Below are 120,776 nucleotides of genomic sequence, written 5' to 3'. Positions count from 1 at the left end.
CCCCGCCCCTCCCCCACTTCCTGCCACAGTGGGCTGGCCTGCCAGCCTCTCACTAGCATCTCTGCAAACTCTCGAGAGAGTTTGAGGAGGTGATGACGTCATTGAAGGAGGGGTGGAGCGAGGGTGGCGTCGACCACGTGACCGGTCACGTGGGCTCACCAGAGCTTTGACTTCGTTTGCATGGAATGGGGGTGGAGCTAGTGGCAGTAGCAGGAATGGGTGACCCCGCCCACATCTCAGAGCCAATAGGAAACCGGGCGTGAGGACAATCTTGCCCTGCCATTGGAGAACAGAACTTGGGCTATCAGAACTTCGACAAGTGTGCCCTTGAAATTGGCACATCTTGGTGAACTGGCTGGATGGGGTCTCTTGAACTCATCATTCTTTTCTGAGAAAACTGTCACACTTTTTCTTGAGAATTCTGATTTTTAAGTTGGAGCCACACTATATGTTGTGTAGAGAAGAGGTTAATTGCATACATTTGTAAAAACTCTTAACTGCCCTAAAAGTTCACTTTTGCCCAGATTTTAATTGTGAAGCAATACTATTATATTTCTCAAAACGAGGTAACACGTGAAGTAGGAGCTTTCAAAATAGCTTTGGGTATTCATCCGTTGAGTCAAACTTGCATGGGGGAAGAGAAGGACCACACCGCCTTCAGGGATCTTGCACTTTAATGAGAGGCCAGGTGTGTATGCAAACACCTCCTTTTACTTATCCGGTCCTTGTCCTATTCCTGCTCCTTAATGACCATTCCACCCCTTTCCCATTTCATTGACCCTCTCTGGGCAACACCTGCCCTTCCTCGACTTCATTTTCAGCCGAAGACCACGTCTCCTTCCAGAACACCAAGACCATCAGACTTTGTCTGCCTCAATCTCCCAGCTGCTATGTGCACACCTATTTCCTCAACAACTACCCCGACCTGGGAGTCAGTTTCACAGGATGTGTCTGCCCCTGTTCACAACCAGTCTGTCACTCCTGGGACCTTGTTTGCCCTGCCCAGCACTTCATGTTCGGCCATTCTCTCCCATAATTTCAGCTTTTTCCCCTTTACCGGTACCTCCTGCTCAGTAGAGCCCAGAGACCCAAAACAGCAGGCACTAAATAAATGTCTGAATTCATTTAAAAATTGTGTTAAATTCAGGGCTGATATTACATAACCACAGTTTGCTTCTTTACAGGAATTCCCTGCAGGGATACAAGTCATAATTGAAGAAGTGTTTGTTCCTTACATGTATTAATGAATTATGATTTAATATGATAATGAATCACAGTGGTAAATGGGTATGATATACCTATATATATTCCATTGAGAAATCATGAGTGTAATGAACAGTAAAGTTAAAGCTTTCCAGTCCCCCTTGATCCAGATAAAGGTGCTCTAAAGAGAGCATTTTGTCACATTTCTCCCAACGTTGCCTGGGCTCCCTTGACTCTACATCCTCGTGTTCTCCCGCTGCAACCCTTACCACTGCAGAAACGCCTGGGTCACCCGTGACCTCGCAATTGTCAGACCCAAGAACAGATGTGAGTCCTCACCTTTCACTGGTAATCACTCTCCCTTCCTGAAGCTCTCCTCTCCCTGACAACTCCCAAACGTGCCCTTTTATCATCTCCAAGCTCACGGGCTGTTCTTACATCTTCATCAGCTTCCCTTCCTCAGCTGATCCTTAAATGTGGCTCTCCAGGACCATGCCCACTTTCATTCATTTTCAACCCATGTTCATTACCCAGGTCCTATGTGCCAGGCACTGTAGTAGGTATCAGAAGTCCCACCCCTCTCATTTTATTTCTCTGCATACTCTCCCTTCTTCATCTCCATTGCAGACTCAAATGTCACCACTTCAAATCCCAATCAGTATATCTACCTCTTTCCTAAGCTTCACTTTTATTTTTCTGGCTGCCAATTGGCAGCCCCACTCGGGTCTCCCACAAGCACCTCAGATTTAAAATGTTCCAAACAGCCCATCAGCCCTCCTTGTAATGACAGTGAGCAGTGTGCTTAACTGTCCTTCACTTTCCCATCTCCAGTTCTCCCGTTTTACATCCTAAACATTCCTCCAACCGGTTCTTTCACTGGCAGCCTTGGAACTCAGGTCATTCCTGACGAACACCAACACAAGCACCTACCTTATCTCCAGCTTTGGGTCCTCAGGTATATTCTCTAGTCAGCCATTCTACCAACCTAGCTGAGGAAAGCTGGGCCCTGCCATCCTCTTCCTGCCTTCATCCTTCCACATCCCCCCAGCATCAAGCCCAGTGGGTAACAGGACACACAGCTCCCCACGCTTGACCAGTCCCAGCCCATCTGCTCCCGAAAACACCACACAGTGTTTGTTCACAGAATTCCTTTACTCCCCACTGCCTGAGCTAATTTTCATTCCGTTGCCATCCAAGGCTGAGTTCTGCTGGCCTCTCTTCCAGGAAGATCTCCGTAACCACAACCACTAGACACAGAAACATCCCAGAATGTGGGAGGCGCTTCTCCTTGGTATTCCAGAACATTCTGTGTGTGTCTGTCACTGCACTCACCGTGTGGTTTTGTCAGCATCTGCTAATGTGTCTCTCTCCCCAGGAGTGCTGACCAACAGGGACCATGCCTTCTTCAGCACTGTATCCCTGATGCCTAGGCTACTTTAGTAAATATAATGTAAATACATATTATAATAAATATAAAACTTCAATAAATGTTGAACAAAAGCTTTCCCCCACTTATTCTTTTTTATTTTTTTAATGTTTATTTATTTTTGAGAGAGAGAGCAGAGTGTGAGCATGGGAGGGGCAGAGAGAGAGGGAGACACAGAATCCGAAGCACGCTCCAGGCTCTGAGCTGTCGGCACAGAGCCTGACGCAGGGCTCGAACTCACAGACAGTGAGATCGTGACCTGAGCTGAAGTTGGACACCCAACCGACTGAGACACCCAGGCACCCCTCCCCTACTTATTATGAAAGATTTTGAACATATTGAAAAGTTGAAATAATTTTACAGTGAATACTGTCACTGAGATCTTACAATTAACATTTTGCTCTATTTGTTTTATCACCCAGCCATCCAGATATTTACCTCTTGATCCATCCTTTTTTTTTTTTTATGCATTCAAAGAAAGGTGCTGACATCAGTCCAGGTCACTACATCCCTACATACTTAAGCATGGATATATAAGGAATGATGTTTAAAACGACAATCAAGAGCTGTGATGTTGAAAGACTGTCCCTCTCTCTCCTGCACAGAAGAAATGAGCAGTCTGACCCAGCGTGACTCATCAAGATCATTTTCAAAGACTCAGGAAAATTCACTGCGGAGATGTCAGCCAATCATTCAAAATCAGAAGCTATACCTGAGGAATTATCTGCGAGGCATGTCACGGCACACACGAGTTTGTTCTGCTTTTTCTTAACCAACTTGGTGTCAGAACAAATACAGGTGATTTGATTTTAGTTGTTCAGTTGGGTTTTTAAAAGTGAAGGTGCTGTGCTGAATCTTTCCTACTCTCACCTCTAGTTCACCCCATAATCAGCATTAGCATTTGTGAGTCCAGCATAAAGAGAGCAATCTGGGTGACCACAGAACAGAGAAAAATCTTAAACTAGTCTGACACGACAGCCCACAGGTACTTTTGTACAAATTTAAGGGGTGGGAAGCCCTTTGGGCTTCTTGCTGCCCCGAGGGCCCTAGCTTAGAGAGAGAAGTGCTATTATAAGTGCCTTTATATGTAAAGAAGGGGGGGGAGCACCCTATCCTCTGGGCAGACCCCAACCCACCCAAGACACAGATGGGTGAACAGAGCGGGCTAGATTTCAGCTCCCACCCGCCCACCGCAGCTTGTCCCCATGCAGGGCTTATGCACACTCTGCAGCTACATCTGGCAGCCGTGACTGATCTATGCACAAAGAGACAAACTATACACGTGCTCATGTACAATAAAATAAATTGCTAAGGTTAACCTAAAACCACTGAAATTCCTATAGGAAAGAGGAAGTTATTCTTTGTGAACAACTTACGTGTAATCATGCCTTTTTTAAAAAACTGTTTATTTATTTTTGAGAGAGGGAGACAGAGTATGGGTGGGGGAGGGGCAGAGAGAGAGAGAGAGAGAGAGAGAGAGAGGGAGACACGGAATCTGAAGCAGGCTCCAGCCTCAGCACAGAGCCTGATGCAGGACTGGAATTCACAGACCCCAAGATCATGACCTGAGCCAAAGTTGGACACTTAACCAGCTGAGGCACCCAGGCACCCCGTAATCATGCCTTTCTTGCCTTTGTTCTACATACACATTTTGTGTGTCTGTTGGGTGCTAAAGAGACAGTGATGAGCAAGAAACAACAGCTTAGAATCCAGTGGATAAGATCACTAGTGAACTAGCTACACAATGAGAGTTTAATTATAAACAGAAGTAAACACTCCTGAAGAAGGTAGGCTCTCCACACTTCTGTGATGCAGAAACCTCATCTAGAGTAGAAGTCTTTTTCTTAATTCAAATTAGTTAATGTACAGTGTAATAATGGTTTCAGGAGCAGATAGAATTCAGTGATTCATCACTTACATATAACACCCAGTGCTCATCCCAACAAGAGCCCTCCTCAATGCCCATCACCCATCTAACCCATCCCCCACAGACCTCCCCCTCCAGCAACCCTTAGTTTGTTCTCTGTATTTAAGAGTCTCTTATGGTTTGCCTCTCCCTCTGTTTTTATCTTATTTTTCCTTCCCTTCCCCTATGTTCATCTGTTGTGTTTCTTAAATTCCACATAAGACTGAAATCGTATGCTATATTTCTCTGACTTCCTTCACTTAGCATAATACCCTCCAGTTCCATCCACAGTGCTGCAAATGGCAAGATTTCATTTTTCATCACCGAGTAGTATTCCACTGTGTGTATGTGTATGTGTACACGTATATGTGTATATATATATATATATATATATATATATATATATGGCACATCTTCTTTATCCATTCATCAGTTGATGGACATTTGGGCTCTTTCCATAATTTGGCTATTGTTGATAGCACTGCTATAAACATTGGGATGCATGTGCCCCTTCGAATCAGCATTTTTGTACCTTTGGATAAATACCCAGTAATGCAATTACTGAGTCATAAGGTAGAAGTTTTTACTTTTTATTTTTTTTATAATTTTTTTTACATTTTATTTATTTTTGGTAGAGAGAGACAGAGCACAAGTGGGGGAGGGGCAGAGAAAGAGGGAGACACAGAATCTGAAGCAGGCTCCAGGCTCCGAGCTGTCAGCACAGAGCCCGATGCGGGGCTCAAACTCATAAACCGCGAGATCAGGACCTGAGCTGAAGTCGGATGCTTAACCGACTGAGCCACCCAGGCACCCCAGAAGTTGTTTTTTTTTAATGTTTATTTATTTTTTGAAAGAAAGAGACAGAGCACGAGCTGGGGGAGGAACAAAGAGAGAGGAAGACACAGAATCTGAAGCAGGCTCCAGGCTCTGATCTGTCAGCATAGAGCCTGACGCGGGGCTTGAACTCACAAATTTGAACCAAAGTTGGATGCTCAACTGACTGAGCCACCCAGGTGCCCCATGGGTAGAAGTCTTAAAGAAGCAACAACCTGAAGTCAGAAGTACAAGTAAACATTAGTGGCTCAAAGCAGTGAGAAGAGGTAAGAGGAGGTGACTCCAGGCAGCAGGAGCACCCCTGAAAAGGCCCTGGGACTGGAGGGAGCATGGGGTAGTCAGATTGATCAAAGAGACCAGAATGATGGAAGTGCAGATCACAGGAAGAAAAATACCATGAACGGAGGCTAGAGACCAAGTCATGAAGTCATTTTGGTCTTAAGAAGAAGCCAAGTCAGTGTTTTCAGTAGGTGGGTTGATAGAATTAGATTTGCATTTGAAAAGTATAGCTAGCTATAGCAGAAAGGCACGAGTGGTGATGGAGGAAGGGTGGCCGTAGCAACAAGAGTTAGGAGCTTGTTGGAGTGGCCCAGAAGGAAGATGGTGGTAGTGTGCAGTTGAGATTACGGCAGTAGCTCTGAAGATGAAGAGAAGCAGACCGCTGTAAGAGATATTTGGGAGGCCAAGTGAACAAGGCTTGATGATAGTTTGGACACTGCTGTGAGTGAATATCAGGAAGGATGGCATTGAGCAACTCAACACCAAAGCCCCCAAAGTAATTCAATTAAAAAATGAGGAGAGGATTTGGATGGACATTTCTCCAAAGAAGACATCTAAATGGCCAACAGACACATGAAAAGATGCTCAACATGACTCATCATCAGGGAAATGCAAATTGAAACCACTGTTTTACTCCTGAAGCCAAGACAACCCTGTATGTTAACTAACTTGAATTTGAATATTCTCAAGTTTATTTATTTTTGGGGGAGAGAGAGAGAGAGAGAGAGAGAGAGAGAGAGAGAGAGAGAGAGATCATGAGTGGAGGAGGGGCAGAGAGAGAGGAAGACACAGAATCCGAAGCAGGCTCCAGGTTCTGAGCCGTCAGCACAGAGACCGACGTGGGGCTCGAACTCATGAACTGCAAGATCATGACCTGAGCCAAAGTTGGACACTCAACCAACTGAACCACCCAGGCCCCCCCTTAACTAACTTGAATTTAAATTAAACAAACAAACAAACAAACAAACAAACCACAATGAGATATCACCTCACACCCGTCGGAATGGCTAGACTCGAAAAGACAAGAAATAATAAATGTTGGTGAGGATGTGGAGAAAAAGGAACCCTTTTTCTATTGGTGGAAATGCAAACTAGTGCAGCCACTGTGGAAACCAGTATGAAAGTTCTTCAAAAAATAAAAAATAAAGATGCCATATGATCCAGTAATTCCACTACCGGATATTTACCCAAAGAAAATCATGAATTGAAAAAGGTATATGCACCTCTATGTTTATTTACAATAGCCAACATATGGAAGCAGTCCAAGTGTGCATAGATACATGAATAGATAAAGAAAATGTGGCATGTATATATATATATATATGTATATATATATATGTGTATATATATATATACATATATATATAGTGTATATATATATGTGGCATATATATATACATATATATATAATATTATTCAACCGTAAAAAAGAATGAGATCTTGCCCTCTATAACAACACAAGTGGACCTAGAGGGGATGCAAAGGGAAATAAGTCAGAAAGAAATACATATACTATATGATTTCACTTCTACATCCAATCTATAAAACAAAACAAATGAACAAACAGACCCTTAAATACAGAGAGCAAACTAATGGTTGCCAGAGGGGAGGGGTATAGGGAAATGAGGAAAATGGATGAAGGGGATTGGAGGCACAGGATTTCAGTTATGAAATGAATAAATCACAGTAAGAAAAGGTACAGCATAGGGAATGTAGTCAGTGGTAGTGTAGCAGTACAGTGTGGTGACAGGTGGTAGCTATACTTGTGGAGAGCATAGCATAACATATAGAGACGTTGAATCCCTGTTGTATACCCGAAACTAATGTAACACTGGGTGCCACCTATATTCAAATAGAATAAATAAATGAATAATTTTTTAAAATGCAAAACCTCAAGAAAGAGGGAAAAAGAAAATGATTGTGTTGAGGATGGATAGTGGCAACACTAGAAAAAGAATGAGGGATCACAGATTTGGTCTTGACCACATTGAGCATGGCTGTTGAGACCTCTAGGTGTTAATATCAAACAGATAGTTGGAAACAAGATCTGAATCTAAGAAGAGAGCCTGGCATAGAAATATACATTTGAAGTTACCATAATATAGATGATAATTAAGCCCTGAACATGGATGAGAGAGAGGAAAGAATGGAACACAAAGGTTCTAGTATAAAAAATGTACTAGATGGAGGTTATTTCTTGGAGTCACTTCTACCCTGTGATTCTATATTTTAATACAATAATAAAGTTAAAGTACAAATCACTTTGTAGACAACCACTTTCCTAGGTTTAGTATGACAACAAGATAATGGAAACTTGTAAATTGTATAGTTGGTGTTGGTGTTATTATGTAATTGGCAAAGTATTAGATCCCATACTGATAGAAAAGAATTCTATCATAATAATTCTAGAAGTAATTTCTTCAGAAGAAAATTTTCAGATATGTTCATTTCGATTATCTACATGAACTATTGTAACACTTTGGGAAAGTTTGACAGGGTCAAGCTTGGTGAGGTGTATAACCAGTGTAATTCAGCTTACGATGGTGGGTAAACACAGCCAAGTAATCAATGGGACAATGACCAGTGGAATAATGGTGTAGTCTGGTGCCGATAGGAGGGGCAACTTACCCAGGCAGGCACTGGGGAGAGCTGACCAGGGGAAGTGATGTCTATACTGAGGATGAACCCAGGTGAAGAGAGAAATAGAAGGAGTATTCCAGGTAGAATAAATAGCCTTTCCCAAAGCCAGAAAGGAAAAGAAAGCAAGACACATTACAGAGAATAAAAGGTCAATTTTGTTATCAGCTCAAGAGAGAGGACTGGAAAACCAGAGATACAGAGGGTGAATTTATTCCAAGGGCAATGGGGAGCCATGAAAAGACTTAAAGCAAGAGGGTGACCTAAACAAGTGTGTGCTTTGGGAAGGTCACTCCAATTTCAACTTTTAGTACCTGTTTGTTTCAGGCAGTTTCATAATCTACATTAATCCAGTTTGTCATGTGGAAATAAATGAAGATCACCCAAGTGAAAACACACAGCAGTTATTTTTTCAGACCTTGCTCTAACAAGTGAGTCAGCCACCAACACATGTGTTTGGTAGAGTCTCAGAGGGGGCAGAAGAGGGTGCTCCGATTGGAGGCTGTTGGCACAGGAAAGTTGGAGGGGGGCTAACTAGATTTGTCACAGTGTGTGTCTGGGGGCATACAGGTTCAGGGAACATGTTTGGCTTTCTCTTGCTGGTCCTAATTTGGAAGAGGAGAAAACAAATAGGGAAGCTGGCAGTCACTGACCAAGCCCAGATCATTCTGGGCTGATGGCTACAGAGAAGGTTGTGAATGTCCATTTGTATAGTTAGTCTCCTGGTTCTTCTCCCTTTCAGATATTCTGTCACTTGTGAGAGGCTGACCAGTTCATGGGAGGCTGGGGATCCAGATCTTCACAGCTTGGGGACTGTTTGGTGCGTCCACAATCACTCACATGATGATAGGTGGTCTTTCTGTTGCTGCATCATCTGACCTGAGAGCAGCAGCTGCCCAGAAGCATTCAAGATCAGACAGGATGTGACAGATCAGCATCAAGACCACTAACAATTCATAGTCTTGTAGGGTGCTTTGGAACTAGGAACCCCATTTGCCCAACCCAGGCAAGAAAAAATATCCCATAGGCCATGATGATTAACCTTAAAGAGACAAATGACTTTTCCTTGAAGCAAAGTATGGTCTGTTCTCCTTTGCCTGTTTCATTGATCCAAGTACAGCAAGAACCATCAGCAGTGACGTAGAATGGGCCTGACAGGCCAGCAGGAACTCTAGAGCAAGCCCCATCACCCATCAGCATTTACACGGATCTGTAGCTCCCCAGGGCAGCGGGGACACAGCTTCTCTAGGGTAAACAGCAACTCTCCTTCTCTTTGTAGCGTTCCCACCTTTAGGAACATTGCTCTGGTTGCTGGCATTATAGTGAGTCAGAAATCCATCCAGAAAAAGTGCCTGAATAATCAAGGTAGCCTCATGTTGGAGCTCATGTCTGAGTTATGGTTTCTAGTGTAGAGGTCTCTAGAATTAGGGCCTCTGTGGACAGACACGCCTCAGAGTACTGTTCCTAAAGTGAATCAGGTGTTAGTCTAATGTGGTAGAACTCCTCCTTAAGGAATGTGGTGAAAACCTCAAGACAAGGGAAGGCAACCTGGCTATGCGTGCATGCGCGACACTCCTCACAACTCTGTAACACAGACCGCCCATTCAGACTATATGTTACCATATATGGGAGACAAAGGAGCAAAAATTGTACAAAAGTCTACATCCCACTGAGCTGGGGTCTCAGTTTTTTGGGTGCGAATCCACTGAGCCCGGGCCAACAAGACAAAGTTGCTTCCTGGACAGAAAAGCCTCGCTGTCCCGTCTCTCTGTGTGAGAATCCTGCTACACAGAGGCAAGCAGCACCAACTGTCCTGGCCCCCAAAGTAGTATCCAGCAGGGGCACATGGAGATCCAGGAACAAAGGACTTACCTGTGACACAGGTGGAGACGAAGGCCCTACTTTAGCTGGTTGTGTATTTGGGTCTCTATTTGTCTCTTTCAGGTGGCAGGTATCTTGCTCATTGTTCTATGAGTTATCAAATCAAAATTTAGAATTACCTAGAGTTTGATCAATAGATTTTATTAATTTATCCTTTATCTGGGAGAGAGGGACATGAGCAAAGTCACGGGTTAGGAAGATTTATGATGAGGAATTGGCTCACACAATTAAAGAGGCTGAGAAGTCCCACATTCTGTTGTGCGAGCTGAAAACCCAGAAAGCCAGTGGTGCAATGCCAATCCGCATCCTGTTGGTATGAATCCTGGTCTAGGACAGGAGAAAACTCCTTCCAGCTCATGCAGCCAGGCAGGAAGAAAAGTGAAGTAATTCCTCCTTCCTTTTGTTCTATTCAACCCCTCAGTGGCTTGGTGGCTTGAATGATGCCCACACACTTCAGGGAGAGCAGTCTACTTTACAGAGCACACCAATTCAGATGCTAATCTTATCTGGAAATACACTCACAGACATACACAGAAATAATGCTTGGTCTGGGGACCCCATAATCTTCATACTAAAATTAACCATCACAACGGGACACGGCCAGGAACCAAAGCCTCAAGGGTCTTTTAAATATCTTCAATGAATTTTATCTGGCTGCTACTCTCCATGGGATTTGAATATGTTTCAGTTATTATATGCATATTTTCAGGATCAGTTGAAGTATTTCCTTGCCAAAAAGCTGTAGCCCTTTATAGTTGCTAAAAACTGTTTGATTTTGTGTTTCCAACCAGGGGCATGCCAACTTTTATATCAAGTGATCAAGGCACACACTATTGGAACCATTATGAAAGAATTCAATGAAGTGTCCCTACTTGCTCAAAAACTATCCTGCCTCTGTCATCTGCAACATTCTGGAAATGCTGAAAGAGCCAAAGGCATCCTTAAATTAGCAAAATTTTCAGAAAGTCTGGGCTCCTTTGGCCAAAAGTACCCCACTAGCCCTTACAGCCACATGGTTTACACCCTCAAGTGCACATCAGTTACCCTATGATCTGGTAATGGGGAAGGCCTGTGCATTAAGGGACTTTCCCTCTGAGACTAAACCCTGCCCTGCTGCACACAGACATGAGAAAATGTTGCAAAGGACTCACGTACTAGCCCCTCCATCACCAGCAGGTGAAGGAGGCCTTGCCACATCATTCCAAATAGCCTCTTCGTGACCTTCTACTCGGAGCTTTTGTCTATTGGAAGAGACATCTGAGAAAACTGTTCTTGAACTTCATTGGAAGACCCCTCACCTTCCGACCCAGGGACAGATGTATCACTAACATCATATCCAGCAGTAAAACTCAAGAGAGTCAGATTTCACAACGTGATTCACGAGTTACAACTAAAGAAGCAATCCACAATTACACCAAGTTGGAAGACTATTTCCGTAAGGGACCTCAGACTTCAGCCCATCTTCAGAAGCAGGCAGTGGACCTGACACCTGCAGAGCAAGCTGATGGCCTCACAGAGTGGAGCTCTTCCACCCACAGCTATAGTAAATGATGGGCTTTGCTGGAAGTTGAGTTAAAACTCCAGTGGCTTATCTGGATTGTCCCTCCACAAACAGATGATGGGGAGTTTTATAGTTAGGGATGCCAGGGAAGGAGGCTGGTGAAGAGCTTTCTTCAGGTTCCAGAATGCCTGATCATGCTTCAGCTCCAGGACAAGAGATTCCTCAGTCCCTCCCTGAAAACTTAGTTAATTCATAAAGAGCTGTCAAAATCTCAGAAGAAAATGGCCTCCATTATCGGTAATATCCAGTTAAACCTGTAAATCCTCCCAAATGCCATTTTGTAAGAGACCTGGGATAAGTTAGGCTGGTCTTTAGTCTACTGGAAGAGTGGGGTTTTTTTTCCTCCTGAGCTAGGTTATGCCCTAAATAATGGGCCATGCTTTTGCAAAATTGTAATTTATCTTTTGAAACTTTATGTCCCTTTTCTGCCAAGGCTGAAAGTGAATGGAGTCCTTTTCACAGGATTTGTTGTTTGAGCAATGTAGAAAATCATCTACACAGAGTGTCAGAATTGAATCATGAGAGCAATTTAGATCCTTTCAGTCTTGATTGAGGACCTGTGCAAAATAAGAGGAAGGGTCAGTGAGCCCCCAGGGCATAACCATCCAGGTGTACTTTTGTGCTTCCCAGGTAAAGGCAAAAGGCACCACGTGTCTTTATCAAGGGGCCCACCGAAAAGGGCAAAGATCCACCATACTGAGTAAGTGGCTTCAGGAGGAATTGATGGCAAAATGGTATTTGGGTTAGTGGGAAGGGAAAATGACAAATTTGTTGATGCCTAAGGTCTTGAACAAGTTGATATCCTCACCCATTTTGTTCCTTTACTGAAAGAACAGGAATGTATGTGGGCAAGTATGGGGCACAAGAAGGCCATCAGCTAGAGGCCTTCAGCTAGAGGCTTGATCTCTTCCTTTGCTTCTGGCTTCAAGGAATATGAGGGAAGTTCAGATGTTTTAGTAGGATCTAGCTGAACTTTTACAGTATAAATGTCCCATGTCCATGGAGTTTTTACACTTGTCAGGTATAGGATCAAGATCTTTATATCTAGGGTCTGCATCAAATATCATGGAGAAGGCAGACTCAACTTGATTATGAAGACATGAGTTGTCTGGGATTCAAGGAATTGTCCTTGTGGTGTGCATTTATGGTCTAGTCAATTTTTACAGGAAATGTTTCAAGTATGACCTTGGAGATGTCAATCTACTTTTCTGGCTTTCTTTGGACCCTCAGGTTTATCATGGAAAGATGGATCCTGTACGTCCCTTTCCAGGTCAGCCCAATTGGCTTTTGCCATCCAGGATTTGGAATATGAAATTCTGTTGATATAGGTCAGATAACCCTGGGTCACATGGATCCAAAAGAATTCCAAATCCAATGAATAGTTGTTGGCCTTATCTGGTTTCAGAGAAATCCTTAATTATAGTTCTTAATTTGCCTTGGGTCCAAGGATTAAATTCCACAGTTGCCTACATATCTGACTTATGGAAGGAAAAATCTCTAGAGGCAATTGGTAATTTGGGGTTTTAAGGGAATTTTGGGGAAAGTGAAGAGGGTCTGGAAGATGGGAGAGGAGGGCAGAGTTGATGGAGGTATGTATAGAGAGCAACCAAGGCAGATCCCAGGGGGATGAGTCGCTGGTTGTTGTCAAAGTGTGTTAAGTTGTTCATTAGCTTTAATCAGATAATCTTCTGGTGAAATAATTTCCTATTCAGAATATAATTTGGAGGGCTCTGCATACTAATAAAGCCCAGCAGGTGGGCCAGCAGGTGGAACACCAGAGAAAATGCTCTCTCTGAGTCAAAGCCAGGCTCTCAGAACACAAGACTGAGACAGAAGGACAACCTCATCTGGTTTCATTGGTGACTCACAGTAGTTTGTCCAAGAAGACACCAGTCCATGGGGACTACAAACCCAAGTTTTGTAAGGCTGGCTCAGACAACAGGCTCGTGGGCCTATGCTGAGGTTCTACTCTGAGATTCTTGTCATTATGACCAAACACTTTTAGACAGCACAACAGAAAACCGCAGTGTAGGGGCACCTGGCTGGCTCAGTTGGTACAGCATGCGACTCTTGACCTCAGGGTTGTGAGTTCGAGCCCCACATTGGGTATACAGATTACTTTAAAATCTTAAAGAAAAAAAAAAAAAAAACAAGAGGGGTGCCTGGATGGCCCGGTCAGTTAAGTGATCGACTTTTGGTTTTAGCTTGTGTCATGATCTCACAGTTCATGAGATCAAGCCCTACATCGGGCTCCATGCTGAGAATGTGGAGCCTGCTTGGGATTCTCTCTCTCCTTCTCTCTCTGCCCCTACCCTACTCATGCACAGCTCTCTCTCTCTCTCTCTCTCTCTCTCTCTCAATTAATAATAATAATAAATATAAAATAAAATAATAAAATAATATAAAAATAATATAATAAATAAAATAATAATATAAAATAAATAATAAATATTAAAAAACAAGAATGCAAAGACAGCAGACCGAAAGGATGCCATACAAACTGGAACTAACAAGATCTGGGCAGCAGCCTGAGGATAGCTTATATATTCCAATCAAAGACTGCAGAGTTCAGGGGCACCTGGGTGGCTCAGTTAAGCGTCTGACTTTGGCTCAGGTCATGATCTCATGGTTCGTGGGTTCAAGCCCTGCGTCAGGCTCTGTGCTGATGGCTCAGAGCCTGAAAGCCTGCTTCAGATTCTGTGTCTCGCTCTCTCTCTGCCCCTCACCTGCTGGTGCTCTGTCTCTCAAAAATGAATAAAAACGTTAAAAAAAATTTTTTTTAAAGATTGCAGAGTTCAGACCCCATGCCAAATTACCACAAGAGCCTCTGTGGGGACCACACCTGGTCAGAGGTGGGGGGCTGCAGTGACAGGCAGGGCAGACTAGACCTTGGCAGAGCCTGCACAGCAGTGGAAAGAAATGAAGACCACGTGAATGAGAACAAACATAGTCTACTTATCCAAAGCTTGCTGTGACCAAGGGTTCAGCCACCATCACTTGGTTTTTCGGAGACTCAAAGTGGAACAAAGGTCACCTCAGGTATGTCCTGATAGTGGCTGTGAGCCTGCGGATGCCGTAAGTGGCTCCTGGAAGTGGGGCGTCCAATGCCATGGGTTTAGGGAGGAAATTTAGCTTTCTCTGAGTCAGAAGCAGGGGTGGAAGATGGGGCAGTTGTAGTCGCTGATCGAGTCCTACTGTATATATGCTCTGGCCACCATCATTCGCATGTATATTCTCCAGTCAGGATCTACGGCCATTGTTAAAAGAACCACGTGAGATCTCAGCAGTGTGTGTGTGGAGGGCCTAGAATAACAGGAAACAGATGCACCTGTTGGAGCCCCTGCCCTTCTCTTCCTCTCTCAAAGGCCCTCAAGCCCAGGGGCTCCTTTCACCCACCACCACATCCATCTCCTCCTGATCTTTGCCTCATCTAATCTGGGCTCAGTTGGCAGGGGGCAAGTGAGGGTGAATGAGGTCGGGTGTTAGCTAATCACACCCCTCCTTGAGGGGTTTGAATTCTGACACAGAGAAGTCTCTAGAACACAAAAGAATGAAGTGATAATGGTGGCTTCATGGCTTGGGATCTGCTCATCTGAGGTAAGAGGCCATTTCTCCTGCCCTCTAAGGTGGTTCCAGTCTTCCTTTGACTTTCTGCTCACTAACATCCAGGAACCCAGGCAGCATTGTGCGTCTTCTGTCATGGACACTGTGCTGTGCAGTAATGGCCAGTGACCCTGGCTGCCACATTCCAACTCTGCTTGCCAGAGAGAGAGAAGATGAAGGTTTGGTACACCCCTCCAGAGACCCTGCCCTCACCACAGAACCCAGGGGGAACCTCTTCTCAAGATGATGGACCCACAGATTTAGAGTAAGTTATGGATGCCAGTGCATTTCCCACAATCAAAGAGGACTCAATTATAAAACAAAAAAAAATGTACTGACAAGTGTTAACTTGACTATTTTCAACTACAATCATTTGCCTTTTGGTCACTCATATATTAAAATGATGGCATTGACATATATTGCCTTACTTAATAGATAAATTATCCTTGGTGGCACAGTGACTGATGGAGCTCTAAGGAACTTGCTAGAATGGCATAGTACATTGGAGAAGCCACATAGGCTTTGGGGTCACGCAGAGCTCAGTCTTAATATGGGTTTTTCCATATGAGCTGTGTGCCCTCAGGCCACTGTGGAACTCCACTGTATGTCACCACATTTGTTAATTGGGGATAATATTTATCTCAGGACTTTTTATGAAATGGAATGAAGTATCATGTATAAGTAGCTGAGCATAGCGTCTGAAATCTAGTTAGCACTTACTTAATGTCATGTCTCCCTCTCACTTGCAGGTATGTATCAATTGAGTGCTGCTATAAGCCTTATTTGTAGAGAATGGTAACATAAAGACAAGTTGTAATTGTTCATTATTGATTGGAAAATGGCAAAAGAGTCCCAATAATTTACTTTGTTACTTGACTTTACAATAGATTGAGAAGGGGAAAGGAGAGACTTTAACATATAGCAATACATCATGGCAATGTTTAGTTATGGTTAAAAAATATAAGATAAATGATAATATTGAGTGAAAATGATCAGTTGAAGACAGAGGATGAGCTACGGATTACATTTTCTTTTATTGAGGTGAAACTCACATAACATATAGTTAATAACTTTAAAGTGTACAGTTTAACAGTGTTTAGTACATTCCATCACTTCTCTCAGTTCAAAACATTTTCATCACCCCAGGAGAACATCCTGTATCCATTAGGTAATCACTCCTCATTCCCCCTCCCCCAGCCCCTGACCACTAATCTTTCTGTCTATGGGTTTGTCTATTCCAGACAGTTCGTGTAAAAGGGATCATATGCTGTGTGATTTTTTGTATCTGGCTACTTACACTTAGCATAATGGTTTTGAGGTTCATCCAAATTACAGCATCCATCATAATGCATTCTTTTTAATAACTGAATGATATTCCATTGTCTATATAAACTACATTTTTATTTTATCTTTTTTTTTTTTTTTGGAAAAATATGGGATGCCTCATGAATTTGTGTGTCATCCTTACACAGGGGCCATGCTAATCTTCTCTGTGTCATTCCAATTTTAGTATATGTGCTACCGAAGTAAGCACTAAATCACATTTTTAAAAATTCATTCATCCATTGATGAACATTTGAGTTGTTTCCACATTTTGGCTATTATGACTAATGCTCTTATAAACATTCATGTCCAAGTTTCTATGAGGATATATGTTTTCATATTTTTTGGATATGTATATAAGAGTGAAATTGCTGGATTGTAGGGTAATTATGTGTTTACCTTCTCGAGGAAACACCAAACTGTTTTTCATAGCAGCCACACCATTTTACAACAATATATGAAAGCTCCAATTTATTCACACCCTCGCCTATGCCTGCTATTTTTCATTGCTAAAATAATAATAATAATAATAATAATAATAATAATAATATCACATAGCACCTAGAAATATTTTAAAATGTCCAGATCGCAACATAAATGTACAAAGCATACAAAGAAACAATGCAAGCATGAGCAGGGGAGGGGCAGAGAAAGAGGAAGAGAGAAATTCCCAAGCAAGGTCATGCTGTCAGCACAGAGCTCGACATGGGGCTAGATCTCAGAAACAGTGATATCATGACCTGAGCCAAAATTAAGAGTCAGATTCTTAACCAATTGAGCCACCCAGGTCCCCCAACTTTAAGTGTCTTAAATGTTCACAGGGAGCTGAGGAAACCATAAACAAGGAACTAAAGGCAATCAGGAGAATGAGGCATGAACAGTAGGGAATATCAAAATAAAGGGATAGAAATTATAAAAGGAACCAAATAGAAATTCTGGATCTGAAAAGTATAGTAGCTGAAATTAAAAATTCATGAGAGAAGTCCAGCAGCAGATTTGTTCAGATCTTTCTGAAAGGATTGACAAACTTCACTATAGGACAACTGAAACTACCCTGTCTGAGGGGCAGAAAGAAAAAGAATGAAGCAAAAAGAACAGAGTCAAGGAACTTACAGGACATTATTAAATGTATCAATATACACATTATGGGAATCCCATAAGAACAGAGAGAGAAGGGGAGCGGAAAATATTTGAAGAAATAAGGGCCAAAACCTTCCCAGATGTGATGAAAGACATGAATCTACACATCTAAGAAGTTCAATGAACTCCAAGCAGGATAAACTGAAAGAGATATACAATATACAAACTATCAAAAGACCAAAGAGAAAATCTTGAAAGCAGCAAGAGAGAAACAACCTGTAACATACAAATGATCTTTGAGAAGGCTAACAGCCAATTTCTCATCAAAAACCATGGAAGCCAGAAAGCAGTGGGATAACATTTAAATAATGTCAGCTAAGAACTTTATAGCCAGCAAAATTATCCTTCAAGAATGAAAGAGAAATTAAGACATTCTCAAATAAACAAAAGCTAAAAGAATTCATCACTAGCAGACCCATCCTACAAAGGGAACCTAAAGAGAATTCAGTGTAAAACAAAAGGAACCTAGATGGTAACACAAAGCCATACAAAGAAATAAGACCTCTGTAAACATACAAATAAATAAAAGCTGGTATAATTGTATTATTGGGCTATAACTCCTCTTTTTGTTTCCTAAATGATTTAGAAGCCACAGGCATAAAACAATAATTATATATTTATATAATGGGCACACAACATATAAAGATGTAATTAGTGACAATGACAGCATAAAAGGGGAGATGATGCTTGATAGGAGCAGAGTTGATGTATGCTGTTGAAGCTAAGTTTGTTTCTATCCCATCTAGAGTCATAAATTTAGGATTTAACTCTAATCCCCAGTTTCACTAAAAAAATAACAAAAAATTATATAGAAAAAAATGAAATAAAAATCAATCTAATATAAAAGGAGATAGCATTGGAGGAATTAAAAAACAAAAAAATAATAAATATAGAAAACCAAATAGCAAACGGACAGATCTGAAGAGCCTAGCTGGCTCAGTAGGTACAGCATGTCACTTGATCTCGGGGTTGTGAGTGCAAGTCACACGGTGGGGGTAGAGATTACTTAAAAATGAAATCTTTTTCAAAAAATTGACAGAACTTGGGTGCCTGGGTGGCTCAGCTGGTTAAGTGTCTGACTTCAGCTCAGCTCATGATATCACAGTCCGTGAGTTTAAGCCCCATGTTGGGCTCTATGCTGACAGCTCAGAGCCTAGAGTCTGCTTTGGATTCTGTGTCCCCACCTCCCTCTCTCTGTCTCTCTCTTGAAAATAAACATTAAAAAAAATTTAATTGACAGAACTAAGTCCTTCATCATCCATAATCACTTTAAATGTAAATGGATTAATCTCACCAATTAAAAGGCAGATATTGGCAGAATGGATTTAAAAACATGATTCAACTATATAAGAGACTCAATTTAGACCCAAAGACAAATAAGTTGAAAGTGAAATAATGAGGAAAGATATTCCATTCAAATAGTTACCAAAAGAGCTGAAGTGGCTATACTAATACTAGACAAAGTAGACTTAAGTTAAAAAATTGTTATAAGAGAGAAACAAGGGCATTACATATTGATAAAAGGGTCAATTCATCAAGAATATATAACAGTTATAAACATATATGCACTAAATAGGTGGAGCCCCAAAACATAAGTAAATATTGATAGAATTGGAGGTAAAATAAACAGTTCTGCATTAACAATTGAAGACTTCAACACTCCACTTCGATAATGGATAGACCATCTATACAAAAGATCAACAAGGAAACAGAATTTGAACGATATTAAAATCATTTAAAGCTAGGGGCGCCTGGGTGGCTCAGTCAGTTAAGCATCTGACTTCAGTTCCGGTCATGATCTCACAGTTTGTGAGTTCGAGCCCCACATCGGGCTCTGTGCTGACAGCTCAGAGCCTGGAGCCTGCTTCAGATTCTGTGTCTCCCTGTCTCTCTGCCCCTCCCCCACTCATGCTCTGTCTCTGTCTCTCAAAAATAAATAAACCCTAAGAAAAAAAAAATTTGATCAATTAAAGCTAATAGACATATACAGACCACTCCACTCACCAACAGCAAAATACACATTCTGAAGTGTACATGGATCATTAAATTTTAAATCAACAATTGAATGCCTGCTCTTTTGATCAGTTGGCTATTGGTAAGAAAAAAATAGAATTACTTATTTGGGTCTTTGTAACTATGGGCAGTCCTTATTTCTAATACTTCCAATGTGCTTTGAAGACAGCCTACAGTACAACATCAAGCACAAACAAGCATTTCCTTGGGTCTGCAGTTTCTTGATGTGCATGAAATCATGTAGAATGATTGTTGATAAGTGTAACATTGTATTTGAATTAAAATTATACTGCTGTTTTCCCACTTGCCAACTTTTTCAGAGGGAGAGATATACTTCTCACATTAGGAACGTGAAAATTCAGTCTTTGACAAGTCCACTGTCTCTACTGATACCAGCATAGTAAAGAGGTCATGAGGTGGGCATCCCTGATCCATCATTCCAGAGTCAAGCCTAGTTAGTGCTTTCTCCTTGAATACCAGGAATTCTGGAGAAGGTGCTCATTTCAGGTATAACTGAAAGGAGGTAAAGCTCTTCTGCACACATGAAAAGGAGAAAAAATCATTTTTTTTGTTAACATTTATTTATTACTTAGAGATAGAGACAAAACACAAGCATGGGAGGGGCAGAGAGAGGGAGACACAGAATCTGAAGCAGAATCCAGGCTCTGAGCTGTCAGCACAGAGCCCGATGTGGAACTTGAACCCAGAGACCGTGAGATCATGACCTGAGCCGAAGCCGGACACTTAACCAACTGAGACACCCAGGCGCCCCCAAAATTAATTTTATTTATTGACATGGAGGTGAACTTGAAAATCTAGGGAACTGACACTATGGTGATGCATGAGGGATCTCACTCCAATCCATTATTATCATAAATCTATTTATTCATTTCTAACTCCTTAGGCCTGGAGATTTCCTCCTGTACGCTAAATCAAGGAAGTTATGGATCTCAAATTCATTTATTGTGGCCACCAATTACTCCAGCTATTAGTCAACCAACAAAGCAAACTGTAGGAGTCACAACCAGCTGCTCATGCTAACAACAAATCCAGAATATTTGCTAAGTACCTCTATATCAATACATTCAGCTCAATCCAACATTGCTCTACTCCTTATTATCAATAAAATCACTTCAAACATTTTACTCAGGATTCTTCTGACAATAACTACAAAAAAAAAAAACTTCATATATGCCTTTTTACCTAGGTTAGACTTTGTATTCTTCTTCCATGATGTGCAGGTAATGAGTTTAGAGGCAACAAAACGTGGTGGGATGGGAATAGCATTCTCTTGCAAACTAATTATCTCAGTGAGAACATACAAAGTCTGCAACAGGGAGGCAGAAGTTCATGGAAGTTCATTGTTCTCATATTCATCAGAATCCACTCAAAGATCCCCATTCCAATTCTTAGGGCTCCACGTTTCCCCAGTCAATGTCCTAACTTTTGGTAAAATGTCTGGAGAGGCTGTAGTATCAACTTGTATTGTTCTCCAACAACTTGAGGGGCGCCTGGACAACAACTTGAGGGGCACCTGGGTGGCTCGGTCGGTTAAGTGTCCGACTTCGGCTCAGGTCATGATCTCACGGTCCGTGAGTCCGAGCCCCGCGTCGGGCTCTGTGCTGACCGCTCAGAGCCTGGAGCCCGTTTCAGATTCTGTGTCTCCCTCTCTCTCTGCCCCTCCCCTGTTCATGCTCTGTCTCTCTCTGTCTCAAAAATAAATAAACGTTAAAAAAATTAAAAAAAAAAACAACTTGAAAGATAAGATTTGGGTCAAACAAAGAAGTGCACTCTTTTATAGCTTGGGGTCCAGCCCACTTGCTGGAACAGCTTATGAAAGTTTAATCAAACTTGGTGCCCTTGGAACTCTGTGCATAGGAAATCCCTGCCTAGCCTACGGAGCCCCTTTACCCATTAGCACTTGCAAGGCTCTGTCTCCCCAGGGTACTCTCTGGTTCCCTCTCAGCCCCTTTCAAGAACCCCTGACAGCAAAAATAAGCTGGAACATGTGAAAAATAATAAGCAAAAATAAGCATGGAACAGTTCTTAAAAAGCCTGGAGCAGGCTTGAGGTTAAGAGAAGAAGCAAATTTAAAGAAGCAGAGTGCAGTCACTCTTGTTCCTTGTAGCCTTATTTTGTCGGGTTTGTTTTGCTTACAAATAGAAAGTTAAAACGTGCTATCATCTGAGGAAGATTTTTATCAGTGACATATTCAGCGCTCATCTTTCCTGGGCCACCCCAGGCAGCAGCTCAGAGAACAGCACCCTATGTAGTCCCCAGGAGGGAGTATCTGGTGCAGTATTTGACACACCTGCAAAGTTCACGCCCTGTGATACCAGTGGCTAGTTTCTGAGCACCCACCATCTGCCACAACATGCCAACCACAGTGCTTGAGGCACCCGGCCCTGCTGGGGTTGAACAGGGAATGTTCTGCTCTCTCATTTCAGCTCCTATCATAAGTGTGTCCTTTCTGTGGCCCATTCGGTGCCACATTTTTTTGTTGTTATTGTTGCTATTGCATTTTTGTGCTTTTTCTTGGTGTTTTCAGTGTTTAAAAAGTCCCCAAGCGTAGTGCTGAAGTGCTATCTTAGTGTTCTTACATGCAAGAAGGCTGTGATGTGCCGTATGGAGGAAATGTACGTGTTAGATGGGCTTCATTCCGGATGGGTTAGAGCACTGCTGGCTGTGAGTTCAATGTTAATGAATCAACAATATATATTAAATAGGGTGTCTTTAAACAAACACACACATAGAACAAGGTTTTGTGTTGATCGGTTGCTGAAAATGTTGTGACCAGAGGCTTGTAGGAACCTAACACTGTATTTCCTGAAGAGCGATGGTCCACATTCACTAATTCAGTGCTGGCAGCAGCTTCATAGTGCCTCAGGACCACGGTTACAAGACTCAGCGTATTCGTCTCCATTTTGCTCTAGAGAGAAGCAAAACAACACTCTGTCCTTTTGGTGGAAGAGAAAACCGCAAGCCGATGTCCAAGTACAGTGCAAGCTGGTATTAGCAGAAGCACAGAGCAGCCATGTCCCAAGCCTGGACTGGTTTCACCTCACTTTCTATAATGTTTCTAGTGTTTCCTCCAGTGATTTCCTTCTGCATAGGGTTCTCCAGAGTTGAGTCTCAAGCTCTTTTAAACGGATCCACCTGCCTTAACAGAAAAATAACAGAACAGTTGGATTGCTGGCCTCCTAATGGTATTCTTACGGTGTTCTTAGAAGAGGGATACAAATATTTTTTAAGGAGAGAAAGTCATCATTTAAAAATTGGTTTAGGGGCGCCTGGGTGGCGCAGTCGGTTAAGCGTCCGACTTCAGCCAGGTCACGATCTCGCGGTCTGTGAGTTCGAGCCCCGCGTCAGGCTCTGGGCTGATGGCTCGGAGCCTGGAGCCTGTTTCCGATTCTGTGTCTCCCTCTCTCTCTGCCCCTCCCCCGTTCATGCTCTGTCTCTCTCTGTCCCAAAAATAAAAATAAAAAAACGTTGAAAAAAAAAAAATTAAAAATTGGTTTATAGGAGCACCCGGGTGACTCAGGCGTCCAACTCTTGATTTCAGCTCAGGTCGTGATCTCATCATTCGTGGGATCGAGCCCCGCATTGGGCTCTGTGCTGACAATGCAGAGCCTGCTTGGATTCTCTGTCTCCCTCTTTCTCTGTGCCTCTCCATTCTTCATGCACATGTGCTCTCTCTCTCTCTCTCTCTCTCTCTCTCTCTCTCTCAAAAAAAATAAATAAACTTAAAATATTTGGTTTACACACAATATATGCCTGATTCCCAAACCAAAAAACACACACACATTCATCATATGACGTAGAGAAGGGAAAAAGAACGAACATTTAATTCTCAAAACATCCTTAGAGATGTTCTTGTCTCCTTTTACAGAGGAGGAAACTGCAGCTCAGGGAGATTCGGATGGTCCCTAAATCCACACCAGCAATGGCACGCAGAGATGGGCCATCTGACTCCACGCTCCTGGTGTTCCCATTTTTCCACAGGAATCACCCTTCAACACTGGCCTTCAGGACCAGAAGGGAGCCCGGCCTGACAGAGTGCAGATATGACTCCTGACAGACAGCACCAGCAGGAGGGAGCCGACCAAGCAGTTAGCCACCTTGAGCCTGATAGCAACAAGTTCACAGTAAAGACTTCTCGACCTGATTGTTGGTCGTCATCTTCCTCTGTGTCTAATTTTTCCTCATTTTCCGGGTTTTGTGGTTCACATCACCACTGAATAACATTGGGACTTGGTCACCAAAACCTTTCTCCTTATTCTTCCCTCTCCAAGATGCTCTCTTCTCTCCTTGCCATATATATTTTTACATCATGATGCAGTCTTTCAAAATCACCCTCTGTAATTTCAATAACTTTTAGCTTCCTGGATACTCCAACTCCCTCCTCTCTGCCTTTTCTACCACCTTCCTTTCCTTCCATAAAGTGCTGGCTCCAGGCGGCTGAAATGGGGGTGATTTCTCTCCATTTTCACATCAGGACATACTCCGCGTTTGTTTTAAAACACACAAGAAAACGGATTTCTAAATTATTTAGGAGGAAAGTTGATGATTTCATTTTAAAATAAAATATAGGTGAGGCTCACTTTGAGAACTCAGACTCTGAACCTCAGCTAAGTGTGTGGCTGTCCCCGTGAGACACTCCCAGATGCATCCACATCCATTTCTGCTCTGCAGCGCACACCCGGTGAGGAGGGCAATGACCTTCGGGAACCTCTGCAATTAGTTATTTACCAAAAAGTAAACATTTTGTATGGAAAACTGCATAATACCTAATTCAGAATTTGTCCATTATCATAATTGTCATGTTTTAATAAATCTTACTCCTTTTCCTTTTATAAAAGCAGAATGCTCACATACTTCAAACAGGTGCCAAGCTTAAAACTTACCCTTTAAGACGGAAACAATTTCCCCGTATCTGTCTCCATCATTACGTATTTCACACACAATCCTGTTTGCACCATGCAGTGTAATTTTATATATGGCTGCTCATTTCTTTTTGCTTTTAGTGATTTTATCTTACACTTCTCTTTTGGCTTCACTGTCCTTTATCCAACTCCAGATTATAAGATTAGAAGTGAACATTTTTTCTGGCCTTGCCCTGGAACACGGCCAACGCTCAAAAATAGCAAACATGAGAGGCGCCTGGGTGGCTCAGTCCTCAAGCGTCTGACTTCAGCTCAGGTCACAAGCTCACAGTTCATGAGTTCCAGCCCCATAGCTCAGAGCCTGCTTTGGATCCTCTCCCTACCTCTCTCTCTCTCTGCCCCTCCCCCACTCGTGCGCCCTCGAGCGCTCTCGCTCTCTCTCAAAAATGAACAGACATGGGGCACCTGGGTGGCTCAACCGGTTGAGCGTCTGACTTCGGCTCAGGTCATGATCTCACGACTCATGACTTCACACCCCGCATCCGGCTCTGGGCTGACAGATCAGAGCCTGGAGCCTGCTTTGGATTCTATCTGTCTCTCTGTGCCCCTCACCCCCTCTCAAATATGAAGGAACATTAAAAAAAATTTTTAATGAATAAACATGTTTTAAAAATAAAAAACAATAAACATGAACAGACACGGTCCACCCCTTGTAAGGTTGGGTTTGTACCACGATTCTTAGCCATTCTGGAACACAGCTGCACAGGCACGGGCAGCCGCGTGCCCGGTGAGGGGTCCTCTCTTGAGGGTGTGGCCGTGGAGGCGCAGAAAACAGGCAACCGGAGTCGCTGGTCGCGTCTCAGGTCACCCGACGGTGCCGCTGAATGGACAGACTGCGACAGGCCCAAATCCCGCACCGTGGAAAAGACCCGGGGCTTTCTTTCCCTCCGCCACCACGTGAACAGCAGTCACACAGTGTCAGCTTTAAAAATGTCAGAGCTTGCCCTGTGCTGTTGTAAGACCTGATCTTGTCCCGGACGTTGAGTCCATTCTCTTGGAAGATGCAGAGGGGCCCTGCAAGGGTGGGGTCAGAAGACGACGGCCGCGAGCGAGGTGTGAGGGTCGCACCTGCCCCTCGCCGGACCCTCCCTTCTTCTCACGGCACTTCGGGCCCCCGGGACACCCACGCTCCATTTCCTGGGCCCGTCCCGGCAACTCCACTCTGCGTCCAGTGGGTCGAAATAAGGCGGGGCCTCCCGGAGCTGCCTGCCGTCACAGACCTGTCCTATCTGCGGGGGAAACCGGGAAAGAGCCGGGCTTTGGGTCACTACCCCTGCACGGCAGGGGGCGGCCGGGGCATGTGCGGCGGGGCGCCCGTGCTAACAAGGACGCTTGCACGTTCAGCCGACGCACTGTATCTCCTCTGGTGATAAAAACTCGGGGGCAGGGAAGGGGTGGAGGAAGGCCTAGCTGGTTCCATGGGGCAGAAGGACCAAAAAAGCCCTAGGAATCGCGGAGTGCTCTGACCTACCCCAAGAGGTTCCCAGGTCCGCCTCCACGGTCGCTTTTGCTGTCTACGCCCCTCACTTCCCTGGCGGGTGGACTCTGCTCCGGGCCTCGCCCTGAGCTTTCACTGCGCCAGGGAGGCCGGACATAGATCAGGGGTGCCCGCCACCGCCGGGCTGCACTGCCGGGCTCCCTCTCTGTGGGAGCCATCACTGCGATGCTAAAGGCCACTCACAGGCGAGCCACTGAAAGGAGTCCTTGACGCCTGCTAACCCAAAAGAAGGGAAACAACACACTCCATGCCACTCAAGGGGAGCAAGTAAGGAATGCCTAGAAACCAACACGTCAGGAAAACTTCACCTCATGAGCAAAAGAGAACATTCGGGTCAAGAAAAATTGCTGCAAATCTCTGAAATGCTAAATGTTCCAGTTTTCTCTAAGAGACCCATTCCAAATATAGATTGGAACATTTCAAAAGGAATGGTTTGTGTCAAAAGACATGCATTTGGGGATGCCTGGCTGGCTCAGGGTTGGGCACACGGATCTTGATCTCAGGGTCGTGAGTTCAAGCCCCACTTTGGGTGTGGAGCTCACTTAAAAAAAAAAGAAAGAAAGACAGTCATATTTTTTCAGATAACAAACAATAAAAAGGACGGATGCCCAACTATGATCGATTTGGCCTTGGAATAATTGTCATCGACATTCTTATTACCAAGCTTTCATCTGTAAAGAAGGTCACGGGTCACATGATTATCAGGTATGTGGGGCCAGGATCTAAGCCGGAGGACTGGGGACATCCCATCACAAAGGAGGTGGATCCATCGCAGAGAAGAGCCCCACGTCTGGTCCAACAGAGGTATGCGCGATAAATGCCTTCCCTATGCAAGCAGCCGACCCAGCCCGATGCAGAGTGAGGCCACGATGGATGGAACAAAACACGTGTAGTTTAGGAATGTTTCCATTCTCAGGGGCTCAGATTAAAAAAAAAAAAAAAAAAAAAAAAAAGGCACGATGCACTGACTGTATCACTGGAAGACAGTCATTACGATGTCCTGTGTATACAGCGAGTCTAAATCACAATGTCTAATCTCTGTAGATACCCTCCCCAAGCATTCAGACACAAAACTTACAAATATACTTATTTCACCCCTGCCTAATGATTTTAAAGAACAAATTTTCATTTAGAAAGCCCAAAACTCAATACTCACATAATTCTCTTCAGAGAATACAAATTTGGAGAATACTTAAAAATAAAGAACACTGTCCTATCCAAAATCTTCCCACACTTCTTTGACAACAGATATCGTTCGCTAGGGTTGGGCGAATTACATAAGCTGTTTTCACTTCTGACCCATCTTGGAGGAAGGACAGGAGGAACAACGTGCTCCCTGCTTAAAGCAGCAACTGAAACGCGGTCCTGCATTGTTTCCTCCTCTGACTCAGGGGCTGCGGGGCTCAGGGCCTCACTAGATGCCGTGTGCCCCGCAGGCCCGAGTTTGCACAGCTGCAGATCCCTAGCATGACCAAAAGGAGACCACGTCCCAAGGAAACACCGGCGTACAAGTAATGGCGTGTAATGCAAATGTTTGGTTTGCGCCTGGCTCCGGCCTGCTTCCCCAAAGGCCAAAGATCAAACTGCAAACCCTCAACTCCACATATGCCATTAGCAATACATTTCCAGAGGTTTCAGACCAGACTTCTTGCTTTTTCATTTAAATTTGAGACTTAGGATGTTTATGGTACCATAATACAAAGTTTTAGTCTTGTGAAATTTTACCATTTTCGGAAGTATCCCTTTGAAGTATTTTTTATGTGTATTTATTTATTCTGAGAGAGAGAAAGAGACAGTACCAGCAGGGGAAAAGCAGACAGAGAGAGAAAGAGAGAGAGAGAGAGAGAGAGAGAGAGAGAGAGAGAGACCATGAGCAGGGGGGAGGGACAGAGAGACAGAATCCCAAGCAGGCCCGCCCTGTCAGCACAGAGCCTGACCAGGGGCTCGAACTCACACACTGTGAGATCACAAGCTGAGCCGAAATCAAGAGTCAGACGCTCAACCTCTGAGCTGCCCAGGCGCCCCATTTTGAAGTATTAAAATTATATGTTCAACGCAATAGTGGGGTTGGCTCAACGCAATGCCAAGAGAGAACATGACACGTTTGTGGTAGGAAACACGTTCACACCTTCCACTATCCGAAGTGCAGAGCCCACGCTGTGTCAGCGGTCATGCCACAGATGTCCTGAGCCACAGAAACTACCTGGTCAGAATCAACTGCTTGGCCAGCTAATTTCTGACTGAACACAGAATGGGAGCCCTCTAAGCAGAAAACTTAGTTTCAAAACATGATATTTCTTTAGACGTTTTGGGAGTTTTTCTATGACCACAAGATTAGGAAAACTTACTTATTCCAGGTTCCCTTGTTAGGTACGATCATATTTCTTGATACTCCTGATAATTGTTTTTATTTTGAAGTTTATTCATTTTGAAAGGGAGAGCATTCGTGCGCACGGGTGGGGGAGGGGCAGAGAGAGGGAGAGAGAGAGACAGAGAGAGAGAGAGAAAATCCCAAGGAGGCTCCACACTATCACCGCAGAGCCCAACGCACGGCTCAAACTGAATGGTGAGATCACAACCTGAGTCAAAACCAAGAGTCAGACACTCAATCGACTGAGCCCCCCAGGCGCCACCCCCGCCACTGGATCATTTTCTTCAGACCCATCTTTGTAAGGTGTAAGTTTACACAGCACTATTTTCTTCTCTCCTACTTATTAGAAAACCAAAAAAGCAGGAATTTTTCTGATCACACACATAGTTTTGGAGAACCCACCGGGAACGCCACCCCCTCAGCTGTCATTGCACGTTGTTTCTATGAAACTGTCCCTTCCCCTTTATTTATTGAACAACTCCCAAGCAAAAAGGAAAACAAAAACAAAAGTGCTGTGCTCCTTGCATTTTTCTTAAGTCAAACCAAACTGGCAGCAGCATGAAGAGCCCACGTACAAAGCAGTCAGTGAAACTTACAGGAAGCCACTCAAAATATCATCAGGGCAAGTCCACCTGTGATTCAAGTTCTTCAGAACAAATAACCGGAGAAACTGAACAAACATCCCCTCCTCTTCTACCTTCAAAAAGAAAAACAGAAGGAGACTTAGCCCCCGTGTCGCAAACGCGCCCGACCCAGTGGTCGCAGGACACGGAGCCGCCACCAGAAAGCTTCTGTGTGTGTGTGTGTGTGTGTGTGTGTGGCCACCCTGCCTCCATCCGCACTCTGCTTTGCAGCTTGAGAGCAGAGTGTTTCTCATTTTGATAGAAAAAGCTCTTCCGGGAATTTTCTGTACCGGGTCCGTCAGTCCAAAGGACACAACCAAGTCCATACTGGGCCCCCACAGAACTCGGCCCTGGCTGGATATCAGCTCTCATTAGTGCTGGTTTTAGAGCCGACTCTTGGACGTTACGGAGCATACACACTGATTTTAAAACCGTGTTGAAGAAATTCATCTTCGCAATGACCATGCTGCTCACCACGGTGACTCTTCCTCCCTGCCCCTCGACGCCGGGACTCAGACGCGGGGCACACTGCCACACGTGGCGTGGGGGCCACGGAGAACGCACTGTGACTCCAGCAGACGCCGGTGAGCTGCTCCCCGTGAGGACGCCCACCTGCACCCCACGACCACCTCAGTGTGGGAGAGCACATCACCGACAAAGGTGCTTCCACTCATTTTGATCGTCACCGATCCAACAGGAGAAAAACAATTCCGTTTCCTTTTCTTTGACTACAGTTGCCTCCTGGAGCATTTGCTCGCGAAGACCAAGTCCCCCACGGGCACCCCAGGGGCTCTCTGGCTCCCGGTCCTCAGTGAGCATCACTCTGGGCCGCAGGGGGGCTGCCCAGGATCTGAAGGATCAGCCAGGACGGTCGCAGGGTAGGGCCCCCGCCACAGGCTCCAGAGAGCCTCTGACCTGGACAAGGGCCTGGGGCTCAAAAAATCGGTCCGCGAAGACACTGCCCACTTTCACACCAGGGGGAGTGTGAGGTCGGCCCGGAGGGTGCCTCCGCCTGCAATTGCCAGGAGACGCAACGGTGCAAACATGTGACCCCCTCCCCTTCAGTTCCCCGCAAGCGTGTCAGGATGGATTGTTGTATCCCGACTGATGGTCGCGGGATGTGATGGCATGGGGATTTTTTTGAATGGCATGTTCTGATAGGAGGAAAATATTTTCGATATTTGGGTTTTAGGGGCGCCTGTGGGGGGCTCAGTCAGTTGCGCGTCTGACTCTTGATTTGGGCTCAGGTTGTGATCCCCAGGTCATGGGATGGAACCCTGAGTTGGGCTCCATGTTGGGTATGGAGCCTGCTTGGGATTCTCTCTCCCCCTCAGGCCCTCTCCCCTGTTTGTGCGCGCGCTCTCTCTCAAAATAAATAAAATAAAACGAAATAAAATAAAACAAAATAAAACAAAACAAAACAAATATTTGAGTTTTAGTTAAATGAGTATGTATTTAACTTAACTTAAAACAACAATACAATACCCAAGGCCAAGCACCCATATCCCATTGACTTTTTAATCCCTCAAAGGGAACTCTTTTACATTATAAAAACTTTCTTGAAAACTTTAATCTCTGAGCATCCAGAACTTGAACCTCCCCTGCCCCACACCCTCCACGACCACCTCCTCCAGAAACAGGCCCCCGGGGCTTCCTGTGTCTCCCTCCGGACCACGGGACCCCGTGTCTCTAGGGGAAAGAGCTGGGGCTCAGTGGGCCTGTCTGAGGCAGCCCCTCCCTCTGCCCTTCCTGCAGCCCCGCGAGCAGACAGCCACTTTCCAGGCCAACGGCGCCGACTGCCTGCAGAGAAGCCGCTCCTGCACCTCCCGCTGCGGAAGGAAACACACAGGCCGCTGTGCTTGCTCTGCGGCGGACCTAGGTTTCTCATTCCCAGATCCCAGGGTTTCTCATTCCCAGATCCTAGGCTACACAACGACAAAATAGGTTTCAAATAAACAAGAGAAGAGAAGGAAAAAGGAACTATTTCCCATCTTAAGAGGATTATGTAAAAAATCAGTCTTTAAAATGTTGACTTTCAGAACTTCAGCCACAGCAAAACTGGAAACCAAACACATCCTGTTTCCACACAGTCCCCAAGCCTGACGGTGCCACCTGCAAGAGAGGGGCTGCCTGACTCCACGGGTCAGAAGCCGCGGAGGTCCCTGGGTGTGCGCCTGCGGGGGGGGGGGGGGGGGGGCCGCCACCCCCACCCGCCCCACCCCCACCCCTCTAGTTGGCCCCGACCGCCCAGAATTCCAGGTCTTCCCCCTGCCCAACACCTGGGAAACCCTTCAGGTTCCGCATGGCCTTCGGGGCCCGGCGCTCGGCGCCGGCATCCTGGTCAGGGCGGCCTCGGCTGGGCTGACCCCCGCCTGCACCCCCGAGGCCCCATGGGCCTGTGTTCTCGGGGGCGGGAGCGCAGGTCGGTCTCGCAGTTCGTCCTTCCTGCCCAGCCCCCCCCCCGGGGCGCCCCCTTCACGGCCCAGTCCTCACGGCCTACCCTCCACCACTTTCTCCCCTTTCCAAAGTAATGGAGAATCATCACCGAAGACAGAAAAACAAGAGAAAACAGAATCGCCTGAGCCTACCTCCCAACCCTGCGGTGTGTGATTTGTACCCCTGCCCGTGAGTTCTGCACGGACCGGAACTTTCTGTGGCTCCCACGTGCCTGCGCGAGCGTCTGCCCTCGGGATTCCGGCTGGTGGAGTTCGTCCCTTCAAAGCCGTGCCCGGCCAGGTTCCAACTTTGACCAATTCTTGGGAGCTGCAGACACCGGTGAATTCATGAACAGCGAGGCCCATGCGGCTGCTGGCCTGCTGTCCCCGCACAAAAGGCACAAATGCCCTTCTGCCTCTTGTCTCATGGGCCCTCACCATGTCTGAGGCATTTTAAAATCCAGTTCTATCATCAGAGTGATTCAGTACACCCACACTACAGAAGGCACTAACTCGGCAGGCAGCCTTGGCCACGGCGGGGGGGCCCTCCCGGCTTGGGGTCGGTCAGAGCTGATGGAGGCCCCGGGTCAGGGCCCAGCTGAACGAGAGGCACTGAGCAGATCATGTTCACAGACCCGCAGCAACTCAAGGTGTGGGGACAGGAAGGACTGCAGAGAAACACGGCCTTTTCTGACCCACGGAGGCCAGCTGGCCGGGAGATCACCTGCAGACGGGCCTCCAAAGTCACCAACTACAAGAACGAAGCTCGTAGGTGATCATCAGGGATGGGGGCTAGAGGGACCCCTGAGAGACTCACGGGTCCGGAAGACACTGCCAGGCTGCCATGTCCCTTGGAAAAACACGTCCCCCCACGCTGGCCGGGACCGCCACAGGGAAGCTGTGTGAGCTGGGGGTGGGGAGACTCTGGCTCCTGGGAAGACCTGGTGAGGCTGATAGCTGCAAAAGCACACCGACCCTCGCCTCACACAGGAGCCAGGCACAGAGAAGGAGCACCCCGGCAGCACATGCCCCCGGCCCCCCCTCGGCAACACGGCTCCCCCGGGCCCAGAGCAGTGTCCTGCCCCTGCTTGGCAGCCAGGGTGTCCCCTTAGTTTAGTCACCTCTCCAATAACTTTCTGCACAAAGTCCCACACTGTCAATGCTTCACTGAAGATTTAGATAATTGTATTTTTTAGTTTTATTTTTTATTTTTTTTGAGAAAGAGAGAGAGAACAAGGAGGGGAGGGGCAGAGAGAGAAAGAGAAAGAGAGAGAGAGAGAGAAAGAACCCCAAGCAGGTTCCGCACTGTCCGCGCAGAGCCCGATGCGGGCTCCATCCGAGGAACCATGAGATCATGACCTGAGCCAAAATCAAGAGTCAGGCACTCAACCGACCTAGCCACCCAGGCGTCCCTAAGATTTAGATAATTCTAAAAGCATCACATACTAGAAGCATCATCCTGGGTAAAGGACAAATGTAAAATGTCACTCCCAAAGTGCAATAACCTCCCTCAAAATCAGCATCCCCTGGAGAGGATTCCCGACGAGTGTAACTCAGGTCTGAGGCTCCCTGTCTGCTCTGTGGCCGAAGGGCCGGAGGTCACAGTGGTGGCGCTCCTGGTGCTAGGGGAAGGGGGGAGGGGGCTCACCGCACCCGGGGGCCCGCTCTGACAGCATGAACGCAGGCAATCGGGACAGCCCCTCCGCAGCTGGGGCCACCCAGGCGCCCCGTGCACACTCACACCCAAGCTCCCCGTGCACACTCACACCTGTCTGCACTCTGCCGGGGATGCGCCAGCTCCAGCGGCCAATGTGTCTGGAACCCACCACCTCCACACCAGGCGGCTCCCGGTTGGCCAGGCGGCTTTTGCACTTCCGATAACCTATTCTCCACGGGGCAACGAAACTGCCACGTCAACCACCACCAGGGAGCCACGGCTCCCACCACCAGGGCCCGGGTCCTGGCAAGGCCAACAAGACCCCGCCCGCGCCACGACTGCCTTGAACAGAGGCTCTTCTCCCAGCAGGTGCACCGTGGGCAGCCGGGCGGGAACACGATGCAGGGGTGAAGTCCCGGGTCTGAGCTCGCCACGAGGGGGCAGGGGATCCGTGGGGGAGGAGTGTCCCGTGGGGACCCCCACGCTGCAACCCTACGGGGTTAGGAACCTGAGAGCCTGGGACTAAGGGCGTTGTGCACCTGCTGCGCAGACCCACCCACGGCTTCCCGAAGCTGCTCTCCCTCCCTGGATGTTTTGCAGTGGGGAAGAGGGAGAAAAAGCCAACTGAGTTCTAAGAGCTGGGTGGCCAAGGGAGGGCTAGGGAGGGGCCGCGGGGACATGCACATGACCTACAAGTGGGGGTCCCGGTGTCAGCGCAATGTGGGCTGGCCAGACACAGGAAGAAACAGCTTTGGGAAGATGACTTCTTCCAAGCCCCCACCCCCCTCTGCCTTCTGCATTCCTCCTGCCGGGCTTGGACTCCTGCAACCCCAGAACGACCCACCTGGCTTCACCTTAGCCCCTTGGCCTGGTGCTCTGGGTCCAGGAACCCTGAAGCTGGGTGTTTATGGGTCTTTTGGGAGAAGCGGACCCCAGCTCACAAGGCATTCCCAAGGGCCTGACCAAAGACAGACTCAGAACTCTGCAGCTGTACCCAGCCTGGCTCTGGCAGACGCCGTGGTCCAGAACCCTCGGGTGGGGCACCTCCTCCCACAAGTCTGCCCCCAACTTCAAACCATCCCCTTCCTCCTCCTTTACACAATGGACCCCGCCTGGCCCTAGCCCAGAGCTTCGGCTTCTTTATGGGGCTGGTCACCAGAGCCCAGCCAGAGCAGACGCCTGGGGCCTGCAGCCCCACACCCGTCCTCAGGGAGGGGAGGGGGCTGGAGACTGAGTTCATGACCCATCACGCCTCCTCCACAAAGATCCCCAAAGTGCGGGGTGCGGGGAGCTTCTGGGTTGGCGAACGCACCCACGTCCCGGCAGGGTGGCCCGCTCCCAACTCCACGGGGACAGAAGCTCCTATGCTCAGGACCCGCTGGGACCTCACCCCGTGTGGCTCTTCATCTGGCCGTTCCCCTGTGTCCTGTCACATCCTTTATGACACGGTAAGCCACTCAGCGTAACCAAGAGTGTCCCTGACTTCCGGAGCTGCCCTAGCAAATGATGGAACCCCGATTCGCAGCCGGTCGGTCACAAGTACGGGGGACAACCTGGGACCCCCCCCTTGTGCCTGAGGGTCTGTGTGTGGGGTCTGCACAAATCCCAATGGTCCGCGTGAGTTCCGAAGTGAACTGAAAGACTCCCGGCTGGTCAGAGAGCTGCAGGATTGGTTGGTGGGGTGCGTCCCACACATCTGATGTCGGCAGAGCTGTGAGTGGCTTTTGCTTTAAGTGCTGGGGTCCACAACTCTGCCCTCCGTCACTGCCGCCCCTGAGTGCATGGAGCTGGTCCCGTGTCTACTTCTCCTCAGCTCAGGCTGGGAGCCTTACCACCCTCCTGCCCTCCTGCCCCCCTCTGTGTCCCCCGCCAGGCCGGGGGCCTGCATCCACCAACACCACCTGCCGCACCCGAGGCCAGAGCTGACCGCGTCACCTGCACTGCCCAGCAGGTGGCTGTCCCAGCTCAGCTCCAGGCTTCAGGGGGCTCCAGGGCCCCTACCTCCCAAGCCCCTCAGACTCAGAACTGGAGCCTCTGCTGCACTTGCAGGAGGCCTTGCGCCTCCCCACCGGGTCCTGGGCAGACAGATGCCTAGTGGGGCCCCTCCCTGGCCTCCCCGGTCTCAACCAAGGGCCCCTCTGCCCTCCCAGGCACAGGAAACCTGCTGTGTCATCTGTTCTGGCACACCCGGCACCCAATCTAGCCACAGGTCCTGCTTCAAAGTTCATCCTGGATGGCCAGCTGCAGAATCTAGGGCATGAGAACCCCCAGAGTCGCGCTGTCCGATGCGGCAGGCTGCTTTACCAGTGCTGTTTGAGTTCCAGTTAACTCAATAGGATACAACTTAAAGTTCAGTTCCTCAGGGACAGTAGCCGTATTCCAAGTGTCCAGAGACAACATACGGACAGGGGCTGCCTGGCTGGACACAGAACATTCCTGTGGTGCAGAAAGTCTACAATGGACGGGGTGTTCCAGAAGTCACATCTCCAGCCTTTTCAAAGTAAATTTCAATTCAAAAAATAGGGAACCTAGGGGCACCCGGAGGGCTCAGTTGGCTAAGCATCAGACTCTTGGTTTTGGCTCAGATCATGATCTCATGGTTCATGGATCTGGCCCAACGTCATTCTCTGTGCTGACAGTGCGGAGCCTGGTTGGGATTGTCTCTCTCTCCCTCTGCCCCTCCCCTGCTCTCTCTCAAAATTTAAAAAAAAAAAAAAAAAAAAAAGCATTTAAAAAAATAGGAACTGGGGTGCCTGGGTGGCTCAGTCGGTTGAGCATCCGACTTCAGCTCAGGTCATGATTTCGTGGTTTGTGGGTTCCAGCCCTGCGTCGGGCTCTGTGCTGACAGCTCAGAGCCTGGAGCCTGCTTCAGATTCTGTGTCTCCTTCTCTCTCTGCCCATCCCCCACTTGTGCTCTGTCTCTCTCTGCCTCTCAAAAATAAATAAATGTAAAAAAAAAAAAAATTTAAAAAAATAGGAACCTGGGAACTAACAGATTTAAGAAGCATCAACTAATTGCAATATCTGAACCTTTTTTGGATCTCATTCTGGTAAACAAACTTCTTAAAAAGCCTCACGGGCATCCCTGTTCATGTTCCTGACCTTACGGGGTAAGCTCTTGGGTTTTCCTGAGAAATGGATGAGGTCAGCTGGGGGTCTTTCAGATATGACCTTTATGACGTTGAGGTATGTCCCATCTATCCCTGCTTTGTTGAGGGTTTTTATCAAGAAACGATGCTGTATTTTGCCAAATGCTTTTTCTGCATCTATTGACAGGATCAGATGGGTCTTATCCTTTCTTGTATTAATGTGGTGTATCACATTGATTGATTTGTGAATAGTGAACCAGCCCTGCAGCCCAGGAATAAATCCCACTGAATCATGGAGAATTATTATTTTAACGTGCTGTTCAATTCGATTTGCTCCAATCTCGTTGAGAAATTTTGCATCCACGTCCAGGGGTATTGGCCTATAGTTCTCCTTTTGAGTGGGGTATTTGTCTGGTTTTGGAATCACGGTAATGCTGGCCTCATAGAATGAGTTTGCAAGTTTTCCTTCCATTTCTTTTTTTGGGACAGTTTGAGAAGAATAGGTATTAACTCTTCTTTAAATGTTTGGTAGAATTCCCCTGGGAAGCGGTCTGGCCCAGGACTCCCGTTTTTTGGGAGATTTTTGATAACTGATTCCATTTCTTTGCTGTTTACGGGCCTGTTCAAATTTTCTATTTCTTCCTGCTTCAATTCTGGTTGTTTATATGTTTCTAGGAATTTGTCCATTTCTTCCAGATTGCCCAGTTTGTTGGCACATAATTTTTCATAGTATTCTCTCATACTACTATGAATATAATACTATGAATAGGGAATTGGAGTATTTCTGTGGTGTTGGTTGTGATCTCTCCTCTTTAATTTGTAATTTTATCTATTTTGGTCCTCTGTCTTTTCTCTTTGTTAAGTCTAGCCAGCAAATCTAGAATTTTCTTTATTCTTTCAAAGAGCCAGCATTAGTTTAGTTGACTTGTTCTGTTTTTTGTTGTTGTTGTTTCTGTATCATTTGTTTCTGCTCTAATCTTTATTATTTCCCTTCTTCTGCTGGCTTAGGCTTTCTTTGCTGCTCCTTTTCTAGTTCCTTTAGGTAGGAACTAGAAAGGGTAGTTGTGTATTTGGGATCTTTCTTGCTTCTTGAGATCGGCCTGCATTGCAATGTATTTTCCTCTTAGGACTGTCTTTGCTGCATCCAAAGTGTTTGCACTGTCATGTTCTCACTTTCATTTGTTTCCATGTATTCTTTTATTTCTTCTTTAATTTCCTGGTTAACCTATTCATTCTTTAGTAGGATGTTCTTTAACCTCCATGTATTTGAGGGCTTTCCAGTAATATATAATGAAACCTTATTCAGCAATCTAAAGGAATGACATCGTGCCATTTACAACAATGTGGATGGAACTGGAGTGTATTATGCTAAGCGAAATTAGTCAGAGAAAGACAAGTATCATGATTTCACTCATATGTGGAATTTGAGAAACACAACAGATGAACATAGGGGAAGGGAAGGAAAAATAAGATAAAAAAGAGAGGGAGGAAAACCACAAGAGACTCTTAACCACAGAGAACGAACGGAGGGTGGCTGGCAGGGAGGCCGGTGGGGGAGGGGCCGGATGGGCGACGGGCACTGAGGAGGGCGAGGCTGGGATGAGCGCCGGGTGTGGCACGTAAGTGACGAATCACCGGAGTCTACTCCTGAGACCAATACCGCACTGTGTGTTTACTGACTTGAATTTAAATAAATAACGTAGTCTTAAAAAAAAAAAGCCTCCTAGGAAGTAACCACGTGTGAAGATTTCACATTAATTAGCTTGACTGCGGTAATCATTTCACTGTGAAAGTCGCAGGCGAAATGTTATGATGTCTGGGGTTCGCTTCAGAGCAGGTCAGGGTGAGGGAGGGACACGGGAGTGGGGAGGTGGTGGGTACCAGTGACCAGGAGTCGTTAACAGTTAAAGCTGCTGGCGGGAAGGTGCGGACCCACTGAACTATTCTACTTATCCGAGTGTCAGATGACAAACAGCAATGGACGGTAAAATATACAGAGCTAAGTAAACACAGCGGGAACCCTGTGCAACCGCTTCTCGTTCCCTCCACGCCCCACCCCTCCCCACCTGGGTCCCTGTAACAAGCGCATCACCCACCTCTGCACCCCTTGGCCCTCCCCATTTTCCAATCACAAAGAAAGATTGCTCCAAATAAAAATGTGCATCGACACAGTGCTGTCCTTCTGAGAGTTCTACGAACACCTCCCTTCTGTCAGAGCCAGTGCAGAAACTCCTCCACACCCCAGCCGGTGGCTTCTAGACATGGCCTTTGGAGGGCCCCTCTGGGGGGCCAGAAGCTTTAAGTACTTCACCGGTGAGGGAAGGGAAAGGACAGTCCCTGCCGGGAGTTAGCACCCCTACAATGCTGGAAGAGGACACACTGGGGGGAGCCCTTCCTGCCAGCCGTGTCTGGTCTTATGTAGGTCCCTGCACCTGCTGTGGGTGACCCTGAGCCTCAAGCCCAGGAAGGGACCACAGAAATCCCAGGGCTGTGCAGAAGGTACGGATCTCGAACAGAAAGGCTGCACTTGGGGAAGCTGAGGAGACGCACTCCAGAGCGTCCCCGCCAACCTTTTCATATAGCTGCAAGAGGCACTGAAGGGGCAAAACAGAGGGGCCACGGGCTCTCGAGGCCAGACTCGAGGTGCGTCCCAAGCCCTAGAGCTGATCCGGATCCAGCAGGACGGGGGGCCCCACCTCACCAGTGCCACGGAGCAGAGCAGGACGCCTCGCTTTGAGACCCACTGGTTGGACGGGCTCTCTTGGGACGGAGAGACCGGATGAGGAAAAGGAAGGCAGACTCTTAGAAGGGCGGCGAGTCGACAGTGTTACCCAGGCCCAACGAGAAAACCTGGGGAGTTTTAAAAAGGATGCACTGGGGAGAAACCGTTCAAGTTGAGAACTGTGTCACCCCCCACTTTGTCATTTCATTAGGGGATGGTTTCATGGGTACTTTAATGGACTTTAATGGACTTCCCAACGCAGCAGTGGCCACCAGTGGAGCTGGTGCCCTGTCAGCTCCGGGCGACCGGGGTCCCAAGGCCTGGAAGAGAGCTGCCCAGGGTGGGGGCCAAGTTCACTCTTCTTGGCCCGAAGGGTGTTCATCTGATGCGCTTACCTTGGTGTCTGTGGGTTGGGACACATTATATGTTAAAATGTTGCCGAGCTAACATGGTTTCCCCTTCAAGGGAAACAGCGGATGAGTCCCAGCTGCCTCTCAGACTCCATGTTCCTAAAACAAGGTGCGCAATTCTCATCCCCTCGTCCCATTAGAAAACCACAAAACTAAAACATACACAGATGCCAATACCATGATTTTCCCAACTAAAAAAATAAGGATTGAGTTTAGGAAGCTTGGAGCCCTCTCATTGTATGCGTCCCTCCCGTGCCAGTTCAAGTGCAACAGGGTCCACGGAACCCGATCACGCCTGCGGTCTGTGCTGACCAGCAGGGAGAAGAAAGGACCGCACCGCGTGCAAGGTGACGCCTATGAGGACAGTGGCCGGCTTGCTCCCCGTCAGCGTCACAGTGCTGATGATGGACACGGACGAGCTGGCTCCGGCTTGCTCCCACACAGGGATCGCAGCCAGTTTACTCAAAGACTTGGTGCCGTTGGTAGAATGCTAACAGGCAAGCTGGGGCGGGGGGGGGGGGGGCTCCATTTTCTCCAACAGGCTGTCAGAACTGCAGACCACAACCAGTTCTGTGCCAAGTCACCAGAACCCCAGGGCCTGGAGGCCCCACACAGGAATCACCGAAGGTGACCAAGGTCCAGAGGGTGTTGAGGAAGAACGGTCAGCAGAAGAGGGCCGGGAAGAGGTTTGACTGCCTGCCAGTACTGAGGAGTTGGCAGAAAGACACGAAACTGAAAGAGAAGTTCCAGAACACAGGGACGGCCACCATCTTTTTCCAGGATCAGAAATACGGATGTGAGTGAGGCTCACGTTCGGGACCTACTTGTCCAAGGCAAATCTGGAAACTAGAAATGGAAGCATTCAGCAAACACTTGAAGCTCCTCTATTTAAGGGAATGCACTGATGCGTTCAGGGTCTCTAATCCGCAAATCCAAACTGCAGAAAGCTCTGGAAACCGCAAGTCCTTAACTGACAGCAAGACACGTCCCAGCGAGAAAACAGTGTTATTATTTATACGTTCAAGAGTCTCTTCGTGTTGCGCTACAGAAACTGTATCACGTTTGATAACGGGTTCGCCTGGAGCCTGCTACATAATGTCCAGTCTATGTGCACATCCCTGTTTTAAAGTCCAAAACATTCCAAAGTCTAAAATGCACCTGGGTCTGGGCTCCAGGCGAGGGAGGATGGGTCTCCATGATATCTAGGGGGTGAGAATTGCACAAATCCACTAATGCATCAGGAGGCCATGAAAGTTGGTGGTAAGGGAGTATGTGACCACTATTTCCCTCCTAATCCCAACAAGCACCCAGACATAAACACGACCTGAGGAATCCCCTTAAAACATCCCGGAAGCACTCATGAGGGGCTAAGATCAGGGGGCCCGCCCACCTTTAGGGCTCACACACAGCCGCGTGATGCATGACGTTTTCCGCAAGAAAGGAACTGCCACTTACCCCGGGGGAGGAGCTGTGAGGTAATCTGGGGTACGCTGGTGTTGAGGTGCCTATTCCTACCCTGGGGAGAGGTCCTCCTGGAGCATTAGGGAAGCATCTTTCAACCATCGGCTAAAATTTTAATAAAAGCTACAGTGAGATCATTGTGTAGTTGGAAGAGGCTTTATGTTGAGTTAGTGAAACCAATTATTATCCTTGATGGTGTTGGTTTTTTTTTTTAGTTTTAGTTTTCTTAGTTTTTTTTTTAGTTTTTTTTTAATGTTTATTTATTATTTTTTAGGTTTTTTAATGTTTATTTATTATTGAGAGACTGAGAGAGAGCACGAGCAGGGGAAAGGCAGACAGAATCTGAAGGAGGCTCCAGGGACAGAGCCCGACTTGGGGCTCGAACTCACAAACCACTAGATCACGCCCCAGCCGAAGTCGGACGCTCAACCGACTGAGCCACCCAGGCGCCCCAGATGAAGACATTTTCTATAAAAGTGTCTTCTATATAATTTAGAAGATATTTTCTGGAAGTTTCTATCTCAATGTAAATTCCTAACCGGGAATTCTCCAGGTGGATTTTAATCCCCAATGCAGGGTGGGAGGGCGCATAGCAGAAGGAAGAAGGAAAAAGCCTTAGTCTACTCGGTCCCGCCCTGGCCTGGGGGGGGGGGGGAGGGGGGTGGCCTCACCGGGAGTGCAGGCACCGGCATCAGGGAGCTGGAAGGTGAGGCCCTCTGAGGAATGGCCCCCACACCGCGGGGTAAGAACCCTGAGACCCAACAGAGATCAGCCACCCACGCACAAAGCTGGCGCGAGCAGAGGTACCGCCCCCCCCCACCCCCGGCAGGGTCGAGCGTGGACGCGCGCACGGTGGGCGACCCAGACGCCCCCGCAGGGCCTCTGCCAAGGGACCGAGCGGCACCCGCGATCTGGACAGGCAGGCTCAGGGCTCGCTGACCTGACCTGGGGCGAGCCCCTTACCCTTTGGAACCTCCAGCTCTGGCTGGTGTCGCGGGTACTAGCCCGGGCCGGCACGGACCCGCACGGCCGAGGCTGCGGGACCGCGGGAACCCCTCAGCGTCTTCCAGGACTCGCGGTGTGGCCGGAACAACCAGCCCCGGGAGAGCGCTGCCCTGCGCCCCAAGCCTGCACCTCCGCCTCTCGGGCCGCCGCCACTGACCCCGGCCCTTCCCCCGCTTCCCAAGCCTCTGCCCCGCATCCCCCGCCCCTCAGGTCCCCCCACCGACCACGCCTGTTCCCCGCCCCTTCCGCGCCCTGGGCCCGCATCCCACGCCCCTCGGCCACCCCCAGCGACCCCGCCCCTTCCCCGCCCCGTCCGCGCCCACACCCGCACCCCTACCCCCCCTCCGTCCGCCCCCTCGCGACCCCGCCCCTTTCACGTCCCGGGCCCGCACCTCCGCCCCTCGGGCCGCCCCCACCGACCCCGCCCCTTTCGCGCCCCGGGCCCTCATCCCCAGTCCCCGCCGCCCCTCCGGCCACCCCCACCCAGCACCCACCGACCCCGCCCCTCTCGCGCCCCGGGCCCGCATCCCCCCGCCCCTCGGCCACCCCCAGCGACCCCGCCCCGTCCGCGCCCACACCCGCACCCCTACGCCCTCCGTCCGCCCCTTTCACGTCCCGGGCCCGCACCCCCGCCCCTCGGGCCGCCCCCACCAACCCTGCCCCTTCCCCGCCCTTTTCGCGCCCCGGGCCCGCATTTCCCCCCCCCCACCCCGCCCCTCCGGCCACCCCCACCGACCCCACCGACCCCGCCCCTCCCCCGCCTCGTCCGTGTCCCGGGCTCACATCTCTCGCCCCTCCGGCCGCCCCAGCTACCGACCCCGGCTCTTCGTCCCCCTCCCGCGCCCCGGGCTGGGGTCGCTCTGCAATTTTGAAACAAACGGCTGGAACCCCAAAGCCACACCTGCTCCCGAGTGGACTGGGGGGTCCCAAGCAGCCGAGCCGAGCGGACGACCTTCACCTCAGCCCCTGGGCGCCCGCAGCGCCCGCCCGAAGCTCACGCGGGCCGGGGCGGCGTGGGAGGGGGACGTTGCCCCGAGGTTCCAGCTTTTCGCAGCCGGTGCGCGGACTTGAGTGCCTGGGGTCGGATGGAGTCTTCTCGGACCCAAGGGCAGCGAGGGCGGCCGGAGGGGACCCTGGTCCGGAATGTCCCGACCCCGGGGTTGCAGGCGCCGCGCAGGCACGCCCGGCTCCGGGGGCTCCAGGTACGAAAACGTCAGTAAACGTCCCTCCGCAGCTCGTGGGGCACAACGTGGGCCTGAGGGTGATGGAAACACAGGAGTTTCTTGCTACTGAATCGTTTTCTCCTGCCTTTTGTAAACGTCAGCAAAGGGGGTGGGACTGGAAGCCGCTGCGGGACAACCTCGATCTGGGGGCGCCTGGGTGGCTCAGGTCGTGATCTCAAGATTCCTGAGCTGAAGCCTTGCATCGGGCTCTGCGCTGACAGCTCGGAGCCTGCTAGGGTTCTCCGTCTCAGAATAAAATAAATATTAGGAAGGAAAGGAGGGAGGAGGGAAGGGGAGGAAGAGAGGCAGGAGGGAAGGAGAGGGAAGAGGGGAGGAGAGAGAGGGAGGGAGGGAGGAGGGAAGGGGAGGAAGAGAGGCAGGAGGGAAGGAGAGGGAAGAGGGGAGGAGAGAGAGGGAGGGAGGGAGGAGGGAAGGGGAGGAAGAGAGGCAGGAGGGAAGGAGAGGGAAGAGGGGAGGAGAGAGAGGGAGGGAGGGAGGGAGGAGGGAAGGGGAGGAAGAGAGGCAGGAGGGAAGGAGAGGGAAGAGGGGAGGAGAGAGAGGGAGGGAGGGAGGGAGGAGGGGAGGAGAGGGAAGAGGGGAGGAGAGAGAGGGAGGGAGGAGGGGAGGAGAGGGAGGGAGGGAGGAAGGACGGGAGGGAGGGTGGGAACTTCGTTTTGGTTCTCTGACCTGATTCCTGAAGAAGCCCTTTAAAGGGGCTGGTATCACAAGCAAGGAAGGCAGGCCCCAGAGGACCAGCCAGGGTGGGCTTTTCTGAACTGGCGATTGTGAATCCAAACCATCCACTGTACCCTCTGGTCTGAGCTGTAAAAGTCAGGAGCCCTTTGCTTGGCTTTACTCCCATATCCCTTGAAACGGTGAGGCCGCGTATCCAGGTGAAAACTGTGTTGCGAGGAATGCCTCATGTGGATCTTTGCCGTGAGCTGAAGCCCGGTGAGAGTAACATCCAATGGGTGTAGACATCAGTCCTCACAGGCTCGAGTTTTGCCTGACGCCAGGGGCCGCGATCTGGGGCTGGGAAGGGTCAGGGCGCCCTTCCTTTTAGGTTGGGTCTGAAGGGAGGGGAGGGTGGGTGAGCCCACCCACAACAAGAACCCTGAAGAAGGCAGGAGAGAGAAAGGGGCTGTCTTCCACACTCTCGAGGAAAACAGATATGGAACCAGATTACAAGACTCTCAGGACTTTACGGTTTTCTAATTCCTCACATTTACAAGTATTAATTCCTTGTTTTCCCATAATAATTAGCAGTAAACCCCTTATACCAGAGGATCTTGGGAGGAGGAGGGACCTGTTTTGTGTCTCAGGAGCTAAATCCCCAGAGGGGGTGGGGGTGGGGGTGTCGGCAGGCTGTGCGGGAGATGGTCCAGCCCCAGGCCCGCAGCTGAGAAACAGTGAGTTACCAGATCCAGAAAAATCCACGAGAAACTGGCATCTGTGGTCTGGATGCCATTTTAACAGGCCATGAACAGGGGGAAAGGGGTTTGTGGATGCAAAATGAACAAGCCCCTTTTAAAATTAAAAAAAACAAAAAGTTTTATTGGAGCCCAGGTGAGGACAGCTCCCGGGGACACACAATCTCCACAGAGAAGCCAGTGAGTGCTCCGGGGAAGGAACGTTTGCTGCAGGGTCATATGTGTGTGTTACATAAAGAGTTCCAAATCATCAGGAAGAAGGACATTCCGGAAAGTTACAGACAGGTTTTTAACTATGTGCACTACGTGCGGGGCTGTGTGATTGTAATCTCAAGGGAACCAAGGAGGTTTTTTTTTTTTTTTTTTCCTCTTACTTTATGTCAGATTCTATTTTGATAACGAAGCACGCGTGCAGTGTGTGCCCAGGGCAGAAATACAGCCACAAATCTGAGGTTTTGCCAAGTCTTTCTGACCTTGGTAAATGTTACAGTGTAGCTTTTCTGGGAGCCCAGGAGCAGGTCCCACAAATAGGAAAACTTGGAAACTTCCTTGATCAGGTCTGAGGTGGGAGTGCCACGGGCAGGGCCGCAGGATCTCAAGGCCCCCTCATGCTTTGAACCAGCCCTGGGAGGCCTCTGCTCCCTTACCTGGACCTGTGTGGGCATCTGTGCCTTCCTCCTCAAACCCCTCCTCCTGATCCTGTATTTCTGTCCCTTCTTCTTACCCCTTGTCCCAGGTAAGTGCCCCTCATTCATCGATGTAAATACACCTGTGCCCCCTCCCTTTCAAGGAAGCGGACAGCTTTAAAAGGACCTGTGATTTTTTCTTTTTTTTTTTTTTTTTTTTTTTGTCTTTGAGAGAGAGAGCACACACGTAGGGGAGGGGAAGAGACAGAGGGAGACCCGGAATCCGGAGCAGGCTCCAGGCTCTGCGCTGTCAGCATAGAGCCCGACCCCGGGGCTTGAACCCATGAACCGGGAGATCATGACCTGAGCCGAAGTTGGACACTTAACTGACTGAGCCACCCAGGCGCCCAAGGACCTGTGATTTCTCATCTAACACCTAGACTTTCCTTCCTGGACATGAGAGTAAGCTACAAAGCTAGACTTCTGTTCCTTCGAGGGGGTCCGGGTCCTTGGAGGAGCCAGCGACTGTACCACACGGGACACTGGAAGACTTGGCCAAGGGAAGTCACCCACAGAGCAGGGACTCTCCACGCCAGCCTCTCACTCGAGCCACTAGGACCCTTGCCCAGGCAGGACCTGGCCGCACGCTGCAGATGCACTGGTGTGGGAGGGGCCCGGGACAGGGGTCTTCGGCAAGCACCCCCGGGGGCTTGGGTGTGCGGCTGAGGTTGAAAGTCGCTGTCGGCCGTGGCTTCCCTTCTTGTGGGCGCGTCCCGAGGACAGCGAAGCTCCCCTCCTCTCCCTCGAGGTGCCCTCGTGGTTTGCACAGCGTGCTTCCTGAGCTGGCAGCGTGGGCACCACCAGGCCAACGGAAAGGCAGCCGCGCAGCTCGCGGCCGCTGAATCGGGAAGGCCGGGGCGGGCCGGGGTCTGGTTTGGAAGCCCCCCCAGAGACGTGCACTGAAGCTGGACAACCTGCCCTGCCCCAACAAAGTCACGGGGGCGAGACAGGCGGGTCCGTCGGATTGCAGTGAGCAAAGCGAGCGCCCACGGAGCGGCAGCCTCACACCCAAAGGCAGCTGTGGGAAGTCAGAATGCGGACGGGCTCATTAGCCTGCTCACGAGGCTGGTGTGAGGGTTTCGCTGGGTCCGTGCTTCCCAGCCTCCTCGTGCGGGACGTGCGCGTGAGGCATCTGTGGAGCCTGGAAGACCCCCAGGTGTGGACTCGCCCTGGGAGTGGGGCTCTAGCTCCCGCGCTTCTACTGGGGCCACCCTGTGAGCAGCGAGGGTCGAGGGAAACTTTCTCTGAAACGTGCCCGTGCGTTGTCTTTTCGGAGGCACCGGCATCCACGGTTACGGGCACGGGCTCTGACCTGGGCGCCCGGCGAGCTCACCTCTGCCTGGGCCTCAGTTTCCGTGTTCGTAAGACGAGCACTGGTCTTGCAAGCCCACGCCCCGGCATGGCGAGTGGCCTGGGGCTCGCCGGCCAGGGCGCCTTTCTGCCTCCCCCCATCTCCCCCCCCCCCACACCCTTTTGTCTTTTCCCCGCTTTTCTCTGGTGTCCCCACTACCCCAGACACACTGAGCCTGTCACATACTGGAAGGGACCTCCAAGAAAACACGAGGGCGATGACCTCTTTCGGCAACCAGAAAATTGCCAGAATGTAGTAACCGGCTGGCCTGTGGGCTAAGTGCATATCGGATGCAAGGTTGCGCAGTTCCGGCCACGGCCTGGGCTCGTCCCCTTGCCGGGAGCCCTCGCCCCATCCCAGTGGGGCTGGCCCGGTGGCCAAGCTCTCTCTACCCTGGCAGGAGGCGGGTGTGGGAGCCGCGGCCTCTCGCGCTGAGGGGCTCCCCTGCCCACAAATAAGGGGGGCAGCAGAGAAGCGCGGCTACAGGCTGACTCTGGCTCTGTGATGGGTTACGCCTCTGCCTCCCAGAATCAAATGAATACAAAGTGCTTCCAGTCATGCCAGAAGAACACAGGGAACGTTAGACTTTGTCGTCGCCAATCCTCTGGCGCCACAGGCTCATCTTTGCTCTTCAAGATGGCAGGTGGTTGCCCAAGTGACTCATTAGCACTGAGGTGTTAATGGCTAATAATGGGCTGGCCCACACCCCTTCCCCCCCCCCCCATTTCAGTTGGGGAATCAGGATGCTTTTAAGCACAATTAACAGGACTAAGTGAATTTGTTTTAACAACGCAGATACTACTTCTCATTTTGCCCAAGAGGAGGACAGAGACAGGACAGTGAAGGAAGATCATTCGCGGCTCAGACAAGCCCAGGCCATGGTTTCCTATGCTGTCAGGTCTGCCCGGCACATCTCCGATCAAGTGTCCAGAGGCAGGCAAAGGGGCCTCTCCTCTTGCCCCCTCGCCTCTCACTGGCCAAGTGCCCATTTCTAAACCTGGTGCTGGCGAGGACGGGGCCGCCTCGATGCCTTGGCTTTGAGGAGGTCCACGTGTTGCCTCAGCCGGATTCTGGCTGCCTGGACAGAAGGTAGGGGACCCCATCATCGCCTTGCTGTAATGCCTCAACCCCAAGGAAGGCATCGGGACCAGTGGAGCCTCAGTTGAGCTGGAGGACGATCCCAGAGCCGCTCGGAACCTCCGCATCTTCATCTGTACCACGGGCTGCCGGCACCCGCAGGCGGCTGTGAGGGGTACGCAGCTGTGTCCACACAAAGCACAGTTTGCACCATTCGAGCCTTCAGTCAGCGTGTGGTGAATGTCAACTATCACGATTATCGTTACCTCCTTTTTCCCCAAAGTCCTTCCTCCGGTGAAGCTACTCAATGTGAACGTTTAAACGTTTAACAATGTTTTTGATACAATGTGCTGCTTTAGACCCTAAGGATTTCAGGTAAGGGTTTGCAGACCTGTGTATGTTTTTCAGAAGTATTACAAATGTAAATAAGATAAAACTTTACCTCTTTCTTGAATCTTTGAGTGATATTTGTACTTTTTTCCCATTTCATTTTCTTCTGATTTTTTAATCGTGGTAAAATACAACAGAAACTTCACTGTCTAAACCATGGAAACATACATTTCAGTGTAACGGACTGACGTGCAGCTGTGACCACCATCCATCCGCCCCTGTAATCGCTTCCGTCTTGGAAAACTGAACCTCTCTGCCCACTGACACTAGCTCCCGGCTCCCCCAGCCCCTGGCACCACCACAGGTATGACGGCGACTGCTCTAAACACCCAGTGTAAGTGAAATTCTCTAGGATATGTGTTTTTGTGACTGGCTTATTTCACTTCACATGGCCGTATCCTTGCCAATACTTGGATTTATTTTTTAATTAAAAAAAAAAAAACCTGTATTTTATCACATTTAGCAGAAACTATGGTTCCAAATGACCTGGTGCCATTTTAAAAAGTTTTTTTATTACATTTATTTATTTTTGAGAGACAGAGTGAGACAGAGCACGAGCAGGGGAGAGGCAGAGAGCTTTGGGTTTTTTCTGCACGTCCTTAAATTGTAAAGTTAGGTGGTTGATTTTCTGCAATCTTGACTTTTTTAACGTCAGCATTTATACCTATAACCTTTAGCACTGCTTTTGCCGCATCCCGTAAGTTTTGATGTGTTGTTTTCATTTTCATTCATCTCAAAGTATTTTTTATTTTTTTTTTTTATTTTTTTTTCAACGTTTTTTATTTATTTTTGGGACAGAGAGAGACAGAGTATGAACGGGGGAGGGGCAGAGAGAGAGGGAGACACAGAATCGGAAACAGGCTCCAGGCTCCGAGCCATCAGCCCAGAGCCTGACGCGGGGCTCGAACTCACGGACCGCGAGATCGTGACCTGGCTGAAGTCAGACGCTCAACCGACTGCGCCACCCAGGCGCCCCTCAAAGTATTTTTTAATCTCCCTGTGATGACTTCTCTGTTGGTTATTTAAGACTGTGTTGGTGTAATTTCCAATTTTATTTGTTACTGATTTTGAACTTCATCCCATTATGGTGATAGATTGCAGGACAGCCTTGTTTTTAAATTCTTGAAACTTAATATGTGGCCTGACATTCGGAAAATGTCCCATATGCACCTGAGAGCAACGCATGTGCTCTTGTTGGCTGGTGTCTGGTACGTGTTCACTCTAGTTGGCTTATCGTGTTAAGTCCTCGATTTCCCTACTTCTGTCTGGTTTATGTGCCCACGGTTATGAGAGGAGTATGAAGGTCTCCGACTATTATTGTAGAACTGTTTCTCCATTCAGTTGTGTCAAGTTTTGCTTCACACATTTCAGTGGCCTATCATTAGATGTGTAAATGTTTGTACTTGTTATGTATCATTTCATTGAAATTTGTTTTTATAGTGCCCTCCCTTATCTCTTGTAATTTTTGAAAATTTAAACACATTTTTATCTGATATTAGTGTAGCCACTCCTGCTATCATTGGTTATTATTTGCATGGAACATCTTTTCACATCCTCTCACTTTTTATTTATAGCTTTGCATCTAGAGTCTCTTGGAGACAGCATGTTATTTGGATGATGGCTTTTTATCCATTCTGGCAATCTCTGTCTTTACATTGAAGAGTTTAATTCACTTGTAATCCACATGTAAGATAACTACAGAGAAGGACTTTTGTCATTTTTCTATTTGTTATGTGCCTTCAGCTTCTTTTTGTCCCTCATTCCCTGCATTACTGTCTTCTTTTGTGTTTAGTTTGTTATTGCCGTTGTTTAGTAGTGAAACATTTAAATTCCTTTCCCATTTCCTTTTGTATATATACACTACAGCTGTCTCCTTTGTGGTTACCGTGAGGATTACATTCGACACCCTGTATTTGTACCAGCTTAATTTCGGTAACACACACACACTCTCCTTTAACGTCTCTGTCCCCAGTCCTCTGAGTTGTTGTCACAAAACATAAATTAACAAGTATTCTGAACGCACTAGTCTCTTAAATTACGTAGAAATCAAAATGTGGAGTTACAAACTGTCCTAAAAATACTAGTTTTTATAATTGGCCATGAATTTTTCTTTACTGACATCTTTATTTCTCCATACAGCTTTAAGTTATGCTCCACTGTCTTTCATTTCACCTGCAGGACTTAAGCACCGCTTCAAGGGCAGGTCTAATAGTAATGGCACTCCCTCAGCTTTTATTTACCTAAAAATGTCTTAATTTCTCCCTCACCTTTGAAGGACATTTGCTGAATATAGAATTCCTGGTTGAAAATTTTTCCTTTCAGCATTCTGCGTATATCAACCCACTGCCTCCTGACCTCTGGTTTCTGATGGAAATCTGTTAATCTTATCTGGGATTCCCTTATATGTATTGATTTACTTCTCTCTTGCTGCTTCAAGATGCTTAGTTTGGCTTTTCGCATGTTTATGTATCTGGGGCGCCTGGGGGACTCAGTCGGTTAAGTGTCTGACTCTTGATTTCTGCTCAGGTCGTGATCTCACGGTTCGCATGAGTTCCGCACCGGGCTCTGGGCTGGCAGCACAGCACCTGCTTGGGACTCTCTCTCCCCTTCTCTGACTGCCCCTTCCCCACTAATGCTGTCTGCCGCTCTCAAATAAACTTAAAAAAAAAGGGGGGGGGGGACTCCTGGGTGGCTCAGTCGGTTAAGCATCCGACTTCAGCTCAGGTCATGATCTCACAGTCTGTGGGTTTGAGCCCCACGTCAGGCTCTGTGCTGACAGCTCGGAGCCTGCTTCGGATTGTGTCTCCCTCTCTCTCTCTGCCCCTCCCTCACTCACACTCTGTCTCTCTCCAAAATAAACATTTTTAAAAAATTAAAAAACAAAAAGTTTATGTGTTCTAGTGTGGGTCTCTGAGTTCATCTTGAGAGTTCACTGAGCTTCCCGGGTGTTTCCTCAAACTTGGGAAACGTTCAGCCATTGTTTCTTCCAATACTTACTTTCTCTCTCTCTCTCTCCCTCTCTCGTCTCCTTCTGGGACGCCCACAATGCATACGTTGGTCTGCTTGGTGGGATCCCACAGGTCCCTTAGGTCCCATTAACTTTAACTTTTTTTTTTCTTTCTGTTCCTCAAACTCAACTTCCTAGAGCTGTACAGTATTCAAATTAATGCTAACAAGTCGCACAGGCGCGTGCTCACATTCTTCAAGATAAACCTGAGGCTGGAACGCTGAGCCTCTGTTCTCACAACAGGATTTTAGGGTCCTAGAGGGACATCTTCACCTATGAAGCTCTGTGTTTGTTGCTGGCAGACACGTGTGACTTCCAGTAGGACACTTTGCTCTCCTATCATCTTGGCGTGTCACCAAGACGTGAAAACCTAGCCATGTCTGTGGGGCCACACTGCAGAGGGCCGCCGGGCCTCCAGCGTGAGCACGTGTACATGGTGCTCCGCGCGTCCTCGTGACGTAGGCCGTGCACACCCTCCACCAGACACTGAATGAACGCTTCCCCTCGATCCCTTTGCTCGTCAATAAAACCAAGATCCTAAGCAGAAGGGGAATACAAAGCACGTGCCAGGCTCCGCTAAGTCGGCGTTCACGCGTTTCAGTATACCCTCGCTGACCTTTGAAGCGGATGCCGTTCTCCCCACGGACACCGAGGGTGCTGAGCACGGAGGTCGCTGCTGGTGGATCCGAGGTGTTGAGCACGGAGGTCGCTGCTGGCGGACTGGGTACCGAGCCCAGAGCGGCAGGCTTCAGAGCCAAGCGGACGGAAAGTCCTTCCCTGCAGCACGAGGCCGGCACCTGTGTTCTCCCTGAATATACAAAAGCTGCACCTTGCCTTCTTCGTTTCTTTTAACCCGAAGCCCTGGTTTTCTGCTGCAATCTGGTCACAGGTGGCTCTTTCTCAGTCTTCCTTTTGGCCGTATGTTCTGCTTTGCCTCAGCTTTTCTCAGGCCCAGGGTGAAAAAGGGCCTCAGGCCACGCCTGCATCTACTGCCCACGTTCTCCTCTGAGCCAGCGCTAACACCTACCCCTGACTCGGAGCAGACCCCGCCGGTCCATTAGTCGATCAACACGTACTATACTCTGGCCTGGGAAACCTCATGCAAGAGGCAGACAAGATGCTGACTCAGCAATCAGTGCAGTGAGGTCGTAGCTGTGGGAATTTAGGGCACCGCAACCAAAATTGGGCGTTCACAGAAGGCTCCCCAAAGGTGGCCCGCTCCCCAAGGTGAGGCAGAAAGGGGGGAAGAGCACGTGCAAACATGACATCACAGGAACGGGGGCAGGTGACGGGTGGTGCCAAGTGAGGCTCTGTTACAAGTGATGCCACCAGGGTCCTGAGAGAAGCGAGCCCAGAGGCTGGTGTGGGTGGGGGCTGGGCTCATGACTGCAGGGGAAAAGGGCTTAAGTGTGAAAGTGGAAGGATGCTTAGCAAGAACCTCTGACTCCCAAGGCAAACCTACAGACGCAAGGCCCACTCTGACTTGGGGGGGGCAGGGGGGCGCGGGTGGTGTCCAGGCTGGGAGTTCAGGGTTGAGGGCACTTTGAATCTGCCTCATACTTAGTGTCTGCTGTCGGGTCCCGGCCAGGGTGCCCCGCTGCTACGGGATCACCGCGCCACTTCTGGAGGCTGCCTCCCCCTCCCCCTCCCCTCTGGCCCTTCCCACTACGGAAGTCCTAGGTTCCAGGAACTGAACGTTAGACGACAGCTGTGTAGACGAGCTTACAAGGCAGGGCCGGCCTCCCTCCATGGCCTCCTGCCACCACCTCCCCCCCCCCCCCCCCCCCCCCCCCCCTCCCCCCTGCCTCCACAGCCACACCGGCCACAGACTGGTTAGGACACATGCTGCAACCACCAGACTGCTTTCACTGACGGTACGATGCTGCAGTTGAATAATTAAGATTTTAAATCTTAATCACAAGAATCTACATACGGCCCTATCAAGCTTCACGTGATTAACTTCGGTTCTACATCTCAACCTATCAAAAGGCAATTGTGAGTTCTATTTTGTCACGTGACACATTCTTCCCAGTTCTGCACTTTATGTAATTTCGATGGCCTTTAAGTAAGAACTGAGCAAATCCTGGGACACGGGATTTCAGAAACAGGTCTCCACACCTCAACAGGAGGGCGCGGAACACAAGGGAAGTAAGGGCCGGAGTAGCACAGGCTTTTCTCCCTCCCACGGGGTGATAGGGGGCAAATGGATCATTTATTTCACTCTAGAGCTTACATGTGTCATAGATTTAACTCGGGCGCGTTGAATATGCTTTATTCTAAGCACTTTTCAGTTTCAAAAAAACAATGCACGTATCACAAACTCTTGAACAGAAAAGGTGCCGTAAAAAAGTTGGAGATATCCTCGGGAGCCTGGGTGGCTCAGTCGGTTGAGCATCTGACTTCAGCTCAGGTCATGATCTTGCCATTCGTGGGTTCAAGCGCCACGTCGGGCTCTGTGCTGACGGCTCGGAGCCTGGAGCCTGCTTCCAATTCTGCGTCTCCCTCTCTCTCTGCCCCTCCCCTGCTCATGCTCTGTCTCTGTCTCTCTCAAAAATAAACATTAAAAAATTTTTTTAAAAAAAGTTGGAGATATCCTGAACTTTACTGATAGGACCTAAAAGGCCAAGATGTCAGAGGGAAGACTCGAGGGAGGAAACCCTTCTGAACATGAAGTGAGCGTTCAAAGACTGCAAACGATGGTCTTCCGGGCAGTCTTCCCATGGAAGCCGGTCAAATTTTCTGTCCTGTTCGGTGTTTCAGCTGCTTGATATGTGGTTATTTTCAGTTCTGTTCTCAGGCTACTCAGTCCTTTCCAGGGTGGGACTGCTGGCTGCCAGCTGAAGCTCCCCGGTAGACGCCCGGCTTGTACGAGAGGGAGTGGCCTGGGACGAGGCAGAAGAAGGCGCCAGGAAGGCACAGAGCTGCCAGGCCCACCCGCAAACCTCCACACGCACAACCCAGAAGCTCCGTGAACACGCTGTACCTGAAATTCCAAGTCCTTCTAACAAACGCTAAGGTGAAGTAGGAAGCACTCTCTGCACTCAGAGGTCCTGTGCTTAGTGAGGGTTCTTTCCACCCCAAAGAGAAGATGAACCCTTACAAAGGTGCAGAGTACCAAATGCCAGCAGCTAACAGAGATGCTGTTAAAGTGACCTTTAACTCTGTAAAACCAGTCCACACCACCAGGCAGCCCCTCGGTCTCCGCTCTAGTCTTGGCCCCGTTTCTGGTCTCCAACTGTACTTACAGGGAGAACCTAAGACAATCGGTAGGAGTACGGAGCACAGAATTTCCCGGTCTAAAAACACATCTTTTTCCTGCCATTTGTTGACTTTTGGAAGCACAGGTGGAAAAGAGGAAAGAAAAGAGCAGGCCAGCACCCTGCACCGGCCTCTCCCAGTGCCCGTTACTTGACACACAACACAGACGGGCACGTCCCCGTCCACGGCACACTGAGCTCACAATCCAGGAATCCAGGCTTGTTCCCGCTGCTCCGCACGGACGTCTGGACACCTTCGGCAGTGGAGACCAGATCTACGGTCAGCAGAACGGGCTGCCTGGTGCCGCAGGGTCCTGTATCAGTCAGGGTTTTCATACCGTGTATTTGTGATGTTATAACATCTTGGGGGCCTTGCTGGCTGCGGAGACACTGCCCCTCCCAGGGCTAATTCCTAAAGACAGTGAACCATTCCCCTGTAAACTCACATTTTATGTACAGACCCACAGACCCAGAGCACACACTCCCAACCACCTCCTTTATCTCGCTCTTGCACACCAGCCAGTATTTCCTCTGCCGCACATCCCCCAGGGCCAGGACTCAACACGCAGAAAGCACTCCTATAGCCCAGAGCCTGCTGAAACTACTCACACTATCCAGCCTCGGCCATTCATTCCTGCAGAAGCCACACCTTGTCCTCTCCCTCAGCCTCCTGACCGACCCTGGAGCTTCCCCGAGTGGCCCTGCACGGCATGTCCCCACCTCCCGGGAATGTGGTGAACGAACTCCCCTTTCCGGACAGCAGGCTCAAGGTGCGTCTTCCCACTCCTGGTTAGAGCAAAGCACGTACGTTTTCACAAGCTGACAGTGCGCACGCCAGCAACCGCACTCCCGGGTGAAATGCTCCACACGCGCGGCTACGAGCACCTTTCCAGGGCAGACGGGATCACCCGAGTGCCACCCGGGCAGCTACGTGCCTAGAGCTTCCCAGTGGTCCGCCCGTGTCCCGTGACAGGTCCCTTCAACAGGGGCTGCTGTGCCCACAAAGGCCGCGTTGCCGGTGCCGCCTGCCTGCTGGGCACCGGCCCTGTTACCAGACGCCAGAAGGTGCCCAGGGGACAGCAGTGCTTCCTTCCTGACACTGTTTACAAAAGCAAGTCCCGAGCCTCCTTGCTCCACCTCACTAGCGCCCGTCTCATCATCCAAGCCGCGCCGATGCCGTCCTCAGCATCTCGACACCGATGGCACTCGGGAAACGGAGGTGCCCCTCGCCCGGGAGCAGCTGCTCTAGGTCACACGTGGAGCAGGGTTTCTTTCACTTCCTTCCAACAGTGCTGTGACGCCCCTGCCCACACTCCCTGCATGGCAGCTGTCCTGCCCGGGGGAAAACTAGACGTGGGGCCATTCCAAGTCCACCAGGAGGACAGCGCTTAGGGAATGAGCGGGATCACACACAAGGCGACGCTCTGCCTTGCTTGCTGGGAGCGTGCGAGGGGTGAAAAGCGGGACAAAGAGGCCCGACTGTCCCCACAGGCCCCCTTCCTTCTCAGGCTAAGTCACAAGGCTGCCCGGGCGGTGGGACCGTGGTTCCGCCCAGCAGAGCCTCACACCCCACCCCCTCTCCGCCCCTCAGTCACCTCCGCCCTTCCTGCCGCCCCTCGCGAGCCATCCAGGTCAGGGTCCGGGTAGCCACTCGCTGCCCTCGACAGGTGGTTCTCGCGGGAGAGGTCGCCATCTGCGCAGGGTGTGGCTGCCACGTTTCCCTCTCGTGTGTGTGTCAGTGGAGACTCTGCGGGGCTCTCGCTCCTGCATCCTCGCTCTTTCCTCCTCTTATATTCCATGATCTGTCTGTTGAGCGCCTCGTGATCAATCCCACACAGACTTGAGCAGGCGGCAGGGCCCTGGGTGCTGCGTGAAGGGGCGTCCAGGGCCCCACAGCCCCTGGAGGGGAGAAGAGACGTCAGGTGAAGCGTGGGTGAAGCCGGGCGGTGTGGGGGCTCCTGGCCACCTCCTGGTGGACCCACTGACGTCCGAGGGAGGCTGGGGGATACGGCACGAGGAAGGGACTCCGCTCCCGTGTATGGTGCAGCCCAGGACAGCTTGGACACAGCCCTCCCGTCAGATGCCCTCTCAGTTGCTTTTCCCCAAATACAGCCAGCGTGCTAGGCCCGTCAGGCAGAATTATGGGTATGGTCCTTTACATGTGCCACTCAGGGTACTTGTCAAAACCCAAACATGGCCGTGTCCTGCCTCTGACCCCCCTCCTGCTCGGCTCCGGAAGGCTCAACTCCCTGCTGGTCCGGGATGCGGGCACTCACTGCTGCCTGGGGCCCTCGGGGCGCAGCGTCCCCTCCCCTGGGAAGCAGGTCGCTGGGGGCCCCACCCAAGTCCTGACAGTGCTGCCCCTGACGCTGACGCGCCCGCTCTGAGAACACAGGCTCAGGACCTGCTGAAGCTCTTCCGGAACCCGGAACGGGGCCCCTCCACATACAGCTCACATCTCTTTCTCAGCTGCAGCACCGCCCCCACCTCCTGACCCCTCCCCAACGGAAGGGGTGTCCTACATGCCCTTCTTGACACACAATCATCTGTGGATTCACTGCTCCCTGTGGGTCTCCGCCAGCAAAATGCAAGTTCCAAAGACCCCAATGTCTGTTCTATTCACATACATATTGTACATGCTAGAACAGAGCCACAGGACATGCTCAGTAAAAATGTGCCGAGTGGAAAAACAGGGCAAGGGAGAGACACCTGTCCCCTCTCCAGGAGTCACCATAGCGATGGCAGATGCCACGGGCTCCAGCACTGTCGGATAGACCACCGAGGCACTCCGAGCAGCCTTGCTGAGTACTCAGAACCACTGCAGACTGCCCCCGGGACCCGCCACAGGTCACTGCCAGGCTGCCGGGGCAGTGCACGGCCAGGGGTGCAGAACTGGGCAGCTGCCGTGGGAATCGCACCAGGGCGTTTGCCCAGGACAATCAAAACCATGTCCACGTGTACCTGGCATCACTTTGCACACGGTCTTCTCTTTCCTCTGGGGGCCCAAAATCAGCATTTGCCAGTAACCAATCAACCTGGAAAGGGGCATAGAGAGCAATTCAGTAAGCCACACCTCTGTGCCACCTGCACCACGGCCCAGCTCAGACACAGGCCTTCCAACAGTCCTCCGTGCCCCTCCGGTGACATCCCCCGGGATGAGGCCATTCACCAGTCTGTGCTTTCAAACACCTGTTACTTAGCAATCACATTTTCTCTAATAACGAACCGAGGCTTTCCTAAAACTACACTTAAAACTTGTAAACTTCAGTCAAATTTATGAAGAAACCAGTTAACTATTAGCTCAATTAAGTAACGTTTCCTGATTCCGAATGAAGTTGTATAAAACACTTAAACTGAACTTTGCCACAGAACTTGTGTGTTTGGGAAAAGAAAGCCTCCTGGCATAGCAACAAAGCCACAGTCAGGGGCGCGGCATGCGAATCCAGCTCCAAGGTGTCTGAGGGGCCCAATCTGGAAACAAGAGCTCCCCTCGGTGGGGGCACGCACACCACTGCTGAGCCCAGGGCGCTACACAGGCCCCTGCTCCCTGGATACCGGGGGTGGCTCCCACCTCTACCTGCGTGCCCAGGACACACACCTGGACCCTACCTGGCCACAGTGCCGGCCCGGGACGGCCCAGATCCGGGACCAGGGCCCGGCGTTCTGCAGCAACAGACTGCATCATCACAAACCAACGGCAGAACCGAGGGAAAAGTCTGTCCACAGAAAATGCCAGAAACAGCACTAACGATGCCACAACACGAGGACCAAGCGTGGGTCTCCCAAGCTGGCTGGGAGAACGTGTGCTCGCACCCGACAAGGACAGGACGCGTGGCCATCCTGTGAAGGTCCACCCTGAGCGCACCTCACACGACTGGGCAAAAGACCTGGTGAGACCTGACAAAACAAGGAAAGGCCACCAGGCACAGGGGAAGGTGCTCGACTAGTCATCGAGAAGACACACGTGAGCCACGCCACGGCGCCCCGCTCACCTGCAACCGGCGGCTTCCTCACAATTACAGACACTTGCCACTCCTACGTGCTGCCCTAAGAGACACAGAAACGTCCATCCACACAAAAACGTGGACACACACGTTCACAACAGCTTCACTCACAGCAACCGAGAATCAGAAAGACAGACAAACGTCCGTGAGAAGGTGAACAAATGAAACGTAGCGTATTCGTACAATGACCCCACTTACCAAGAAAAAAGGAACCACTCACACCGAAACAACGTGAATCTCGAAGACAGTGCTGAGCAAAAGCAGCCAGGTGCCAAGACGACGTCCTAGGTGTGAAATTGCAGAAATCTAACAAGGAAAACTTGGGGCAGCCGGTAGGCTGGGTCGGAAGAGCATCCGACTCCTGACCTCAGGGTCACGAGTTCAAGTCCCACGTTGGGTGTAGAGATACAGAACTTAAAAAAAGAAAAGATGGGTGGTGGGAAGGGTGAGGACGGGGCGGGCCTCTGGGTAAATCCTGCCGCAGCAAAGCTTTCGTTAAAAGTCTTAACAAAGAACCAGTGCAGACACCACCAAACCCTAACACGTCAACACAGGCTGCAGGGCTGAGTCCCAGCCGAACTCCGCACGCACAGAACCTCGGGCGAGGACCGAAGCGGCTCAGTCCCACCCCAAGGAGAAGCCCAGGCTCTAGCATGAGGCCCGTGGGGCGAGGCGAGCACGGCCCACCCACGCCTGCTCTCAGAAGCGGGGAGACCAGCAAATGTGTAATAAATCCCAACGCTGGGAACACAGTTTATGTATTTTCTTTAAAAATCTACTTTTCGTCCTTTCTAATTATGACAAAATCAACATCGTACAAACCCTTTGACTGAAATGTAATACACGGGAAAAGCGCAAGGACATCAAGGCATACGGCTCGATGACACGTCACAAAGGGACTGTGCCTGTGGACACCCCCCTGACGTTTAAGGAGACGAACCCCAGGAAACTTCGAGCCCCTCCTGCCCACTCCCTGCCCAAAGACAGGCACTAGTTTGACTTCCGTCACCACAGACCGGTCGCACGTGTCCCTGCACGTCCCACAGACAGAATCACAGGGACCACGGCCTCGCCTGGGGCTCCGCGTTCACCCCTCCACGGCTGAACCAGAGCTAGGCACCTACAAGAAAGCCCAACGCCAGCACCCGCACACCTCTGGCGGACACGCGTTTCCGTGGGTCCCCCCGCGGGAGCTCTGGGTCACAGGATGTGCGTGCACGGCTTCCACGGGACCACAGGGTGGCGGGGCCGCAGCCCCGTGATTCCTCCACGCGCGGTGTGGTCACCGTTTAGTGTCATCCGCTGTGGGGCAAGGGCACGCGCCGCACCTCCCTGTGGTTTCCGTTCCCGCTTTCTTCCCGACACCAGGGACGTCGGGGCCTACCGGCAGTGACGGCAGCGAAGCCAAGTGCCCCTCGGGGCTCGGCCTGGACGGAGCTGGTGCCGCTCTGCTTCCTGACACCGCGAAGTACGCGCTGCGACCACCGCCGGCCGCTACCACTTCCCACCGCCCGCGACGCCTCCACGCGTGCAGCCCACACGACACACACGTGCGCCGAGGGTACGAGACTCCAAGTTTCACCCACAAACCCCAACTTCAAATCTGCGTGTCTATCCAGATTACTTTGCCACTGGCTGACTTCAACTCTCTCACAAACGGACACAAGGGTCTCAAAACCACCGCACTGACTTCCGCAAGAGCCAGCCAACAATGACCGTGAGGACTGTGCACTCGGCTAGCCACCTGCCCCCATCAGAGACCCCTCGGTCGGGCCCCTGCTTGCTTCTGACTACAGTGACAGCGAGCCAGGCAGAAGCCTAACTCTGCCCCCGGCACAGGAAGGGCACAGAGGACAGACGCGGGGCCTCCACCGCGAATACCCAGCAGCAGCATCTCTGGAGAAAGAACCGCTCCAGGATGCTTTGAGCACTGTCCGCGCCTCCCTCCTTCCAATCACTTTTTCTAGAAAGGAGCCCACGGAGCCAGGCAGGACCTCGCTGGCGAGAGAGGGACAAGCCTGGGATGGTGAGAGCAGAGGTACTTCCTTCCACCAACTCAACCGGACACGCACGCGTGAGCTCCCTGCTGCACTCTCCCCGGCACACGCCTAACCTATGCTCTCCTGGGTTCTCTAAAGCTGGCACTGGTCACTTCACTCCTCCGTCTCCTTTTGTCGCTAGGAAAAGCCCCTACCTGTCAAGGTTATTGTTTGTATAAGGTTTTCAGTGTTGCTTGTATAATGAATAACAAAGATAAAAATGTCCGATTAGACTTGTTTTCCTCTGTGGCTCTAAAAACTACCTAGTCCTGCAGTGAATAACAGCTACCTAATCATAATCATAAGTGCTACTTACTGGGGGTTTTGTAAACTTTTTAAAAGTGTGACGTATCTTAATGACCACCAGGTAACACCACACAGATACAAATATATACACACATATATTTACACACAGGTTTTAGACCTCATAATTAACAGTATTTAAAGTAAGGGAAATTATACAAAACGGTTGCAGAAGTAACCTCTGGTGTGAAGTAACTATAGACGGTCAGATCCAGGGAGGGAGGCGGCTTTGCCTACATCAACTTTGTAAGACAAGAAACAGAGACTTGGTGTCCTGGTGAGAGATACAGTGGTAAGCAGTTAAAATTTAAAGCCTGAAGAGTGGTTCCTTCTGGGGAGTCTGGCCGGGACAGAGGCATGGGAGCCTCACTTTTCATTTGTACCCGCCAAGGGTTGCTTCCTTTAACTGTATACATCATCATCTGAATCTCTCAAAATTAAATATAAAATCTTACTCATATAAAAGCTCATTATGGAAGGTCCCTTAGCCTTACCTCGGCTAGAGCCGCGTTTCCTTTGTCCTGAAGAAACACTATCGGCGGCACGTTCCTCAGGGTCTGCTGGGACATCAAAATGTGCCTGGAGAGAGACAAGGCACACCGTGTGTTGCAGGTGACGCTTAGCGGACAGAAAAATATACAGTAACCTCACGGAGAGGTAAGACAGAAGATCTGCTTATCACGTTACTCAAAACACCAACACGTCAGCCCAGGAAAGTCTTCCGCAGGCAACCGCCACATCACAAAAGGGATACAAAACACATCATCACAACTATTTTTAGCTGCCTAAATGCAACTCTTGAGATCCTAACGAATAACCTGATCTTCGCTTAGACGCCTCCCGGGCAGCACCGTGGCAGTGGGCTGCGTGGTCTGGGCACCGACAACCCGCCTCGGCTTCGTTCCAGTGGACATCCGCTGGCACCAAGGCCACACAAGTGCACCGAGGTCCTCAGCCATTCTCAGGCACATGTCATTCTCTGCATCGGTCACTGATACAAGCAGACTAAGGTGAACTGGCTGCAACCAGTCCGCAGCGAAAACACTGGTGAGCACAGCCTCTCTGCACACAGTGACAGCAGGTCCTGGCCCGTGATTACAGGAGAGCCTCTACACCAAACCTCAGGTGAGCAGAAGAGCTGGGGAAAGGGACGGTCTGTTCGGTTGGATTTTCTGATTACCCAAAAACTCATCAGAAAGCAATGCTGTTAGTACAACACTTGTCAGAAATCTTTTTCTTGTTTCTGTTAACAAGAGAAAAATGAAATTAACTGAGCACTCCTTGATACACAATTAATCCTCTCCTCTAAAGAGACTCCTAGGGCCTCCTGGGAATGATGTCAGCTGAGCTGAAGCAGATGGTATGTGCAAACCCTAGTTCCACATAGGATTCCATCCCCCTCTCCTGAAAGTGAAGTGTGAGGTACAAGGGAGAGGCGAGAGGAACAGAGAGAGGAAGGAAGCGGGAAGGAGGGAATCCAGTTCTGAGTGCTGCTTGGTTAGGTTTCTGCATTTCTTAAGACTGGGGAGAAAACACAGTAACTCCTTTCCTAGCACCCACCTCGGTAGTTCTCAACTTTTTAGTCTCAAGACCTCTTTATACTCTTAAAACTTACTGAGGACACCCAAGAGCTTTCGTTGATGAGTGTTGTATCTGTCTGTATCTACCACACTATAAGTAAAAGTGAGAATTTGAAAAACAGACATTCATTCATTCAAGATAACAAACCTATTAAATGTTTACGTGGGATTTTTAATGAAAAATAACTAAACCATTGAAGATAATTATTCCCAAAAAAATGATTGAGAAACGTGGCCTTGTTTACATAGTCACAAATCTCTCTAATGCCCAGCTTACTGGGAGACGTTCTCCCCACTGCACCCAAGCTGCTCTGTTATTCTGGCTGGACTAGAAGAAGATCCGGCCTCACACTGCCCTGTAACTGGAAAAGGAGCAAATGAACACCACTCCAGAAAAGAATGGATCTTCTCCAACACTCCACAAAAACTCAACAAAGGATACTGTTAAAGTTAGTTGCAGCGTGGAATCTGAAACCAGATCAATGAGTGTCACTGTCATATTAAAATCCACTGGTGTATCTTGACCTCAAATGGCTCTTTCCCTATGCTTGAGTTTGTAACTTCAGGCGTTAGTCATTTGGAAAACACTGGCTCACCAAATTACCCAGATTTGCAGAATGTTGACACACTGACCAGTATGACACTGCATTTGTCAACATGACCAACGTTCTCATCGAGAGTCTTTAAGTATCAGAAAGCTACCAAAATCACGGTGGTGGATACAGGTTTTCTAATATCAATTTTCACTTGAAAGCTTGAATTTTATCACTGGCAACAAGTATAGTCAGTTGTCTTCCCTGAAGGGACAGGTTCACTTTGCTCATTTTAGAGAAAATGTGTCAAATACCCAAATCTGAAAAAACCACAGCTTGTGGTTCACTTGTCATTTCCAGTGAACAGTGTCTATTTCAGCTCACGATCAACTGTGTGTTTCCCAGACAACCACACCAGCACAGGTTATTTTAGGCTTCCTTCCCACCACACAGAACATTACAACGACAGGTACCCAAGAGTTAGGATTTAATAAAATTAGTAACTTTTGCTTATTCATCATGGATAGTCTTTTTTTTTTTTTTAATGTTTATCTATTTTTGAGACAGAGAGAGACAGAGCATGAACAGGGGAGGGGCAGAGAGAGAGGGAGACACAGAATCCGAAGCAGGCTCCGGGCTGTCAGCACAGAGCCCAACGCTCACAGACCGTGAGATCATGACCTGAGCCGAAGTTGGAGGCTCAACTGAATGAGCCACCCAGGCGCCCCATCACAGATATCCTTAAACCGAAGTGGCATTGTGTTTTACTGGAGCACATGGCATGAAGCTACAATGACCACAAGGACACCTGGGTGTCAGCAGTCCCCAGAAGTCTGGGGCCACACTGTGAGAACTGCTGTCCAAGATGACGTCTCACGTGCAGATGTAAACTACATCTTGAAATTTAAGAAAATGCGTCCAAAATTTTCCTTCAAAGCAAAAAAACCTAATGCAACAAGAGGGAAACACAAGGTGCGTGCGGAAGCAGACACGAAGAGTGCGGTCACCTCATGTGCGCGGCGCTCCTCCGCAGGACGGCCTCTGTGTGCGCGTTCTGTTCGGCCGAGACGGTCGTCCTCCAGTACACACGGCAGGCCGAGAAGTCTGAAGTCAGAGACACCTGAGCGCCACCCACCCCAGCCTCAAGTCACTGTCCGCCTCCGTGGGCTTCCGCGGACCACAGGCCGCGGCTGAAGACCAGCTCATCGGCAATCTTCAGCTCCAGGCACCCACCACCCAGAAGCAGGCGCTCCCGCGGGCACCGCGACAGGCCATCATCTCCGGCCACACACTCACAAGGGGTGAAGCTGGGCCCGGAATCCAAACCCTCATCGTCCCTGACCCCAAGCCCACAGCGCACATCAGAACCGCCGGAACTACCACTTATTTTCCCATTTCCCTCCAGCTCAGCTCGCTCTAGGCACAGGGAGACTGCAGGGAGGCATCTGCTGTCTTCTCACCAAGACAAACGCACACGCATCCACCCATCATGCTTCCTGGGCATCTGACAACGCCCTCAGTGCTTGCACACCACACACACATGTGCACACGTACCCTCCGTCTTCACAACTCGAATGGTCCCACTTAGCATCACTACTGAACTTCAAAGGCCCTGAGTCTAGCATGGCGCCTTCTTTCTAACCACTAGACGCAGGCCTGCGGGACTCACCCCGATTCCTCTCACCCGGGCCCAGTCTACCTTGGAGAGCTGCACATTCAGGTCACAGATCTCCTGGCTCACTTCAGGGGTGCACAGCAGATCAGTCAGCGCTTTGTAGAGGAGGCCGTTCAGGGCTCTCAGGCGCACCTGGTCGTCCTTCCTGGTTTTCTTTGAGGTGGTCTTCGTTAGGAATCCCAACTGGGACGGCTTGTACATCTCCACCAAGAAGGACAGACAGAAAGGCCAACGTTACAACTGTACGTTAAACTTGTCCTAATCTACAAAAAGGGAGCTGGGAAGGACTTAGCACCTTGAAAAACAAAAACCAACATTACCCTCAACCATCTCAGCTTGATTCATTTACAATTTACAGACCTGGATCCTTCCTAGATTTTACCTAGCGCCCCTCCAAAATTAAAAGTACTGTCAGTATATATTTTTTGCTCCCCAAAATCTCATTGAAACATAATCCACATACCATAAAATTCTCCCTCTCTAAAGATACACAATTCAGTGGTTTTTAACACACAATGTAATTTTTCTAACAAGAACCATTTATTATATAAACTTTTACAGCACATCTACACGTGTCATGCACACAAAAAACCACTGTTAGTATTTGATAACAGAGACAACATTCCAGAAAACTTTAGTATGACTTTTTTTTTTTTTTTTAAGTCAAAATTCACTCTACCAGTGCATCTAGTCCCAGCCTACAGACCTTGTGCATTCAAACTTGGAAATGGAAGGACGGCCAGGCTGGAGTTTTGCCGACTTCTGGAACCTCACGCCCACCAGAGTCTACAGCAGCTGCTACTCTGGACTTACCAAGTGAGAGCCCAAGGAAGGACCTTCATACCAAAACTTCTTTCTGTGGGGAGAAAGTAAGAACTATAACACTGAAGGCAAATGAAAGAAAAAAATATTATACACACCAACTCAATACTATAATACAAAAATTCTTTTTATATTTTTTTAATGTTTATATATTTTTGAGAGAGAGAAAGAGACAGAGCACGAGCGGAGGAGGGGCAGAAAAAGAGGGAGACACAGAATCAGAAGCAGCTCCAGGCTCTGAGCTGTCAGCACAGCGCCCGACGTGGGGCTCAAACCCACGAACCATGAGATCACGACCTGAGCTGAAGTCAGATGCTTAATCGACTGAGCCACCCAGGCGCCCCAATACCAAAATTCTTTTTAAGGGGCTAAACTTGGGCACAGAAATTATGTCACTGGGATGCTAAGGAATTTAGAATCTAATCAACAAGGGTTGTAGGGGAGACAAGACAGTTTTCATTCAACCTTCTGATGTTTACTTAAGGTCTACTTCCAATCCCGAAGGTGCAGAAAGAGAATCTTAAAAGAACGCCTACCAACCTGCACCAAGCCCCGTACCACACCTGAGAAAGCAGTTTCCCAGGGCCACGCGGCCATGCACGTGCTGGGGTTGGATGAGTAGCAGGGTGGTGGCGGGGAGGCCGGCCACCTGCTGCAGGGGGAGGTTACAGATAAGCGAGGAAAGGGCGCCGGATGAGCCATGTGGACATCAGTATGGGGCTCGTCTCTCTGTGTACCAACACGGTGGTCACGTATAGAAACGTTTACAGGCAAGCGTATATACAGAGTTAAAGTTAACGTACGTTCTCCTTTGTCAGCTGAAAAGGCCTAACGGACAGGCCAGCTCTCAAACCATCGTTTCTGATGGCGTTCTGCAATAACAGCAACCAGAGCCCCTTGGAGCAACGGCCGATTCTTGGGCCCAGAAAGGATGTGCCAGGAAAAAAGTGCACAAAAGAAAACTATTTTTTTTAACCCCACCACAAAACCCACAATGATGAGTGTGTCTAAATGAAAGAGCTAAAACAATCTGAGCAAAATAAAGTAGTATTAGTTAACACCTGTTAAGTCCACACTGACATAAATTAGTAAACGCAGGACAAGAAACGCATTTCTCACAGAATTCCAAACAATTCAAGAGCATGACTCCCCCTCCTGACGTGTGGGGTTGCACACGGTGAGGTCCCCCTAAAGAAAATAATATGGGGGGGACACCTGGGTGACTCGGTTGAATGTCTGACTTCAGCTCAGGTCATGATCTCACGGTTTGTGAGTTCGAGCCCCACGTTGGGTTCTGCTCTCAGCCTGGAGCCTGCTTTGGATCCTCTGCCTGGCCCCCTCAGAAATGAACAAACACTGAAAAAAACAATAATATGGAATGGGGAGTAGGTAACTTATAAACTTGACAGACGTGACCTCAAATCGTAATCAAGGCCAATGCCAACAGAGACAAGCCATATTGATGGCATGTACCTAGACATGATGGAAACAGCACTTTCCTTCTACAGTCTTCAGCCCAAGAACCCACAATGCCAACATAATCGTTAGAAGAAAAAAAAATCACACAAATCCAAAGAGAGGAGCAGAAAATATCTGGAAATATCTAGAAAATATCTAACCGTAACTCCTTGAACCCATCAAGGTCACCAAACAGACAGTCAAGAGCAGTGGCTAAATGTAATGGGGTCCTTGGATAGGGTCCTGGGACAGAAAAAGGGTGTTTTTACTAAGGAAACTGAGGGGCACCCAGGTGGCTCAGTCGGTTCAGCACCCAACTTTGGCTCAGGTCACGATCTCGCGATTCGTGGGTTCTCGCGGTTCGTGGGTTCGAGCCCCGCGTCGGGCTCTGCGCTGACGGGTCGGAGCCTGGAGCCTGCTTCCGATTCTGTGTCTCCCCCTCTCTCTGACCCTCCCCCGCTCATGCTCTCTCTCTCTCTCAAACATAAATAAACATTACAAAATTAAAAAAAAAAGGAAACTGGAACAAGGCATATGCTTCAGTTAATAATCACGTATCAGTACTGGCTCCTTAAGGTGACAAATGTGCCCCGCTAACATGTTAACGTAAGAGACGTGGGGTGTGGTTACGCGGGAACTAACTGTACTCTGCCAAGTTTTCTGCAAATGTTTTTAAAAATTAAGCTATTAAAATAAAACAAGCACACAACCCTATCTACCATAGTCAGAACTGAAAGTGTGCGACGAAAACCAACACACTGTATTCTACTTCTGTCACGGTAAGAAAACTATCCTCAAATTAGGCCAACAAAGGAAGCAGTAACATGGGAAAAAAACGCGCGCGCTTTCTTCCTTCCCTCTGATGAATCTACAAGAACCACCAGAAATGTCGCACCACTTTGCTTCGTACGTTCCTGACGCACCGTCAGGTTATGACCTCCACTACGGAAGCGGGCTGAGTGGGGACACGAGCAAATGCTAACCAGTGAGTGCGACTGCCTGCGAAGTTTTCCGTAAGCATCGGTCTAACGGGCAGACCGCAGCGAGGGCCCCAGGGCAAGGCCTGTGCGTGAAGCCCCGCCCCGTGGACCCATCTCCGTGGGCACCGCCCCCGCCCCACTGACCCGTCCCCGTGGGCACCGACTCCGCCCCGTCGGCCCCCCCCCCGCCCCCTACCCACCCCAGGGACTCCCCCCCGTAGACACTGCCCCCTGCCCCCTGACTCGAGAGCGTCGCCTCGGCTGCATGGGCACCGCCCCCACCCCGGAGCCCCTCACCCAGACTCGGTGCGCATTACTTGGTTTTCGAAGCAAACTTCTTGAGTAGGTTCTTGCCACATGGGACTGGCGAGCTGTGCACGCCTCGGGCACCGCCCGGAAGGAGAGCCACTTGCCGTCCGCCGAGCGGCAACCGAAACCTCTCGCGAAGCCCCCACACTCGAAGTGCCGAAGCCCACATGGCTGCCGGGAGAGCGCCGGGGCGCGGGGCGGGGCGACGTGGGGCGGGGCGGGGCGACGTGGGGCGGGGCGGGGCGACGCGGGGCGGGGCGGGGCGACGCGGGGCGAGGTGTGGCGCGCGTGGGTCTGAGCGGAAGCGAGCGGAGTGTGGCGAGTTTGGGAACGCGGTGTCACCTGGAGGGGGCGACCCGCTTGTAGAGCGACATTGGGCGGGGCGACGCGCCTCCGGGGACACTAGGGGAGCGTGGTCTGCGTGCATAGCGGGGCGGGGACTAGAGGCCGGGGAGAGGCGCTGTGAGGCGACGCCCCGCCCCCCAGCGCGGCTGGCGGCGTTAGTGGTGGTGAGCGCCGGGGCGGGCCGGGAGCGCGGTTCACGCTCCCTCACGGAGCTGGGGAGGGCGCATCGCCAGGCCCGTGTCCCTTCCCCGCCCCATCGCGTGAGGAAGGCGGGGGGGCGGCTTGAGCGGCCTCGGGCGCCGGCAGTGGAGCCCCTGCCGCCTCGCCGGTCTCCCCTCCGCTCCAGAAAGGAGGCGCGCCCATCCCGGGGCCTGTCCGCAGACCCCGGCTCGGTGCCCCGCGCTCCTGTCGCCCCCACCAGCGGACCAGCCCCCCATTCCGGGACGCCGTTCCCGCGGAAGCCCCGGAGCTTCGAACAGCACGCGCGCGCGGCACGCAGACGGTGCTCAAAAACCGCCGGTGGAATAACGGAAAGAAACGAGGGGTTCGGGCTCCAAGTGTCACGGGTACTGGGGTCCGAGGAGCTACGAGAGTTTAACGGGACGGAAGGCAGCGTGGCCCACTGGGAAACGCGCAGACCGGGCCCAGGGTTTTCATCCAAGACCGAGTATTTGCAGGCTGCCGGGACCTCAGACAGGGAATTCTCTGTGCTTCATTATGAAAACGGGGGGGGGGGGGGGGGGGGGGGGACTTCGCTCAGGGCGGCCTGGAGGCTGCGGCGGGAATGGAAGAGAAGCGCCTGCCAAGTTCTCAACAAATGTTACCGCTGTTCTTAAGGCTTTTCGCCCAAAAGAGTATTAATCTGCATGATGGGCTTTAATGTAGATACACAAAACAAGATTTTTTTTTTTCATTTAATCTGCCACGTGTCATGCCACGGAATTGTCCCAATTAAGTCGCACTTCATTAGGAATGGGAAGGCCATGGAGAGAAGCCAGGATGCTTGCAACCAAATTTTCCATCATCTGTCGCCTGGCTTGATGAGTAGCACTGCCAGCGTGAGGTGTTAAAGTGACGTTCTCCAACTTCAATAAAGGATGATCTCTGAAATGCAGATTAATTGATGAAAACTATTCCACATTGTCTGCTCTAATTCCATACTCTGGGTTTCTAGCCCCACGCTGAGAAGGGGAAGACTATGAGTGGCCTTATGGCATATTCTAAATTATACCTAGGTATGACCACCACTCATCTAACCCCACTATGGGGGGCCCAGCATTTTTTGGGTGCAAAACATGTATCCTAATGGCACCCCGGCCATTAGCACACAATAGCACAACATACGTGGTGGTTTAGACAACACTGGTCCACAAAAATGAAAAGGCTCCTGGGGATATGGGTGCTAGTCTAGGCATCATGCGATAAGCTGAATGTGCCTTTAGTGAGTGGTGGCATTCAGAGGGAAAATATTTATGACCTAGAATTAGATGAGAGGGAGTTCTCTCCCAGGAAGAAGGGAGAGGATGGGAGTCAGCCTGGGAAAATAAGGAAGTGTTAGTGAAGTGATCCAGCAGACTGAAACGGTGGAAAACGCTAGAAACCAGCATGATGAAAAGGCAGTCACCTGCCCAAACAGGACCTCTTGACTTTTAATACAAAGGCCAAAGCAGACAGGCAACAGTAACCTTTAATCCTACCTGAGGCTCAAGGAGCACACCTCTGGGACTTACCCCCAAACCTGTGGAAGTTCTTTGGGACACTTGTAATTTATACCAACACTCTGTCCTTGCCCCTGGAATTGATTGAAATTAAGATACAGCCTATAACCCAGCAAGGAGAGGAGCTCTTCTGAAAAAAAAACACTTCTGTCCTCCTAATAGGAAGGAGGTGGGCCCTACTATAACAGCACATATTGGAAACCAGTCTCAGTATGACAGTGAATTGAGACAGGGTGACTGGTTTTGTCTCTCCACTGACTTGGAACTCAGAAATAACTGAATCATGGCCAATTGTAGCAACACCTGTCCATAATATGAGGTGTCTAGGCAAGAGCCAACTCTGTTGAGAAGGCGTAGCAAATACCTCTGTAACTGTCACTGGTTTGTTATATAATAAAACTGAAAACTAGTGAATGAAGCTAATAAAATCTCATCTTGGCAGACTAGCCAACAGGTGAGCATTAGACTTCTAGGTTTCTAAGTTGACAACTGTCTAAAATGCTCAAGTTTCTTAATTTACATTGAAAAAATTTTCTATTCTACGTTAGTGGTTCCCAAACATTTGGTCTTAGGACCTCTTTACACTCTTAAAATTGAGAACCACAAAGAACATTTGTTTATGTGGGTTGTATCTATCAACATTCACTATGTTAGAGATTAAAACTAAAAAAATTTTAATACAATAACCTTGAAGCACACATTTCATTAGTTGTCAGTGATAATCACATGTCATTAGTCTCTGGAAAACTCCACTGTACGATGTACCGAAACATGAGTGAAAAGGTAAATAACATCTTACAATATTGTGAAAATAATTTTGACTTCACATAATAATAATTTTGACCCCTTGAAAGGGTCTCCAGACCATGTTTTGAGAAAGGCTGTTCTAGATAAACTATTGTTTTTCTCAGAAATGTAAGTTCTACGGTCAATCTTGATAAACCTAGATACTAAATTTGGTTGTAATGGCAAACATTCAGACAGTAATTTGTTTACCAGACAAATCAAAGCTGGAGGAATCAAACCTGGGAATCGCTAGCTTAACGAATGACAGAATCAAGACTGTAGTCCTAATGGGCTGGATCAATGGGTCAAAACACACAAGCAAATGGCATTAAATGCACAGAAGTGTAAAGCTCCACACATGTACTTAAAGAACAATTGCAAGAATAATTTAAGTTCTTGCTGACTAAAAACATAATGAACTAAGGGTGCAATGAGGCTGCTGATACAACTTCTGAGCAAGGTTTCTGCGTGGTCAGGCCACAATGTGGACACTATGCTCCGTTCCTGAGAGCACATTTTCAAAGGCCCTTTAAAACAGCAGTGCCAGAAGGCAACAATAATGACCAGGTGTCTGGTCATTACTTACTTACTTAAGTAAGTCTTACTTACATAAAAGTAAGAAGAAACAGGGGCGCCAGGGTGGCTCAGTCAGTTAGCCATCTGACTTCAGCTCAGCTCATGATCTCACAATTCATGGGTATGAGCCCCGTGCTGGGCTCTGTGCTGACAGCCTGGAGTCTGCTGCATATTTTGGGTCTCCCTCTCTCTCTGCCCCTTCCCTGCTCACAGTCTGTTTCTCTCTCTCAAAAATAAAGAAACGTTAAAAAAAATTGTTTTTAAAGTAAGATGAAACACAGTGGTTGTCTTAAAACACATAAGGTTTGTAAGAGGAGAATGATCAGGGGCAAACTGGAATCAGTGGGTAAGGGAAGGACTATTTTGGTTTGATCTGAGCAAGAATATTCTGTACAGTCTCCATCCGTAGGGACTGCTGCCTGCGGGCCTGGAGCTCCCTGTCCATGGAGGTGTTGAAACAGACATCTGATGATCTGTAGGACTGGACAGGCCACCAGAGGCCTTCTCAGGCCCCTGCATGGCCAAGACTCGACTACAGGTCTGTGACAACACATCTGAAAAAGCCCAAAGCAGTGACTATTTGAGGACGCCCTACGTGGACCAGGAGGAATGACCATTGGGGACTGCCCTGCGTGGACCAGGAGGAATGACCACTGAGGACAGCGCTACGTGGACCAGAGGATGTAGATTCTGTCCAGCTTTCTTACCTGGGCAGGGGCTCCGGGTGCGTCACGTCCAGTGCTGCTCCTTTAATAACCCCAGTCTGAAGAGCCTGCACCAGGGCGTCCTGGTCGACTAAGAGACCTGCGTCAACAAGACAGTTCCTCTGCAGTCGCTACCATTAAGAGTACATGGGATAGATGCTTTGGTCACATTAGCCGCTATTCCAAACACATCCTGATCTTGTCAAAGGTCTGACAAAGAGCACGTGAGTGTCATTCTGCCAGTTCATCATCAGACATTGTGAGCCCACCACATACTAGGCAGCGCACTCAGGCCTTCACCGAATCTTCCACTAACCTGGCAAAGTCAATATTCATTTTATACTTGAGGAAACTGAGGCCCTTAGGTTACAAACACCCACAGTCACACAGCTTCTAACATATAGACTCAGATCTGAGCCCAGGTTTGTTTGACCTCAAGCCGGGGCCCGTCTCATTTTATTACACCACCTCCCAGCACCACCTAGGAGTTCAGGCTGAGGACACAGCCCCAGATAGCTGTATATGCACACGAAAAAACTAAGCCACAAGCTTAGTAACTGTAACTGTCGTTTCAAATACAGAAAAGCAGGGCATGTTTGAGTAGAAGCTGAAAAGAAAGCCCTTTCCTTCCAGCAGAGCCCTGCAAGGGGCCCAAAGACTGAGGGTGCCTCCTCTCTGCTGACGGGCTGGGAGCGGCCGGCCCGCTGGTCGGGACACAGCCCTGGTATGCTGGTGCTGCTGGGGGAGAAGCCCAGTCCCAGAGGCTTTCCTGGGGCGTTTGCTTCTCCAGAATCTTTAGTGTGCTCGCCGGCCTCTGACATTCCTGAGGGTACCTAATACGCACTGGTCCTTCCTGCTCACCTAGATGGTCCGAATTTTCAGAGAACTCTGAAGCATATTATCTCGGTCCCATGAGGGTTTTTGGTCTTTCAACAATTGTTTCAGAGTTCTTGGACCCGGTTCCAAAGTTGGTGTAGGGAGGGTCCCACACACACAAGCCCAGGCAGTTCTCGGACACCTGCAGGGTGCCTGCGGATTCTGACACTGTCCACCCGGAGGCAGCATCAGATCCTGCGCAGTAAGGGCTCAGTCCTGTAAGATGCCCCCACCCCGACTTCGGACACCGGTCGGAAGTCCCAGGCTGTTTGTTACTCGTGCTTCTGACCAACTGGCGATTTGCTGCCACGGCTCACAGAACTCAGGGGAACACTGCCGCTCACCTGGTGGCTCAAGGAGGTGACAAAGGCTAAGAATCAACCACCAGAGGAAGAGAACATAGGGACAGGTCTGGGGAAAGGCTGTGGGGCTTCCATCCCTCCCCGCACAGCACTCTTCCCAATCTCCAGAAGCTTCTGAACCCGGTCCTTTGGCATTTTTACCGAGGCTTCTTTGTATAGCCACAGTTGATTAGATCTTTGGCCATTGGCTGATTCAGCCTCCAGCCCCTCCCCTCTCCACAGAGGTCGGGGGTGGGGCCGGAAGTTCCCATTGGCTGATTCAGGTTCCAGCCCCTCCCCCCCGGGAGGTCGGGGGTGTGACCGGAAGTTTCCATTGGCTGATTCAGCCTCCAGCCCCTCCCCTCTCCACTGAGGTCGGGGGTGGGGCTGGAAGGGCCAACCTTCTGATCACATGGTTGGTCGTCCTGGCAACAGCCCCGCCCTTGAGTGGGGTCCAGCAGTCTCCATTAACAAAAGACACCTTTATCACTCTCAACACTTAGTCAATTTGGTGAGGAAAGAGCTAGGAATTATGGATGAAAACCACAACTGAATGACCAAGTATGTATTTCTTACAAATTACACTATCTCATGTGGCAAGCATTGTTTTCCTTGTTTTACAGATGATACACGGGTGGCTGTTGTTAGTCATATGTACTCTGGCCCCCCACCCACAAAGGTGAGTGGCCTGGATGTCTGATGTCAGCACTGATCCTCTACTCTTATAAATGTCACACCAGCCCACAATATTTGGTATCAGCACAGGGCCAACTCCCTGTTGTCTGTAAACACAAAGCACTACATAAATGCCAAATAACCAAACTAACACTGTTATTTATTTTTTAAAGTAAAGTATCAGAGGGGCACCTGAGTGAATCAGTTGGTTAAGCGTCCAACTCTTGATTTCAGCTCAGGTCATGATTTCTCAGTTCCTGAGTTCCAGCCCCGAGTTGGGCTCTGTGCTTGTGCTAACAGTGTGGAGCTATTTGGGTTTCTCTCTCTCCCTCTCTCTCTCTCCCTGTCCCTCCACTGCTTATGTGTTCTCGCTCTCTCTCTCTCTCTCTCTCTCTCTCTCAATAAATAAACTTAAAAACAAAAGTGAAGGGGTACCTGGGTGACTCAGTTGGTTAAGCATCTGACTATTGGTTTTGGCTCAGGCCACACTGGGCTTCACGCTGACAGTGCAAAGCCTGCTTGGGGTTTTCTCTCTCCCTCTTTCTGCCCCTCCCCGCCTCGTTCTCACACTTAAAAGAAATTTGTTTAAAGTGAAGGCTCAGAAAATGTATCCCCATAAATTTTGCTTAATCACACCTAGAAGACCAAACTGTGATGCCCCAAAGTAGATGCCCTAATTGGGATGTGAAAACCCCATATTGTACTATTCTCTTCCTTTTTGTTACTAATTTGAGGCTCGAAATGATGTGAAAACAAAAATCAGAAATATTTCTAAATAGAAACTCCCTTGAGCTCATCACCCGCCAGTGCGCACGGACTCTCTGGACCCACGGCTGTCCAGGAGAAAGTCGAGCTGGGCCGACTTTGCAGACTTCGCAGCCCCGCGGGCCTCCACACAGACCGTGGCGCAGGCAAGTACCTCTGCCGATGTTGACGAGAATGGCGGTGGGCTTCATCAGATTCAGCTCCCTCTTCCCAATCAGCCTCTGGGTCTGGGGTGTCAGGCTCACGGCCAACAGCACAAAGTCCGATCGCTGAAGCAGGTCATCCAGACTCTCACAGTAAGTGGCTCCAACAGCCTCCTCCTCCTCTAATTTCCTATGAAGGGGACAAGGAAGAAACACCATGTTCTCCAGTCAGGAATTCATCACGGCACCTCCGGAAGGAGTTTCTGAGGGGAGCCAAAGACTGGGCCTGTTGCTGCTGGGTCCAGGATCCTCCCCCACCATGGAAACACTGGGGGCCCCTCAGGACCTCTGAGGCGAGGCCTCTGGGTCTGCAGAATTGCACCCCACATTGAAGCTCCTTGCGGCCAGGAGCTTCTTCTCATTTGAGCCCCCAGAGACAGGTGTGAGCCTGACTGTGCATCGGACATGCACTCAGCAATGACAGAACATTACTGGCAGGAAGTGGGTCCCACTCCCAAGTAAGAGCAGGAGTGTGTACTTCTGTGACCACACAGCATTGCTGAATGCAGCAAACACATCACAGCCTCTAGAAAACAAACAAAACAGGAGAGGGCCTTGGAACGTTGCCTATGAAACGGAAAGCAAAGACCCAAGGGTCCGATGCAGGCAGGATTTGTTTAACTCCTGCTCTGGCCATCCCAAACAACTGATTATTCAACAGAAATTCCAAGATCCCGGAGGCCACAGCATGCCGGGTAACCTCCACTGCTATGCAAATATGGAATACATATATGGAATACAAAACACATGTTTGGGTCAGGGGACAGCCCAAAGGAAAGGTGAATACGTTGCCCACACCACACACCTTGTCCTGGGAGAACCCTGGCCTCTGTGCCTGCGTGTTCATCACAAGGAATGTCGTCACATCTACCTAAGTCCCTCCACTGCCCATGGTGCAAACAGTGACTGAAAAACGGGCACAGTTCTAATGCACAATCTCTCAGCTCCCCATACATCCACAAACTGCTCACCAGCCGGAAATGTGTTCCATGTGCAGTGGGAAGCCAGTAAAGGTTGTAAACAATGGCCATCATCTGGCTGGTTTGCAAGGAGAGTGGGAGGTTCAAGAGCAGATGTGAGCAGACTGTTAGGAGAATATGTATTTCAGGTGAGAAAGGACGGGGCCTGAGCCCAGTGGCATCGATGAGGTGAGAGAGAACAGGCAGGTCTGAAGGCTGTTTGGAGACAGAATCAGTAAGACCGGGTGTCAGGCTAAGGGAGGAAGTGCACATAAAGGAACCAGTCAAATTGCTCAGTGGGTATGGAAAGCTTCCTTGAAAAAAAACACTTTAGAAATTAAAAAAACAAAAAACAAAGCTGTGAGTTAAAATCTCTTTTTTGGTGAAATTTTTCAATAAAAAAGTCACAGCCACATTCCTAGGTAATTATAAAAATATCACAATCCCTTTCTTGACAATCAGTCCTATTTTTTGGAGAGAAAGAGTAGGAGAGTCTTATGAAAAACAGAGGGCTCCTATATCCAAGCCACTTTAAGGCAGTGATGGTATACGTTCTGCTCAGTTAATTTCAAGTCCATTTTCCGAATGTTTACCTGCGTTTCCTATTGTGATACAGAATCTTCATTTCGAATGCTTTAGCCCTCTGAGCAATCTTATAGCCAATGCTGCCCATGCCGATGATTCCCAGAGTGGCCCCTGTAACTTCTTGACCCATCCAGTTTGTAGAAAAGTTCTCTGTATCCGGTGCAATAGCCAACCTATGACCTAAAATATACAAGGGACAGAGTGGTCAGAGCAGATGTCACCAGACACAGAAATCCACAACCTTACTGGGGCAGAGTAGTGAGTTAGAGGATGCCTGTGGCAGACACAGCATTCATGCATCTCTTGACAGAAGACAAGGGTTTCTGCAAGGGGTGAAGGAAAGGGACAAAGACAGTTTCCTCATAACAAAACCAGAGCGTCCTGGTGCAAAGCTTTGAAATACCAACTTCTTTTACATTGCGGCAGGATTTCTGGTTAAAACTTGCTGGTGTCGGTATGTTGGTGTGTGTGCATGTGCGTGAACCTGCAACCAGAATCGGAACCAGAGCCTGATTCCTGTCTCCTCTTTCCTCAAGCCTCTTCATCAAAGCTTCATCTTCCTCTTTGCTCAGAGCTCCATCAGGAGGATTGGGGGACTGAGGGGTGTTGAACTGCTGCCCTGCCTTTCCTGGGGATATTCCCAGAGATGTCCCCTGTGTGGAGAGGTCAGATTCTGCCTACTCGCTCGTGGGTCTTTAACCAAGAGTAGCATGCTGACTGACCAAAGAATCACCCCAAGGGCATTTCCATAGTAATTTTGATGTTGAAATTACTCCACACACACGTTTACTGCCTGTGAATGAGAGGAATCTGGTGGGGGAGAAAATGGCCGATATGTGCCGGGAAGCTGGGCTCAGGCACTAAGTCCGCTGCAAAAGACTGAAAGTGACTCCAATTCTCAAGTGCAACAAAGTCCCGGGAGAAATCAGGGCCCAGGAAAGACCTGTAGTTTGAAGATAACATTATGTAATCATCTGCGTTAAGTATCTGTCATCTGCTCTCTTTGGAAAACCAGCATCTCCAAGGACTGGGTACCTTCCACGACTCTGCGAGCTGCGGCCAGCAGTAAGGCCATCCCCATGTCTGCTGTGGGACTGGAAACCGCCTGTGGTGTGTTGGCCACCTTCACACCACAGCTGGCAATGAGCTTCAGGTCCAGGTGATCTAGACCTGCTCCTGCACTGGCAATTATCTTCAAGGAGGGCAGACTCTGCAGGAGCTCCTGGGTAACGGCTGGCTTTCCGCCCCAGATGTATACAGCTTGGACCTTTGGACCGAATCGTGTGTTATTTTCCAAAAATTCTTGCAGAGTAACGAGAGTAAAGTGTTTCTGCAGATCTCCAATGTGATCCTCACATATACCATGAGGTCCTTCCAATCCAGACACCAAAACGCCAGGTAAGTCCTGATCCCCCATGGCCTGCAGGAAGAGAAGCACAATTTCTGCTGTCAAAGACAGTCTTTAAGAGACAATCAATATGCTCCTCTGTTGCTCTTTTAAGGTTCTGAGCACCCAATTTCCAAGTCCCCCACCCGCAACTCCAAGCAGTTCTCAGGATCCCAGCAGCGTGTCCCAGATTTCAATTCAATTCTGACACTATCTACCAGAGACACCATCACATCCTACGGGCTAAGGACTCTGTCCTATAAGATGCCCCCTCCCAGCCCCCACCTTCAGACTCTAGTCACAGGTACCAGGTACCTGTGCCTCTGACCAACCGGCAGCCGGTTCTGCAGAATCCTTCGATTCTGTTAACTTGTCGAGTCTCACAGAGCTCAGGGGAAGGCTGACCTGTGCTTACCGGTTCCTTAAAGATACAAAGAGTGTGTAGCAACACGCAGATGGGAGAGATCCACAGAGCGAGGTGCCCAACTCGAGTTTCTGTCCTCATGGAGCCTGGAGCCCGGCCCACCGGCACACGGAAGAGTTCGGGTGCCGAAGTGTGGGCAGTCTCCAGAAAAGGCTTTTATAGAGGCTTCTTTGTATACCCACCATTAATTAAATCATTGGCCATTGGCCGATTCAGCCTCTAGCCCCTCCCCTCTCCAGGAGGTCAGGGGGTGGGGCCGGAAGTTTCCATTGGTTGATTCAGCCTCCAGCCCCTCCCCTCTATGCAGGCGTCAGGGGTGGGTCTGGAAGTTCCCATTGGCCAATTCAGCCTCCAGCCCCTCCCCTCTCCGCATGGGTGGGGGGGGCGTGCCGGAAGTTCCAACCCTCCGATCACCTGCTTGGTCTTCCTGGCAATAGCCCCGCCCTTGAGTGGGGTCCAGAAGTCTCCTTCATTAAGATATCCTTGTCACCTTTCTGGCTCTGAAGTGTTCCCAGGAACTATGGATGAAGACCAAATATATCTGAGAAGCAGTTTGGTCCTCTGAACGATGAAATATGTATTTCTCATAAATCATTATATTGCAGTTACTCTAGATTTTCTAAATTACATCAACACTGGGATTCATTTTATTTCCTGGACAAGTCCCTAAAAAACCTGAAGGACAATAGACCCACCCCTCTGAAGTTACCAATGTCTCCATCACACCCACTTTCCTCCCTATTCTGCCTGAGTCTTTATTTCTGCCCTTCAGCTGTGATGGCAGCCTCTCAGGTGGCCTCCAAAGTGCTCCTCCTGTTAATCACACCTTTGTGGGACCCCAACCCTGGTGCTTCTAGTGAAGAGAATACGGCAGAAGCCACGGGAGGTCACAGCTTGGGCTCTCTTCCTCCCTCTCCAGGGGGGAGCCAGGGCCAGGCCGGAGGCGTCCCTGTGCAGAGGCCCACATGAATGAGCTTGGAAGCTGATCTGAAGAGGCCTGACACCAGCCTGGCGAGCCCTGAGGTGACCACAGCCCTGGCCAACCCTCAATTAAAGTTTCATAAGATCCTGGGCAGAACCACCTGGGCAAGCTACTCCTGGATTCCTGACCCCAAAACCTGGGAGGTCATAGAGTTTGTTTTTACAGCCACTGGAATTTAGGAAAATGTGTTATGTATGCAGCAACAACTAACAAAATTGGCCATTTTTTACTGTGAAAGTAAAAGATATATGTTATTGTCTGCAAAATGGACTAAAGGTTTTATTTATTTTTATTAAGATGACTAATTTATTTTATTTTTATTAGTTTTCTTTAGTTTTGAGAGGCAGAGAGAGACAGAGCGTGTGTGTGGGAGGGGCAGAGAGGGAGACACAGAATTTGAAGCGGGCTCCAGGCTCTGAGCTGTCAGCACAGAGCCCGACACGGGGATCAAACTCACGAACCATGAGATCATGACCCGAACTGAAGTCAAATGCTTAACTGACTAAGCCACACAGATGCCCTAAGTTTCACTACTTCTACCTCAAGAGCATAAAAAAGCTCTTAATCACTGACTTGCAAAAAGTGAGTATTACCAGTAGTCACAAAAGATTATTTTAAGTTTTATTACTGTCCAACCTACCCAGGGTGCACTATCAAATTCAGCCCAGCAAGAATCCAAATTGCCAGAATCCCTGCTGTATTCAGTTGGAAGTTACTGTATTAAAAAAAAGAATTTGATGAAACTGGATTTAATTTTTAATTAAATTTATAACACATTTAAGTTATAAATATGTTATTTAATTATTTATAACACATGTAAGTTATAAAAATAGTAATAAAATGAGCCCATTAAGTGCCGCCAAGCTTAATAAATGTACCACTACCATTACCACTCCCTGCTGCTCAAGAGGTATCCCCTACTTGGAATTTAATGATCTCCAAGCACACCTTGGAGATATTGCAAGTCTGGTTCCAATAAAGTGAATATCGCAATACAGCAACTCAAGTGATTTTTATTTCCCAGTGCATATAAAAATTATGTTTACACTATACTGTAGCCTATTAAGTACGCAAGAGCATTATGTCTAAAAAAAGTTCATACCTCAATTTGAAAAGCTTATTGCTAAAAAATGTTAACCATCACTGAGCTTTCTGTGAGTCATCATCTTTTTGCTGGTGGAGGGTCTTGCCTCAGTGTTGACGGCTGCTGACTGATCAGGGTGGTGGTTGCTGAAGACTGAGACAACCACGACAATTTCTTGAAACGAGACAGCAGTGAAGTTTGCCACACCACCTGACTCTTCCTTTCACAAATGATTTCTTTGTAGCCTACAATGCTATTTGATAGCATTTTACCCACAGTAGAACTTCTTTCAAAATTGGAGCTAATCCTCTCAAATCCTGCTACTGCCCTATCAACTAAAGGCATGTCATCATATTCTAAATCCTTTGTTGTCATTTCAACAATTTTCACAGCACCTTCACCGGCAGTAGATTCCATCTTGAAAAACCAACGTCTTTGCCCATCTGTAAGAAGCAACTCTCCACTGGTTCAAGTTTTACCATGAGATGGCAGCAGTCCCGTCTTCAGGCTCTACTTCTCGTTCTAATGCTATTTCCACCACATCTGCAGTTACTTCCTCCACTGAAGTCCTGGACCTCTCAGTGTCATCCATGAGAGCTGGAGTCAACGGCTTCCAAACCCCTGTTAATGTTGATATTTTGACCTCTTTCATGAATTATGGAGTTTTTAAAAATGCTAATTCCAGTGTAGTTAACATACGGTGGTCTATCAGTTTCAGGCAGGTGTACAATATAGTGATCCAACGGCTCCATGCAGTACTCAGTGCTCATCAAGTGTTTTTGTCCCCTTCACCTATTTCACCCATCACCCCATCCAACTCCTCTCTGGTCACCACCAGCATGTTCTCTGTAGTTAAGAGTGTTTGGGGCACCTGGCTGGTTCAGTTGAAAGAGCATGTGACTCTTGATATCGGGGTTCTGAGTTTGAGCTCCATGTTGGGTGTAGAGACTACTTAAACAGACAAACTTTTTTTAACTTTTTTTAGTATCGGCAAATTTTTTTTTTAAATTTTTTTTTTTAACGTTTATTTATTTTTGAGACAGAGAGAGACAGAGCATGAACGGGGGAGGAGCAGAGAGAGAGGGAGACACAGAATCGGAAGCAGGCTCCAGGCTCTGGGCCATCAATCAGCCCAGACCCCGACGCGGGGCTCGAACTCACGGACCGTGAGATCGTGACCTGAGCTGAAGTCGGACACTCAACCGACTGAGCCACCCAGGCGCCCCTAACTTTTTTTAAAAAAAGGAGTATTTTGGTTTGTCTTGTTTTCCCTTTGTTCATTTGTTTTGTCTCTTAAGTTCCACATTTGAGTGAAATTATTATATGGTATTTGTGTTTCTCTGACTTGTTTATTTCACTTAGCATTATACTTTCTAGATCCATCCATGTTGTTGCAAATGGCAACATTTTGTTCTTCTTAATGGCTGAAAAATATTCATATATATATGAATATGTGATATATCATATATATATCACATCTTCTTTATCCATTCACTTATCAATGGACACTTGGACACTTGGGTTGCTTTCATAGTTTGGCTATTGTACATAATGTTGCAATAAACATAGGACAAATCCCTTTGAATTAGTGTTTTTGTATTTGGGCAAATACCCACTAGAGCAATTCCTGAATCATAAGGTTTCAGTAATTAATTTTTTGAGGAACCTCCATACTGTCTTCCATAGTGGCTGCACCAGTTTGCATTCTCACCAACAGTGCACGAGGGTTCCTTTTTCTCCACCTCCTCACCAATACCTGTTGTTAAGTCTTGTTTTTGATCTAGTCATTCTGACAGGTATGAGGTGATACCTCATTGTGGTTCTGATTTGCATTTCCCTAATAATGAGTGATGTTGAGCCTCTTTTCATGTGTGTGTTGGCCATCTGGATATCTTCTTTGGAGAAATGTCTGTTTATGTCTTCTCATTTTTTAATTGGATTGTTTTTTGGGTGTTGAGTTTTGTGTGAGTTCTTTATATATTTTGGACACTAACCCTTTATTGGATATGTCGTTTGCAAATATCTTCTCCCATTCAGTAGGTTGTCTTTTAGTTTTGTTGGTTGTTTCCTTTGTTGTGCAGAAGCTTTTTGTTTTGATGTAATCCCAACAGTTTATTTTTGCTTTTGTTTCCCTCGCCTCCGGAAACGTATCTAGAAAGATGTTGCTATGACCAATATTGGAGAAATTACTGCCTGTGTTCTCTTCTACGATTTTTATAGTTTCAGGTCTCACATTTAGGTCTTTAATCCATAATGAGCTTATATTCGTGTATGGTGTAAGAAAGTGGTCCAGTTTTCCCAGCACCATTTCCCAACACCAAAGAAGAGACTTTTTTCCCATTGCATATTCTTTACTCCTTTGTTGAAGATTAATTGACCATATAAATGTGGGCTTACTTCTGGACTTTCTATTCTGTTCCATTGATCTGTGTGTCTATTTTTGTGTTGGTAACATGCTGTTTTGATTACTACAGCTTTGTCATATAACTTGAAGCCTGGAGTTTTGATACCTCCAGTTTTCTTTTTCTTTTTCAAGATTGCTTTGGCTATCTATTCAGAGTCTTTTGTGGTTCCATACAAATTTTAGGATTGTTTGTTCTAGTTCTGTGAAACATGCTGTTGGTATTTTGGTAGGGATTGATTTAGATTTGTAGATTGCTTTAGGCAGTGTAGACATTTAACAATATTTGTTCTTCCAATCCACAAGCACAAAATGTCTATTTCTTATGCATCATCTTCAATTTCTTGTATCAATGTTCTATAGTTTTCAGAGTACAGGTCTTTCACCTCTTAGGGTAAGTTTATTCCTAGGTATTTTATTTGCGGGGGGGAAACACGAATTTTTTTAAATTTTTTTATTCAGTTTTGAGAGAGTGCAAGCAGGGGGAGGGGCAGAGAGAGGGAGACAGAGGATTTGAGGTGGGCTCTTTGCTGACAGCAGCAAGACCAATGTGGGGCTTGAACTCATCATCTGTGAGATGATGACCTAAGCCGGAGTTGGAAGTTCAATGGACTAAGCCACCCAGGTGCCCCAAATCATAAATGTTCTCAATGGCATATAGAATTTTAAATCCTTTCCAGAAGGTTTTCTATTTACTTTGCCCACATCCATCAGAAGAATCACTATCTATGGCAGGTATAGCCATACAAAATGTATTTCTTTTTTTTTTTTTAAACATTTATTTATTTTTGAGACAGAGAGAGACAGAGCATGAGCAGGGGAGGGTCAGAGAGAGAGGGAGACACAGAATCCGAAACAGGCTCCAGGCTCCGAGCTGTCAGCACAGAGCCCGACGCGAGGCTCGAACTCACGGACCGCGAGATCATGACCTGAGCCGAAGTCGGACGCCCAACTGACTGAGCCACCCAGGCGCCCCGAAATGTATTTCTTAAAAAGATCTGAAAGTTGAAATTATCCTTGATCCGTGGTCTAGAATGGATGTTGTGTTCGCAGTCAGGAAAACAACACTAATCTCATTGCACATAGCCATCAGGGCTCTTGGGTGACCAGGTGCATTGTCAATGAGCAGCAATGTTTTAGAAGGAATCTTTTTTTTCTGAGTGGTAGGTCTCAACAGTGGATTTAAACTATTTAGTGAACCATGTTGTAAACAGGTGTGCTGTCATCCAGGCTTTGTTGTTGCATTTCTAGAGCAGGCAGAGTACATATAGCATAATACTTAATGATTTTCAGAAAGGACAATGAGCACTGGCTTCAACTTAAAAGTCACCGGGGACTTTAGCCCCTAATAAGAGAGCGAGTCTGCCTTTTGAAGTGTGAAGCCAGGCATTGACTTCTCCTCTCCAGCTTAAAGTCCTAGATGGCATGTTCTTCCAACAGACGACTGCTTCATCTACATTGAAAATCTGTTGGTTAGTAGCCACCTTTGTAAATTATCTTCGCTAGATCTTCTGGAGAATTTTCTGCAGCTTCTACATCAGCACTCACTGCTTCACCTTATACTTGTATGTTATCGAGATGACTTCTTTCCTTAAGCCTCAGAGCCAGCCTCTGCTCTCTCCAAATTTTTCTTCCGCAGCTTCCTCACCTCTCTCAGCCTCCACAGAACTGACAAGAGTTAGGACCTTGCTCTGGATTAGGCTTTGGCTTAAGGGAACGTCATGGCTGGTTTCACTTCTATCCAGACCAAGCTTTCTCTGTATCGGCAATAAGGCTGTTTTGCTTTCTTAACATTTGTGAGTTCACTGAAGCAGAACTTTTTAACTTCCTTCAAAAACTTTCCTTTGCATTCACAACTGGACTGTTTGGCACAAAGACGCCTAACTTTTGGTCTATCTCAGCTTTCGAAACGCCTTCCTCACTAACCTTAGTCATCTCTAACTTTTGATTTAAAGTGAGAGTCGTGCAACTCTTCCTTTCACTTGAACACTGAGAGGCCAGAGTGTTATTAACGGGCCTAAGCTCAATATTGTGGTGTCTCGGGGAATAGGGAGGCCGGTCGAGAGGGACAGAAATGGGGAATGGCCAGAGGGCAGAAGAGTCAGGGTACACGCTTTCGCCAACGAAGTTCACCACCTTATACTGTAATGGAACCCACGTGTCTGCCCAGCACACAGCAGACACAAACACTGAGACACCAAGTATGCAGCCAGGAAAGAGTTTGCCGGAGGGGCAGCCAAACAAAGACGTGGAGGACAACCTCCCCGTCCGTCTCCCCAAAGGAGGGGTCGGAGACATGTAAAGGCACACAAAAAGGTCCGGGCGCAAAGTTGCTGCTGTGCGGATTATCCGCAGTCTCCCTTTGGTTACTGGTTTCAATACGGGCACAGATCACGGTGCTCCAAAACATTACAAAAGTAACATCAAAGATCACTAATCACAGATCACCGCGACAAATACAATAACGAAACAATCTGGACTCTTGCGAGAATCACCAAAACGTGAAAGACTGGAAGTGAGCAAACGCTGTCGGAAAAGTGGCACCGACAGACTTGCCACAGACCTTCCATGTGTACAAAATGCAGTATCTGTGAAGTGCAGTAAAACGAGTGTGCCTACAGATAGGTAAGAGAGAGAGGGAAAATTAGCCTAAACAACATGTGGTTTGGTTTGGCTTATTTTTGCATTTTATGTTCACGGAATTACACCTTGTGTAGTCTTTGGTGATCTGCTTCTTCTAAGTTTATTACTGTGAGATTCATGCCTGTTTATATGTGGAGGTACACTCATTCCTCTTTACAGCTATATGTGCCAATAAGTACACCTCAGTTTATCCATTTTCCTGCAATGGGATAATTGCATTTCTCTTAGTATAAGGTTGAGCATTGGCCACTTTCATAGAGAACATACTCTATAAATTGGAGAGTTTCTCTCAAGAGTTCAACTCGGGTCCCTTCAGCAGGTCTGGACATAGAGATTTCTACAGCTAAGCAAACTTTCACTACTAGGTGACAGGTTCTTTCCCTCCTGACCATCTCTTACCCAAAGTGAGGAGGTCTTGGGGCACCTGCATGGCTCAGTAGGTTAAGCGTCTGCCTTCAGGTCGGGTCATGACCTCACAGTTCCTGAGTTCGAGCCCTGCGTTGGGCTCTCTGCTGTAGCACAGAGCCCGCTTCAGATCCTCTGTCTCCCTCTCTCTCTCTGTCCCTCCCCAATTCTCTCTTTCTCTCAAAAATAAGTAAATAAAAGCTTTAGAGGGGCACCTGGGTGGCTCAGTTGGTTGAGCGTCTGACTTCGGCTCAGGTCATAATCTTGCTATTCGTGAGTTTGAGCCCCGCGTCAAGGCTCTGTGCTGACAGCTCAGAGCCTGGAGCCTGCTTTGGATTCTGTGTGTCTCTCTCTCTGCCCCTCCCCTGCTCCTTCCCTCTCTCAAGAAAAATAAACATTAAAACATTTTTTTAAAGTGAGGGATTCTTTTGGAGCTCCTTTTCTTGGCTTGAGGTGGGGTGGAATACCCCTTTCTTTTCCAAAGGGAAGAGAATGCACATGGAAATACACATGTGCACAGCTTCCTCCAAAGAAATGATGGCACACTGTTCCCCAAAACATTTTTGCACTTCCTCTTATGTATCCTAAAGAGTGATGGACAAACTATATGCAAATTATTCTTTCCTCTGCAAGATCTGGAGAAAGCCAGTGTGGCCTCTTGCTCTGAAACATGTAAACGTTTTATTTTATTTAAAAAATTTTTAAGTTTATTTATTTTGAGAGAGAAAGCACAAGGGGGGAGTGGCAGAGAGAACCCCAACCAGGCTCCACGCTGTCAGTGAAGAGCCTGATGTGGGGCTGGAACCCACAGACTGTAGGATCATGACCTGAGCCGAAATCAAGAGTCAGATGCTCAGCCGACTGAGACACCAAGGCGCCCCTGAAACGTGTAAGCATTTTAAATCATTTATTTTCAGTTTGGGGCCTCTGCTGAAATTTGAGAGAGAGGAAAGTCTCACTTTAACATTGTCTTACATCTGACTTAAAACATTTTTTCTTTTAAAAATTAAAATTCCTCTGGGAGGGTTATGAGGCTCTCCAGTCACTTTTCATCAGTAACAATTAGTTCAGTCAAATTGCTCTCTTCCTCAACTTAACTCAGGCCAGTTGCTCTGAAGGAAGGGGCACTCTGTTTAGACACATGTATCCTTTCACAATTCGACATACAGGGACACCTGCTCCTTCCAAATATCTGTCTTGCTCTTGAGAATTCCAGAAAGCAATACTTAATGCTTATGTTTAGTCATTTTTTAAATGAAGAATTCAATTTCTAACGATAAAATGTAATTCAAGCAGTCTGATTCACTCAGAATGATTTAGCCTACTTATTTCCATTTTCTAGATGATCGGATATGTTGTGAATGAATGGAAGGAAAGATGAGCAGCTTTGGCCAAATAACCAATTTTTCTTGCCTATATTGTTGGCTTTTCAATTCAGTCTATGGGGCCACTATCAGCAAAATCAAACAAAGACAACAAGAAAACTACACACTGATATGTCTTATGAATTAGACACAAAATCTTCAAAAAACACTAGCAAACTTATTACAGCAATATATTGTTAAAAGTTAATGTGACCTAATAGGATTTTTCCCAGGAATGCAAATTTGATTTAACATACAAAAGTCAATGGAATACTCCATATTAAGGGAATAAAAGACAAAACCCACATGATCATCTCAACAGAGGCATAAAAAGCATTTCACAAAACCTAACAACTTTTCATAAGAAACAAAAACAAAAAACTCTCAACAAAATAAGAACAGAATTTCTTCAACCTCATAAATGGCATTTGTGAAAAACCCATAGCAAACCTCATACTCAATAGTGAAAGTCTCAATGCTTTCGCCCTAAAATCAGGAACAAGAGAAGATGCTTGCTGTCGCCACTTCTATTCAACATTGTACTGCACGTCCCAGGCAGGGCAGTTAGGCAAGGAAAAAAAAAACGTCCAGATAGACAAACAAGAAGTAAAACTGTGCTTATCTCCAGATGGCAAGATCTTATATAGGGAAACTCCTAAGGAATGCAAATAAAGAACTTTTCCAAGTAATGAATGGTTCACCAAGACTGCAGAATGCAAGATCAGTATACAAAAACCAATCATATTTCTGGGGCGCCTGGGTGGTTCAGTTGGTTAAGCCCCCGACTTCAGCTCAGGTCATGACCTCACGATTCTTGAGTTCCAGCCCCACATCGGGCTCTCTGCTTTCAGCACAGAGCCCACTTTGGATCCTCTGTACCCCTCTCTCTGCCCCTTCCCTGCTCTCAAGCACATGTGAGCTCTTTCTCAAAAATAAACAGGAGAAAATAATAATAATCAATTGTATTTCTATACACTAGTCATGAATAATCTGAAAATATTTAAAATAACAATTCCATTTAAATATCATCAAAAAAGAATACTTAGGGATAAATTTTACCTCCTCCTAAAAAAAAGTGCAAGATGTGAACACTGGAAAATATAAAAGTTATAGAAATAAAGAAGACCTACATAAATGGAAAGACATCCTATAACCATGGAAGACTTAACATCGTTAGGATGATCATATGGTATTCTCTAAATGATGTACAGAGTTAGCACAATCCCTATCAAAATCCTAGGTACTTTTTTTTTTTGCAGAAATTGACAAGCTAATCCTAAAGTTCATATGGAAATGCAAGGGACCCAGAACAGCCAAACCAATCACGAAAAGGAATAAAGTTGGAGGACTCACATGTCCTAATTTCAAGACTTACCACAAAGCTACACTAATCAAGGCAGTGTGGTACTGACATAAGGCTAGACATATAAACCAGTGGAATAGAACTGAGAATCCAGAAATATATCCTTACATTTAAAGTCAATTGATATTGCGGAACGGAACAAAAAACCCAGAAATGGACCCGCAACAGTGTGGTCAATCAATCTTTGACAAAGCAGGAGAGTATCTAATGGAAAAAAGACGTCTCTTCAGCAAATGGAAATGGGAAAACTGGACAGCAACATACAGAAGAATGAAACTGTACTGATAGGGAGAAGTCTGTTATAAGACAGCTGACAGGACAGGGGGATTCCAGTCCCTGCCTAAAGACTCCCCTTCTGGGCTTTTCTTCCCATCCCACTTGCCACACTCCAACAGACTATAAATCATCCGGCTGCTGATGATCTGGGCTCAGACCTCTGGAGAATGATCTCCTCTGAGCCCACCGGTGTAAACTAAACCTCCTGCCTTCCAAGATCTCCGAGTGCTGCTTGGTTCTTCTGCCGGGTGATCCAGACCAGTTTCCATAACAGTACCACTTTCTTACACCATACACGAAAGTAAATTCAAAATGGAAGAAAGACCTAAATGTGAGACAGGAAACCATCAAAATCCTAGAGAAGAAAACAGGAAAAAATCTTTTTGACCTCAGCCAGAGCAACTTCTTTCTAGACACATTGACAGAGGCAAGGGAAACCAAAGCAAAAATGAACTATTGGGACCTCATCAAGATAAAAAGCTTTTGCACAGCAAAGGAAACAACAAAACTAAAAGGCAGCCTATGGAATGAGAGAAGATATTTGCAAATGACATATCTGATAAAAGGTTAGTATCCAAAATATATAAAGAACTTATCAAACTCAGGGCGCCTGGGTGGCTCAGTTGGTTAGGTGTCCCACTTCAGCTCAGGTCATGATCTCACGGCTTGTGAGTTCGAGCCCCACGTCAGGCTCTGTGCTGACAGCTCAGAACCTGCAGCCTGCTTTGGATTCTGTGTCTCCCTCCCTCTCTACCCCACCCCTGCTCATGCTGTCTCTCTTTCTCAAAAATAAATAAGCATTAAAAAAAAAAATACCAAAAAAAAAAAAAAAACCATATCAAACTTAAAACCCAAAAAACAAACAATCCAGTTAAGAAATGAGCAGAAGACACAAATAGACTTTTTTTCCAAAGAAGACATCCAGATGGCTAACAGACACATGAAAAGATGCTCACATCACACCTGTCAGAATGGCTAAAATTAACAACACAAGGCACAACAGATGTTGGTAGGGATGCAGAGAAAGAGGAACCCTCTTGCACTGTTGGTGGGAATGCAAACTGGTGCAGCCGCTCTGGAGAACAGTACGGAGGGTCCTCAAAAAGTTAAAAATAGAACTACCCCATGACCCAGCAATTGCACTACTAGGTATTTACCCAAAGGATACAAAAATGATGATTCAAAGAAGACACATGCACCTCAATGTTTATAGCAGCATTATTAACAATAGCCAAACTATGGAAGGAGCCCAAATGTCTATCAACTGATGAATGGATAAAGATGTGGTGGGATGCATCTCAAGGTTCATGAGACCGAACCCCATGCTGGGCTCCATGTTGACAGTGTGGAGCCTCCTTGGGATTCTCTCTCCACCTCTCTCTGCCCTTCCTCCAGTCATACATATGCATGTGTGTGCATGCTCTAAGTGAAATAAAAAAAAAAAGACGTGATGTATGTATATACAGTAGAATATTACTCAGCTGTCAAAAGGAATGAAATCTTGCCATTTGCAATGATGTGGATGGAGCTAGAGTGTATTATGCTAAGTGAAATAAGTCAGAGAAACACTAATACCATGATTTAACTCATATGTGGAATTTAAGAAACAAAACAGATGAACATATGGGAAGGGGGAAGAAAAGAGAAGGAAACAAACCATAAGAGACTCTTAAATAGAACAAACAGGATTGCTGGAGGGACATGGGTAGGGGATGGGTGAGATGGGTGATTGGCAGTAAGGAGGGCACTTGTCATGTTGAGCAGTGGGTGTTACATGTAAGTGACAAATCATTAAATTATACTCCTGAAAACAGTATTACACCATATGTTAACCAGAATTTAAGTAAAAATTTGAAGAAAAAATATAATATTTAAAACTATTTTCAATTACGGCCACCCACTGGTGGTGGCAAATGAAAATTTTGATGATCAAGCTTAAAACCTATGAACATGGTTCATACTCAAATAAAGAAAACAATGGAAATTTTTAAAACAGCATAGAGGTTCAAACCTGCTTTGCCATTTACTAGCTGGTTATCTTGAAAAAGATACAGAAACACTTGGGGTTTGGTTTCTCCATCCAGTCATTTCATCTGGGGATGATAACCATAGCACAATTATCTTATAGGGCTGTTGTGTGGGTTCCATGTTCCCACACAGAGTTCCCCTATAGAGTACTGTGAAGAGTGCCTGACACATCACATTGTGTTTGTTAGCATGGAAAATAAAAATATTTAACAATTTAAAAATAATATAAAACAATAAAGTCAACTGATTTTCAATAAGGGTGCCAAGGCAATTTCATAGGGAAAGAATAATCTTTCCAAAAAATGATACCAGAACAACTGGATGGCCACATGCAAAAGAATGAAGTTGGACACCTTATACATAAAAGTTAACTCAAAGTGATCATAGACCTAAATGTAAAAGTTAACGGGGGCAGCTGGCTGGCTCAGTCTGTGGAGCATACAACCCTTGATCTCCAGGTCTCAAGTTCAAGTTCCACATTGGCCTAGAGCTTACTTAAAAAAAAAAGTTAAAATTATAAAACTCTCAGAAGAATGCAGGAGGAAATGTTCACAACCTTAAGTGAGGCAATGGTTTCTTAGATGATACCAAATGCACAAACAACTAAATAGATGAATTGGACCTCATGAAAATTTAAAACTTTTGTGCTGCAAATGATAGCAATAAAAAGTGAAGTCAATCAACAGAATGGGAAGAAATATTTTTAAATCATATACCTAATGAAACTCTTAAAACTCAATAATAAGGGAGGCTCAGTCTGTTAAGCATGCGACTCTTGGTTTCAACTCAGGTCATGATCTCATAGTTCATGAGAGGTGGAGCCCCTTGTTGGGATCTGCACTGAGTGTACACAGCCTCCCTGGGATTCTCTCTGTGTGCCCGTCTCCCCCCTCTCTCTCACAAAATAAATAAATAAACTTTAAAAAACTCAATAATAAACATAAGTAATCCATATTTTTTATTGGGCAAAGGATATGAACAGACATTTCTCCAAATGGAGAAAAAGTACATGAAAAATGCTCTCTATATTGCTAACCATCAGGGAAATGCAAGTCAAACAACAGTATCACTTCATATCTACCAGGATGTCATAATAAAAAATACACAAATAACAAGTGTAGGTAAAGATGTGGAGACATCAAACCCCTCACACATTGCTGTTGGAAATGTTAAAAGGTGCAGCCACTTTTGAAAACAACTTGCAATGCCACAAAATGTTAAACGTACTTACTATAAGACAAAACGATTCCACTCATATATAGTCAGAGAAATAAAACTTATATCCATACAAAAATTTATATACATTGTTCATAGCAGCATTATTCATAATAGCCAAGAAATGGAAACAACCCAAATGTTAATTAGCTGATAAATAAAATGCAGTGTATCCATACAATGGAATGTTAACCATCAATAAAAAGGAACTAAGTCCTGACGCCTGCTACAATATGAACCTTAAGATCATTATGCTAAATGAAAGCAGTCACGGGGGCGCCTGGGTGGCTCAGTTAATCACCCCACTTCGGTTCAGGTCATGATCTCATGGTTCCTGGGTTCGAGTGCTCAGGGGTTCAGCTGTGCTGACATCTTGGGGCCTGGAGCCTGCTTCCGATTCTGTGTCTCCCTCTCTCCGCCCCTCCCCTGCTTGTGCTCCGTCTCCCTCTCAAAAACAAACATTAAAAAAATTATTTAAGTTAAAGACTACATACATTTCCATTTAATCCCTTGAGATGTCTAGAATAGGCAAATCTGCAGAGATGGAAACAGGTTAGTGGTCAGAAGGGAAATGGCAATGATGCCAAATGGGTACAAGATTTTTTTCAGGATGATGAAAAAGTTCTAAAAATAGATCATAATGTTGGTCCCACACTTTTTTATTTTTTGAGAGAGAGACAGAGACACAGAATGAGAATCCCAAGCAGGCTCCATGCTCAGCAGGGAGCCCCCACACAGGGCTGAATCCCATGATCTGGGGTCATGACCTAAGCCAAAATCAAGAGTCCAAGGTTCCAGGTTTCACGTTCCACCGGCTGAGCCACCCAGGCCTCAAGGTTCCACAACTCTCGAGAAAAACCACCTTAACTTGAATGAATGAAATCTTGTAGCATGCAAATGAGATTGCAGCAGAATTTGTTAACAAAGAATTGTTATCTGGAGGTGGATGTTGCACCACAACACGAAGGGGCTTAGTGCCGCCAAGCTACAAGCTCAGGTGGTGCGGTCCGAAGGGTAACTTCCACGTTGGCTCTATCTCACTGTAGGATCTGACCCTCCGCGGGGAGTGCTCTTCTGAACACATGGGTTTCACACGTCAATCAACTGCATTTATGTCCAGAAAGCAGGATCGCCCTGATTAATTTGGGGACCTGGTGTGGGAGTGAACAGGACAAGCCTTTCTCCCATGTCATCCCCTGTGTCCAGCGGTCCTCCAACCCCCAGTCACGGGGGTCCTCTCTGTCCACCCCGTTCCCCCTCCCCCCGAGTCACGGGGGTCCTCAGTCCAGCTCCCATTCCCACACCTCAGGTCAAGTGGTCCTCTCTGCCCAGTCCCCCCCACCCCCGGCCTAGTCACGGGGGTCCTCTCTGTCCAGTCCCTCCCCCGCAATCACGGGTATCCTCAGTTCAGTCCCCCCTGCCCCCACCCCCGCCCCCGCCCAGCGTAGCGGGCGTCCTCTCCATACAGACCCGAACCCTTCTCGTTGGTCCGGTCGGCCCCCTCCCACCCCCGGGGTCACCGTGGCGGCGCGGTGAAGTTGGGTCTCTGACGGGCCCGACTGGGACCGACAGCAGGTCTGGTAAAGACAGGCTCCTCTCGACCGCGGCGGCTCCCCGGGAAAACCCCGCTCGCGCGGCCCACGCGCAGACCACCTACCCGCCCGCGCACCGCCAGCGCGCAGACTCCAGCCCCCCGGCTCCGGACGTCGCGCCCAGCTGCGCCGGACGCGCGCCGCACGTCGGCGGGCACGCGCACGCTCACGTCGGCGCGCACGCACTGTCCGGCGCGGGTCCACGCCCGGAAGGACCGCAGCGCGGGACTCTCTAGGTGTCAGAGGTGTGTGCGGTTGGAGCGGGAGTGGACTGGGGTCCGGGGAGGTAGGGGGTGGGGAACTGAGGTGGGGGGAGACCCCCTCGGGGCCCCGCTCCCGGGCAGTGGCCCGCCGGGCGTCCCCTCGGTCCAGGCCCCCTTCCGAGGGTCTCGTGCTGGCCCTTGCGCCCTCCCCGCGGCGGGACCGAGGGGTGAGGGCGGGGGCGACGCGTGGCCCCCCTGCCGGCAGTGCGGTCTGGCCGGAAGGAGCGGGTGCGTGGAATTCGTGTCCCGCAGGTACCCGAGCGGCCCTGAAGATGTCGTACATGCTCCCGCACTTGCACAACGGCTGGCAGGTGGACCAGGCCATCCTTTCGGAGGAAGACCGGGTGGTCGTCATCCGGTTTGGACACGACTGGGACCCCACTTGCATGAAGATGGACGAGGTCCTGTACAGTATAGCCGAAAAGGTAACGCAGCTCCGCCGCTTCGTGTTGCGTTCCGTGATCAGCTTGCTCATTTCACCGGCATTGCTTTTGCTTGTCTGTTTGGCGGTAGAATTTAAAGTGAGGTTAGAATCCGTCCGGTGCTCCTTCTTCGTGCCTTTATTCCTGGCGTGCAGCACATTCGCTAGATTAGCACACGGATTCTTACCTTGTGGTGGGAGGCTGTGGTCCTGAAACTGTACAGGATAGGTCCTGTGGTTTTTCTGGGAGAAGTTTCCGCAGATTTTCAAATCTTAAAAATGATTCACGATTCCTTCTCTATAGTGCCATGAACAAACGCCTACAGGTTTTGGGAAGAACGATCGAGTTTACTTAAATAGTTTAGTTTAAAGGGTTGTCCATTTTTGCTACCTTGCTTATCGTACTCGTAAAGCAGAACTTTCATGTTAATCTGGTTTTCTTCTAGTCTTTTTTCCCCTTTACTCCACGATGCTCTTTATAAGTCACTTGATTTATAGCTTAGAGTGATTCATTTGCAGGAGATGTTAGGAGAGAATAGAATTGTGCTTTGTGGTACTAGTTTTCCTGATGTTTAGTGTTAGTCCCCTGGCTAGTCAGTCTTGCTTGACAACAGAAGTGCAGTCATTGGCAACTATTGTATAACGGGGGGCTGAGCGCTTTTCTAAATTTCCGCATGGCGATTTTTTTTTAAATGTATGTTTATTTTTGAGAGAGAGAGAGAGAGAGAGAGAGGGAGAGACCGAGTGTGAGCGGGGGAGGAGCAGAGAGAGAGGGAGACAGAATCCGAAGCAGTTCCAGGCTCTGAGCTGTCAGCACAGAGCCCATCGTGGGGCTCCCCGCCAACTGCCAACTGAGAGTAAAAGTAATGGAAGGGTTGAAGCCATCTTTTCTTAGGGATAAGGGGTTAAAACAACACCTTTTAGTAGGTAGCAAAGATGTGAGGATGTATTTTGTATTTAGGAAAGGAAAAACTATCTGATAACCTTCAGAACGCCTGGCTGGCTCAGTAGAGCATGCGACTCTTGATCTTGGGGTCATTAGTTCGAGCTCAACATTGGGTATAGTTTACTTAAAAAAAAAAAAAAAAAAAAAACTATCTGGGGGCACCTGGGTGGTTCAGTGGTTTGAGCGGCTGACTTTGGCTCAGGTCATGATCTTGCAGTCTGTGGGTTCGAGCCCCGCGTCGGGCTCTGTGCTGACAGCTCAGAGCCTGGAGCTGCTTCGGATTCTGTGTCTCCCTCTCTCTCTGCCCCTCCCCCACTCACACTCTGTCCTTCTCTCTCTCTCAAAAATAAATAAACATTAAAAAAAAACTATCTGATCTTCTATTGCTAGTTTTTACTGTTTCCTGTTTGGTAAGAGAGGCAAAGTGAGATGGGGTGATGGCATTGGGGACATTAGGGACCATTCGTGTGTGTCAGTCATCATGAGTGTCACTTGGGATACTTCCCCAAGTGCACCTCAGATATTCTGATTCTTTTGATCTGGGGTGAGGTCCAGAAACAGGCCCAGCTCCCCTGGGAATTCTGATGTGACTTTCAAAAACCCCTCAACAGAGGTCAGGATCAGAATGTGGGTGCTGTGATTAGCAGTCATTCCCCTCCTCTTCCCCAAGGAGCTTGAGGAGGTGCCTGGGGAACTCAGGAGAGCGGCAGTTTTCTGACGCTGGGGGTCCTCCCATTTGGGGTCAGAGGGCATAAATGAGGTGGTGCCAGGGGGTCACGCCTCGCTTAGGCTATGGTGGTCAGGGGCAGATACTAGCCAGTTGAGTCAAGAATTGCCTAAGGGCACTTTTCTGAGAAGCGAATTGTCGCTCTGTTGACTTTGAAATGACTTCGGGTGTGTGCCCCGAATTCTGTGTTGCAGGCGACCGTGTGAACACCAGGCGACGTCCAGCTCTCGCTGCCCTCAGTGCGAGGGTACGGTAATTAGAGATGTGAGGCTCGTTTGGCTTCTCATATCTGAGCAAAACCCAGCAAAATGCTTTTAGCTAGGAGACAGATTTTGTGTGTGAATGTAAGTTTTTAGGGACTTTTACCAGAGCTGTTCTTTTCTCATCCGTTTCTGTCAGTTACAGACGCTGTCGCTGGTGGACGTACTCTTTCTGGTATTGAACCTGTTGATAAGAATGGCTCAATTGGGCTCATTTTGAGTATTTTTCTTTGTTTTTTTTTAAGGTATTTTTTCTTTTGTCCCAAAATTTGGATTTCTGTCCTAATAAACTTTTAATATAATGTTATAGTATAGTTATTAAAAATGCAAACTTGAAATGCATCACGAGATTATGGTTTTCTTTTTTTCTTGGTATAAAGGCAATATGAGTTTATAATTCTGGAAGCCCTTTTTGGGGAATCTCAACAGGAATATTTGAAATTTAAAGTTTTAGTATAAAGAACAACTTAACTCTCTATTTAAAAATCTCCCTCTGCAGAAATGGCAGATAGTGGGGGATCTTCCTCATCTTGTTACGAGCCCTGTTTGGATACCCCAGCTGTTTTAAAGTGAGTAAAAGTTGCGCCGTTTAGGCTGGACTTGATTAGATTGTTCTCCTGGAATGTAGTGTGTTGACTTGATGCTTTGACGTGGCCGACCTCCCGACCCCACCTCATGCTGGAGTAGTTTGGAGCTGCTCTGAAGACGTAAGAGATGTGCTGAACGATTTTACAGATGTCTGGAGTTTGCTGGAGTGGTAATAAGCAAAGCTTCCTGATTAACAGCTGATTTTATACACAGCTTCAAAGAGAGACTGTTTGGTGTATCTCTGAGCTGTCTTGAGGTGTCTTGCCGTTTTGTAGGAGGTTCGTGACAGCTCACTGTTACCGAAATCCCATAATGGGGAAGAATAAACAGGACATTTAATTTTTGTGTGTTAAAAGCCCAAATAAGTAGTTTAAAATATGCAAAGCTTCAATGATATCATTGACTCATGAGCATACATTCTCATTAAATTGTATATAAGACAAATATATGTATGGAACATTTTAGAAATGACTTTAGAGAAGAGCATTTTTTTTTTTAATGTTTATTTTTGAGAGAGAGCATGAGTGGGGGAGGGGCAGAGAGCAAGGAAGACACAGAATCCGAAGCAGGCTCCAGGCTCCGAGCTGGCAGCACAGAGTCCGACGCGGGGCTCGAACCCACGAACCACGAGATCATGACCCGAGCCAAAGTCAGCCACTCAACCGACTGAGCCCCCCAGGTACCCTTAGGGGGATCATTCTTAAACCTCGCATAAAGTAAGTTGAACTCTACTGGGAGTTGATGTTCTCATAAGAGCCAACAAAATGTGTATGTTTGCTCTGGATTTGTGTTTCTGGAAATAACAGCCTTGGAGCTAGGAGCAAGCTATGAGGGGCAGTAAGGGTAGAGACCAAGCTTGTTTCTGCTGCTTACTACCCGTATGACCTTAAATAACTTGTCTGTGTGCCTCATTTTACTCATCTGTGGGAAAGGGATGGTAGTGCCTAACCCAGAGGGCAGTCATGAGGATAGGATGAATATAAAAGACTTCCAGAACACTTCTTGTCTCATGTAAGCAGCATGTTCCATAATTCTTAGCCACTGTTGTTAGTATCATTACCACTCACATCGCAGAGTTTTCGAGAGTTATTGTTGAGCTAATCGGGCAAATAGTAGTTGGGGAAAATAAAGTTATCGTGCAGTTTTTTGATGGCTTTGACATGAATTATCTAAAAATCGACTGTTATAAATAAAATACATAGTGCCAGTTGGCAGTCCATAAGATTTTTTCCAGCATTTTAGGTGGGTTCTTAGCCAGAGGAGGAGTCCCATACAAGAGGGTGGAGTGGTGGTTGGGGTCATGTGCCAGCCTCAGTCTCAGTGATGTGCAGGAGTTACTTTTTGGAGGCAAGTTGAGTGGCTTGTAGAAGGACTACCGAACAGTTTAATCCGTGACTTGGTGACGAAAAAGGAGGGGTGCTTATAAAACGTGTAGGCGGTAGAGTTGGAAATCATAGTTACTGTTGTAGACAATCAAAAGAATATGTACATTAAGAAACAACTTGATAATAGAAATGAAATTTGTACATAGAGTCGTTGGTTTTTAAAAGATCCTGTCGAACAGCCAATTAGAATTACTGCAAATATAGCAGGCAAAATACTATTTTAGACATAGTAAGACTTAGGCAAACAAGTTTAAAGTGCCATTTAAAAAGATGACTCCTAAAAAATGAAATAAATAAATAAATCCTGTGGGTAGAGAGGCAAGGAACCTAAAAAAGAGGAAATTCTCACGGTTAAGTAAACTTCAGAGACACACACATTAAAATAGTGTGCTATCGTTTCTTAGATATAGCAGAGCTAAAAAGGTGAAAGTTAATATTGAGGTACCTGTAGAACGGATCTCCTTTCAGGAGGCAGTTTGGCATCGTATAAAAAGCCTTGAGAATAGTCATACCTTATGCCTAGTAACCCCGCGTCTTCAATAGACGAAGTTTTATGCTCCACAAGACCTTTGCTATAACTTCTGTCATAACTGGAAACAACAGCAGTGTCTCATGATAGGAGAACATGGTGATGACCGTGAGCTCTAGCGTTTGAACCCTTAGACGCATCCTGTTGCCAGGTGGGAAACAGACCTGTCCTGTGGTCCTCACGATGGCTCCCAGGGGTAGGTGCTGGCACGTAGTTTGTCCAGGCTCAGAAACAGACGGTTGGGATTTAAACTGGGAATGTCCTGTTCACGGGATGGAATGTTATTTGGCTGTTAGAAGTTATCTTCTAACAGCTTCTTCGATGACATGGGCATCAGTTAATGATGTCAGCTGGAGAAAACAGAATGTATATGATTTCCTCACAAGTGAGCTTGTGGGTCTGGGGAAAGGGAAACACTTTTTGCTTTAAGACACCCATACTATTGATTTTATTTGACTGTCCTATATTTTTAAGTTTTGGGTTTTTTTTCCTTTTAGGTAGCCTGTATACCCCACATGGGCCTGAACTCCCACCCTCAAGATTAAGAGTTGCACGCTGTTCTGACTGAGCCAGCCATGTGCTCCAGCCCAGTGTTTTTTAAACAAGTTGTATAACTTAAGGGCATCTGGCTGGCTCAGTCCGAAGAGAATGCAACTGTTGATCTCAGGGTTATGAGTTCAAGGCCCACATTTGGGGTAGAGTTTGCTTAAAAATACGGGGCTGGACACATAGTAGTGGTTTTCTTTCTTTTTTCTTTTTTTTTTTTTTAATGTTTATTTTTGAGAGGGAGAGAGACAGGGTGTGGGCAGGGGAGGGGCAGAAAGAGAGAGGGAGACACAGAATCCAAAGCGGGCTCCAGGCTCCGAGCTGTCAGCACAGAGCCCGACGCGGGGCTCAAACCCACGAACCGTGAGATCATGACCTGAGCCAAAGTCGGACGCCCAACCGACTGAGCCACCCAGGTGCCCCAGTAGTGGTTTTTCCATTCCATTTCTATATTTTCAAAATGAACATTATTTGTTTATGTGTATTTTATTTTTGAGAGAGTGGGAGTGAGGAAGGAGCAGAGAGAGAGGGAGACAGAGGATCTGAAGCAGGCTCAGTGCTGAGAGCGTAGGGCCCGCCGCGGGTCTCCAACCCACAAACCCCAAGACCACCACCTCAGCCAAAGTCGGACACTTAACCTGCTGAAGCACCCAGGTACCCCAAAATGAACATTTTTAAAAAATTTTTTTTTAACGTTTTATTTATTTTTGAGACAGAGAGCATGAACGGGGGAGGGGCAGAGAGAGAGGGAGACACAGAATTGGAAGCAGGCTCCGGGCTCTGAGCCATCAGCCCAGAGCCCGACACAGGGCTCGAACCCACGGACCGTGAGATCGTGACCTGAGCTGAAGTCGGACGCTTAACCGACTGAGCCACCCAGGCGCCCCGGAACGTTTTTTTAAATGGAGAAAATACAGTAGACTCCTAGCTTCATTTCACTTTTATAAAACATACACAGAGTTTTAGTTAACTGTGGGTTCGTCAGTGGGGGTGAAACGTTCAGACCATGTGGAAAGCATCACGACAATTCATGTAACCCGCATTAGAAGCAGCTTGGATAAATGGTAGCTTTTCCAGGGGGAAGACTGGGTAGGTTGTACAGGTTTCTAGGAAGGCCCCTTGGTGCCGTGTGCGGTTCTCATCTGGCCGCCCAGATGGGTGAGCAGCCCCTTGCTTTCTGCAGGTGTTTGAGCTGCAGGAGCTTGAGAGCCTCCCGTCAGACCGAAGTGGCACCCCACCAACCCTGCGGGCAGGTCTGTTTGAACTCAGCGTTACGTGATTAAGCTCACACTGTCCAAAAACACATTTTTAGTGACATTAATGTGTTTCTTGTATTTCAGAATGCAAGCTTATTGTTCAAATTCACTCGATAAGCATTTACTGGTCCCGTGTATGAGTCAGGTACTGCTTGGCTCTGAGGACACATCAGTAAAGAGAACAGACGTGGTTCCTAGCCTCGGAAAGCCTTAGATTTATCTGGAGAACCATAGTGTACTTTACATAGAGGGGAAGAAAAGAATTAAGTACTGTGCTGTCGTTAGTTGTTTTACTTCTGAACGAGCTACCGTTTTCTTCCTCCTCATTGAAGGCAAAGGGAAGTAGGGCCTGCTCTCAAAGTCTCGCTGTAAAAACCAACGTTTATAGTGAAGATTGTATCGTTGAGTTTGGGTAATTGAATATCTTCATGTATGAAACAGGTGGTATATTTTGATCACTTTAAGAGGACGTGGTTTCTTGTGTCAGTTTCTGCTTTAACTTGGGAGATGTGGAGGTTCTAGGAACTGGAGCCAACTGGCTAAATAATTCACATTGAATCCGAATGGCATCTTGGGCTTTCACTGCATTGGCAGTTTACGCTTTAGGGGACAAGTGGACGTGTTTGTTTGGTTTTACTATAAGGTTAACATCTGTCAGTGTAAGTTGTGATAGCTCTGTTGTATTACATGGAAAGTAATAACGGAATAATGATGAAGTGAAACGTAGGGGTAGGCAGCACCTACGGATGCACAGGGTCCCTTTTGCCGGAAAGCTCTGCAGAGGCGTGTGCTATACTCCAGCCCTGCTGTCTGAGGGCCGCGGCAGTATGAAAAGAACACTTGCCACAGAGGCCATCTGGACACGCGGTGTGTGGCACACTCGATTCCACAGCTGCCTTGTCTTCTGTCACCAGGAAAGAGGGAAATGGGGGGTGGCCAGGAGGGGCCCCAGTTCCATGCCTGGGTCCCTCAGTAACTTCCCTCCTTTCGCAGCCAGTTGTGGGACATGTCCATATTTAATGCCTTCTGTTGGTCAGACCTCAGCCCTGCGCCGTCTTGCACTGTTTATTTTGAGAGAGAGAGGGAGAGAGAGAGAGAGAGAGAGAGAGAGAGAGAGAATGAATCCTAAGCAGGCTCCACACTGTCACCCTAAACACATGAACCATGAGCTCATGACCTGAGCTGAAAGCAAGAGTCGGACCCTCAACCAACTGAGCCACCCAGGCGCCCCTATAGGGGCCATTAAAATGTCATGTATTTTGTCGGAGAGATTCTATTTTGGGAGTTTGTTCTTTGGAAATAATGAAATATGTACATAGATTTAAAGGTAAGAATGTTCACAGGTGAATAATTGGTACTAATGAAAAATTTGAATTATTTATTTTCAGGAAAAATCAGAAAATAATGGAGGAATGATAAACTAATGACATAGCTGTTTGATGAAGTATTATGTAGCCCTGAAAATTGTGCTTTGGGAAAGTATGTAATTTGTATAAGAGAATGCTCATAATTAAAGCAGGATATAAAGTACTGTGGCATGGAATGATCATATTTTGTTAAAGCAGTATAAACAGATTAATATGTGTGTGTGTATGCCAGAAAAAATGGGAAAGAGTTTACCAAAAATATATTTGTAGCAGGGTGCCTGGGTGGCTCAGTGCGTTGAGTGTCTGACTTAACTCAGGTCATAATCGCATGGTTCGTGGGTTCACACCCCACATTGGGCTTTGTGGTGACAGCTCAGAGCCTGGAGCCTGCTTCAGATTTCTGTCTGCCTCTCTCTGCCGGTCCCCCACTTGCACACACACACTCTCTCTCAATAATAAACATTAAAAAAAAATACATTTGTAGCAATTCTGGTGGTTGGGACTGGAGGTGATTCTGTCTTATTTACAGTTTTCTGAGTTTTCTAAATCTGCTATGATGAATCTGCAATTAGAGAAAAAAATGAAAGAAAATTTGTTGTGTATAGTATTATTTGGAGTAGTAGTCTTAGTATCTGCATGTGTGCACCCCTGGATCAAAAAGGCAGGTGTGCAGCAGATTCTAGAAGAGGGTTTTAAAATAGTGGTTTCCTGTGTGCAATTAAGTATTTGTAGAAGTACAAATCTGGAAAAGTTTGAGATAGGTTATTACTGGATCAGCATGAATGACGTACCTGTGGACATTTTCGGTGGGACTCTCATAACTTGCTGTTGTGAAAATGGTAAAGCGAGGCGTAAGCAGCCAGTTGTCAGGAGCCCGAACGTGCTGAATCATCTCCCTGTGTATTAGCTCTGCTGGGAAAGAATGTTGGGGACTTGGTTTGAAAATTGTCCACTTATATACAAATTCTTGTGTTTGTTTTTAACGTGCTTTTGTAGAATAAAAAAATGGTGTGTTACTGTACAGGGTTGTTTCAATCTCTCCTAGGTGAAAAATTTTGCAGTTATCTATCTTGTGGATATTACAGAAGTGCCTGACTTCAACAAAATGTATGAGTTATACGATCCATGCACCGTCATGTTTTTCTTCAGGTATGTTCTCTTAAACTTGTCATTTCAGTTGAATATTGTTGGTCTGGAAGTTTGATGTAATCAGGAGATCTTTATATTTGATGGTATTTAGGTAGTAAAGTCAAGTAACGTCGTGAATTTTAAAAAAGTTCTGTCGTGGAGATTTAATTTACAAAGGAATCACCATTTGATGTTTGGTCAAAATTTCTTACCGTTTATTGTTAATACAGAAGTTGGTAAATAGCAGTGTTAAGCCTTAGACCATACTCTGAAAGTAGAGCTCCCTGGCTGGCAAGGAATGTTTGGGTGGATTGTATAGGGTGTGGATTAGCTTTATATTCTGTGTAACAAATGAGCACAAGTTGAGTAGCTAACACAGCACCACTTATGAGCTCAGTGCTGTGTCAAAGTTCGGGCAGGCTCAGTGGGTTCCCGCTCAGGGTCTCACCAAGTCAGAATCGGGCTGGGCCCTTACCTGGACCGTCAGCCTGGGAAGAAGCCACTTGGTTCACTTGGGTTGTTGGCTGAATGCAGTTCCTGGTGCTCACGGGTCCGGGGTCTCTGACTCCTTGCCGGCTCTACGCTGGGACCCCTCCCTGCTCCTGGAGGCCCTTCCGCCTTTGAAGTCTGCACAGTCTCTGAGATTTCCTGTTCTGCTTTTAAGGGCTGTGATTGGAATAGACTCATCCAGATAATCCAGGATTATCTCCTTATTTTAAAGTCGATTGATCAGAAACTTTTGGGACATCTGTCAGTCTTTATGCCCCATCATATCACAGTCCCAGGGAATCGGGCAGGAAATTCACAGGGTTTAGTGTAGGATTTTGCCTACCAGTCTGCCCTCTGGCTCCGAAAACTCACATCCTTCTCATATGCAAAATCAGGTATGGACAAGGCTTCTTAGGCTCCTGGACACCACTTGTCTGTGGCCCCAGCTCTCCCAGCACACGGTGTGGGACAGCATAGGAAACAGGTCTGGTTTCCCAAGGGGACGTGAGGAGGAAGGGGGCCGACGCCCCAGCCCTGGGAGGGTGCTTGCCTGGATTTTCCTCCCTTTTTCATGAAAGGCATTCGCAGCTGGGCCATTTTCCAGCCTCCTTCAGCCAGCAGCACATTGGGTTCTGTCATCTCCTTTCACTGTACCCTCTGTCCCTTGCAGCCGAGTCCCTGGCCTGGGCATCGGGGAAGATCCGTGAGGCACACCTCCCTCTCTTGTGACTGAACGTTTTGGCCTTTAGGGCTTTCCTGGGCTTCAGCAGTAGGTCGTGTGGCTTCCTTATCCCTGTACCCCCCATTCTGCAGCCGTTGCTGGATTTCAGCACCTTCTGCCATCTGGAGAGGCTGAGAATTGAGTCTTTGTTCGCAGTTCTCACACTAGGTTGTCTCTCTCGTTTTGCTGTGAGCACCAGGGAGAAACCAGACAGCACCTTCAAGACTTTGCTTGCTTTCCTTCAGTTGAATATCCAAGGGCATCAGTCATTACAAGTCCTTCCCACAGAACCGCAGGATGCCATCGCGATGTCCTGCCAAGTAACAGGGTCCCTTTCCTCCACCCCCAGCAACGCGAGGTCCTCCCTTCCTTTGGAGCCGGCACCGGCTGTGCTCTCCAAGTCCGTGTTTCTTCTCACGGGCTCTTGGAGGCAGTCTAGGCCTTTTCTGTCGTGCTCTTCAAAATTCTCCCCTAGCCCTTCAGGTGGGAGTGAGGCTGAAAAAAAGAAGCCCCCCGCCGTCTGTGCACATGGGTGTTTTAGGACAGAGGCTGCACCAGAGAGAGACGGAACGTCTCTTTCTGCCACCCAGAGTTCTAAGACGAGGCGTGGTGGCACTTCAGTTAATGTTTTCACTAAATGTATATATATTGAGTCCTGCCAGGTTTTGTGGTCTAGTGCTGGGACGCGGATCCTGCCATCAGGGAACTTCGTAGGTTGGGAACAGCTGAGTAAATTAGCAGAGGGAAACAGGTGCCAGAGGGCGGGTATTTATAGGCACACAAACACTGAGTCAGGGTGGCGGGAGCTAAGTGGCAGCTGGGATAGGTTTGGGATGAGCTCCAGCCTTCTGGGGGGCGGGCACACGGCATGAGCTTCATGCTGTGTTTGGGAGCCTGAGAGGACACGGAGTGGCTGGCGGGCGATGGTGGGAGACTGCTGGGGGAGGGGGCGGGAGGGAAGGGTCCAGACACCCAGATCCCCCCTGCCAGGGAGGGGGAGGGGCAGGGTCCAGACCCCCCAGATTCCCGGGCCAGAGTGAGGATGTGGAATGTTATCCTAGAAGTGAAATTTTGTGGCAGAAAAGGAACATCGGATTTGCCTTTTGGAGGCTCACTCCGGTTAAAAGGTGGCCAGACCAAAGACTGCAGGGTGGATGGAGCACTTCATTCTTAGGGAAGTGAGGAGTTAAAGTAATTAAAACTAATCAGTCTTCAGCAAACCTGGAAAAATTAGTGCATCAGGGACAACCAGGGTTAATATCTTCTATAAAGTGCACATATAAATCATTGTTAAAAGTAGCCTCTTAAGAAATACATTTGTAAAGAATTGTCTATGTCTCTAATCATAAAAATCCAAAACATTATTAATTTCACAGTTAGTAGGATTTTTAATGAAATGTACACTAGGTGCTCACAAGAGCACCGTGAAAACTCATCCATTGTGTTTCCTGAGTAAATTAGTACAACCCTCTGGGTCCAAGTGACAAAAACTGTGTCCTTTGAGCTTTCGACTACCCTGTAGGGTATTTGTCCTAAGGAGACAGAGAAGAGTGCAGAAAGAGCTTGCTCCCCACGCAAGCTGTGTGTTTTTAAGTAGCATTTAGGTTGTTTTCATCTTCTCCTGAATCATGGTGGATCCTCTTGACTGTGTGTTCTTCTCTTAAATGATGTTTAACGAGAGTTTGTAAAGGTGCAAAACAGAAAAGCCTTCTTCATGGAACTCTTTTTTAGAAGGATTCTTGTGAGCATTGACCCCCCTGTCTTCCTCTTTGCAGGAACAAGCACATCATGATTGACCTGGGTACTGGGAACAACAACAAGATCAACTGGGCCATGGAAGACAAGCAGGAAATGATAGACATAATCGAGACCGTGTACCGAGGCGCCCGGAAGGGTCGGGGCCTGGTGGTGTCTCCAAAGGACTACTCCACAAAATACAGATACTGAGCTCTCAGCCCATTCTCTGTGCATATAAATGTTGTGGAGTCCTTTTCATGTGGAAATACCTTGAACTATTTAAAGCCTTAGAGCATTTGGACACGAAGAAGTAAGGGTTGCATGGCCTCAACTTTCCGGCCGCCGGGCCATTGTATTTTTATATTAGCAAATATCTGTAAATACCTAGCTGAGGTAAATAAAATACGCAGTGATGGAAAGCCATGATTGCTTATTTCTTGAGAAACTTGACATACAGATCACTGATCTTGGTAGTCAGAAATTAATCGTAATCTTTACCATTGGGAGTGGAATTCGGGCCCATGTCCTATGGGGCCGCCGTGTTTTATACGCCTGGCCGTGGGCGTCTCTGAGACCTGCCGTAACAAAGTACGCAGACGGGGTGACAACGGAAGCGAGGGGGCTCGCACATCCTGCCGGCTAGGACTCCAGATCCAGGTGTGCTCGGGCTGGGGTCTTTGGGGCTGTGATGGAGAATCTGTTCCCTGCCCCTCCCCCAGATTCTGCTAGTTTCTGGCAATCTTTGGCTTGACGCTTCACCCAGATCTTCACGGGGCCTCCTTCCTGTGTGCGGGTCTGTGTCCAGATTTCCCCTTCTTACAGGGACACTGGTCATTGGATGAGGGCCACCCTTCCCCAGCATGACCTCATCTTAACTAATTATACCTGTGATGACCCCATCTCCAACTAAGGGCACATTGTACTGGGGGTAGAACTCATAGGAATTTATGGGGATCACAATTCAACCCACAACAGAGTCCAAAGGCTTGAGTTCAGAAAGAATATACACTTGGGGGAAAAAGTATTTTTTAGTCTTCTGGCTATAAAAACAGTGCAATAAAATAATGAGTCTTATTTTCCTTTTAAACATAAAGAGTAAGAAGTCGTTTCTTTTTTTTTTTAATTTTTTTTTTAACGTTTGTATTTATTTTTGAGACAGAGAGAGACAGAGCATGAACAGGGGAGGGGCAGAGAGAGAGGGAGACACAGAATCTGAAACGGGCTCCAGGCTCTGAGCTGTCAGCACAGAGCCCGACGCGGGGCTTGAACCCGTGGATCGTGAGATCATGACCTGAGCCGAAGTCGGACGCTCAACCGACTGAGCCACCCAGGCGCCCCAAGAAGTCGTTTCTTATTCCTCCAAACATCGTATCTAACGAACTTAAGCAGGCTGTATTTTCTGTAGAAACCACAGCTCTTCAGTACATACAGCTGGTTTCCTTATCACAGTGTTGAGTGTCTCTCACCCCAGCAGCATGTTGATGGGTGGGTGGTTAGGATCTTCCCAGGAACATCTTGCGGGGAGCCGGGGCCACACCCTGCAGCCCTGTCTGGTTTCACCGCCAGGCTCTGCCGCTTACTGTGGCAAGTGGCCTCCTGGAGCTCCGTTGTCTCTGGAGTGTGGGGGTGGTAGTGTCTGCTGTCCCATGTCTTGGAATAGTGTCTTTGGATGGTGCCTGCTGGGCCCTCACTGCTGTGACCAGATTGACTGTGGTTGGAACACAAGTACAAAGGAGGTGTGCTTTAAATGGATTTCAAACTCAAATGCAAATCCTCAGCTTCATTCCTCCAGCCTAAACTTGCCCATTTGCAGAATAGGTTGTATGATCCCATATCAAACGAGGGGCTAGTGGGAACATCAGCACGACCCCAAGTACCTGACATAATAGACCGTATTCTACTTTGGACGCGTATCCAAGATAGAACAGCCAACAATCCTAGGAAGAGCTCGCTGTCATTACTCATCAAGGAAATGCAAATCAAAGCCAGGAGATGCCACTTCACGCCCACTAGGATGGCTGTGAGTAGATTCAAAGGGTCAGATTACTACATGTGTGGTCAAGGACGAGTAGATTCAAGGTCAAGGACATGGAGGCGTTGGAGCCCTCGTGCACTGCTGGTGGAGAGGTGGAACGCTGCAGCCACTTTGGAAACCAGTTTGACAGTTCCCCAATAAAATCGGGAATTACCATTTGACCCAGAAATATCAGTCTTGCCTATATGCCCAAGAGAATGAACACGTGTGTCCACACAGGACCTTGGACAGAACATTGGTGGCAGCGTTACTCATGATCACCAAAATGGGGAAACAACTTGTGTGGCCATCAAGTGAAGAATGGATAGACAAAATATGGCACAGCCATACAATGGAGTATTAGTTGGTCACAAGTAACTACTGACGTGGGCTACAACATGGTGAACCCTGAAAACATCAGGGTAAGGGAAAGAGACTAGATGCTACGTATCGTGTGATTCCATTCATAGGAAATATCCAGACTAGGCGTAGGGACAGAAAGTAGATTAGTGGTTGCTTGAGACTAGGAGGAGGGGAAGGGGTGCGGTGGTAGCTAATGGGAATGGGGTTTCTTCTTGAGATGATGAAAGCGTTCTAAAACTGTGATGGTTGTACACATCTGTGAATATACCAAAACCAATGAAGTGTGTGTGTTGACTGGGTGAATTGCATAACGTGAATTATATCTTATTGATAAAGCTTTATTGCTATTAACAAAAAAATAAGCAAAAAAATTACACTCCACATTTGTAAACTTACTCTGTACTTGCTGTAAACTTGTATTTATAAGTTGTAATAAGTTCATTCACATTTGACTTTAATAACTATCTTTTTCACTGGAAGTGCTTTGTGACTGCAATATAGTTGAATTTATAATAGTTTGGTCTCTTCATTCCAAGTTTATATCTTATCATTATGTACCTACTGTTTACCTTGCCCAGAGCTAAGTGATTTGCAAACCATTTGCAAACCACCTGCGAGGTGGATAGTTTGTAGAGAAGGAAATTAAAGCTTAGGTTGCCCGAAGTTACAACTCCTTACACAGGGCATGAATTCAAACCTAGATCTGCATGGCTACCGAAACGTGCCTCATCACTGCACCAGGTTGTTTTATTCAAGTTGAAATTAGCTAGTGCAGAAAGTATACCAGTACCCTTGGTTCTCTGAATCTGAATGATTTCTGTTTCCCATCCTCCCCAGGATGGTTTTTGTGCAAAGTCCAGGAATTAGTCGTGGCAGCTGACACAGAGGCAACAAGCCTAGAAGGTACCGAATATATTCAGGGACCCAGTAAGTAATCAAGTACCCCAGGGAAACTGACACAGAGGAGATACGCAAGAGTGTTTATTGCAGTATAATTCGGAAACAGTATTAGTCCAGTGCAAAACAATTCAGAAGGCCATTACACAGCAGTTAGTGACTCAAGCAGAGCTACATACATCAACATAGATGAATTTGAAACTACTGACTGGAGAAGCTGGGCGCAGGATACTATGGTATGATGTCATTTACATACAGTCCTCAGACATTCAAAACAAAGATCCGAAACGTGAAAACAACCAGCAACCTCGTGTGTTTGCAGTAGATTGTTACGTGTGGGTCCCTAGACTGCCTTTTTCTAACTTCTGATCCTATGCAGAGGAGAGAGGAGTTGCTCAGAGCACTGACAAAATCAAAGCTACAACTACTCTAAAACCACACCACTGATATTTCTAAAATCTGCACCCTAAATGTCGTTTCTCAAGCTGCTCAGTTAAAATATAGGATGTGTTCGTGGCCTCACCAGGTTTCTTTTCTTTTCTTTTTTTTTTAAATTTTTTAATGTTTGTTTATTTTTGAGAGAGACACAGCCTTTTTCAGATCCTCTGAGTCCCTCTCTCTCCCCCCTTCTTCTTTTTTTTTTTTTTTAAACTTTTTTTAACGTTTTATTTATTTTTGAGACAGAGAGAGACAGAGCATGAACAGGGGAGGGTCAGCGAGAGGGAGACACAGAATCTGAAACAGGCTCCAGGCTCTGAGCTGTCAGCACAGAGCCCGACGCGGGGCTCGAACCCACGGACCGTGAGATCATGACCTGAGCCGAAGTCGGCCGCCCAACCGACTGCGCCACCCAGGCGCCCCTCTCTCCCCCCCTTCTGTGCTCTCTCTCAAATATAAACATTTTAAAAAATATTTAGGGGCACCTGGGTAGCTCAGTCGGCTAAGCGTCCAACTTCAGCTCAGGTCGTGATCTCACAGTTCGTGGGGTCAGGCCCCGCATCCGGCTCTGTGCTGACAGCTCAGAGCCTGGAGCCTGCTTCGGATTATGTGTTTCCCTCTCTCTGCCCCTCCCCGACTCTGCTCTATCTCTCAAAAATAAATATTTTAAAAATATATTTTAAAAAAGTCTATGGTGATAGGTCAGGCAAGAGACCATAGTTGTCAAGAAAGGAAATTAGGGGCGCCTGGGTGGCTCGGTGAGTTCGGCTTCTGACTTTGGTTCAGGTCATGATCACATGGTTTGTGTGTTTGAGCCCTGAACCCACCTCAGTGCTGACAGCAGAGAGCCTGCTTGGGATTGTCTCTCTTCCTCCCTCTCTGCCCCTCCCCCACTTGTGCTTTCTCGCTCTCAAAAATAAATAAATAAACTTTAAAAAACAAAAAGGAAATTAAATGTGAGAATTAAACCTTCAGGCAATTGCATCTGGAAATGCTGCCTTACAAAGTTAGCCCTTTGCTATTAAGCTTGGTGTTCTCATAAGTTCAAAAATTTTGTGTGAAATGAGTTTTAAATTGCAAGTATATGAATATAGCATTTGATACTGAATTCGCAACATTTCACTTAAGTATTCTATGAATAAACTGGTTGCTACTGAAGTTCCATATCAGTCAAGTTTAGATTGGAATAAGCATGGTTAAGCACGTGTAAACCCATGTGCTACGTCCCCCTTTTTCCTTATGGAAGCATTTGGTTTCTTTTAAATCTATGCAACAGGGTGCTGGAGAATAGCAATCCTTTATAAAAATGTTAGGAACATGTTGAAACAGGTATGATATTCTAAAATGTCAAATAATCTCTCTAAAGGTTTGAATGAATCATCAAGATGTTTAATGTCAGACTGTCCAAGAGGATCCACAAAGAAGTTAGTACTTTTTGGACAGTGTTACTGTTTTTATTTTATTTTTTAAGTAGGCTCCATGCCCCATGTAGAGCTTGAACTCACAACCTCGAGGTCAAGAGTCACACGCTTTACCAACTGAGCCAGTCAGGTGCCCCTAGTGTTTTTATTTAGTGAATAACTAATAGAAGTTTTCTTTTCTACCTACTTTAATCTCTTGAAAATCCTGGATTTTGAATTGTGATCTATGTTATTAATGAGGACTCAAATCTGTTTGGTTTACTTCAATTCAAATATCTAGTTTCTGCTAAAATTATAATAGCAGCTAAAATGCTTTGAGATTTTTCACCTAATCCAATAGAACTATCATGATTTTAAGTCCCCAAGAATACTCAATTAAAAATTTTTTTTAAATGTTTATTTATTTTTGAGACAGAGGGAGACAGAGCGCGAGTGGGGAGGGGCAGAGAGAGAAGGAGGCAGAGAATCTGAAACGGGCTCCAGGCTCTGAGCTGTCAGCACAGAGCCCAACGTGGGGCTCAAACCCACGAACCGTGAGACCATGACCTGAGCTGAAGTCGGACGCTTAACCGGCAGCCACCCAGGCGCCCCAGAATACTGAATTTAAACGATGCCATTTTAAAACTTGGATTAAAAAAGGAAAGACATACACCACTGTTGGGAGTATAAAATGATGCTTCATTTCTTAAATGCATTCGACTAATGTACTCGGTCTTCAGTCACACTTTTGACCCTAATGAAACATGCAGAGAATTCATGGTAACAGTGTTCCTTACAGCATTATTTATAGTAGCAAGATGGTGGGAAATATCAGTCAATGTCCAAGGAACAGTCAAGGAAATGGTTAAATTATTACATCCATATGATAGAATAGTAGTCAGCCATAAAAAAAAATATGAGAAGTGTGTGAAATTTTCAGATGGAAAAACGTTTATGATATGAAGAGAACAGGATATGAGATTATAAACAACATCATCAAACATATATAGAATTGTATGTACAGAAAAATGTTTACAGTGGCTAATTCAATTTAAATTGTAGAATTATGGGTGGTTTTGACTTTTGTATGAAGAATAAAATTTATCTCATATGCAGGAATCATGTTATTTTTACAATGAGAGCCTATTACCGACCCTGTTCTGCTTTACTTTGGCTCAGAGAGGGAAATTGGATAATTATTTGAAAACGTCTCTATATAACCTACAAAATAAGCTGAACTGTGATCTTTGTGCTTCTTCTTGGTAACCACCTCCTTAGGAGCAGAGTGGGCAAGGGTGACCTGGGACGAGGCGGGCTGTTTTCCTGGGTTTTGTTTGGTTTGGAGAACACTGCTATCAGAATGTGTTTGGACTAGACAGAGAACCATATGACTGGAAAAGCTGAGTTGGAATGCAGGTATTGAAAAAGAAATCTCAATCACAAAACAGCTTGTGATTTTTTTTTAAAAAGATCTATCTAGAACACAATTCAGGAAAAAAAGCTGACCTGATATAGCTTATGCTTTCCTCCCCTGACTTGTAAATACTAGGTATGCGTTGAAAGATGTTCTGCCATTTTAGAACCATCTTGGTCAAGTGGTTAATCGCCTTCTAAACTATGTTCTTATTGCATTGTTCTTTTAATCTTTCACTTCATTAAAATGAATTTTTAAATTAAATAGTAAAAACCAGAACACATACTATGCAAATTGTCATTCAAAAAGTACGACTTTGACTTTATCATATTTTCAAGTCTTCAGGTCTGTAAGAAAAAATTTGAAAGAGGTAATGGTTGATTTATATACCAATTAATGCACAGTTAAATAACCTGGAATCCAAAGCTGTCAATAAAATACCTTAATTTCCTGTAATTTTTAAAAAAAATTTTTAATGTTTATTTATTTTTGAGAGAGAGAAACAGAGAGAGAGACAGAGAGAGCACAAGTAGGGGAGAGGCAGGGAGGGAGGGAGACACAGAATCCGAAGCAGGCTCCAGGCTCTGAGCTGTCAGCACAGAGACCCGCATGGGGCTCAAACTAACAAACTGTGAGATCACGACCTGAGCCGAAGTCAGGGGCTCAACTGACTGAGCCACCCAGGTGCCCCAAGTTCCCTTAATTAAAACACATTTTGTGGATAGGAAAAATTGAGTGTATAGAAAACCACAAATTTTTCATGTTTGACAGATGGAGTCAGTGTGGATTCACAACTGCAGGTGAATAAACTGCGCGTTCTCTTACCGAAATGTGACTCCCGCATCAGTATTCCACCGCGGTGACTGAGCACACAGTACCCCAGAGGGAAGCGCCCTGCTCCCTCCACCCACACACTCACTGCCTATCTGTGCCTAAGTAATTGCCGGAAAGGTGTTACAACGTCATTTAATGGGAGACTGACAAAGTACCAGATCTATCGGAATATAGAACAGCAGTTTTTAACATCTTGGGTTCCCCACAACTGGAACACAGGTTTGAGGGGTGTGCACAATCCCCTGAGATTCACAGCACAAGCCAGCCCTGTGTTAACCCTGACCTAGTGCGACCAAGCACAACCAACAAGTACAGATTTGTGCAAACATCTCAGTTTGTTTAGGTCTTTTCATTTAGAAGGCAGTACCACTTTTATTTATTTATTTTTTTATTTAAAAAAAATTTTTTTAACGTTTATTTATTTTTGAGACAGAGAGAGACAGAGCATGAACGGGGGAGGGTCAGAGAGAGGGAGACACAGAATCTGAAGCAGGCTCCAGGCTCTGAGCTGTCAGCACAGAGCCCGACGCGGGGCTCGAACTCACGGACCGTGAGATCATGACCTGAGCCGAAGTCGGCTGCTTAACCGACTGAGCCACCCAGGCGCCCCGGCAGTACCACTTTTAAACACACTTGGAGATCTGACCTTCTCTCAGGCTCGTGCACATCACGTAGTGAGGTTTCCACACCTACTTGATCATTTAACTTGGTGCCTAATATTTAGTGTTTTCGACCAAATTGAAAACAGCAGCTAGATCTGAGTGATGGAGGTTAGGGACCTGGTTACCTGGCTGCCATCCCGTGCCTGCAGTGTGCCGGATCTCTTCTGGGCACAGGGCTTCCTGCCCTGAGGCTCTCCTCTTCTCACTCAGTCAGTCCTGCAGGGGGGCGGGGGAGGGCTTGCTCGCCCCGCCTCAGGACTGGTGGGCCCCGTCGAGGGAGCCTGATTGAAGCTATGCCTTCCACCTCAGAGACAGAGCGTCCTCTGCAGCGTTTTATGGTGGCAGCAGGACGCAGGTTACGATTACCTTTGTTACCAGGATACCAGATGTAGGTATTTGTAAGTCGCTGATAGGTGAACTGGCCCTGATTTAGCAGGATTAAGTGGGGATAATTTGCCAGCTGACTTAGGATAATTATAAAAGAGACAGTAAGACAAGGGAAACAAAGACACCTAATCGTTCGATGAGAATAATCTATTATTCTTATCTATCAGAATAAAACAGACATAAGTATCTTGATGAAGTTGTGAACCTCCACATATAGCACATGAACACAGATCCAGTCTGAGACCTGAAGCCAAGCATTTACTTGCATCTTCAAGATTAAATGCAACATCCCACCGGAAAGGTTTGCATTGTGGGAGCCAGGATGGACGGCTCTTGAACCACTGAGAAACGGGTTGAGGGCTTAATGCCCATATGTCTTCTTCAAATGGTTATATAAATATATTGTCTGAAACAGAAACTACCTTATAATCCCCAGTCTCCAATTCATCATGATTTGTGTTTTGATAGAAGACTAATTTGAGGGGTGGTTGTGAAAAGCACTTTAATAACATCCATTTTTTAAATAGTAGAGCTTGTCATTTAAACTACACTTTTTGGGGCGCCTGGGTGACTCAGTCAGTTGGGTGTCCGACTTCGGCTCAGGTCATGATCTTGCAGTCTGTGGGTTCGAGCCCTGCGTTGGGCTCTGTGCTGATGGCTCCGAGCCTGGAGCCTGCTTCAGGTTCTGTGTCTTTCTTTGCCCCTCCCCTGCTTGTGCTCTGTCTCTATCTCTCAAGAATAGATAAACATTAAAAAAATTTTTTTAAATAAATAAACTGTACACTTTTTAAGGAACTATGACAAGGAGTGTTTCTCTTAGTCTATTTAGAAAAGAGCATTTGTAAATGTCTTATTATTCCTGAAGATTTTCCACGTAGTACAGAGGCAATAATCCCCACAGTGAACAAATATGGGATTGTATTTTTCAAGATGAAAGCAATCAAAAGATATGCAAAAGACAAACATATTTAGTTTCCTAATAATGGCCTTACCATTTGTTCTTTAATAGAATTTTCAATCCCAGCTTGCACCATTAAGTCATTCACATTCTTCTGTAAATCTTCGATGCGATTTCCCATTTCTTCCAGTACGATGTTAAGGAGAATTTTACACAGGGTACAGAGCACCAGCCAGAAAGTCCTGAGAGATCCTTCAGATTGCAGCTACTCATCGAGCCTATTGATAAAATGCCCCGGCAGTGCAACACTTAAAACGAGGGATTCAAAGACTACGCGTACTAATACCTTAAGGTCAGTGCAAATTAACTATTCCCCTGAGGTTTTTTGGAGCGTGTCTTTAACCTTTGAATTGTAAGCTCGGTTCTTTTTTCTTTTTTAATTTTTTTAAATGTTTATTTTTGAGAGAGAGAGAGGGAGATACTGAATCCGAGGCAGGCTCCAGGCTCTGACGTGTCAGCACAGAGCCCCACAGGGGGCTTGAACCTACAGACGTGAGATCATGACCTGAGCCGCAAGCGGATGCTGAACCGACTGAGCCACCCAGGCGCCCCTTTTTTTAAACAATTTCTATGGAATGAATTCAATTAGTAAAGTGAGCTCTAGCGCTCTAAGTCTTAGGACCGATATTACAGCTTATCTGGATTTGCTCAAACTGGAAACAAACATTTTACTCTAATTCTGTTTGAATTCATGTCTTAAAACAGCTGCTGAAGTTGCAAAACCAAACAAAACAAAGGTCAGGGAGCCATATATAGTATCCTCGGTTGAAGACATTCCATGTGATGTTTGCAAGTTTCTGATTCCGTGGAAGTGCACAGATGTTATTCAGCAGACTACTCGGATTTAGTAGTCTGTAGGCTCAGAAAGCCCCACTGGGTAGTATTGTGCGTTGCGTCCTTGTATCGTATTGCTCTCATACAAAATGCCCTGTATGGCTGGCCAAGCAGGAAGTAATTACCTGTGAGTGGTAGTTAATACACCAGGGTATCATGGAAAGGCACAATGTAAACACCAGGACATCGTAGGTCAACAATTATCCACTAATAGCAGACAAAAGATATTCCTTGATAATATTACAGTTCAAAAGCATTGTATAGTATTTGTTATAAGATAGAAAGGATATTTCTGAGGTTCAGAGTTGCAGTTAGAGCTTGAAAATGTTCTTGAAGTTCCTGAAATAGGTTTTCTGCCTGAAAAAAATGAACCATAAGACAATTGAATATAATATTTACTCTTGATGTAGGGCATTTTAGCATCACGGAATAGAACCTCCATATAAATATATAGTTAGTTAGTTAGTTAGTTAGATTTTGGACAAGGTGTCCAGAGCTTTCTATTCAAAGGCGAAGGAAAATCTTCTGAAAACAGTGCTGGGACAATGAGAGCCAAATACATAACTAACTAACTAAGCAGAGGTGCGTCACACCATACCCCGAAATTAACTCCAAATCATCATACACCTGAATGTAAGCGCTGAAACTATCAAATGTCCAAGAGAAAGTATAGGAGAATGCCTTAATAACCTTGAGTCCCCCAAAGAATTCCCAAGCAGAGCTGAACCAGCCATCCAGAGCACACGTGGGCCTCGCGTCTCCCCTGCACTCTGGGGTAGTTACCAGCTGGGGTGGGATGGCAGGATTTGTTGACCAGGCCATAGGCGAGTATCGGTATTGTTGGTGACCGCAAGCCATATTTGCATAGTGCCTCCTTGTGGCTTACCAAGTGAAATCTGGAACCAGGGATAATTGCCTCCCCGCACCTGTCTCTGTCCCCATTTTGGAGATGAGAATACAGAGACGGGTATCAGTGTGCAACCCGCACGTGCGTATGAAGGTGCTGCGGCTTCTATCGGGAGCAGTTTCCCTTCAGAGGGTTTGGTGTTTCTGTTTCACTTTTGTCAAGAAAATGTAGCCCTATGTATAACGTCTAACAAATTCTTTTCAAGAAGACAGACTAGCGTTTGAAGTCGCTTCCTGACCCGCAGCCTGGCGCTCCTGCTCCGGGAGCTCCTCCCGGCGAACCGGAAGCGGGAGCCCCCCCCCCCCCCCCGCGAAGGGTTTGCGCCCCATGGGGGGGTGGGGGACGCACAGTCCGGGAGGAGGTGCGGCGCCCAGACGGTGAGGAGGGTGAGGAGGGACGCGGAAGAGGGGAGGGGGGCCCCACTCACCGCGTCCCGCAGCGCGTCCCCGCCCGGGGCTTTGGGGCTCCGCGCGTCCATGTCGGATGATCCGGGTGGTCCAGGTGGGTCGGCGTCCCTGTGGTCCAGGTGGGTCGTGGGGGGGAGGGGGGCAGGTGGTCCAGGTGGGTCGTGGGGGGGGAGGGGGGCAGGTGGTCCAGGTGGGTCGGGGTGGGGGCAGGTGGTCCAGGTGGGTCGTGGGGTTGGGGGCAGGTGGTCCAGGTGGGTGGGGGGTGGCAGGTGGTCCAGGTGGGACGGGGGGGGGGGGGCGGGGGGGAAGGTGGCTGTGGCGGATGGGCCGGGCCGCACCTCACCCACACAGATCCCTGTAGCGATGACGGCGGCGGCGGCTGCAGAGATGCTCAGGCTTCGGAGGCAAATACTGGAAGAGCCTGGATGTTCGTACTCCTGACCCCCGGACGCTGGAAAAGGGCCCAGAAGGGAATCCCTGGACAGGGCGTGGCTGTCCGCGCCGGGCACCCTGGGCACCGGCGTCAGGTCCTGGGAGGAGGCCCGGGGAGGTGAGGGCTTGGGGAGGTGGCCGCTCCAGCCCGGCAGTCAGCCCCCACCCCCGGGGGAGGGAGGGGAGACCCTGTGCAGGGAAAAGGTAGCTCGTCCAGTTTGACGGCTTCCCCTGCGCAGGACTGGTTTGCTTTGTTTTCATTGCGTCAGAGACGGAAGAGGGTAGCTAGAGAGTGAGCATCGTCTTTTTACTCTTATGACAAAGTATACACAGTATAAAATTTACCATCTTTTAATTTTTTACTTTGAGAGAGAGAGTGCGAGCGGGGGAGGGGAAGAGAGAGAATCCCCAGCAGACTCCCCTCTGTCAACAGAGCCCCAAGAGGGGCCAAACCCACAAACCCCGTGAGATGATGACCTGAGCTGAAATCGAGTCTGACGCTTCACCAACTGAGCCCCCAGGCGCCCCTGACATTTACCATCTTAGCCCGTAACCATGTGCAGGGTGCAGGGGCAGGGGTTGTGTCACCAGCGCGCACCTGCACAGCCCCTCCCCGGCCCCTGGCACCCATTGTCCTGCCTTCTGCCTTTAGGTTTCCTCCGTTTTTATGCAATGTGGTCACTTCTCTAGTGAGATCACGGAGACCCTGGGTGACTTAGCTGCAGCCTGCACGTGGCCTCTTGTGCACCCCCGTCCTGGGCCCATCACCACCCACCCACCAGACAGCCAGCTCTTTAAATCTCCGCCATTTCTACGGTCAACTTTACCCCTAAGGACGTGACCAAGTCCTGGCACACCGCCAACACTTGCGTCCTGTTCTGATTTTACTGAAGCCCTGGAAGGAAGGTCTCATAACCCATTTCTCTCCTGGCACCCTTCAGGCCTGTCTGGATTGCGGCTCGTGGGTCACTTCCTGGTGACCCCCAGGACCCTGTTTTTTAGCAGGTACCTGTTTTGGTTACGTGTCTGTACCCTTCTGGACTCAGAGCTCTGTGGGGCGGGGCTGTGTCTGTCTGGGTCACCCCCGTGTCCCAGGGCCCAGCCTCATCAGGAGAATGCACATCAAAACCACAATGAGATCCCACCTCACACCCACTATGATGGCTAGAATCAAAAGACAGACAATGAGAGTGTTGGCAAGGGTGTGGCAAAGTTAGAGCTCTTACACACTGCTGGTGGGATGTAACATGGCCCAGCCAGTATGGAGAACCTTCTGGCAACTCCACGGAAAGCTACACATAAAGTCGCCATATAGCCTTAGTTCTACCTCCGGACATAGACACGAGAGAAGTGACAGCATACACGTGACACAGATGTTCACGGCAGCACCGTTAACAATAGCTAAGGGGTGGAAACAGCCCAAGAGGCCACCAATAGGCAAATGCAAAGAAAATGTGGTCCATCCATCCGGTGGAACGTTACTCAGCTATAAGGAAGGAGGGAAGCACTGAGGGGCGCTATGACGTGGGTGAACTTGGGAACTTCATGCTAAGAGAGGGAAGCCAGTCACAAAACTCCACATATTGTGACTGGCTTCCAGTTACATGAAATGTCCAGAATTGGCGAATCCATAGAGGAGGAAAGCAGGGTGGTGGTTGCTGGGTGTTGTGGGAGGAAGGGTATAGGGAGAGACTGCTCAACAGTTAAGGGGTTTCTTTGGGGGGGCAAAATAGTCAAAAATTAGGTTATGATGATGGGTGCATGACCCTGTGAATAAAGTAAAAATCATTGAATTGTATGCTTTAAAGGGCGGATTTGTGGTATGTGAATTATATCTCAATAAAGCTGTTAAAATACCTTTTTAAGGGTGCCTGTGGCTCAGTCGGTTAAACGTCCGGCTCAGGTCGTGACCTCACGGTTTGTGGGTTGGAGCCACGTCTGGCTCTGCGATGCTGAGGGTCCCCAGCAGGGATGCTCTCCCTCTCCCTCTCTCTGCCCCTTCCCCCACTTAAACACGGGTGTGCGCGTTCTCTCTCTCTCTCTCTCTGTCTCTCAAAATAAATAAACTTAATAGCTTTTTTAAAGCATGGCCGTGTTGCCACTTTTCGTGTCTTTCTAAGGATCTTTCAGGGACTGAGGAGGAAGCCTTGCAGTGGGGACCTTGGCCCGGGGAGAGGGGGGTGGCAGGAGGCGCACTGGCTAAGCCCTGAGCTTCAGCCTCCTCTCCAAGGATGGTTCCCAGGTGAGGAATCCTGTCCTACGGCTTCTGGTTTCTCTTTGAAGGATGTGGAGGTGGAGAGGCCTCATGCTGGGTGATCTCCGGGTTCTCCCTCAGCCACTAAGGACTCAGGGAAAACCTGCTGGGCAAGAGGGCCCAGCCCGGATTCTCTCACGACAGGACCCACCTTGTCTGCAAGGGCAGGTTCCCTCGTGGAAGCAAACGGCTCCCCAGACGCTCCTTCACACAGGGCAGGGCTGCGTGGTGCTGGACGCTTCTGACGTTCTGTGCAGAGCTAGGCTGGGGTGGGCCTTGGGAGCACCCTGGGAAGCACGGATTCCCGGGAGGACTCCTGGCGCTAACGGCTGGTCCTGGCTGTGGGTCCGCGTTACTGTGCACGCTCACAG

The 120,776-nt window shown here is 47.9% G+C and overlaps 4 protein-coding genes, 1 long non-coding RNA gene and 1 other non-coding gene across 14 annotated transcripts; 2 read left to right on the top strand and 4 right to left on the bottom strand.

Moving 5' to 3' along the window:
- Nucleotides 1–16,757: 16,757 nt before the first annotated feature.
- LOC122232880 lies at nt 16,758–16,864 on the bottom strand. Its single transcript, XR_006210275.1, has one exon. It is a non-coding gene; the product is annotated as a U6 spliceosomal RNA (small nuclear RNA).
- Nucleotides 16,865–53,701: 36,837 nt separating this feature from the next.
- On the bottom strand, nt 53,702–68,326 carry RBFA (ribosome binding factor A). 3 transcript variants are annotated; one of them, XM_042962468.1, is made up of 7 exons: nt 68,153–68,326; nt 65,389–65,431; nt 64,600–64,776; nt 63,908–64,020; nt 61,282–61,366; nt 57,403–57,476; nt 53,702–56,340 (listed from the first exon to the last, which is right to left on the bottom strand). In XM_042962468.1, exons 1-7 carry the CDS (start codon nt 68,311–68,313, stop codon nt 56,004–56,006), a joined length of 990 nt encoding a protein of 329 aa, XP_042818402.1. In that variant the 5' UTR covers nt 68,314–68,326; the 3' UTR covers nt 53,702–56,003. The 3 variants fall into 3 exon arrangements, with proteins under 3 accessions (XP_042818402.1, XP_042818403.1, XP_042818404.1); XM_042962469.1 differs by having other exon boundaries at nt 68,133–68,185; XM_042962470.1 differs by lacking the exons at nt 65,389–65,431; nt 68,153–68,326 and adding an exon at nt 65,282–65,378.
- Nucleotides 68,327–69,395: 1,069 nt separating this feature from the next.
- Nucleotides 69,396–93,978, bottom strand: LOC102960169 (probable 2-ketogluconate reductase). Of its 4 annotated transcripts, XM_042962659.1 has the most exons (7): nt 93,907–93,971; nt 78,903–79,006; nt 77,713–78,097; nt 76,686–76,857; nt 75,085–75,263; nt 72,277–72,373; nt 69,396–69,593 (listed from the first exon to the last, which is right to left on the bottom strand). In XM_042962659.1, the coding sequence occupies exons 3-7, from the start codon at nt 78,092–78,094 to the stop codon at nt 69,419–69,421; spliced, it is 1,005 nt and encodes a 334-aa protein (XP_042818593.1). In that variant the 5' UTR covers nt 78,095–78,097; nt 78,903–79,006; nt 93,907–93,971; the 3' UTR covers nt 69,396–69,418. The 4 variants fall into 4 exon arrangements, with proteins under 4 accessions (XP_042818593.1, XP_042818592.1, XP_007084787.1 ...); XM_042962658.1 differs by lacking the exon at nt 78,903–79,006 and having other exon boundaries at nt 93,907–93,978; XM_007084725.3 differs by lacking the exons at nt 78,903–79,006; nt 93,907–93,971 and adding an exon at nt 78,480–78,790.
- LOC122232670 lies at nt 77,988–79,736 on the top strand. Its single transcript, XR_006210053.1, has 2 exons — nt 77,988–78,075; nt 79,408–79,736. It is a non-coding gene; the product is annotated as an uncharacterized LOC122232670 (long non-coding RNA).
- A 46-nt stretch (nt 93,979–94,024) lies between the features above and the next one.
- TXNL4A (thioredoxin like 4A) lies at nt 94,025–106,627 on the top strand. Of its 4 annotated transcripts, none has more exons than XM_042962578.1 (4): nt 94,025–94,086; nt 94,357–94,529; nt 103,175–103,278; nt 106,243–106,627. In XM_042962578.1, the coding sequence occupies exons 2-4, from the start codon at nt 94,377–94,379 to the stop codon at nt 106,412–106,414; spliced, it is 429 nt and encodes a 142-aa protein (XP_042818512.1). In that variant the 5' UTR covers nt 94,025–94,086; nt 94,357–94,376; the 3' UTR covers nt 106,415–106,627. The 4 variants fall into 4 exon arrangements, with proteins under 4 accessions (XP_042818512.1, XP_015394193.1, XP_042818513.1 ...); XM_015538707.1 differs by lacking the exon at nt 94,025–94,086 and adding an exon at nt 96,958–97,027 and having other exon boundaries at nt 94,443–94,529; XM_042962579.1 differs by lacking the exons at nt 94,025–94,086; nt 94,357–94,529 and adding exons at nt 100,004–100,160; nt 100,690–100,759.
- Nucleotides 106,628–107,494: 867 nt separating this feature from the next.
- On the bottom strand, nt 107,495–118,263 carry HSBP1L1 (heat shock factor binding protein 1 like 1). Its single transcript, XM_042962560.1, has 5 exons — nt 118,058–118,263; nt 117,740–117,827; nt 116,696–116,762; nt 115,606–115,700; nt 107,495–107,912 (listed from the first exon to the last, which is right to left on the bottom strand). Exons 2-5 carry the CDS (start codon nt 117,788–117,790, stop codon nt 107,892–107,894), a joined length of 234 nt encoding a protein of 77 aa, XP_042818494.1. The 5' UTR covers nt 117,791–117,827; nt 118,058–118,263; the 3' UTR covers nt 107,495–107,891.
- Between the last annotated feature and the right edge of the window lie 2,513 nt (nt 118,264–120,776).

The sequence above is a fragment of the Panthera tigris genome, chromosome D3, assembly GCF_018350195.1.
Source record: "Panthera tigris isolate Pti1 chromosome D3, P.tigris_Pti1_mat1.1, whole genome shotgun sequence".
NCBI classification, from domain to species: domain Eukaryota; kingdom Metazoa; phylum Chordata; class Mammalia; order Carnivora; family Felidae; genus Panthera; species Panthera tigris.
Note: the sequence above shows the minus strand (reverse complement) of the source record. Positions and strands in the feature narration are given on the sequence as shown.

Coding starts and splice junctions, on each gene's coding strand:
- LOC102960169 (XM_007084725.3), bottom strand. CDS start 78,569: ATGAGGACAGAAACTCGAGTTGGGCACCTCGCTCTGTGGATCTCTCCC. Junction 78,098..78,479: donor TTTGTATCTTTAAGGAACCG/GTAAGCACAGGT, acceptor CTCTTCCTGCAG/GCCATGGGGGATCAGGACTT. Junction 69,594..72,276: donor CACCCGGAGCCCCTGCCCAG/GTAAGAAAGCTG, acceptor TCTGCATTTCAG/AGATCATCCTTTATTGAAGT.
- RBFA (XM_042962468.1), bottom strand. CDS start 68,313: ATGTGGGCTTCGGCACTTCGAGTGTGGGGGCTTCGCGAGAGGTTTCGG. Junction 65,432..68,152: donor AAGTTTGCTTCGAAAACCAA/GTAATGCGCACC, acceptor TTCTCCCCACAG/AAAGAAGTTTTGGTATGAAG. Junction 64,777..65,388: donor CTTCCTTGGGCTCTCACTTG/GTAAGTCCAGAG, acceptor TTCTTGGTGGAG/ATGTACAAGCCGTCCCAGTT.
- HSBP1L1 (XM_042962560.1), bottom strand. CDS start 117,790: ATGGACGCGCGGAGCCCCAAAGCCCCGGGCGGGGACGCGCTGCGGGAC. Junction 115,701..116,695: donor TGCAACTCTGAACCTCAGAA/ATATCCTTTCTA, acceptor TTAACATCGTAC/TGGAAGAAATGGGAAATCGC. Junction 107,913..115,605: donor ATTCTATTAAAGAACAAATG/GTAAGGCCATTA, acceptor TTCCAACCACAG/TCAATCTGGTCACAGCAGTG.
- TXNL4A (XM_042962577.1), top strand. CDS start 100,568: ATGGTAGCTTTTCCAGGGGGAAGACTGGGTAGGTTGTACAGGTTTCTA. Junction 100,760..103,174: donor CCCACCAACCCTGCGGGCAG/GTCTGTTTGAAC, acceptor AATCTCTCCTAG/GTGAAAAATTTTGCAGTTAT. Junction 103,279..106,242: donor ACCGTCATGTTTTTCTTCAG/GTATGTTCTCTT, acceptor TCCTCTTTGCAG/GAACAAGCACATCATGATTG.